This window comes from Rhinatrema bivittatum, chromosome 11 (assembly GCF_901001135.1).
Source record: "Rhinatrema bivittatum chromosome 11, aRhiBiv1.1, whole genome shotgun sequence".
Taxonomy (NCBI): Eukaryota; Metazoa; Chordata; class Amphibia; order Gymnophiona; family Rhinatrematidae; genus Rhinatrema; species Rhinatrema bivittatum.
Genome location: NC_042625.1, coordinates 100,277,910 through 100,386,581, shown reverse-complemented (window position 1 = coordinate 100,386,581; position 108,672 = coordinate 100,277,910). Strand labels below are relative to the sequence as shown.

The 108,672-nt window shown below is 48.2% G+C and overlaps 3 protein-coding genes and 1 long non-coding RNA gene across 7 annotated transcripts; 1 reads left to right on the top strand and 3 right to left on the bottom strand.

Moving 5' to 3' along the window:
- Positions 1 to 3,770: 3,770 nt before the first annotated feature.
- CCDC28B (coiled-coil domain containing 28B) lies at positions 3,771 to 16,302 on the bottom strand. The gene is made up of 5 exons (XM_029571198.1): positions 16,051 to 16,302; positions 15,317 to 15,483; positions 13,596 to 13,750; positions 7,495 to 7,517; positions 3,771 to 4,279 (listed from the first exon to the last, which is right to left on the bottom strand). The coding sequence occupies exons 1-5, from the start codon at positions 16,179 to 16,181 to the stop codon at positions 4,225 to 4,227; spliced, it is 531 nt and encodes a 176-aa protein (XP_029427058.1). The 5' UTR covers positions 16,182 to 16,302; the 3' UTR covers positions 3,771 to 4,224.
- On the top strand, positions 5,044 to 5,522 carry LOC115073056. Its single transcript, XR_003851927.1, has 3 exons — positions 5,044 to 5,076; positions 5,222 to 5,299; positions 5,489 to 5,522. It is a non-coding gene; the product is annotated as an uncharacterized LOC115073056 (long non-coding RNA).
- An 11,254-nt stretch (positions 16,303 to 27,556) lies between the features above and the next one.
- Positions 27,557 to 58,876, bottom strand: KPNA6 (karyopherin subunit alpha 6). 3 transcript variants are annotated; one of them, XM_029619349.1, is made up of 14 exons: positions 58,778 to 58,876; positions 56,288 to 56,445; positions 55,955 to 56,050; positions 55,777 to 55,873; positions 48,722 to 48,816; positions 48,399 to 48,530; positions 48,225 to 48,313; positions 47,738 to 47,837; positions 47,245 to 47,408; positions 30,772 to 30,850; positions 29,955 to 30,080; positions 29,741 to 29,868; positions 29,484 to 29,662; positions 27,557 to 28,848 (listed from the first exon to the last, which is right to left on the bottom strand). In XM_029619349.1, exons 1-14 carry the CDS (start codon positions 58,779 to 58,781, stop codon positions 28,661 to 28,663), a joined length of 1,635 nt encoding a protein of 544 aa, XP_029475209.1. In that variant the 5' UTR covers positions 58,782 to 58,876; the 3' UTR covers positions 27,557 to 28,660. The 3 variants fall into 3 exon arrangements, with proteins under 3 accessions (XP_029475209.1, XP_029475207.1, XP_029475208.1); XM_029619347.1 differs by lacking the exon at positions 58,778 to 58,876 and adding an exon at positions 58,242 to 58,735; XM_029619348.1 differs by lacking the exon at positions 58,778 to 58,876 and adding an exon at positions 58,242 to 58,728 and having other exon boundaries at positions 56,312 to 56,445.
- Positions 58,877 to 59,711: 835 nt separating this feature from the next.
- TMEM39B (transmembrane protein 39B) lies at positions 59,712 to 84,189 on the bottom strand. 2 transcript variants are annotated; one of them, XM_029571354.1, is made up of 9 exons: positions 84,062 to 84,189; positions 82,070 to 82,269; positions 64,916 to 65,135; positions 63,534 to 63,617; positions 63,228 to 63,382; positions 62,562 to 62,886; positions 61,788 to 61,975; positions 61,394 to 61,514; positions 59,712 to 60,054 (listed from the first exon to the last, which is right to left on the bottom strand). In XM_029571354.1, the coding sequence occupies exons 2-9, from the start codon at positions 82,195 to 82,197 to the stop codon at positions 59,830 to 59,832; spliced, it is 1,446 nt and encodes a 481-aa protein (XP_029427214.1). In that variant the 5' UTR covers positions 82,198 to 82,269; positions 84,062 to 84,189; the 3' UTR covers positions 59,712 to 59,829. The 2 variants fall into 2 exon arrangements, with proteins under 2 accessions (XP_029427214.1, XP_029427213.1); XM_029571353.1 differs by lacking the exon at positions 84,062 to 84,189 and adding an exon at positions 83,789 to 84,034.
- Between the last annotated feature and the right edge of the window lie 24,483 nt (positions 84,190 to 108,672).

Sequence of the window (108,672 nt, the reverse complement as noted above, 5' to 3'; positions counted from 1 at the left end):
TAAGAGGAAGTGAAAGGTGAAATTGTTCAGACACTGGGTTCCAACAAGAAAGCAATGCTGACTGAAGAGGTCTCATATGAGCAAAGGCCCACGGAACTAACTCCAAGGTAGAAGCCATCGAGCCGAGGACTTGCAAATAATCCCAGACCCTGGGAGGACACTTGCACAACAATGCTCAAACTTGTCCCTGTAGCTTGATGATTCGCTCCTCGGTCAGGAAAACTCTCCCCAGTCGCGTGTCGAACAGGGCCCCCAGGAACTCCAAGGACTGGGAGGGAACTAGGTGGCTCTTGTCTAGGTTGACCACCCAACCTAGCAACTGCAACAGATGAAGGACTCGGTGCAGCGCAGAGCGACAGAGAGACTCCGACTTCGCCCGAATCAGGCAATCGTCCAGGTATGGATGAACAAAGAATCCTTCCTTCCAGAGTTGTGCTGCCACCACAATCATTACCTTGGTAAAAGTCCTGGGTGCTGTGGCAAGTCCGAATGGCAGAACACAGAACTGGAATGGTCTCCCAGAACGGAAAACCTCAAGAACTTCTGATGGTTGGCTCGGATCCCGATGTGCAAATACGCTTCTGTCAGATCCAGTGACGCTAGGAACTCTCCCTTGTGCACCGAAGCCACGACTGTACTCAGGGTCTCTTCGTATGAGCATGGGGAGACTAGAAAGTGTTGTCAAAGGCGATGAGCAAAATCTAAAGCGTAACCGTGTCTTATCACATTTAGAACTCACTGGTCTGAAGTCAACTTGGTCCATTCCTCGTAGAACAGAGAGAGTCTGCCGCCTACAACCGGAACCGAGGAATGGACCAGCTTCGCTTCATTGCGAGGATTTATCTCCTCCTGCAGGTTGGGGGGTCCTGGTTCTACCAAAACAATGCCCCCAAAAGGACTGGGTCCAGGACTGCTGCCTGCCGGAACCTTGCCTAAACGAGGAGCCTGACGACCAGGGGAGTTTGAAACCTCCGATTTCCCCGGAAACAGATTTGAGGAGGAAAGGAACCCCTCGACTTGGGCCTATCCTCCGGCAGCCGAAGAACCTTGTTCTCCCCCAAGGATTAAATCATATCTTCTAAGTCCTTTCCGAACAAAAGCTTGCCTTTAAAAGGCAGTGAACCCACCTGAGCTTTGGAAGAGACATCCGCAGACCAGTTCAACCAGAGTAGCCTACGAGCCAAGACAGCTGAAACCATAGATCTAGCCGAGGTTCTCAGCAGATCATACAGGGCATCTACACTGTAAGCAACCACAGCCTTGAGCCGCCCTGCTTGAACAGCCTCTTCCTCCGAAAGAGATGTGCTCCCTTGCAATTGCTGCACCCAGCGCAGCCCAGCCCTCAAAAAGAAACTGCTGCACATAGCCGCACGCATGCCCAGTGCCAAAACCTCAAACATTTTCTTGAGCTGAACTTCTAGCTTACGATCCTGGAGATCTTTGAGGGCTGTCGCGCCTGTCACCAGGATGGTGGTCTTTTTAGTGACCGCTGACACCGCCGCATCCACTTTAGGAACCGGGAGGAGATCCAGAGCTTCCTCTGGCAAAGGGTACAGCTTGTCCATTGCCTGACTTTCAACCCCAAGTCAGGGGTGTCTCATTCCCGAAACAACAAGTCAGTGACTGAAAGATGAAAGGGAAAAGACGTGGTCAGACCATGAAGCCCCACCAGAACTGGATCAATGGTCCCCATCTGGGAATCCTCCTGAGGAGCGTCAATGCCCAGCTCCTCCAGAACCGCAGGAATAAGGGGGCCTAGCTCATCCTTCTGAAAGAGATGGACTATCTTGGGGTCATCCCCCTCAACTACATGGGACCCACGGTCAGAGCATGCTCCTGTTCGCCCTCCTGGTCTACCCCCTGCGGAGGCTTGGACCTCAGCTCCTGATCCTCTGGCTTAGAAGCCTCTGAGAAGGAATCTCCCACCTAGCGGGACGACACAGTCCGAAGGGGGCGCTTCACCCTTCATACTCCATCCCCCACTGGAGGTCTGGGTCTCTTAGGAGCTGGTGAACTGGTCAAATTTTGACCCAAAAAGGAGCTTCCTCCATGATGCTGTTTAGCTGCTTTTCTGGCCTTAAAGGCCTTATGTGGAAGCATAATGAAATCAGATGAGAAGAAGGAGGAGGCAGAGGCCCCCCCGGGCCTGCCCCCCCTTGGGGGCTGTCTGCTGCGGGGATAATGGAGGAGGAGAAATCCCCTCCCTTGCTTCGGCCCCCGCCACCACAATTCAACATGGCGTCCATTCCCGCAGAATGGAGCCGCGGCCGCCCTAGCTTCACAGACTCCTTGCGGGCCTTCAAAACGCCGCCCCTGCCCTCCTCCCCCCTGGGGAGGCAGGCCAAACAAAGACCTTCACGCAAGACCCGCGCATGTCCCCGTACGCACGACAGGCTGCCCCACGCGGCACTGCAGGAAACTCGGCGGAGACCGGCAACAACAAAAATATAAAGGGAGAGGCAGTGAGCCATGAAACACGTTGGGAAGAACGGAGAGTCTGGCACGAAACCAACTAACAAACCTTTTATTCTTTTTTTTGTATACAACCTGACCGGCAAGCCCCTACGGGTCCTGGTCCTCCTGGGGCAAGTGAGCTGGGCTCCCCGGTATCACCCCTAGCACTGTGCGCAGCTGACAATAGGGTCCTCAACTCGCAGCTCCAGTGGCCTCGGTCCCCTCAGGACCTGCCAACCCTCTGGGAGGCTGAAAGGATTCCTCACCTACTCTTACAACTTTTACCTTTTTTTTTTTTTTTGAAAGGGAAACGAAACCCTAATTACAAATTTAACCAATTTCCTTTTTTTTTTTTTTTTTAAAGTAACCACAGACTAGGATTTTGCACCTCCACCATCTGCTGGAGACAGGGAAATACTGATGGACTGTAGGTGGCACCTGAGGGTATGGGGCAGAGTCGGTCAAAACGTCTGACTCCATCTGCTGGAGAGGAGGCAAAACCCAGGAGTCTGGACTGATCTGGGTACGTACAGTGAACATTGATTGTTAGTTTATGTTGGACAATACATGTTCTAGTGCTCTTGGCTAGGGGGGAATTAAAGGGGCTTTGGAGTAGGGGGAGGGTCTGGGGGTTTGCTTTGACTTAATAGGCAAGATTGTTGATACAAGTTACATGTGCATGTGGTATGTAGCAGAGTGTAATATGTATCATGTGTCTTAAGCCTACGATGTACAATTTTGTGTTCTTTTGAATAAACAGATTTCAACTAAAATGATTATTTTGGACATTCAGTCCTCGTAGCCTATTTCCCATCAGACTCAGATATATCAGCCTCACATTGGGAACTGTGAGGGGAAGTATTTTTTGTGTATATTCCTTAATGCAAACTCTAATCTTGTATATTTTTATTGCTTATTCTCATACTTATAAGTAAAACTTCTATACTTATAAATAAGTGTGTTGTGTAATCTATGACAAAATAATCAACAATTTTCCTATCCACTCCATTGAAATACCCTCCCCGCCTGAGACCAGCCAGAGCTAAAGAGGCTAGGGCTGAATAGTCAGTTGAGGGGAGATATGATAAAGGTCTATAAAATCATGAAAGGACTTGAACAGGTTAATGTGAATCAGTTATTTACTCTTTCGTATAATACAAGAACTAGGGGCAATCATAAAATTCTTTTTCACTCAATGCAGTTACGCTCTGGATTTTGTTGCCAGAGGATGTGGTTAGTGCAGTTAGTGTTTAAAAAAGGTTTGGAGAAGAAGTCCATAAACTGCTATCAATCAACGGAGAATAGTCACTGCTTGTTGCCAGCATTAGAAACATGAGATCATTTTAATGTTTGGGTACTTGCCCAGGTACTTGTGGCCTGGATTGGCCACTCTTGGAAACAGGATGGACCCTTGGTCTGACCCAGTATGGCATATCTTATGGCCACCAAATACACAGGCCAACTTCTGTCTTGTGAAAGCTCCACTCTGCTCTACTGCTCAGAACTGAGCTCTGTCTTGACCTTTCTGAAACTGTTGGATTTGTCCTGGGCTGAAGGTGGTAGGTAGGTGCCTCTCACATCTTCACAGGGCAGGTCCCAGCTGGTTGGGTAATACCCCTCACCACTACAAAGTCCCTAAGAAGACATCTGAGCAGGAATTGTTCATTGAAGAATATGCCCATCTGGACTTGGTGCTTCATCTCTCACATTTCTATGGCAGGTGTAGTATGTAAGTAACCCCTTTTTGCTATCTCCCCTTGTGCTTTGACCTTATGCAGGGGCTGAATTCTGATGGTCTTGGTTCTCTGCTAAGTGCAGTTTTTGTCTGAATGACATGATAAGGAAAAGCAGAATCTGAGTTTTGAAATTGGAGTCTAAATTGTACAATAATTTGGAAGCACATGGTGGCACAATTCGGATCTGAAGAGGTGGGAGGCAATGTCAGAGGATAAGCTGGGATCTGAGGAGGGATGAGGTGATGTCACAGGATGAGGTGGGGGTCTGAGGAGGTGGGAGGTGATGTAGGGATGAGGTGAGATCTGAGGAGGTGGGAGGTGATGTCACAGGATGAGGTGGGATCTGAGGAGGTGGGAGGTGATGTAGTGAGGAGGTGGGATCTGAGGAGGTGGGAGGTGATGTCACAGGATGAGGTGGGGTCTGAGGAGGTGGGAGGTGATGTAGTGATGAGGTGGGATCTGAGGAGGTGGGAGGTGATGTCACAGGATGAGGTGGGGTCTGAGGAGGTGGGAGGAGATGTAGGGATGAGGTGGGATCTGAGGAGGTGGGAGGTGATGTAGGGATGAGGTGGGATCTGAGGAGGTGGGAGGTGATGTCACAGGATGAGGTGGGATCTGAGGAGGTGGGAGGTGATTTCACAGGATGAGGTGGGATCTGAGGAGGGATGAGGTGATGTCACAGGATGAGGTGGGATCTGAGGAGGTGGGAGGTGATGTAGGGATGAGGTGGGATCTGAGGAGGTGGGAGGTGATGTCACAGGATGAGGTGGGATCTGAGGAGGTGGGAGGTGATTTCACAGGATGAGGTGGGATCTGAGGAGGGATGAGGTGATGTCACAGGATGAGGTGGGGTCTGAGGAGGTGGGAGGTGATGTCACAGGATGAGGTGGGAGGTGATGTCACAGGATGAGGTGGGGTCTGAGGAGGTGGGAGGTGATGTCACAGGATGAGGTGGGGTCTGAGGAGGTGGGAGGTGATTTCACAGGATGAGGTGGGATCTGAGGAGGGATGAGGTGATGTCACAGGATGAGGTGGGATCTGAGGAGGTGGGAGGTGATGTAGGGATGAGGTGGGATCTGAGGAGGTGGGAGGTGATGTCACAGGATGAGGTGGGAGGTGATGTCACAGGATGAGGTGGGGTCTGAGGAGGTGGGAGTGATATCAGAGGATAAGCTGGGATCTGAGGAGGGATGAGGTGGGAGGTGATATCACAGGATGAGTTGGGGTCTGAGGAGGTGGGAGGTGATATCACAGGATGAGGTGGGGTCTGAGGAGGTGGGAGGTGATGTAGTGAGGAGGTGGGATCTGAGGAGGTGGGAGGTGATGTCACAGGATGAGGTGGGGTCTGAGGAGGTGGGAGGTGATGTAGTGATGAGGTGGGATCTGAGGAGGTGGGAGGTGATGTCACAGGATGAGGTGGGGTCTGAGGAGGTGGGAGGAGATGTAGGGATGAGGTGGGATCTGAGGAGGTGGGAGGGTGATGTAGGGATGAGGTGGGATCTGAGGAGGTGGGAGGTGATGTCACAGGATGAGGTGGGATCTGAGGAGGTGGGAGGTGATTTCACAGGATGAGGTGGGATCTGAGGAGGGATGAGGTGATGTCACAGGATGAGGTGGGATCTGAGGAGGTGGGAGGTGATGTAGGGATGAGGTGGGATCTGAGGAGGTGGGAGGTGATGTCACAGGATGAGGTGGGATCTGAGGAGGTGGGAGGTGATTTCACAGGATGAGGTGGGATCTGAGGAGGGATGAGGTGATGTCACAGGATGAGGTGGGGTCTGAGGAGGTGGGAGGTGATGTCACAGGATGAGGTGGGAGGTGATGTCACAGGATGAGGTGGGGTCTGAGGAGGTGGGAGGTGATGTCACAGGATGAGGTGGGGTCTGAGGAGGTGGGAGGTGATTTCACAGGATGAGGTGGGATCTGAGGAGGGATGAGGTGATGTCACAGGATGAGGTGGGATCTGAGGAGGTGGGAGGTGATGTAGGGATGAGGTGGGATCTGAGGAGGTGGGAGGTGATGTCACAGGATGAGGTGGGAGGTGATGTCACAGGATGAGGTGGGGTCTGAGGAGGTGGGAGTGATATCAGAGGATAAGCTGGGATCTGAGGAGGGATGAGGTGGGAGGTGATATCACAGGATGAGTTGGGGTCTGAGGAGGTGGGAGGTGATATCACAGGATGAGGTGGGGTCTGAGGAGGTGGGAGGTGATGTAGGGATGAGGTGGGGTCTGAGGAGGTGGGAGGTGATGTCACAGGATGAGGTGGGGTCTGAGGAGGTGGAGGTGATGTCAGAGGATAAGCTGGGATCTGAGGAGGGAGGAGGTGGGGGTCTGAGGAGGTGGGAGGTGATATCACAGGATGAGGTGGGGTCTGAAGAGGTGGGAGGTGATATCACAGGATGAGGTGGGGGTCTGAGGAGGTGGGAGGTGATGTCAGAGGATAAGCTGGGATCTGAGGAGGGATGAGGTGGGAGGTGATATCACAGGATGAGTTGGGGTCTGAGGAGGTGGGAGGTGATATCACAGGATGAGGTGGGGTCTGAGGAGGTGGGAGGTGATGTAGGGATGAGGTGGGGTCTGAGGAGGTGGGAGGTGATGTCACAGGATGAGGTGGGGTCTGAGGAGGTGGAGGTGATGTCAGAGGATAAGCTGGGATCTGAGGAGGGAGGAGGTGGGGGTCTGAGGAGGTGGGAGGTGATATCACAGGATGAGGTGGGGTCTGAAGAGGTGGGAGGTGATATCACAGGATGAGGTGGGGTCTGAGGAGGTGGGAGGTGATGTCAGAGGATAAGCTGGGATCTGAGGAGGGATGAGGTAGGAGGTGATGTCACAGGATGAGGTGGGAGGAGGTGGAAAGTGATATCACAGGATGAGGTGGGGTCTGAGGAGGTGGGAGGTGATGTCAGAGGATAAGCTGGGATCTGAGGAGGGATGAGGTGGGGGTCTGAGGAGGTGGGAGGTGATATCACAGGATGAGGTGGGGTCTGAAGAGGTGGGAGGTGATATCACAGGATGAGGTGGGGTCTGAGGAGGTGGGAGGTGATGTAGGGATGAGATGGAATCTGAGGAGGGAGGAGGTGGGGTCTGAGGAGCTGGGAGGTGATATCACAGGATGAGGTGGGGGTCTGAGGAGGTGGGAGGTGATGTCACAGGAAGAGGATGTGATGTCAGAGGATAAGCTGGGATCTGAGGAGGGAGGAGGTGGGATCTGATGTCAGAGGATGAGGATGAGGTGGGAGTAAGTAGTTCTTGTTTGGATCAGATGATCTCACCAATGAAATGTAAATATACACCAAAGGATACATTGAAGTACTTAGCTCTTCCAGCTGAAAAAAAAAAACCACAATCCAGAATCAGTTAAGGAAGTAATTAAGTGTCTATGAAATCCAAGATCAAGAAATGTGAACTGGCCAGACTCCCTTCTTCCATTTTATCACCCTTCCAAAGCAGAGAGCTCATTTACCTGCGAGATGAGATACCTGAAAGATTTGCACACTCCACACGCTGAGGAGCTCTGGATGTGTGCAGAGCCACTTCTTTCAGGCTGCAAAGGCTCAGCAAAGGAAAATTGGTTCTTACCAGACTCCTGGGTTTTGCCTCTCTTCCAGCAGATGGAGACAGAAATTTTCAGAACCATCGGCACATAAATTGGTGATCAGATCTGCAAACCAAGGCCGTTGCGGCCACTCTGGAGCTACCAAGATCACTCTTCCTGGCTGGACCTCTATCTTTCTGAGTAACCTGCCCACCAGAGGCCACAGCGGAAAGGTTCACTACTCAACCTAGGGATTGCAAACGGTGCATCACCATCTCCACCGCCTGACTGCATAGGTCCTGTGACTTTGCTCGAATCAGCCAATCGTCCAGGTACCAGGTGCACCAGAACTCTCTCTCTTCTGAGGGCCACCGCCACCACTACCATCACCTTGGTGAAAGTCCATGGAGCTGTCACTAAGCCGAACAAAGGGCACAAAATTGAAAATGCTCCCCCAGGATCATGAACCTGAGAAATCTTTGTTGCACCGGATCCTGATATGCAGGTAGGTCTCCGTCAGATCCAAGGTCGCCAGGAATTCCTGCCTGAACTGCTGCAGTGACGGACCGCAAAGTTCCATCGGAAAATGTGACACTTTGAGAGCCATGTTCACCTTTTTGAGATCCAGAATTGGATGAAAAGTGTCCTCCTTTTTGGGAACCACAAAATAGATGGAATAATGGCCCTTCCCTCATTCGTGTGGAGGGACAGGAACTATGGCCCTTACAGATGCAGACGCTCGAGAGTTTGTCGCACCAATTCCTTGCCTGCCGGGCCACAGGGGGACCGAAGAAAAAGACTTTTGAGCAAACTCTAAAGCGTAACATTTGCATTTCACTTCTAAAACCCACTGGTCTGACGTTATTTTGGCCAACTCCTCGTAAAAAATGCATGAGACACAAGAGTGGGCCAGCCTCGCTTCATTGGGAAGATTTGCTGTCGCTAGAACCCTGGCTGGAGAACTCCCTGCCTGCTTTACAGGCCTGTGACCTCCCTGAAGCCTGCCTCTGACCCGTAACCAGAGCTCTGCTCTGCCGAAAACGCTGAGACTCTCTTGACCCCTTGGGCTTATCTTCTGGCAATTTGTGAACTTTGTTTTCACCCAAGAGTTTTGTTATCTGCTCTAGATCCTCCCCGAAAAGGAACTTGCCCTTGAACGCGCCTTAGAGAAGACATTAGCCGACCAATTCCACAACCAGAGCTACGAATAAGGTCATAGAGGGCATCGGCGCCATAAGCAACCGTTGTCTTGAGATGCTCTGCGTGCTGAGCCTCAGAGGCTGCACGAAGCATAAAACTACTGCAGACATCGGCCCAGATGCCTAAAGCCGAGACCTCAAAAATCCTCGAGGTGCACTTCCAGCTTTTTGTTCTGCTCACCGCATCTCAGAAAGGATATAGCTGCACTGGAGAAGGTGCAGAGAAGGGCGACCAAAATGATAAAGGGGATGGAGCAGCTCCCCTATGAGGAAAGGCTAAAGAGGTTAGGGCTGTTCAGCTTGGAGAAGAGACGGCTGAGGGGGGATATGATAGAGGTCTTTAAGATCATGAGAGATCTAGAATGGGTAGATGTGAATCGGTTATTTACTCTTTCAGATTATAGAAAGACTAGGGGGCACTCCATGAAGTTAGCATGGGGCACATTTAAAACAAATCAAAGAAAGTTATTTTTCACTCAACGCATAGTAAAGCTCTAGAATTTATTGCCAGGGGATGTGGTTTCAGCAGTTAGTGTAACTGGGTTTAAAAAAGATTTGAATAAGTTCCTGGAGGTTAAATCCATAAACTGCTATTACGGTAATTAATAAGCAATAGTAGCTTGGGATCTATTCATTTAATGTTTGGGTACTTGCCAGGTTCTTGTGGCCTGGTTTGGCCACTGTTGGAAACAGGATGCTGGGCTTGATGGACTTTTGGTCTGACCCAGTATGGCAATTCTTATGTTCTTATGTTAAATTCTTGAGGGCCACAGCCCCGACCACGGGTATGGTCGTTTTCTTGGTAACTGCAGAGCTGGACGCATCCACCTTCGGCACCTGCAGAAGCTCCAGAGTTTCTTTAGACAAGGGGCACAGCTTGTCCATAGCCCAGCTCACCTTAAGGCCAGTCTCCGGAGTATCCCACTTCCTGACCATCAATTGCTGCAATGACTTGTGAAACTGGAAGGGCTTAATAAACATGTGGATAAAGACGGTAGATGTAGTGTATTTGGATTTTCAGAAGGCGTTTGACAAAGTCCCTCATGAGAGGCTTCTACGTAAACTAAAAAGTCATGGGAAAGGAGGCGATGTCCTTTCGTGGATTACAAACTGGTTAAAAGACAGGAAACAGAGAGTAGGATTAAATGGGCAATTTTCTCAGTGGAAGGGAGTGGACAGTGGTGCCTTAGGGATCTGTATTGGGACCCTTATTTTTCAATATATTTATAAATGATCTGGAAAGGAATACGACGAGTGAGGTTATCAAATTTGCGGATGATACAAAATTATTATGAATAGTTAAATCACAAGCAGATTGTGATACATTGCAGGAGGACCTTGTAAGACTTGAAGATTGGGCATCCAAATGGCAGATGAAATTTAATGTGAACAAGTGCAAGGTGTTGCATATAGGGAAAAATAACCCTTGCTGTAGTTACACGGTTAGGTTCCATATTAGGAGCTACCACCCAGGAAAGAGATCTAGGCATCATAGTGGATAATACATTGAAATCATCAGCTCAGTGTGCTGCAGCAGTCAAAAAAGCAAACAATGTTAGGAATTATTAGGAAGGGAATGGTTAATAGAACGGAAAATGTCATAATGCCTCTGTATCACTCCATGGTGAGACCGCACCTTGAATACTGTGTACAATTCTTGTCGCCGCATCTCAAAAAAGATATAGTTGCGATGGAGAAGGTACAGAGAAGGGCAACCAAAATGATAAAGGGGATGGAACAGATCCCCTATGAGGAGAGGCTGAAGAGGTTAGGGCTGTTCAGCTTGGAGAAGAGACGGCTGAGGGGGGATATGATAGAGGTGTTTAAGATCATGAGAGGTCTTGAATGAGTAGATGTGACTCGGTTATTTTCACTTTCGAATAATAGAAGGACTAGGGGGCATTCCATGAAGCTAGCAAGTAGCACATTTAAGACTAATCGGAGAAAATTCTTTTTCACTCAACGCACAAAGTTCTGGAATTTGTTGCCAGAGGATGTGGTTAGTGCAGTTAGTGTAGCTGGGTTCAAAAAAGGTTTGGATAACTTCTTGGAGGAGAAGTCCATTAATGGCTATTAATCAAGTTTAGTTAGGGAAAAGCCACTGCTATTAATTGCATCAGTAGCATGGGATCTTCTTAGTGTTTGGGTACTTGCCAGGTTCTTGTGGCCTGGTTTTGGCCTCTGTTGGAAACAGGATGCTGGGCTTGATGGACCCTTGGTCTGACCCAGCATGGCAATTTCTTATGTTCTTAAGTCTTAGCCAGACCCCGTAAGCCCACCATGACTGGGGGTCCACATCCTCATGGTCGGAGTCCTCTCAAGGTGCCAACTCCGTCAGGATAGCCGCAATCAGGGGACCTAACTCATCTCTCTGAAACAGCCAGAGTACCTTGGGATCATCCCCATCCACAGTAGGAACTTTTGCCACATCCTCAGATAGACCCTGCAGGCCACAATCTGGCTCCGCATCCAGGGTGACATCTCCCGGCGATCCATCCTCCGAGGACCCCTCCTCTGGAGCTCCCGACAGAGGCCATGGATCCTCCGAACTCTGGTGGCTGCTGAGGAGAGCTCAGCCGCCTTACGCTTGAGATGGTCACCCCACGGCCTGGCAGGCCAGAAAAGCTTTGTGCATTAAAAGCAAAAATTCTGGCAAAAAGGGGAAAGACAATCAGAATCCTCCCTGAAAGGATCTGAATCCTTCTCCAATTGCCCTCTGCGGGCTCTCCAGGTCTCCTCAGGGCTTAAAACAGGAGGAGAACCTGCCGGAGGGAGTACCCCTCCCTCTACTGCAGGCTGAGACTTTGCGGCCACAGTTTCCAAAATGGCCGCCAATCCCGTGCTCAGTGCGAACGGATTGTTGGACTCATCCCGCACTGCCTTTCAGCTCCCCAGACTGGCGTTGGAGTGATGAAACTGCCGCTGCCCAATCCGACATGCCTTCTCCAGCAGAGGCACACCGGGAGCAGCGAGAGTCCTGCAGTAACATAGTAATGACGGCAGAAAAAGACCAAAATGGTCCATCTAGTCTGCCCAGCAAGCTTCCCAAGGTAGTAACTGCCGCTCCGTGCAGGTGACCCCCATGTTTCTGTTAAGGGCAGTAACTGCCGCTCCGTGCAGGTTACCCCATGTTTCTGTTAAGGGCAGTAACTGCCGCTCCGTGCAGGTCACCCCCAAGTTTCTATTAAGGGTAGTAACTGCCGCTCCGTGCAGGTTACCCCCGTTTCTCTTAAGGGTAGTAACTGCCGCTCCATGCAGGTTACCCCCATGTTTCTGTTAAGGGCAGTAACTGCCGCTCCGTGCAGGTTACCCCCATGTTTCTGTTAAGGGTAGTGACTGCCGCTCCGTGCAGGTTACCCCCATGTTTCTGTTAAGGGCAGTAACTGCCGCTCCGTGCAGGTTACCCCCATGTTTCTGTTAAGGGCAGTAACTGCCGCTCCGTGCAGGTTACCCCCATGTTTCTGTTAAGGGCAGTGACTGCCGCTCCGTGCAGGTTACCCCCATGTTTCTGTTAAGGGCAGTGACTGCCGCTCCGTGCAGGTTACCCCCATGTTTCTCTTAGATTTAACTTTATTTATTCCCATCCTCTAGCCTTTTAGGGATCCACAGGACTCGCGGCCACACATGGAGCATCGGTGCTCCTTCGGCATGTTGGCTGTGCGTGAACCACGCGGAGGACAGCCGCACGGGGAAAGGAGAAAAAAGACCTCCGGGAGCCGCAAAGGAAAAAACAAATGGAGAAAATACCCCCGAGCTGCCTCCCTGCACCTCCGGCACCGGGGAAAAGGCCGTAGCAAGGCGAGGGCGAGCACTGTCCAAAACCTGAAAGGAAAACAAAAACCCTCTGTTTGATTTGTTTGAACAAACTTTACAATTACTAAGCACACAAATAGGAAAAAAAAAAAAAAAAAAAGACAGCCTTGGAAAGGTCTTTCTCCCCCCAAACTCCAGAAGGTGAAGGAATTGGAGCACCAGCTCTGGCATGGGAAACGGGAGCAGTCTTGGATCACCAAGGTCCTGCCAACCTCCTAGGAGGGAAATCCTTTCCTACGTCTTGTTTTGTTTGCTTTTGTTTTTTTAAGACATTCAGAACTGCAGGTTTTGCATCTCCTCCATCTGCTGGAGACAGAGAAATATTGAGGGGTTGCAGGTGCTATGTCTGGTTATGTGCCGGTGGTTCTGAAAATTTCTCTGTCTCCATCTGCTGGAAGGAAGGAAGGCAAAACCCAGGAGTCTGATCTGGGTACACCCAGGGAAAATCCCCTAAATCTGCTACTGTCACTCTGGCACTTCTGTCTCCATGTGTGTTTGCCATGTCAAAGTCGCACACTTCCAAGCCTTCATGCCTTATTACATTTTGTGCACAGAAGCCATGCCTGCCCTGCTGATTCTCAGTCCCCCTCCTCAGCAGCAGCTGAGCTCAGGGCTCTCAGAGATGACTAACAAAACTGACAGCTTCCTTTTCTTTCAATCTGCATTTTAGATGTCATCCCTATCCAAAAAGGCAGATCCAGTTTTCTCCAACTAATCTCTTTATTAAGAAGGTGTTTGGGAAAATGATCAGCCAGAAAACATGCCAGTGGCGATGGATTCTGGCAGCACCCACCAATCTCACAACTTCTCAGGTGGCCGTTTCCATTCTGCTGAGGGGCTCACAGCAGCTCACTCACATTGCTCAAGAGCTGCTCCAGGTTCCGGTCAGCCACGCTGATCTTCTGATCCTCACTCTGATCTTCCACACAGACATCAAGGCTAAAGTGTAAACGAGCCAGTTTCTCCTGCATCTCCCGCACATGCTCCAACTGCTCAAAGGAACACGCCTTCCCTATATGGGCAAGAAACAGCAACCAGTCACGAGAGAGACAAGCTTTCTCTATAAGGGACAAGAAAAGAGGATCAGTTTGCATGCTTTCTAGTTTATTTTTCTGCCCCGTGACACTTTCCCCCAAAGAGCTCATTTCCTGTGTGCTGGCCTGCTGGTGGTGTTTGACCTCTGCACTGTAGCTCTGGCAGAGGCTTTGGATGCCTTGACTGAAGGTGGCTTGATCAGCATACACATCCTAGCAGCCCTGAGTGCATGTGACACTGAAACACCCTGCAGTGCCATTGGCCAGAAAGCTGTTAATACTGTGCGCCCTGATTGGCCCTGTGGACAGAGAACTTGCCCTGAGAGTTCTGGAATTCTCCACTCTCGGCTGGGAGTGCAAAGGGGAACAGATCTCTGCACTGAGGCCCTGTTCAGCCTTTTCCTGAACTCCCCAGGCACCAACTAGGTAGTGAATAGTGTTCAATTAACTTTTGAGTTATAATCCCCGTTTTACCTGTTTGTTTGCAGTTTAAGTCTTTTATCCGTTCACTGATCCTCCTTTTTCTTAATAAACTTATTAGTTAGCTCTGCCTGTCTTGGACTGACTAATGATCCTGGTATTGTGTTTATTTGGTCTGTGGGTGTTACTTCTAGGACCTGTGTGACCCTTAGTTGCGAGGGGTCTCACTGTCTCTAGAAACCACCAGGGTTTGTGGGCAGAGAGCTTGCGCAGAGGCAGGTGGGAGGGTACCAGTTTAGAAGCATGTGAACAGGTGCAGGCCCCTCTGAGTGACAACAGGGGTATCCTGGGTGGGTGCTGGGGTGGTGCTGCAGGGTTACATGACGAGCAGTCACTAGAGAGGAACAAGCCTTCCCTGTGGCAATGAGATGGGTTACAAATCTACTGAGTTTCTTCTGTTTATTACAACAATCCATTTTTTAAGCTCCAAAAAATAAAGGTTAACAAAAATAAAAAACGTGAGACCATGTTTATTGGTTGCAAGGAAATTTGGTGAGAAGTAAAAGCTCCATTTCGTTGATTTCATAACCTTACAGCACGTCTCTCCTGCACGAGCAGAGCATGTGCTGAGGAAAAGAGCGCGCCCTCCTGCTCCTCCTTACATTCAGGGACCTTCCTGTTCACATTCCTCAGGGTTTATTACAAGAGCAAAACTGATAGTTACCAGGACGAGTCCGTTTTTCCACCAATGTCTCTTGCTCCTGTAATAAACATGAATTCCGAAGAGAAAAATAAAATAAAAACTGAAGACAAAGATCCTAAGGCTTTGATTTAAATCTTTTCCTGGGGGGGAAGTGGGGGCAGCAGTTTCTTTTTGCTGCTTGGACTGAGCTGAAGCTCAGCTGAAAGCAGGGATGGGGGATCAGACTCCATGGTCCTTCATTCTCAGCTACCCAGGGGGCTTTTCCTCCTCTTTTATATCTGACCACTGCCGGGCTAGGGCGCACGCACCAGGATGCCTTTGTGCACTCTTGTAACCATGGGCCACTGATCCAATTACAAGGTGGCACCTCACCGACTGTGGCCGAGTGCTATAAACCCTGCTAGCCATGCTGGCCCCCTACCAAAGGCCTGCAGCTTTCCTGAGTGGAAGTCACTGAGAAGATTCAGGAGGCCACTCTCCATGTCACACACATCAGACACATCGGTCAGGAAGGAGTGTTGCAGAGGAGTGGCTAAGGGCCCCACACTTCCAGCAGCGGGTGCTGTCTTCACTTTCTCCTTGTTCACTCTGTGGGGAAAAAAAGCACAAAACTGCCACTATCGTGAGGGATGGCCACTATATCATGAGGGACGCCACTATGATGAGGGACGCCACTATGATGAGGGACGCCACTATGATGAGGGACGCCACTATGATGAGGGACGGCCACTATGATGAGGGACGCCACTATGATGAGGGATGCCACTATCGTGAGGGATGGCCACTATCGTGAGGGATGGCCACTATCATGAGGGTCGAGGGACGCCACTATGGCGAGGGACGCCACTATGGTGAGGGACACCACTATCGTGAGGGACGAGGGACGCCACTATCGCGAGGGACGCCACTATCGTGAGGGACGCCACTATCGTGAGGGATGGCCACTATATCATGAGGGACGCCACTATCGTGAGGGATGGCCACTATCGTGAGGGACGCCACTATCGTGAGGGACGCCACTATCATGAGGGACGCCAGCCTCCCCACCCCCAGCTCTCTGCACAGGAGACCTCCCAGACGGTTCCTTTGCACCGGGGCGCCGGGAACCCGAGGATGTGGTGAAGGCTGCCGGCACAGCAGCTTCCTGGGCCTGACCTTCTGAACTTGGTCCTCTGCTTCGGGGACGGTGGATGGGCTAAGCCGAAGGTGGCGGTGGGCGCCGGGAGGGGCAGCTTGCGTGGGGCCAGGGACCCCCTGGGGCTTCTCCTCTTCCTCTTCTCCTCCATGGCCGGGCCCTGAAAGAAAGAAAGAAAGAAAGAAAGTCACGTTCACAGGGGGCGGCAGCCGCTATCGGTACCGTCACCCGGCTCCAGGAGACACCGCGGCCTTTCCGCTTCCGGCGGCAGCCGGGCCCGCCCCTTCCTCTCCTGCTACCGAAGATCCGCGCCGCCGGCCGCCTCCAGAAAGGGCGCCATTGATCGGGGCGCGCTACGAAGAGGCTCGCTTTAACCGGGGGGGGGGCGCCGCCGTTTCCGACCCCCTCCCCCCGCGATCCAGGACCCCCCGCACCCCCTCCCCCCGCGATCCAGGACCCCCCGCTGCACCCCCCCACGGCGATCCAGGAACTCCCCGCACCCCCTCCCCCGCGATCCCAGGACCCCCCGCTGCACCCCCCCACGGCGATCCAGGAACTCCCCGCACCCCCTCCCCCCGCGATCCAGGACCCCCCGCTGCACCCTCCCTCCGCGATCCAGGACCTCCCTCCGCGAGCCAGGAACTCCCCGCACCCCCCCCCCCCCGCGATCCAGGACCCCCCGCTGCCACCCCCTCCCCCCGCGACCAGGACCCCCCGCTGCACCCTCTCCCCCCCGCGATCCCAGGAACTCCCCGCACCACCCCTCCCCCCGCGATCCAGGACCCCCCGCTGCACCTCCCTCCGCGATCCAGGAACTCCCCGCACCCCCTCCCCCCGCGATCCAGGACCCCCCGCTGCACCCATCCCTCCGCGATCCAGGACCCTCCGCTGCACCCCTCCCCCGCGATCCAGGAAACTCCCGCACCCTCTCCCCCCGCGATCCAGGACCCCCCGCTGCACCCTCCCTCCGCGATCCAGGAACTCCCCGCACCCCCTCCCCCCGCGATCCAGGACCCCCCGCTGCACCCTCCCTCCGCGATCCAGGGCCCCCCGCTGCACCCCCTCCCCCCGCGATCCAGGACCCCCCGCTGCACCCTCCCCCGTTCAGCGATCCAGGACCCCCCGCTGCACCCCCCACGGCGATCCAGGGACCCCCCCAAGGGCGCTGCAGGTGGCACCTCTGGTGCTGCAGCGCTGTCAGTGAAACTCTGTCTCCATCCATAGGAGGCTGAACTGATCTGGGTCCATCCAGCGCCGGCTCTTTTACCCTCCTACCCTGAACAGAGGCCACAGCTGACGCACCCGTGCATTAGTGCTACCCCTGCTCTGAATCCCCTTCTACCTCTAGCGCTAAGGCGAGGGGGCTTATTTACAGTTGTTGTAATCCATTGGGGGGGGGGGGGGGGAAGCAGACTATGAAATGTTGAATAACAAAAGCTGGACTCACACGCCCTTGCTGCAGTGCCTGCAGGAGTCCTGCCTTGTAGCACACACTCAGCCAAACACCCAGCACCAGGCATTAGTCTGCTGCATATAAAATAATAAAGAGGCAGCAAGTAGTCATAAGAAGAAAGAGTAAAGTACTCAAAGATGCACATTACTTAAAATTAAAGGACCATATTTTAAAAGCATTGTTTATGCTTACCTTTTAATTGTGTTTTATATTTTATTACATTGTAAACCAATGATGATGTTTCCTACGGACTTTAGTATATAAAAGCAACTAATAAATAAATAAGAAGGGAGTAAAACCTCTAGCAAGAGCTTTGGGAGCTGAGAAATAACAGCAGCACTAAGACTAGCAACCTAAAGCATCCACTTAAGCCTGCAAGAGCAATTCTGCTGCTGCTCCTCACAACCTTAGGAGCCCTCTGCGGCCAGGGACATAGGGGCAGTAGCTGCATGGAATTTGAAGGGCTTGAAAAGCAGAATAGAAACATCCATAACACATCAACCACCCTCCTCTTAAAGCAACTTGGGGTAGATAGAGAGAGGTGGAGTTGTGTAAAACATCAGGGTTGCATTTCACTCTTATGCAGATGATTTGCCCTTACTGGGTTCAGTTCTTGATAGCTGGGAAAATAGTGTACAATGGAGAAATTACTGACCTGAGAATTTCATTTTGCTAGCGCGTAGACAGATAGGACTCAGGTGGAGTGGATTATGGTCCCCTGCCAGCAGATGGAGCAAGCAGACATCACAGTCTATATACTCCTGCAGTGACCCCAGTCTGCCAGTATTCTCTTCAAAAGCAACTGTGGCCAGACTAGCAATAAACATGATTAAAAACAGATAACCATACCTATACTCAACCAACCATAACACTGTCCTCAGGTAAGGTTCTAGGTAGCCGAAGCTAGGGCCTGGATGAAAAGTTACCAGTAAGCCTTGGCGACCCAGAGCCCCACAGGAGGATTGACACACTTAGCTTCCCGCCCTCGGCTGCTGCACAAGTCCATCTATCTACACTAAGGAAAACAAAATTATCAGGTAAGTAATTTCTCCATTTCCTAGCGTGTAGACAGAGGGACTCCACACCAGTGGGATGTTCCAAAGCTAGTCCCCAACAGCATAGGAGGCTGGCTGTGGTCCAGTCAACACCAAACATGCAAAGGCTGCATCTTCCCAGGCCTGCACATCAGATAATAAAACTTGGAAAAAGTGGGTAAGGACCACCGCGGCACAGCCGATATTGACGGGAGACAATCTAACCTCTACCCATGACACTGTCTGAGCCCAAACCTGCATAGGCAAGGGCTTTTCAGCATCCACAGATGTGGCCGTGACCACCTACTTAATCCGGTGAGCTAGTGTAGCTGCGAAGCTAGAGCACCTTTATTTCCACCATGGAGGCCAAACAGGCGATCCATCTTCCGAAAAGGCTAAGAAACCTCCAGGTACCACACCAGTCTCTTGCCATCCAAGGCACACAGCAGGTAATACTCCTCCACATCCCTGACAAGGAAATGGATCCATTCACATGAAATTCCTAGACCACGTTGGGCAAGAAGGATGAAACAGTGCGCAGGTGTAACAGCCCTGGAGTCATCCAAAGGAAAGACTCCCAACAAGAGCAGGCCTGCAGCTTGGAAATTTGACACGTAGAACATCGAAGAGAGTAGTCCTGGTGCCTCTATGTCAATAACCATACGGAAAGGCTACACAGCGGTCAGAATGCAGGGGCCCGCCCCAACTCCAGCCCCAAATTAAGACTCCACAAAGGAGCTCAAGGGAGGCCTAAGATACTTCACTCTCTTCAAAAAGCAGGCCACATCAGGATGAGACGATAAGGAACCACCATTCATCGGGCCTCTGAAACAGGCAAGAGCCACAGCCTGCACTTTCAAGGAATTAAGGGCCAATCCTTTATTCAACCCATCCTGCAAAAAATCCAGAATGAGAGGGATCTTAACAAGGAAGAACAGCACGCTCCTCCCACAAGGCCTTAACTACTCTCCAAACCCTCACATAGGCTAAGGAAGTGGAAAACATCCAAGCGCGGAGCAAGTGGAAATCACAGCAGAAGAATTCCCACGCTTTAATAGCCACTGCCATTAGCAATGGTTACATGGAATAGACTTAGTTTTTGGGTACTTGCCAGGTTCTTATGGCCTGGATTGGCCACTGTTGGAAACAGGATGCTGGGCTTGATGGACCCTTGGTCTGACCCAGTATGGCATTTTCTTATGTTCTTATGCCCTCTCAAGGGCCAAGCCTCAAGCCAGAACAGAGTGTGATCCTCATTAAGAACTGGACCCTGCTGTAACAGATCCTGGCGCAGCAGAAGCCAAAGAGGTGTCTCCACCAGGAGTCTTTGCAAATCTGCTTGCCACGGATGCCTGGGCCAATCCGGCACCAGCAGGAGTACTAGCCCTCTGTGGGCTTCGATTTTGCAAATCATCCTACCCAGCAATGGCCACAGAAAAAAAGGCATAAAGCCTGACCCGTACGAGAGCATCTCTGCCCAGGCACCACCGATCTTTCCTGAGACTGGCATTACGAGAAGTCGCCAGCAGGTCTAGGAAGAGAAGGCCCCAGCAATGATCCACACTCAGCTGAAACGCCTCGGCGTACAACACCCATTCTCCTGGGTCCAGGCTCTCTCTGCTGAGAAAGTCTGCTCTTATGTTGATTTTCCTGCAGTGAGAGGCCGAGATAACCTGTAGATGACCTTCTACCCATTGCATAAGTTGGTCTGTTTCCTGCAACACTTGGTGGAACTTGGCTTCTCCCTGGCAATTGATGTAGGCCATTGTTGCACTGTCCGACCTCACACGGACCACTTAATCCTGCATCCTGAGGCTGAACTGCAAGCATGACAACCAGACCGCCCAGGTTTCCAGGTGATTGATGTTCCAGCGGGACTCCTCGGCATTCCAATGCCCTTGGGCCATCAGCTGCTGACAGTGAGCTCCCTAACGCTGGAGACTCGCATCTTTTGTAAGTACCAACCAGGTCAGGGAGGACAAGGAAACTCTCTCAGATGAGCCTCCTGCAACAACCACTGGAGGCAAGAGCAGACTTTCATTGGCAAGTGGAGCCAAATCAAATAGTCCTGAGACTGCGGGTTCCAAACAGACAGTAGCAAGTGCTGAAGAGGACGCATATGTGCCCTCACCCACATCATCACTTCCAGGATTGCCACCAAACTGAGCACCTGTAGATAGGACCACACAGTCGGGTATATAATGTTCACCAACTGACGCACCTGAGACATCAATTTCTGAATTCAAACTTCTGGCAGGAAAACCTTGTCCTGTCCCATGTCAAATCAAAGCCCTAGATACTCAACCATCCCAACGACTGGGATGGCTGAAGACTGCTCTTGGCCAGGTTCACCACCCAACCAAGCTCCTGCAACAAGGAGATCACCTTGTATGTCACCAGGCGGCTCTCTTCCTGAGACTTGGCTCAAATCAGCCAGTCATCCAAGCATGGGTGCACCAAGATCCCTTCTCTTCTCAAGGCCGCAGCTACTACCACCATAAACTTGGAAAACATTCTGGGGGTGGTGGCTAGACTAAAGGGCTGCACCTGAAATTTATAATTGTGCCCCAACACCCCAAAATATAGAAAACAGTGTTCCAAACAGATGGGAATATGAAGGTAGGCCTCAGACAGATCCAGGGAGGTTAGAAATTCTGACTGCACTGCCATTATCAAAGAGAGTAAGGTTTCCACATGAAAACGAGTCACCTTCAAATGATGGTTGACCCTTTTGAGATCCACAATGGCATAAGAAAATGCCATACTGGGTCAGACCAAGGGTCCATCAAGCCCAGCATCCTGTTTCCAACAGTGGCCAATCCAGGAACCTCCTTCCTGGGCACAATACAATAAATGGACTATTACCCCATACTTTCTGGAGACGTGGGCACAGGAACCACAGCCTTCAGAGCCTTTGCAGCATAGATTCCACTGCCTGCTTCTTCTGCAGGGAGTGGCAAGGAGACATCATGAACACATCACAAGGAACACTAAAAAAAATTCCAGTGCATATCCTTCTTGTATCACCTCCAGGACCCACTGGTCCGATGTGATCTCGTCTCACCTCTGATAAGAGATAGTGGGATACCCCTCTCTTGTTTCCAAAGGTGTCTCAGCAAACCTTCATTGGGAAGGTCCACCACCCGAGCCCGCTCCTCTCTTGGGCTGGCTGGGATGAAAGGACAGAGACCTAGCGAAAGCCTGAGTCCTCTGAAAGGTCCTCTGTAGGGACAAAAATCACATGGAACCCCGGAGACGACTCCTCATGCAAAAGGGGCGCTGCAGCTGGTTCTTATCCTCCAGCAACCAAGGAAGCGGCGATTCGCCCCACTTACTGGCCAGTTTTTCCAACTCAGTCCCAAATCAGAGTGAGTCTTTAAAGGGCATCTTTGTAAGAGTAGCTTTGGAGGCTGCGGCAGCTGACCAATTTTGCAACCAGAGTTGAAGCCTGGCCAGTATCACTGAAGCCACGCCCCTGGCTGAGGTACACACCAAATCGCAGCCTGCATCTGCTGAAAAGGCAACAGGAGGCTCCATAACCGCTCTGGAATTCCATCCAGAATATTCAACCTCCTGAGAGAGAAGCAGACAAGATCTCGCCTCTAGGACGCAACAGGAGGCAATCTGTAAATTCATTGCCTCTGCCTCTCATGGACACACTTCAAGGCTGCTTCTCCCTCCATGGGGCTCATCATTAGCTTAGAGACAAGGGAAGATGCAAACACACTCACACAGACAGATCCAGGAAGTACAGGCCTTCCAATATCTGATCCCCTTTAAAATTTGCCTCTGGGGCATCCCATTCATGATCGATCAATTCCTGGATGGCATTCATCACCAGGGAAAAACGAGGCTTTATGTAAGGAAACCAAAATGGGATTCTTCTTCGGCTCTGACATAGCATCTGCACCAGGAACACCCAGCCCTTTCAAAGTCTGGGAAATTGGGGCCAGCAGTTCATCTCTGGTTTGATACGGTTTCAGGCCCGGAGATCTTCCAGGGAATCAGGATCTGCCTCATCATCAGTGCCATCTGGGTTCCTATTGGGAACGCCAGCAGGGAGCAGAGGTGAGCCCTGGCACTTAAGCATAGGACTTGGAAGAGTGAGGAGCCATGGGCTGAGGGTCCGACCGGACAGGAATGGGGGAAGCAGAGGACTATTCCTGAAGAAGAGGCTTGTAAGCCTTGAAAAAAATTCCCCCCCCAAAAAAGCAGCTGGGTCCAAGCCCAGAAGGAACTGGAGCTGGTCCCACAGAACTGCCCTCGCCTGTGGAGGAGCCGGTCAAGGGAGAACCAAGGTCTGGCGTCCCCCCAGTCAAGGACGTGACCAACCCTTCATCAGAATGGGAGGAGCCAGGCTTAGCAAAATCCGAGGAAGACAACGCTCCCTGAGCATCTGAGCAGCGCTGACACAGATTAGAAGCCAGGTCAGGCTGAGAGGCCCTAATATGACAGGCAACACAATAGGAAGAGGCTTAGGTTTCTTGCTTACAGGTGCCATTGTGGCAGTAAACAGGCGTCTGAATGGCTTGCGCACAAAAATTAAGCAGCGTAGAGGTAAGCACAGCAAGGCACACGCACAACTTGTGCGCCAAGCAGAGCAATTGAAACAGTGCAGAAGTTGTGCACACAAAAGGCGCATCCAAAACTGAGCACACAATGCGTGCGCAGAGCCGATGCACTGCCTAGTGATGGCCTGTAGAGGGCAGCAAAACACGCAAGGACTGCGCTAAAACGCTGCCTACCACTCAAAACCCCCACAAAATCCCCCCAATAGCAGGACTCGTACAATAGCCAATACATTGAAAGTCCTGCTATAATAATAAATAAGGGCTTATTTAAAGAGCGACCATCATAAAGTGCTTAAGGCTTTCCAAACCGGATCTGCCCGGTTTAGCACTGGACTTTGCAATCATCGGTCACTCTGTGCGTGTGGAGAATGCTGATAATAGCAGCTATTTATGCAAAAGCTTGTAGAAGGAGCTATCTCCACCGTATTGGCGAGCCTCTTGATTGGATCAGTGTCCTACATTGCAATGTTTCAGAGTCTTTCTAAATCTCCTTCATCAGGGAAAAGATTCACAGATGTGGACAAATATCATTTATCTGTGAAAAATAGACATTCATTGAAGTTGCCCTAACACACATTTTTGGGAAAACATTGACGCAAGGCACTTACATAGTCAGATCCTGCGTGTTGAGTGCTGTAAAGCAAATTTGTTCAGCGCTAAACAAAAACAAGTGAGAATCAATCTTATAAACTGAACCATGAGTCTGTGTTCAGGGTAGAGATAGCAAAACCTCTGTTTACTTGCGATGAACTTCGAGGTGCTGTGAGCTACCTGTCGCTTTAAGGTGCCGCAATACTGACAGGCAAACGCTTGGTTTGGACACCATTTTTAAAGGGAAAAAGTACTGCCAAAACCGGGATTGACAGCCAGAAATGACGTGAAATCTTGAAGTTAGATTAATGTGAACCATTTGAGTTTTTCATTTAATCCTTTGGGTTCTAAAGTTTGCAGACAGTAAATCCACTGGTTCTCTTTATAATTAAGTGTGCATAATCAATCTCCTCCACGCGGGTTGAACGGAACGTGTTCAAGAATCATCCATTTGAAGTCTTCAAAACGATGTCCTTTTGCAACGCAATGCTGTACTGTGGGAGCTTTAAGATCATTGTTATTAATGCGGCGCCTATGTTCAATGAGCCGGACCCGAATTTTACATTTCGTACGGCCCACGTAGATTTTTGGACATGGACACTGTAATGTGTAAACTACATAATCTGTGTCACAGTTAACATCACGTTTATTAAACATTTTGATGCCGCTACATGGATCATGGCATTGGGTACCTGTGTATGCTTGTGAACAAAAAACATTTCCCACATGTAGACTGGCCGAAGGTGGTGCTGGCAGGCAGTTCCGTCAATGCTGCTCTGACTACATGCTGTTTGATGTTGGTGCCTCTGGAGTAGGCAAACAAGGGGATCTTTAAATATTTGATAGGGGCTTAATACATGCCAACTATCTAAGATGACTTTTCTGATTCTTTGGGTTAAGACTGTGTTGAAGTACACAAATCAAATTAGTTTCTGAAGATTTGGTTTTGTATTGTAGTAGCTGTTTTCAATGCATGATTGATGGTGTGATCTGGATATCCTCTTTCTGAGAATCTTGTTTTCAAAAAAGATGTTTGATCAAAAAAATCTTTTTTGTCTGAACACAAATGACGAATTCGAAAAAAATGGCCAACTGCTAAACCCTCTTTGAACCGGCATGGGTGATGGCTTTCAAAACAAATTATTTGTTGTCTTTCTGTACAATGTAGTTTGTAGGCCTTTGTTGATCCTTGCTGATCAATATGTCCCGGTGTCTCAGGATGCACTTTTAGTCAGCCCAGACATGGATTCTCACTTGTTTTGGTTTAGCGCTGAACAAATTTGCTTTACAGCGCTCAACACGCAGGATCTGACCATGTAAGTGCCTTCCGTCAATGTTTTCCTAAAAATGTGTGTTAGGGCAACTCTAATGAATGTCTATTTTTCACAGATAAATGATATTTGTCCACATCTGCGAATCTTTTCCCTGAAGAAGGAGATTTAGAAAGACTCCGAAACATTGCAATGTAGGACACCGATTCATCAAGAGGCTCGCCAATACGGTGGAGATAGCTCGTTCTACAAGCATTTGCATAAATATCAGCATTCTCCACACGCACAGAGTGACCGATGATTGCAAAGTCCAGTGCTAAACCGGGCAGATCCGGTTTGGAAAGCCTTAAGCACTTTATGATGGTCGCTCTTTAAATAAGCCCTTATTTATTATTATAGCAGCCTACCACATGGCAAGCAAGCACAAACCCCAACTGCAGGGCCTAGTCTGCTCAACCCACCAGGTTGCCCAGTTCCCCAAGCCCAAAAGAAACGGGAACCAACGTCAGGATGGCATGCCGAGCATATAGACCGGAGAAGTCCTGAAACCCTTCTGTCTCTGTTTCAAAGGTAAAACTTCTCTCTTGTTTTTTTGTTAAACCTTACCTGAGCTCAGCACTTACCGGCTGAGTACAGAGATGGTCTCTGGCTGCGGGGGCATCGGGCACTGCTGCTCTCTGCCTCCTGCACCCGCTCCCTTTCAGCTGAACTAGCAGCCAAGGCCAAGCTGGGAAACCCAGCTACCGGACCAAGGCAGACCTCTGAGGGACCACAGAAATCGCCTCAGGAATTCTCAACTTGGTATCATTGCAGGAGAGCAGGGCTTTTCTTTATTCAATTTAAAATTCTCCTTCCAAAATCTGAAGCAATTCCCACAGGGAGATGCACGGGGAATTCTGTCAGGCTGGTGTCACTGCAGGGTTATATATACTGCGACGTCAGCTTGTTCCATCTCCATCTGCTGGCAGGGGAGCATAACCCACGGGTCCTGAGTCCAACCCTCCACACGCTAGGAAAATGGACAACTGCTGTGGTAAATGCATGTTTAAAAATGGTCTTTTGGACAATGTGAAACACACACAGAACTGGAGGATCAGAGACCGTTTCATTTCGACATGGAGTCACTGTGCATTCACAGCTATAATCTGTAGTCAGAAGAGGGTTTTTTCAGATTAAAGGAGTTAAATAAATTAAAACCTGTAGTTGATGCTGCTGATTTTAGGTCTGTGATGCAGGCATTTGTGCTGTCCTATTTAGGTTACTGTAATGCCCTCAATGTTGGGCTTCCTTAGTGTCAGCTGGGGGTTTACAGCCTTGAATGAATGCAGCTGCTCGGGCGATTCCTGGCTGCACCTATTTCACCCTTTTTCATGCTGCTACTTTGGTTACCGACTGAATCCCAGATCCTCTTTAAAATATTTACTTTGTATACAGTAACTGTCCTATCTGAAAACATTGGTGCAATTCCCGTCTGTGACTCGGCAGCTCCTAACCACTACGGGAAGGAAAGAGACGCGTCCCGTCTGTGACTCGGCAGCTCCTAACCACCACGGGAAGGAAAGAGACGCGTCCCGTCTGTGACTCGGCAGCTCCTAACCACCACGGGAAGAAAAGAGACGCGTCCCGTCTGTGACTCGGCAGCTCCTAACCACCACGGGAAGAAAAGAGACGCGTCCCGTCTGTGACTCGGCAGCTCCTAACCACCACGGGAAGAAAAGAGACGCGTCCCGTCTGTGACTCGGCAGCTCCTAACCACCACGGGAAGAAAAGAGACGCGTCCCGTCTGTGACTCGGCAGCTCCTAACCACTACGGGAAGAAAAGAGACGCGTCCCGTCTGTGAATCAGCAGCTCCTAACCACTACGGGAAGAAAAGAGACGCGTCCCGTCTGTGAATCAGCAGCTCCTAACCACTACGGGAAGAAAAGAGACGCGTCCCGTCTGTGACTCGGCAGCTCCTAACCACTACGGGAAGGAAAGAGACACGTCCCGTCTGTGAATCGGCAGCTCCTAACCACTACGGGAAGAAAAGAGACGCGTCCCGTCTGTGACTCGGCAGCTATTAACCACCACGGGAAGAAAAGAGACGTGTTTAAAAGTTGACAGCGCCCCCTATTCCTTTCGACTTGTGCAGATTCTGAATTATAAGAAGTTTAGAAAGTTTGAAAGCCTGTTTGTGAATGCTTTTAAATGATGTGCTAATTGTTTTATGTTTAATGATTATTGTTTTTTATTGCTGTAATCCACCTTGAACAATATTTTGGCAATGAAGACGGCATATATACATTTTTGTAAGTCAGTCAAGTATCTGCTCCTAGATTCAAATGCAATACAGCAAAATTCATGAGCCCAACTTCACTCTAGGAGCTGCCAATAACTCTTCATTAGCTTTGGACTTAGAAAAACTCAATATTTCTCTACCTACAGCAGCTGTTGCAAGCCACCTTAAGCCAACGCTCCCTCCAAAAGGAGACCCTTACTTCCCTCACCCTGGGAGAAGAGCAAAACTTTCCACTGAGGGCAGGCTGTGGAAAAGGCTTCCCTGAGAGAAAAAAGCAGCATGGAAGTGTGGAAAACAACAAGACAGTTCCATTCAAACTCATTTTGGTTTAATGCAAGTTATTTGCTCTTTAATCCAGCTGAGTAAATGCTAACAAAGTCCCTGTGGCCCAGTTAGACGGGCACCACCCCAGGACACTTTTCACAAACACTGGTAAATGGAGCTTCTCTTCCCCATCCATTTTCAGAGCCCAGGCCAGGCCCTGTGAGGATTTAGTGTTTGCTTTACTGCATGACCAATTTCTCCCCCAATCCAGGTCAAGGCGCTGTGTGCGGCTCCCGTTAGTCCCAGGTAAGTTCTCTGTAAGAGGATGCCTTTTCTCCTAATGCCAGAAGTGCATTTCAGTGCCGTAACAGCAAACCCTTGGCTATGCTCCCGAGGAGCTACTGTACAGGTCCCAGAACAGAAAAAGATACACAGCGCTCAGAATGGACAGAGGAGGAATCGATGATGTACGATGGCTGGATAAAGCCACTTCACAGAAAGCTAAACCTCCCCAGATGTGTACACATTCCTGAAGGGGAAACCAAGAAATGTCTGCTCAATGCAATTGAAGTAAACACCGCCAGGCTGTCAGCACCGAAAGCAGCTACAAAAGGTGAGCTATGTCTGAGTGACTGGCGCTCGGCTTCCTTCTTCACACAAAATCTCCCGCTCCGTGGGTGGTCAACGTACCATTAGCCCCAGAAAAACAGTTCCAAGAATGAGCCCTCAAAATCTCAGCCATGAAAGGGTGGCTTTGGGTTCAATTTCTTTAAAGTGTATTTGCTTTTAAATACTCGCAAACACCAGTTTTTCAACAAAAAGAAAAAAAAAGGAGCTGAACATTTCAGACTTGTGGGAGAAAAGCAAAGCTTGAACAGCGCTCCCCCGGCGCATCTCCAGCTTGCGACGTCTGATTCCGTTTTAGAGGATTCGGTGCAGCCGTCGGCCTTCTGAAAAGCAGAGGCGGGCTCAGGCAGCCTTTTCACACAAAACCCTGATTGAACAGGACGAAGGCTCAGGGTTCAGGAGAACAGCCAGCTTTGACTTACTATCAACATTTCACTCTACTTAGAGGCAATGCAAAACCTCAACAAAAGTGAGCCAGAGCGACTGCCAGGGTCCCAGCGCCCGTTGTGTCTGGAGGCAGAGAGTGAGATGCTGCGTGCACTAGAGCTGGAAGCCCTCCATGGGAGCCTCAGACTGCTGGAAGAGAAACTGCTGCTGGGATTCGTTCACGTGCGGGGCCAGCTGAGTCCCGTCCTCTTCCACGCCAAAGTAATGCTCGATCAAGTCAAAGGCCTTCTGGTAGATCTCCTGATTCTCATGGCTCTGCAGGAACTCGATTTTATCCAGACCTGTCGGAAGGGAATGGAAACATGTCAAACAAATTTTTAAAAAAGAGCCTTTTTGGGCACTTCTTGGAACGCGTCACAAATATTCTCTTCAGCAGTATCAGCACAAAATCCAGAAGGGGTACAATTCCCAGAGTCAATCCAATAGAAAGGACAAACTGCAAATAGAAGTAACATGCCAAGTGCCGCGCTTTAGATCCAAAGGCTATTCTGAGACTATTAGCGTGCAGTTGGAAGCATGTAATGGTAGGAAGCGTGTGCGGCAGAAGTATAGTGTGGAAGGGACGTGTATACAATCGTTAGGCTTGGGGGTAACCTACACGGACTGGCAGCTACTGCCATAAAAAGCTTGCTGGGCAGACTGGGTGGTCCATTTGTCCTTGCTCTATTTTTAGGTTGGACTGGGAACCTAAGTTGCCCAGGACTAACACTGGGGGCTTACCATGTCGTCCTCTTCTGTTGCAAGGGACAGGTTTGTCCCAAGAAATACACCACAATTTTCATGTATACAACAAAGTTTAAAGTCCCCTTTCCTCATCTACTACCAGGCAAATGATGCCAAGGAAGAATCAGTCCCATGGAGGAAGAAAAGGACTGTGGCTACCAGCATGGACCACTTCCTAGGCCTCTGTTCTTACCATAAGCCTCCTCAATTAGTGCACAGTATGGGTTGACACCAGCCCCAGTCTGCTTTGCCTCATGCTCCCCCAGCCGCAGAATATTCTCCAGCCCATTCAGGGCCACGTGAACAATCTTGGAGTCCATGACAGTCAGCAGGTCACACAGAGGCTTAATGCAGCCCAGGTTCACCAGGTACCTGTAAAGGAAGGACTCCAGTTAGTATTAAGCTGGGCTGCCGGCTGCCCATCACGCTAAGGCAGCCCAGACGTGGTACCTGATCTGCTCGGCGGTTCCTCCTGATGTGGCATTTGTAACAGCCCAAGCTGCTTCTTTCCTTGTGCGGAATTCTGCCTTCTGTAAAATCTCTATCAGTACCGGGAAAATGTTTGCATCTATGACCGCCTGAGGAAACAGGAGCACAGTTTTAGCAGGGCACGCGGGCAGGGTGCCCGTCCGTCTCCCTCGCTCCTCCCAGCCAGCAGGGGCACCTGTATCTGGGCGGTGTTTCCTGCCGTGATGTTGGAGATTGTCCAGCATGCTTCTTTCCGGATCGACTCCTTGGGAGTGCTCAATAAGTGCAGCAGGCAAGGAAGAGCAGAGCAATTCAGGATCACCTGAAAGAGAGAGAGGAGGAGCACAACTGAAGATTTGTTAATACTGGTTCTAGAGACTTTTTGAATGTTATTCTGCAAAAAGCCCAAAAGGTGTAACAAACAGATTATAAATAACTAGATTCAACGAAAGAGTAACCAAAATTAAATTAATAAGACGTATGCTCGAAGATTGTTCATTTATGTAAATCTTTCAGGCATACCAGGATTGAAAAAAATAAATCCCATAGCCAGGGTTTTTAATCATCAGCCCCCAAAAATGTTTTGGATGCTCAAGTGATGTCTTTAGTGCAATCGGTATTTAAAAAAACTCAAACATCTGTGCTTAGGCGCCTCGTTTGTGTTCCCCTGGTGCAGACTGTGCTGCTCTGCTGAAGACGAGGAGTTTCCTCCCAGACTCATCAGCGGCGCACGGGGAACTGCACTGCATCATAGGCTTTAGCACTGGGACGGGCGGACGTCAGCGCTTTAGCACACAAAGTGGACGATACAAATGACTTCTTTGGGACACATTACATCTGCTATCCAGGTGGTTTTAAGTGTTGCAATCCCTCCGTTTCTGTAAATCTTTTTGCAAGTGTCCTGTTTCCATAGGTAGGAAGAGCAGCCCTGCTGCATCACCTCACCCACATCTCAATGGCAGGACCGACTCCCCTCCCTCTTTACCCTGGCCAGATCCCCCCTATCTCTCTACCTGGGTTTGAACGTCATCCCCGGTCACAATGTTTCCGACAGCTCTCAGGGCCGGAGACGTCACCTTGTAATCCTTGTGCCTGGAAAGAGGATGCAGAGAAAGGTGAAAATCATATTTCTTTTCTTCTTTGTCCAGGCAGGTGGGTTATGCACTTACTCGCTGAGCTCACCCTCATTTAGTACTGCACCGACATCAGCCTGCCAGGAACAACTAATTCACATTTTAACCATAACTCCTCAGCCCCAGACCAACTCCTCAGTTTGTTTATTTTATTTTTCCTTCACTTCCAGGAGACCAGAGAGTACCAGGCTCAGTAAGGAAATGCAAGAACAGAAGAAAACGCTCACTTACCGGGATCCACCTTCAGCTGGTCCTATCTGAACAGTCTTCGGTTTTCACTTGTTGATAATGTCCCTGAAAACTGACCAAGCAATAGTGCAACACGGGCAGCCCGGGGCGGGAGCGTGCACTGGCCTGCCTGCCTGTCCTAGCCAGAAGGAATTTCACACCTTCCTCTTCATCCAGGCAGACCAGTCCAGTACCAAAGCTACTCCTTAGATGGGCGTTGCCATTCTACGAATCTCTGCAGGTAACGGCTGCCGATCCTCCCCAAACACCACCTGCGCTCTCGTAGAACGAGCAGAGGCTCTCCACTGCCACAGAAGCCACAGTCATGACTTTCTAACCGCTTCTCCTTCTCAACTCCCCCATGAAGGGCTATGAGAAGATCCGATTTCCGCAACCGTACGACGGGTCGGTCACCTAAAAAAACCACAACAGACGCCTCCTGACATCCAAGGGACGCAAGTCACAAAACGTTTGCTCATCACCCAGACCCGGTCAATGATTTAGAAAAATGGACTGAGATAATGTAAATGTCTTATTACCTTTCAAGGGGTGAGATTTGTGTTTATGAGACTTTTTAGTGATAAGACTGCTGATAGAAGGTTTAGGGTAAAATGAATATAGAATGCACTTTTGGATTTTTTTTTTTTTAATTTAAATTTTATTAGTCATCTCAGCAAAAAATAGAAAACAATAGGCTATGGATTATTATTCTTGCTTATTTATGTTTAAGTATTCCTTCCATTTAACATGGACTGATTTAGATGTATTACATATTGTTTGAAGAAAATTCTTTTCCTTTATCATCTAAATTGTTAAGTTCTTATTTTATTTATTTGTAATGAAATCTCTAATAAAATATGACTTATGAAAAAAGAGAAACATGGACTGGTTCAGTTGAATTTATAATACCTCTAGGTATCGCTCTATCCTAGTCAATCATCAAGAGCCTGCAACTATGAATTCTCCTTGCAGAACATATTGCTATCACAAACAGCAAACTAAATTGGACTCGCCCTCGTCCTCTAAAAACAATCCAAAGCGTATTGAAGATCAAGATTAATGGCACCGCCGCCCTGGAGGGGTGACCTATCCATTCCAAGCTAACAATAGAAAATTCTCATGATCAAAGTTCTCACCACTGCCAAGTCAAAAATGGGCTTCAGCAGACCAAACGGCAAGAGAAAACCATCCAGATTTGAGTAGGATCGGCCCCTAACGAGAAGATTCCTGAGCATAGACAATCGGATTGGCCTGCCTACCCTCAACCACTGAAGGTCCATATACCACTGTCTTCTTGGCCAGTCCGGGATCACTAGAAGAACTAAACCAGGATGCCACGCAATACTCTGCAGCAACCTGATCATTGGCCATGAGGAAACTCAAAGTAGCTTGTCCTGCAGCTACGTTAGACCTAGGACATCGAGTCCAATTGAGTGGGAATCCCTTTGTACCTCCTCGCTGCAGGGGTTCACCACCAGATCGAAGAACAGACTCCCAGAGAGACAATAAGTTGACAGGCCTCGTACACCAGTTCCCTCTCTGTTGGATCTAAGGTGTGACGGCGGAGATAATTGGCTCCTGTGATATGAGAAGCTAATAGTGTCTGCTGATGCTGTTTCACCCATGGCAGTAGCTCATCCACTTCCAGTGAAATGTATGGACTTCGTGTGCCTCCTTGATAATCGATATAGGCAACTGCTGTGGCGTTCACAACCTAACTGCACGAACCTCCAGGCAAATGATGGATCACCCCATCTTCTTGGCAGACCCGAAACCATAGTAACCACAAGCCATTCAGGCATCTCTAAATTTTCTCCCTTGAAGAGATGATCCCTCTGCATTCACTATAGCAACATCTGCTTCACCTCCTATGGAAGAGATAACCACACCATGTATTCTGGAAGCCACTGACTCCACCAAGGCGGCAACGTCCTCTGAAGTGAACACATACGCACCCTTGCCCATGAAACTACTTCCAAGAGCACCACCACAGATCCCAATGTGTGGTGACAATCCCATACTGTTTATGTATTAGTTTACTAGTTTAGTTTATTAAAATTTCTTGACTGCTTAATGCATATGCTCTAAGTGATTAACAAAAACAACATACGTGATAAATATGAAGCAAACACAAAATAAATGAACAATAAGACAGGAAAAGTCGTACCATCAACATAGTCCAGATATTAAAGGGGTAAAGTTAGCTGAACGCCTGCTTGATCAGAAAGGCTCCATAAGTCTTAGTGATACAGGAATGGAATTGCACAGGGTGGGAGCAGCAACTGAGAAGGCAAAGTCTCTGGCAGAAGATACCTCGAGGAGACCTCTCTCGTGTGATGTGAGAGTCCACATGGCTCATATTTGTCCCCAACACATCTGGTTACATTGCTCTGGAAGAAACACCTTGCCGTATTGAAGCAGGCTCCCAGATACTCCAGAGTTTGTGCTGGTTATAATTGCACTGAGGCCAGACTTACCAAACCTGGAACACCCTGTGGGAAACTATCTGGATTACCCCCGCTGACCAATCTTCCAGATATGGATGCCTGTTTTACGCAGGGCACCTACCACCACCACCACCATTACCTTGGATAATGTTCTGAGGCCACAGACAATCCGAACGGCAAGGCCTGAAACTGATAATGCCGACCTAGCACCACAAAATGCCACTTCCCCGATGAGGATATGCCGGTAGACTTCCTTTTCATCGAGGGACATGAGAAAATCCTCTTTATGAACTGCCAAATCCACTGACCAGCCTGGAGTGGGGCACACGTTAAAAACCCCAACCCCAAAACAGAAACACAGCACCACTCTCATCGAGTCCCCTTTGGTCTATGATTGGACACCAGGAATCCTCTGTTTTTATTTACTTTTTTTTTTTTTTGTAAAATTGTCGAGGGAACCAGAAAAGCATCCGTAGGTGATCTGAGAAACTCCAGGGCATAGCCTCTGCTCACTACATCCAGTGTCTATTGGGCAGAAGCGACAGGAGTCCGCCCACCTCTCGCACCAGAAGGCAAACCCCAAAGCTTCACAGCGAGAAACGGACTCTCCATTCTTACCAGCTCTTCTCTGGGACAAGAATTTTGAGTTCCCGAACTTCTAGACAGGTGAAATTGTCGAAAAGGGAGAGAATATGGAGTTCACCTCTTATGGTCTGGAAATCACAGAACCTTAGAGTCACGCAAGAGGGCGGCCTCGTCCTGCGCGTACCAGTCCTGAAGTGGCAGACAATCTTAATTCTGGCTCACAGTAGCAGCCGTCTGCCCGTTCAGCCCACCACACACACTACCAGCTCAGTGGAAACTCCGTTCGATGAGTCGCGCCGACGTCAGCGGCCCGGGAGGCTGCCTTTCTAAGCCCTAAACTCCCAAGTGAGCGGCCACTGATAAGCGCCGCTATCTTTTTTTTCCCTGCTTTTTGCCTTCCTCCTCGTCCAAAACTCAGCCACCCAACACTGCCTCAGACTCACGGGCCGATTCAGTATGGTGCACTCGGCCGAGCGCACCTTTAGCCCCGGTTTGGCCGTGCGTTTTCGACGTGCTATTTTTACCCTTTATACAGTAAGGGGTAATAGCGCGTCCAAAAAGCGCTGCCAACCCCCCCCGAAACTAATAGCGCCCGCAACATGCAAATGCATGTTAATTTAGGCCTATTAGTCATTCCCGCGCGATACAGAAAATAAAATGTGCAGCCAAGCCACACATTTTACTTTCAGAAATTAACTCCTGCCCAAATGCAGAACTTAATTTTGTCTGGCACAGGGAGGGTGTACAGAAAAGCAGAAAAAAAAACTGCTTTTCTGTACACCCTCCAACTTAATATCATAGCGATATTAAGTCGGAGGCCCCCTTCAGTAAAGTCAGCAAAATTAACCCAAGTGAGAGAAAGGGCTTTATCATTGGCTGGGCCCAATCTATGGAACACGATGCCCCCCGAACTCAGATTACAGAATAATCTCAAAACTTTTAAGAAAAATCTAAAAACATGGTCTTTAAAAAAGCCTTCACTAAAGAGTTGGAGGGTAGATAATGAAAGTACAGGGTAATGCAGATGAGAATGAATTTACTCAATCCTACATTTAAGAAGTAATATTTCAAAGCGATAGTAACTCAATAATATACCTGGACTTGACCAACATTACTCAAGTAATGATTTTATTTATGAAATTGTAACCAAACTTTATTGGCACCTGTTAGACTGTACGATATCCTACATTTACTTACCTTAGTCTATGTGCCTATTTGTAAACCGTTGCGATGGTATATAACTTAGCGACGGTATAGAAAAGTTTTTAAATAAATACATAAAGTAAAAAAAATTTTAAATCTGCCCGCGGGTTGGAAGACGGACACTCAATTTAGCCAGCATCCATTTTCTGAACCCATGGCTGTCAGCGGGTTCGAGAACAGATGCCAGTAAAATTGAGCGTCGGCTGTCAAACCCGCTGACAGCCATCGCTTCTGTGAAAAAGGAGGCGCTAGGGACGCACTAGTGTCCTTAGCGCCTCCTTTTACCGTGGGTCCTCATTTAAATACTCAATCGGAGAGTGGCCTGGGCGCGCATCGGGAGAGTGGGTGCTCGCCTCGGAGCGCCAGCTCTCCCGCGGTTTTTACTGTATTGGCCCATCGGTCAGGGAGAAAAAACACAGCTTGCAGGAAGGGAACCTATGCAAGACAGAGTAAGCAAACCTGAGCCCAAGGCTCTTACCTCAGCCGAAAGCAAGGTCAATGACTGCAGAGGGAGAAAGCTAACTGCCTTCACCACCAAGAGGTCCTAAAGTTTCAGAAGTACCACTAGAAGTGCCTTCTCGACTGAGGGAAGGAGCTAGTTAGTTAGCTATCAGCACAGGAGCCTGCTAGCCAACTTGTCCCATCTCCTGACAGGCCCAGGTCCACCATCTGCTGCAGACGGAGAATACTGGCGGGCTGATGTTGGTGCAATACTATATGAGGGCAATATCAGCGAGTCAGTTATCTCCATCTACTGGTAGGAGTCAATAATGCACCTGTGTGGACCAACCTGCCTGAAGGAAGAGGAACTGGAACGAAAAACTGTTATAGAACTGCCAATCCAGACTCTGTCCAGAATATCTGCCCTAATCCTGAGCTTATATACTGCATTCCTGCTCCATTGGAAGCATCATTCAGTGCACTTTATAGCAAATCCAAAAACAGAGTCAAAATACAGTCTTCTCTTATTTGGCAGCAACCTTCAGATACTTCAGTTTTGCATCTTTCTTGATCAGTCCAAAGTGCTGAGCTCTGCTCTAAGAAGGGCCTGGTCCTTGCCAGCGTCACCTAGACAGGATTATAGACAGTGCTGGGGAGGAGCTGACTGTCATGGTACATGTGGGCACCAACGACATAGGAAAATGTAGGAGGGAGGTTCTGGAAGCCAAATTTAGGCTCTTAGGTAGAAAGCTTAAATCCAGAACCTCCAGGGTAGCATTCTCTGAAATGCTCCCTGTTCCACGTGCAGGTCACCAGAGGCAGGCAGAGCTCCGGAGTCTCAATGCATGGATGAGCGATGGTGCAAGGAAGAGGGATTCGGTTTTGTTAGGAACTGGGGAACCTTTTGGGGAAGGGGGAGTCTCTTCCGAAGGGATGGGCTCCACCTTAACCAGGGTGGAACCAGACTGCTGGCGCTAACCTTTAAAAAGGAGATAGAGTAGCTTTTAAACTAGAACAAAGGGGAAAGCCGACAGTCGCTCAGCAGCGCATGGTTCGGAGAGAGGTATCTTTAAAGGATACTAATGATGCATTAGAATTAGGGCATCCCGACAGTGAGGTTCCAATAATTAGAAAAGTAGTCCAAGTGCCTGTAACTAAAAACTCATCTGAGCTAAAAAAATTCCAATTTATCCCTGTCAACTGAAAAGCAGGTTGTTAATACAAACAAAGACGCACTTTGAAATGTCTGTATGCCAATGCCAGAAGTCTAAGAAGTAAGATGGGAGAGTTAGAGTATATAGCAGCAAATGATGAGATTGACATAATTGGCATCACAGAGACTTGGTGGAAGGAGGATAACCAATGGGACAGTGCTATATCAGGGTACAAATTATATCGCAATGATAGGGAGGATCAACTTGGTGGGGGTGTGGCACTTTATGTCCGGGAGGGTATAGAGTCCAACAGGATAAAGATCATACAAGAGACTAAATGCTCAGTAGAATCTATATGGGTAGAAATCCCTTGTGTGTTGGGTAAGAGTATAGTGATAGGAGTATACTACCATCCACCTGGACAAAATGGTCAGACAGATGATGAAATGCTAAGAGAAATCAGGGAAGCAAACCAATTTGGCAGTGAAGTAACGATGGGAGATTTCAATTACCCCAATATTGACTGGGTAAATGTAAGAGCAAGTTTGCTTACCGTAAACAATGTTTTCCATAGATAGAAGATGAATTAGCCATGCTGTATGGGTACGTCCTCCGTGCCACTAGGTGGCGGAGCTCTCAAAGTCTAGTAAAATCTTTTAGCTAGGAGCTCCCTCCCTCCTGTATCCTGACAGGATTACCTCAGGCTCCTCAGTCAGTATCAAAGCAAGGTAAGCATGCTAGAACTGTCCGGGGAGGCAGGCGGGTCAGCATGGCTAATTCATCTGCTACCTACGAAAAACACCGTTTACGGTAAGCAAACTTGCTCTTTTCATGTAGATAAGCAGCTGAATTAGCTGTGCTGTTTGGGAGTCCCCAGCTGACATATTGAGCACTTTTTGTGTGTCATTTACAATTTTTTTTTTTTTTTTTTGCTCAATACGATAATAGTGGCGGACAGTTCCTATGAAGGCTGCATTTGTTTGGATCTGTGCACTTCTGTAGGATAGTCCGTCGCAAAAGGATCATCCAACGACTGTATAAACACTGGTGGGATATGAAAGTGTGTAGCAATAACTATGTCGCCGCTTCACAGATGTCCATAAGAGGCACTTGATGGAGAGAGAGGCAATAGAGGTCGCCGTTGTATGCACATGAGGCGTCCCTAGGGTCACAGATAGCGTGTGCAACTTACTATTATAGGTAAAAATGGATATAATTAGATATCCTTGTGAAGAAGGTGTTGAGGACTCTGGACGCCCATGGTCATCTGGATTGAGAAAAGAAAGAGCTGAGGGTCGACTGGGTGATAGAGTGCGCCCTTTGTAGTATGCCATCGTACATTTACAATCAAAAGGTATGTAACCTTTGTCTCAGTACCATGTGCAAGAAGTCTAGGGTGGAACGTGGACAACAGGACAGCCTGGTTAATGTAGAAAAACAGGACATTATCGTTAGTGGAAATCTCGGGCAAGTGCGGAAGATCATCTTGCCTAGGTGAAACGGAAGAGAAAGAGGATAGTGAAGCAATGTTTGCAACTCACTTGGTGGCCTTACAGAAGTCAAAGAGACTAGGAAAAAACACACCTTCCATGAGAGGTATCGAAGGTGACCCAGTGTCCAGAGGTGCAAAGGATGAAAGGCATTATCCGTTCAAGAATCATAAAAATGTTCCACGGTATTGGTGGTATTTTTTTTTTTTTTTTTTTTTAAAGAAACATGTAGGTGCAATATGCCCTACATGAATCTGGATACCAAGGAAATATGAAATAGGCTTTTCATCTAGAGGAAGATCGCTGTTATGGTGTTTACAGGATCTTGGGCGAGGAGTCGCAATGTCCCTACTGTAATGTTACATCCATTGATGCATATCCGGAACTGAAGCAGGATAACGGTCCTGGTACTTGAATGTGATGTATAGTTTCCCTGAGGATAGGAGAAAACGATAAGCTAGTCCATCAATCTCCATGCCCTAAGGTGTAGGGAGGAGAGGAGTATGCTCCCTTGCGTTAGGGAAGAAGCTGTGAGCTTGCGCCCAGGAGAACTGGATTGCGGATCGAAAGCCGCCGTAGATAACTGTACACCATGGATGGCGTGGCTATGCTGGGCGATGAGGAAAAGATCCTCTTGGTTCTTTTTCTCTTTTTGTTTTGCAGATCCGCGATTATGGCAGGTCCGTCTGGTCGTATATGCAGCTCTGGAATTTTCAAGAAACGATTGGTGATGTAGAGAACGCATAAATCTGCGTTATGACCAATCGAGGAGATAGGAGTCTGGAGTCTGAGTGAGATCAGAGAAATGAACAAAGGTTCCCCCTTCTTCTGTTGTACAGTGTTGCAAGAGATCCACTGCAGTGAGATTTCTCAGTGAGAACATTTCTGGAGTTACGTTTGTATTTAGTTCCCTCTTTATGGGAGTGAGAAATGATGAGTGTGTGCGCTTTGGAATCGTGAATTCCGGCAGATGAGATAATGGAAATGAGAAGGATACTCTGTGAGGGTGATGTAGTATACGAACTGTCTCTTTGCAGGGGTTCCATGAACCAGATTGTCTGTTTTGTTTAAAGAGAGCATTGAGTTGGATTCCGTAGGAATCAGGACTAATTCTTTGTATGGAATTTTGGAGGTTAGAAGGGGATGTCTAACCACTGTGAGTTCTTGAAGGTTTACGTGCAGTGTACATTCTAATGAAGTCCATAGAGCTTGTGTCTGTAAGTCTTTCAGACGCTATGGTATGATTGATAGCGCAGGGAACACCGGGGTGAGCCTGTCAATATGCAAACGGAGTAGCCACTAATTGTGGGTTCTCCCATCTTTAATTTCATTTCTTTTTTTTTTTTTGCTGGCCAAGTAATGTGAGTGGCCAAAGTATGGAGAAAAAAAAAGGAGTCCAGTGGTGTTTTTGAGGCCGCATTACAGTCGACACATATGTAGGCGCCTGCTTTATATGCCGCAGAAAAAGCCATGGCTTGGCGCACTGTCCTTGTAGTACTGTGAGCAGAGTTATAGACCATGTGAAGAGGGCTAATGCTCTCGGATAAGGTAGGAAAACCTGTCGTGAATTTTGCGACTGTAGGCTTCTATGAATTTCAGGTGGAATAGGTTCCAATGCTGAGTTTTGGTTTTTTTTGTAGTGGATTACGAGCCTTAGATTGTCTAGGCCAGAATCGGATGCCAAGATGGCTTCTTAGTAGCGTTAGATTGGAAGACATTGCCATGCTGGGTCAGACCAAGGGTCCATCAAGCCCAGCATCCTGTTTCCAACAGAGGCCAAACCAGGCCACAAGAACCCAGCAATCACCCAAACAATTAACAATACAGAAGGACTTCTCTCCAGTCCATTCCTCAATCCTTCATCCCGGGGATTGCACTGCCTTTGCAATAGGCATATGCTTGAACATCAAAGCACTCCAGTTCCTGGTGTCACCTATGTTTTTTTCCAGGCGATCAACCATTCCGCCCACCAAAACTCTTCCATTCGGCCTTCCTTCTTCCCCCATGGTTTCACCAAATACTAGGCAGTGGCACACCATTCGTCGTCAGAGAGATATATTTATTTGTTTGGGTAATTGCCAGGTTCTTGTGGCCTGGTTTGGCCTCTGTTGGAAACAGGATGCTGGGCTTGATGGACACTTGGTCTGACCCAGCATGGCAATTTCTTATTTTATATTTTATATATTTATTTATTTTTGTAGAAATATGGAGCTACTGTAGAATGTGATCATTATGAAATGTTAAGGGGATTATAGGAAACACCCATTGATCCAATATAATGTGATTGTTAGACTGGGAAATAAGTGGACAAACTTTATCCCATAGGTGATGATGGTAGCCTTACGATTTGTAAACCAGGACCGGGGTTTTGTAGGTTGAGGATCTGTAGGATGCCGCGGCTGGCAAGGCGTCCTAATTCGCCGATATGGTGCGTGTAGTTGATCAGCTCATTGTCTCAATGGTTGGTAAGATGGAGGCTTACAATAGGAATAAGGCTTGAAGGGCGATTTCCCCTTTTTTTTTTTTTTTAATGATACTCGGTAGAGGGCAAAGGCTGAATATAGACGTCGTGAGAGATGGACGTTGAGCAGATGTGAGGAAAAACTGAAAACGAACTGCCTTTTCCTGTTCTTCAAGCCTTGTGACTGCATCTTTGAAAAAAATCTCATAATAAAATGACTGGACAACATGACAAATATGCCCAGTTGTCGTGAAAAAGACATTTCATATGGCGCTAGTACGTAAGCCTTGAAGGCGTCTGGCTGCCAAGGTAACTGCTGAAGTCTTAAAGGAGACTTAAAAACCTTCGAAACAGAGTTCAGGAAGTGCCTCCACCTTTTCTCGAGGTTAAGGTATTGAGGCAAAGTTTTTTGGAATGTGGTTTCTAGAGTCTGTAGATTATCAAAGAGATGGGCGATACAAGTTGGTGGTTTGAGCCATTAATATGAAATGGTCCCTTTTTTTTTTTTTTTAAGTCCTTCAAGGACTTATGGTTTTAATGAGGTGGTAAGTTGGAATGAATTCTGGACTTACCAGACGTTTGCATTGCCGACTGAACTACCACAGAGAGATGTGTAACGTGAACGGTAGTATAGAAAGACAAATCTTTCATTTATACATTCAGTCGATGTGACAATGTTGGGAACCAAGAAGGGAGTTTCCCAGGAATTCTCCAGCAAAGCTGTTAACTGGAAGCTGTGGTAGGACCATTGGTTCAGAAGGAACCGGAAAACAAAAACTCCAGCTTGTTCCTCAGCCCCCCACGGAGAAGTAGAATCCTACTGGTGGTCATGATAAACCTTGCCCGACCGTTGCGGACTGCGCAGGTGGTAGAACACGCTGAAAAACGAACTCGGCTCTAGTATGCCGGTTTCCGTTGGTGTTTTGTTTTTCCTTTTATTTTGTGTTTTTGCACTGGTTAGAGGGGCTGATTCTGTAGCAGTGATGGATTTCTATGATGCAATGTTGTCAGGCGCCTGGCGGGCACAACAGTGCCTGTGCGCTTGTCACCGGTGCCAATGGTCTGGCATACCTGCTGCCTGCGCCAATGACCCGGCGTTCTTGGTGCACTTTGCTTACACCGAGGTCCCGGCGTGCCGACATCCTGCCCTGAGCAGCACCACTTTAAATTGGTTGCGAATGGGCTGGTGTGCCCAAGCTGATGGCGAGACCATGGGTCATCGGTATTGATGTCCCGGCTGAAACATATGCTGGGTGTGCTGGCACTCACCTTGATGCGGTGGCTCACCGGTGGCTGCTTCAGTGCGTCTGCGTGCAGCGGCCGCATCAATGAGTCGGCACTTGCGTAGACGCCTCGGCGTTCGCGTCAATGCCTTGGCGCCCACATCGACGCTCCAGCGCCCGTATCAACATCTCGGCTCTCCGGCGCTCACGCTTCAGCTGCGGCGCTTGCATCGACGTGGCAGCCACTGTATTCAGTCAGTATAACTACCGCTGTGGCATCGGCATCAGTAGTTTGGCGCGTTGGGTTTGGCGCCATTAATTCAGTAGGGCCACCTTGTAGTGAGATCAGGCCGCCGCTACTCAGCCCACAAGTACAATCGCTCCCCTCCCCCAGTCTCCACTCTGTATCAGCTCGGATATACCGGGGGGGGGGGTCCGAGGAGATCAGTTGAGGTAAGAAGTTCTGGGAGGGGGAGGGGTGCCCCAAGATGTTAAGGAAGATCTCATAAGGGCAGGCTGCTGAAGAAAACGAAATTTCTTTTAATTCAGATGAATTTAATTCAGAGTAGTTAAATCACAAGCGGATTGTAATACATTGCAGGAAGACCTTGCGATACTGGAAGATTGGGCATCCAAATGGCAGATGAAATTTAATGTGGACGAGTGCAAGGTGTTGCATATAGGGAAAAATAATCCATTCTGTAGTTACATGTTAGCTTCCATATAGGAAATTGGTTCTTGCCTGCTAATTTTCATTCCTGTAGTACCACACATCAGTTCAGACTCCTGGGTTTTGCCCCCCCTTCCAGCAGATGAAGACAAAGAAGGTTTGCAGTCACCATCTCTTAACCAGTGTGCCACCTGCATCTCCTCAGTATTAATCAGTACCCAAGCATAAAACACTAACCAAACGTTCAACCAATGAACTCTATCTCCCAGAATGAGCAGAGGACAAGGAAATCGCCCTAGTCTTTAGGCAACTGATGGACCAGGTCGCTTCCTCCGCCAACAACTGGCCCTGCACGGACTGGGACGGACACACTACCATTCATTGAGGCATCTTGAGGTCTACCCTGTGGCACAAGTTGTCTCAGCCAAGCCACCACGAAAGACTGGACCTGGCGTATTCTGTAAGCGGTAGCAGAAGGTGAAGCTGCTCTGAAATCGGATCCCATCAGGACAGCAACGCTTTCTGTAGTGGTCTCATATGAGTAAATGCCCAGGGGATCAGCTCCAAAGTCGAGGCCAAGCACCTGCAAGTAATCCCAGACCCTGGGCACCGGGGTCTCCAACAGGTTCCGAACTTGCATTGGTAGCTTGAGAATATGCTCCTCCGTGAGGAAGACCTTGCTCACACGGGTACTGAAATGCACACCCAAGAATTCCAGAACCCGTGAAGGCGAAAGGCAGCCAACCCAAGGATCTCAAGAGGTGCAAGACCACTTCCACCGCCTGTCTGCAAAGGTCCTCCGAATTCCCTCGAAGGAGCCAATCGTCCAGATATGGATGAACCAGCACCCCCTCCTTTCTGCGGGCTGCTGCCACCACCACCACCACCACCATTACCTTGATGAAAGTCCTCGGAGCAGTGGCTAGACTGAACGGGAGAGCACAAAACTGAAAATGCTTCCCGAGGATCATGAACCTGAGGTAACTCTGATGATCCCGGTGAATCCCAGTGTGCAAATACACTTCAGTGAGATCCAGGGAAGCCAAAAACTCCCTGCTTCGCACCGCCGCAATGACAACCTAAGAGTCCTCCATCCTGAAATGGGGACCTTAGAGCCACATTCAACTTCTTCAGGTCTAGGACTGAACAAAATATCCCTTCCTTCTTTGGCACCACAAATAAATGGAACACCTTCCCATCCCCTTCTCCGGGGGAACGGCAACCATGGCCCTCAGCATTCTTAGCCTTTGGATGGGCTGTTGAATAAGAATTTTCTTTGCTGGAGAGGTACAGGGGGATACCAGGAATAGGCTTCTTAGTGACTGAGCAAATTCTAGAGCACAGCCTTGTTCTATCACGCTTAGAACCCACTGGTCCAACGTGATCTTGACCCACTCCTCATAAAAAAAGAGAGTCAACCGACCTCCGATGGCTGGGACTGAGGAGTGGGTCAGCCTTGCTTTATTGTGAGGATTTGGCCCTGCTAGGCCCTTGGTTGGAGCCTTCTTGGGTCACTCTGCATCCTCAAAAGGACTGGGACCACGACTGAAACCTCTCCGAGGTCTGCCTCTGGCTTACGCCTGGAGCCCTACGCTGACGAAAACATCTTTGGCCTTGAAAGCGAACCAGCATAAAACTTTTTTGCTCTTTAGGTTTGTCTTCTCGTAGCTTGTACATCTTATTATCTCCAAGCTGCTTTATCAACTCCAAATCCTCTCCAAAAAGGAGCTTGCCCTTAAAAGGGAGCGCTCCAAGCTGAGCCATTGATAAAATGTCCACCGACCAGTTCTGTAAGCACAAGAATCTTCTAGCTGATACTGCAGAGACCATGGTCCTAGAAAAGCATCAGCTCCATAGGCTACCACTGCTTCTAAAGCCTTCCACCTGTTCGGATTCCTGGGGCATGAAATCCCTGGAATTCGGTAACTGCTGCACACATCTCAGGCTTGCTGAAGCATAAAACTGCTGCACGGATGCCCAGAGCAGAGGCTTCAAAATTGTTTTTGAGGTGCACCTCGAGCTGCCTGTCCTGCAGAACCTTCAGAGCTGCCACCCCAGCTCCTGGAATGGTGGTTCTCTTGGTGACCGCCGACACCGAAGCATCCACCTTCGGTACCCTCAATAGCTCCAGTATCTTCTCAGGCAAGGGATAAAGCTTATCCATGGCTCTACCCATCTTAAGACCAATCTCCGGAGTGTCCCACTCCCTGGTCATCAACTGCTTCACCATCTTATGGAAAGGAAAAGTCCTGGCCGGGCCCCTCAAACCATCCATGACTGGAACCACTGTGTCCTGGTCTGGGTCCTCTTGCGGAACTACTATTCCCAACTCCGTCAGGACATGCGGAATCATAGGACCCAGCTCTTCCCTCTGAAACAGTCGAACGACCTCAGGATCGACCCCTTCCATGGCCAGAATCTTTCCAGACTCTCCCTCCTGATTCTGACCACTGTTGGGAAGAGACACCGAGAGGACCATCCTTAGAGGGCAACCCCTGGTCGGACTCCTCCGAGGAAAATTAGTCTACAGTCCCCTGCATCGCTGGACCTCTAACCTTACGGATTTGTGTGGCTCCCAGCATCTCCGACAACCTGGGCACCTTTTTGGGCGGATCCTCTGGGGCCCTGTGTCTGGAGGAGCAGCTCTGCTTGGCCTGACTGGCCAGATATGCTTTGTGCAATAAAAGAATAAAATCTGGAAAAGATTTAGAGGGACCACACAAATCCCCCTCCAGGGGATCGAGATCCCCTCCTAGGGCCTCCTCTGGGCTTGAATTGGCTGGCGACAACGCTGGCAGGAGATCCCCCTCCCCCTGCGAACGTTTTCAAGATGGACGCTGTTCCTGTGCTTATCAGGATCGGGTTGGCCGCTTCTTCCACAGCAGCCGGCGACCTGCCAGGGCTGTGCTGCTTAGATGATGCCGCTACAGATCCCTCCCCACCGGAGAGGCAGCGGGAGCATTGGCCGCCCGTGGACAGCCACGAGCAGTGGCTCGCACGTGGCATGGCCCAATGTGCCTAACCATGAGGCAGACACCGAAGTCAGCGAACGGGATTGGAAGCTGCAGACAGACTCAGCCTAAGGGCCCTGCCTTCACCTGCCCCCGGCAACGGGGCAAACGCTGGGAAAACAACAAGTACGGCTTTCCTTTTTTTTTTGGAACCTTTACTAACAAGAAAGTGGCAGAGGTTTCCCACAATCCTCGCTGAGGGGGAGGGAGCCGGACCACTGTCACCCCTAGCGTATCCAAAAGGGCAAATTTGAGGTCCCCCAACCCCTGCTTGTCCTTTCCCTACGACCAGGAGGGGTGGTCCCACCAGGACCTGCCAACCTCCTGCGAGGAAAGTCTGAACAAAGTCCAGGAATTACCCAAGTCCCTAGTACTTTTTTACTTTCTTTTCTTCTTTTTTAAACTCTGGTACAGGACTGCAGGTTTTGCACCTCCTCCATCTGCTGAGCCAGAGAAATACTGAGGAGCTGCAGGTGACACCGGGTTAAGAGGCGGTGCCTGTGAAACTCTCTGTCTCCATCTGCTGGAAGGAAGGCAAACCCCAGGAGTCTGGACTGATCTGGGTACATACAGGGAATAGGAGCTACCACCCAGGAAAGAGATCGAGGCATCATAGTGGATAACACATTGAAATCGTCGGCTCAGTGTGCTGCGGCAGTCAGAAAAGCAAACAAATGTTAGGAATTATTAGGAAGGGAATGGTTAATAAAACGGAAAATGTCATAATGCCTCTGTATCGCTCCATGGTGAGACTGCACCTTGAATACTGTGTACAATTCTGGTCGCCGCATCTCAAAAAAGATATAATTGTGATGGAGAAGGTACAGAGAAGGGCAACCAAAATGATAAGGGGAATGGAACAGCTCCCCTATGAGGAAAGGCTGAAGAGGTTAGGGCTGTTCAGCTTGGAGAAGAGATGGCTGAGGGGGGATATGATAGAGGTCTTTAAGATCATGAGAGGTCTTGAACGAGTAGATGTGACTCGGTTATTTACACTTTCGGATAATAGAAGGACTAGGGGGCACTCCATGAAGTTAGCAAGTAGCACATTTAAGATTAATTAGAGAAAATTCTTTCACTCAATGCACAATAAAGCTCTGGAATTTGTTGCCAGAGGATGTGGTTAGTGCAGTTAGTGTAGCTGTGTTTTAAAAAAGGTTTGGATAAGTTTTTGGAGGAGAAGTCCATTACCTGCTATTAATTAAGATGACTTAGGGAATGGTCTTTGCTATTACTGGCATCAGTAGCATGGGATATACTTAGTGTTTGGGTACTTGCCAGGTTCTTATGGCCTGGATTGGCCACTGTTGGAAACAGGATGCTGGGCTGCATGGACCCTTGGTCTGACCCGGTATGGCATGTTCTTGAGTTCTTATACCCTTCAGCTCTGTCCAGGCACCAAAATGCGATTACAAACGAAGTCCTGCAGTTTGCACTTACATTAATAACTCCACCAGTCTCCGGCACACTCCTGAGTCAATGACTGCCTGGATTTTCTCATTAGGGCCATCAGACAGATAGGAGATGGCCCAGCATGCATCTGCCAGTAGGTCAGAATCACTGCTAAACAGCAACCGAGAAAGCACAGGCAAGCAAGGAGACACCTGCAGGGAGAATCAGGAAGACACTTAACACTGCTCTGCAACAAGCCAACTCTCTCCACCACCCACTTGGGGGCTCTAGTTCTACTCCCAATCTATTTCCCTTCCTCATATATTAAACCAGCAAGAACATGTTGGTAGGAGAACGTCACAACTCTCCCTTCAAAGTTGCAAGAGTCTGGAAACTGAGCTGCAGACCTAGAAACAAGACAGCTTGGTGCATCCAAGGAATGCAGTTCTGGGTCTGAAACAGGCAAAGTGCCTGCTGAGGGTGCTTACAGACAGCTAGAAAGGGAGACATCAGCAATCTCACATGGCAAAGCATTCGTTACCTTCTCAAAGTCTGGCGGAGGGTTCTTCCCTCTGCAGAGGTTGGATAAGGCCCAAACAGCATTTCTGGTCATAGTCAGCCTGTTGGATTTAGTGAGGAGTCTGCAAGAGATGTCAGTACACCTGTATTACCAGAGTCATTCAATTATTCCCTTACATTTCTACTTACCTAATTACAAATGCACTTTAGTCAAGTTAATACAATCACCACTTATCAAATGACACATTTAGAAGATACTACTACTACTTACAAGCTATAATGCTTCTACCCACCACGCCCAACCACACACAAATGCACATCACACGCCAACAAACTTCAAAGCAGAGTATTCACCACATCCTCCCATCCTCTGACCATCTGCTTCCAGTACTCACCATGCACCCTAATACTCCTGTTACTCGCCAGCTTTGGTGGGTTAACACTGCTTATCCATCCATCACATGATCACTCCTGCCCACCCTGCCAAAAAACCCCCACGAGCTACGCACATTAACAAGGGCGAGAGGATTTCACAGGTCAGCACGTAGTCTCTGCACACAGAGCTATCACCAGCGATGTTTCCCAGAGCCCAGACTGCCTGTAAACACACGAGCATGTCAGACATTTCCTTAATCCTCAAGCACCGTTCCAGCAAACAGACAAGCAGGTAACAAGAGCCCTACCTGCTCCTGGACATCCTCAAAGTCAGAGTTTAAGAGCTGGATAAAGATGGGAACTGCTCCCGCTTCGATGATAACTTTAGTCTGTTGAGAGGTTCCTGAGGCAATGTTAGTCAGGGCCCAGGCAGCTTCAAACTGCAAGGAAAGAATACAAAGCCAGGCTAAGGAGGATGCGTTCGGACAAGCCGGCCTGCTCTGTTCTAGATCCCGGGGGTCTAGGGGAGCCGATGCCTCATTCATCAGCACAAGCAGAGGGCAAATGCCATGGGAACGAAGGGGTTCACGGAGCAGCAGGGCAGAATATGGCTGCATTGCCTCATTCTCACCTGTAGTGTATAGTTCTCACTCTTTTTAAGGAACTCCACAAACGTATCCACCACTCCAGGCGTGTTTATTACTTCATCAATGGGAGGATTGGGCTCTGCAGGAAGAGTTACGAAAGGGGTTTTACTAACAGCCCAAGAGAATTTGTTTTTTAAATGACAACCCAAGTGTTTTACTGATGCGACTGTCAGTAAGAATGTTTCCTGGATTTGTATAAGGACAGAGCCCATGCGCAGGGTGGGACAGATCAGAGGAATGGTAGAGAAGCAGCAGTGAAACCGTCTGTGGTGCAGATCACGCAGGCCCATCTGCCTCAGGGACAGGATATCAAGCCAAACATGCCAGAAGGAGCTAAAGACATGCATTAGAGGTTGAGAAAGGAAAACTGCTTCTTACCTGCCAATATTTGTTCCCGTAGTACCACAGATCAGTCCAGACTCCTGGGTTTTGCCTCCCTGCCAGCAGATGGAGACAGAGAAAGTTTTACTGACACTGTACATAACCCAAGGTGCCACCTGCAGTCCCTCGGTATCAACCTTTATCCAAGCCAAGATGTAAAACCTATGGAATTTAACAGCCCACCCCCCCTCCACAACAAACAGGAGGATGGTGACGCTATTACCTACTAGAAAACCTGTCCCACAATATAAGCAGAACGAGAACAGCATAGAGAACAACTCTGCAGTACAGACAGCCCACTCTCCCTCCCTTCCCATGGCCGGGTCGCTGGTTTGATTTGTGGTACTACAGGAACAAAAATTAGCAGCTAAGAATCAATTTTCCTGTCCAGTACATACCCAGATCAGTCCAGACTCCTGGGATGTACCCAAGCCCACTAAACTGGGTGGGACCTGGAGAGTCCCGCTCGCAGAGCGTGTTCACCAAAGCACATGGAAGCTGGAGCCCTGACATCCAAGCGATAGCGCCTGCCGAAAGTGTACAGCAGCTTCCAAGTCACTGCCCTGCAAATCCCCTGCAGCGCCTCAGCCCAAGAGGCTGCATGCAAACGTGTCGAACGAGCCCTCAAAACCGTCCGGCACCAACCGAACCGATCGCCTGTTTCGGCCAACGTGCAGTCGTAGCTTTGGAAGCCTAACGCACTCTCTTTGGCCCATTCCAGAGAATGAAGAGGGGATCTGACAAGCGAAAATAATTTGTGACCCTCAAGTATTGTAGCAATGTCTGCCGAACATCCAAGAGCCTCAGGTCTCTTGCATGAGGAGTGGAGGAATCCAAGTCCGCAAAGGCCGCAAATTCCACAGTTTGATTAACATGAAACCCTGATACAACCTTTGAAAGAAAAGAGGGCACCGTGCGAAGAGACACCCCCAATCTCTGAAATCTGCAAAAAAGGATCCCAGCATGACAAAGCCTGGAATTCCGAAGTTCTCCTCATCGAGCAAATGGCCACCAGAACAACCACCTTAAGAGTCAAACCCTTCTTCAAAAGGTTCGGAGCCTCACACAACGCTGTACGCACCAGATTAAGACTCCACGACAGATAAGCCTTACTTACCAGCGGATGCAAGTTCTTCGCTCCCCAAAGTGAACATCTGGATGTGCAGACAGGGTATAATCCTGCACCTTACCATAGAGACAGCCCAGCATCACTACCTGGAACCTCAGAGTAAAAGGCCAGAACCTTACCAAGCCCTCCTGAGGGAAGGTCCAAACATATGACACTGCAGCCTGCAACGCATGCACATCCCTTGCCATACCCCAAGACTTGAAGACCTTCCACACTCGCACATAAGATAAAGACATGGAAGTCCACCGAGCCTGCAACAAGGTGCTGATAACCATTTTGGGATAACCCTTGTGCCTTTGTGTAAACCGTTGTGACTGTATCCACCTTAACGACGGTATAGAAAAAGATTTAAATAAAATAAATAAATAAATAACCCCTCCACCTTAGACACTTTGTCTCAAGAGCTAGGCCATGAGACAAAAGTGAGCCGCATGTTCGGAAAATATGGGGCCCTGGTGGAGAAGATCATCTAGATGACTGAATCTCAGGGGTCAGTCTATGGCCCTGTTGACGAGATCCGTGAATCAAGGGTGGCATGGCCACTCCGAAGCCACCAGAACTATGGCCCCCAATGTTTTTCTATGCACTATAATCAACTTGTCCACCAGAAGCCACAGAGGAAAGATGAACAGCAGCACATTGAGACCATGGCAGCACCAGGGTGTAGACACCCTGTCCCATGCTCTCTTCTTCTGCTGAAGAACAGAGGGGCCTTTGTGGTCACCATCAGGCCCATATGAGATAATTCCCACCTCCTGTGAATGAGACTCACCATCACTTCTGAGAGATCCCACTCTCCGGGATCCAACATCCTCTGACTCAGGAGGTCCGCCCGCACATTGTGTATCCCAGCTATGTGGACGCTGCTATTCTCTCCAAGTGCTGCTCTGCCCAGAGGACCAACTCCTGTGCCTCCTGGTCCCACCCTGCTATTGATATAAGCCACTGCTGTCACATTCTCCAACAGAATCCTCACTAGGCAACTGCGCAACTATGGCAGAAAAGCAAGTAAAGCGAATTGCACAGCTTGTCTTTAAATCGATTGATGGACCAAGAAGTCTCTTTCCTCAGCCATTGGCCCTGCACTGCTTGATCCCGACACAGTGATCCCCAGCCCGAAAGACTGACATTGGTAGTGACCACCATCTAATCTGGAACTTCCACTTCTACCCCATGCTCCAGATTGGTCCGAAGCAGCCACCAGGAAAGACTGTCCCTGCTTCCCTCTCGAGCAGCAGAGGAAGCTGAAACTCCCCCAACGGGTTTCAACGTGAGACGAGACCCCCTCGGCATGAATGCCCAAAGGACTAACTCCAGGGACGCCGCCATGGAACCCAAGACTTGCAAACAGTCCCAGACCCTGGGCACCGAAAGCTCCAACAGGTGATGAACCTGACCCTGAAGCTTCAGAATTCCCCCTCCTGTGTGTCGAACCATGCCCCCAGAGACTCCAGGGACTGAGGGGACTTGGTGAAATTCACCACCCAGCCTAAAGACTGCAGGCATTGCAGCAGCTTCTCCACCAACTGCCAACAAAGTTCCTCCAAGTTTGTTTGTTTGAGCCAATCGTCCACGTACGGATGCACCAGCACTGCTTTCCTTCTCAGAGTCGCCACCACCACCATCACGGTGAACGTGCCCGACGCTGTCACCAGACCGAAGGGAAGAGTTGGAAACCGCAGATGTCTCCCAAGAACCGAACACCGCAGAACCTTCTGGTACTCCTGCCTGATGGCCTCTGTCAAATCTAGAGACGCCAAATATTCTGCCTTGCGCACCACCGCGATGAGCAACCTTAGGTTTTTCCATGCAAAACCATGGAACTCTGAGGGCCGCATTCACAGTCTTTAAATCTAGAATGGGTCGAAACGAGCCCTCTTTCTTTGGCACCATGAAATAGATGGAGGATCTCCCTGATGGCAGCTCCTCTGCTGGCACCAGCACTATGGCACCCAGTTGCTTCAAGCGCTCCACTGTCTCTCGAATCGCTACCTGCTTTGTGAGAGGAACACAAGGGGACACAACAAAAGCATCTCTGCTGGGACATGCAAAATCTAACACGTAGCTGTTTCTTACCATCCTGGCCCACTCCTCGAAAAAAAGAGTGATAAACACCCTCCGACAGCCAGAACCGAAAAGCGGACCAGCCCTGCTTCATTGCAAGGGCTTAGCACCCCCTGAACCAATACTACAGATGTCCTGGGAGGGTTTTCTGCCCCCCCCCGAAAGGACTGACCCCCAGGAAGAAGCCCTGGTCAGGGGTTGCCTCTGTGGACCACTGGAACTCTTGGACTGACAAAACCTCCAATTGTCCCGAAACCTCGCCAACGCCGGCACACTTTGTGCACCTTGCACTCCTCTAGACGTTTCATTATCTGCTCCAAGTCTTCTCTAAACAAAAGCTTCCCATTAAAAGGGAGAGTCCCAAGCTGTGACTTGGACCACACATCTGTCAGCCAATTCCAAAGCCACAGCAAACGTCTGGCTGATACTGCCAACATCATAATAAGGGAAGAGGTCCTACAAAGTCATTGAAGTTAGCAGCTCCATAAGCCACCGCCTACCTCTATATGGTCAGCCTGCAGCGTTACAGCTCCCCCTTAAGCTTGCAAATCTTGCTACTGCTGGACCCAGCAAACACATGCCCTCTGCACACCGCAGCCCTGATGGCCAGAGCCAAAATCTCAAAGATCCTTTTGAGGTGAAGCTCCAGCTTCCGATCCTGCACATCCCTTAACGCGGCCAAGCCTGCCACCAGAATAGTTTTCTTCATGACCTGCCAACACCAAAAGCATCCATCTTGAGAAGAGCTAACAACTCCAAGGTCTCCTCTGGCAAAGGGCAGAGTTAGCCATAGCGCTGCCCACTCCCGCATAACCAGCTTCTTCACTGCCTTGTGAAAAAGGAAACGCCCTCGCCGGAACCAACAGGCCATCCAGCACAGGATCAGCACCCTCCAAGTCAGATTCCTCCTGCATCACAGATTCCCAGCTCCTGAAGAACCTGCGGAATCAAGGGCCAGAGCCGGAGCACTTTGGGGTCATCCTCTTCAGCCATGGGAACTTCCTCCAGCCTGTAGAGGAAGCCTTCCCTGGGGATTCCTGCAAATCCTCTGAATCATCCGTATCCCACTGCAGGTCACTGGCCGAAGCTAGGCCCAACACACTCCGAACCCTGTCGGACCGCTTATACTTATCAGGCTTAGCTCCCCCCCCGTGGATCAAGGCTGTGACTTGCTGTGCCTCCCTGAAGCCTTCTTAGCCAAGAAGGCCCGGTGCATCAACAGAACAACTCCGATGAAAAAACCTGGGAATCTTCAGAGTCCTGGTCCTGTGGAGAATCCACAACTGTGGGGCCAACATCAAAAGGGAAATCCCCCTCGAGCCATCCCGGTGCTGCCCCAGCTGGGGATGGCTGCAGTGGAAAATATCAGGCTCCCCCAAGGCCACTGTATGGCCGAATCCAACATGGCCACTGCTGCCGCATTGCAAGGGGGAGCCCCGGAGAAGTCCTGGTCTGGCGCACAGATGCCATCCTAACACGAGGGGATAAACCCTACCGATGTGCCCTTCCCACCAGAAGCACAGCCAGAGCATAAATGCTGGTGATTTACGTGTGAACGTGACCCCCAGCAGGTCCTGCAAACTGTACCGCGTGGCACGGTTCCGACCGCGGGTCTGGCACCACGAGCCTCACTGTGAGGAGCCGCGGGCCTCAAGAGCGCAGCCTGCTAGGGCAGCGACTTGGACCTGAACACCCGGCAAACCACTCAGGCACCCCAAGTACTCCAGCTGAAAAGAATAGACAGCCTCTTCCTTTTTTTTTTTTTTTTTTGCAATAAAGTTGTTTTAAAAAATAAAATTAAAAAACCTCACAGAACTGCCAGAAGGTCATCAGGCTACCTCGTGCCGGCTGAGGGATCCGGACCCCCAGATGTTTGCCCCACGGAATCCCAGACAGAGCTAAGGGTCACCAACCTCCTGCTCGCCCACCTCAACCAGGGAGAAGAGCCCCACCAGGACCTCAATTCCCCAGGAGGAAATCCTCCTCCTGTTTTCTCTCCCCCCTGACCCCCAGACTGCAGGTTTTGCACCCTCTACACCTACTGGAGACGGAGAAATACAGAGGGACTGCAGGTGGCACCTCGGGTAATATAGCAGTGTCTGTGAGACTCTCTCTGTCTCCATCTGCTGGAGACAGAGAAGTACTGAGGGGCTGCAGGTGGCACCTCGGGTAATATAGCAGTGTCTGTGAGACTCTCTCTGTCTCCATCTGCTGGAGACAGAGAAATACTGAGGGACTGCAGGTGGCACCTCGGGTAATATAGCAGTGTCTGTGAGACTCTCTCTGTCTCCATCTGCTGGAGACAGAGAAATACAGAGGGACTGCAGGTGGCACCTCGGGTAATATAGCAGTGTCTGTGAGACTCTCTCTGTCTCCATCTGCTGGAGACAGAGAAATACTGAGGGGCTGCAGGTGGCACCTCGGGTAACATAGCAGTGTCTGTGAGACTCTCTCTGTCTCCATCTGCTGGCAGGGAGGCAAAACCCAGGGGTCTGGACTGGTCTGGGTAGGTACTGGAACTGCCTGTTTACTTACGGGTGACAAATACTTTTTGCCAAACTTTACAGGCAAACCTATGCAGTCTGAAAGGCACTGCCAGCTGGGCTTGGCATAAATTACAAAAATCTCTTGACATTCAGTTTTTCTACCCCATGTCATCATCCTGGTCTGCAATATTTCAGTTTGCTTGGTAGCAATTAAAACTTTGGCTACATCATAAATGCTCTCTGAACATCGATGAAACGGAGGTAATTATATTAAGTTCTATTCCATCTCATGATATCACGTCTTTGCATTTGAAGGGCAATCTTTACATCGCAAAGAAAGTTCAAAATTTAGGGATAGTTCTGCATTCTGTACTGTCAATAAGTCCTGATACAAAATCAGTCATGCAAACAACATTCGACAAACTGCGTCTTTCGTGTCATCTTAAGCCTTTATTAGATGCCAATGACTTCCGGACATTAGCACTCTCACGACTGGACTACTGAAGTTTATATTCTGGCCTTCCTACCAACTCACTGAGATCACTTTAAGTTGTGCAGAATGCAGCTGCCCGAGTCTTGACGGGAGATTATGCTTGTGCTCCATTCCTTCTGCTGGCTCCCGGTACGGCAGCCAGCTCAGTATAAAATAGCAGGGCAAGTCCGGTTCCACAATTCTTTTAGATGATCCCTACTTGCGGGATGCCTATCTATTTTTAACCCCATCCTCTGGAACTTCTTGCCCATTTGTGTAATAAATAAATAATAATAAAAAAAACTTGTATACAAAGGCCTTTGACCCATCAGATTTCAGGGATAAGTTCCCTCCTGAAATATGAAGTTAGCTCTGTTGAGCTCTCGGCAGTCACACTGATGCTTTGGTTTGACGGCTGTATTTTACATTATATATTTTGTGTGCAAGCTTTGTACTCCAGCCCAAAGTTTGCAGGGTGCGAGTTGTCGATGGCACATCTGCACTTACCTTTGGATAGCAGTTTCCGGAACTTCTGAGTAGTAGCGAGCTGCAGATCCGGGTCTTCTGAGAACAGCATGTCCACCATCTCCCTAGTGATTATACCCTGAGAAAAAAGGAATACAGACTAAACACTGTATACAAGCAGGTCACCCCCAACCCTCCCACCCCCGGCAGCCAGCATTACCCCAGCGGAGGAGGTGCTGAGGTAGGAGTCCATGAGGGGAATGTCTAGAAATGCTGAATCATCCGTTATCAGTTCCACGTTTCTTCGTTTGAAAAGCTGGAGAATGTCAGGGAATACAAGGCACGTATTCAGCTTTGCATTAAAGATATGATTTATTGCACACACACACACACACACACGTCAGTTATGAAAAGCATCAGTGTTTTAGCCGCCACATCTCTGAATACTCTTATTGCAGGCTCTAGGAGATGCGCAGAGAGCCCCATGCAGACTGTGTGGCACCCTCATCCCTCCCAGCCTACTCTGTCTCCATAGGAGTAAATGATGACATACCCCAGCACAGGGAAAGAGCGCTACCTGCTGTTCTCGCTTCTGCTTGCGGAGCTGAATCCCCTCCTCTTCCCGCCTCCTGCGCATTTCCTCAGGATTCAGTGCCTTGTTTTTGTAACTTTTCATTCGATAATTGTCTTTCCCAGGACTCGCCATGGTTTCTGCAGCAGTGCAAAACAGCCAAGATGAACGTTCAGGTCTGAATGTGAATGCACCTCTGCTCTTCCCCACGCTTCCAACTAAACCCTCCCCAGCCTGCCTTTTCCACACTCCATCACCACCCATATTCAGAGCTCTCCCCTGTGGTCAGTCCTCATATCAAAGGTTAAACTCCAAGACAGTCTGCAATGTCACAGTCAGAGCTTTATCAGCTGCTGTCACTAAGCAGAAACACTAGGAATGAGGATTTTAGCTACGGTAATGCAGAACGTGGAGCAGGAAATTCGGATCACACATGCACAATCCAGGGGTCTAACATTTTATACAGGCTTCACTTCTTTCCTGTGGACATGGTGACGGAGAGGACAATGCCAGTAATCATTAAGTAGCATCCGTGTAGAAAGTGGATGGGATTAGGAGTCCTCCGCAGAAAAGTTCGTAGCCTGGGGGTTCTGTTAGCCAAGCGTCAATCCCAGGTGCCTCACATCTACTTGGTGGTTTGGCATTGTTTTTAACTAAAGGCAAATTTGTCATCCATACTTTCTGCTGTGTCAAGCTGATTTAATCAAGGTAGTTCAAGCAATTATCAGTAGGCTGAAGCACAGAATCATTTTCAGATCTAAAAACCCTATTCAGAGCCTACAACTGGTATAAAATGGGGCTACTTCACAGAATCGGCAGCTGAGTGACAAGAGAGCAAATGGCACTTATTCTAGAGCATCTTCCCAGGCTGCATTGTAAGTTTTCTGTGCAGCATTTAAAGCACAGAGTGGAAGGTATGTGAACTGGCATTGCTTTCGGCGGACTCCCTCCACAGACTGCCACTTGGCTCACCTGCAAAGCTCTGTACATTAGAGGCTGCATTATTCAGGAAAAGTTACTTAGCGACATCTTCAGTACAGACAAAAGATACTTAAAAACAGAGGGATTTGCAGATTTATAAATGATGCAATTTTATTTTGGGCTGATTTGATAAATGGGCAGGGTCAGGAGAGAGCAAAAGGCCTAAACTGAAAAACTGAATCCTCATTAGGCCTGCAGAAGTGCATTATTTCTTATGAAATTTTTGAACATTAATTTACATATGAAACTCAAAGTATAAATTTACAAGCAAGAAAAATTTTAATAGATAAAAGATTTCATCCAATAATATTCAATACAGAAAGAAAGGCCTGCAGTATGGATCATCTATGCCTGGCCCAGATTTGCTTGGCTTCTAATACTGTTTTTGCCTTTATTCTCCTCATTTCTGTAAAATGATCATCAGATATTACATATTCCAAATCCCATTATACCCCCTGAGTATGAAGGTAACCTCAATGCTATTTCAGAACACAAGGGATTCCCTTCCAGTACAAAGCAATGGCATTGCCTGGCAGCTCGGACACACGGATGGACAAGATCAGCTCTCTCTCTGGTCCCCTCAAACTTCCAGCAGACAGGTGTTTGACCATCTCTACTCATGGAGTGGAGGAGCAGCCAGGGTTCAATCCATGTGACCTTGGGCAAGTCACTTCACCTCCATTGCCTCAAATACAAAGACTGAGCTCTCTGGGGACAGGGAAATACCTGCTGTATCTGAACATAAGCAGCTCTGAAAGGTCTCAAATGAAGAATATAAATCAAATAAATATCCTCATGACTGGAGTCTATGTACTATATTTATGCACCTCCACCTGTGCCCTTTACCAAACCCAGTAACTCCCATCTCATGCCCTCCTTGCAGATCCCAGTGCCCTCACCCATTCCCACTAGGACCATTGAATGATCTCACCACCCCCATGTCTCTCGCACACACCTTGGTGTTGCCTTTCCAAGTTTAGCCCAGGGCAGGTAGAGGTCCCTGTCAGAAAGAGCAAGGAATGAGAAGCAGGCTTGCTTCCAACTAAAAGAAGGACAACCTTTAACTCTTTTATGTCCATTCCCCTTTCATCGCAGCAGGCGCACGTTAAACAAATTAACACAAGAAAAGAAGTCCGGGTCGACAATGTTAGAAGAAGTTTCGTGGTGGGCAGGGAAGCGCAGCAGCAGAAGGTCCAAGATGTACAGAGTCCCGAGAAGGGGAATGGACCGGCCCAAGGAGGCTGAGGTCGCAGTGCAAGCCCCACTCCCCCCGAGCACCGCAGCCAGGGCTTGCACGCAGAGGAGCGGCCCTCGGTGACCCAGGCTCCAGGCAGCCGGTAAGCAGCAAGGGCCTGGCCGGTGCGCGCCCGACATGAATGACCCCTGACCCAGGCCGAAGAGCAGCAAACGTGCGGGAGCACGCGCCGAGGATGCAAGCTCTCCGGGGCAGGGGGAGGGCGGCAAGCGGACCCCCGAGCACCCTCCCCTTACCCATCTCGGCGGCGCCGCCTTCCTCCTGGGCCTGCTGCGGACAATATGTCGGCGGGAGACGGCGGCCGGGAGGGACAAAAGCCTGCGAGCGCGCAGCTCCCCGGCCCTTAAAGGCGCAGCAGACAGGGAAGGGGGAGGCGGGCCAGCTCCACCCCGCCCCCGCCCCCGCCCTCCTAATCCTAACCAATCCCTCCAGCGTTATAAAAGGCAGCAGAGGGTAAAGCCCCTCTCATGCATCGAGCATGGTCGTCTCGCTTTCATCCCAGCCCAGCGAGAAAGGAAGATGCACGATCTACTTCAGCCATGACCTGTACACAACGTCCGAAAGAAGGAGCGGGTGGGCTAGGGGTGGGGTTGGGTTTGGGAGTCTGGCCATGTTTCCACTGCCACTAGTTTTTCTTTCAACAATGCATATCACCTACGTTTGTGTCCCGATCAGGAAGAAGCCCTTTGCCTCATGCACGCACCCAAACCACAATGACCATTGTGCCATTCTGCGTCGCCTCAAGGATGGCAAGAGGTGGCAGCAGCAGCAGCAGCAGCACTACCCCCTTCACAGCAAAGGGCTTCTTCATCCACCACTGCACAACACACACCAAGGCAGGAAGGCATTTTGGGACCTGGAACCTTTTTCAACTTGTGGAGCTAGGGTGGCAGGTGGAGGTCACTGCTAGCTCTCACCCATCATTTTGATTGATTTATTTATTTTCAGAGAATTACCACTGCTACAGGCGTGGAGCCCCCACACGCTTTCAGTGGGGGGTTTAGACCACCCACTCTGAATATACACCTCCAGTGGGGCCTGGGGTGCCCGTTCTAGAGCCTGTTCTGTGTCTTTGAGAGAATCATGCATTGGGGTTAATAAGATCACAGTCCCCTGCCATCAGAAATCCCTCTCCAAAGCCCCATATACAATAATCACAGAGACAGCAGCTCAGAGTACAAAAATAAGTCTTTTCTGTTTAATTACATCACGTTTGGGGGAAAAAAAAAAAAAAAGCACCTGTAGCAAAACTAGCAAGCACTGTGTGCCTGCAGCAGGGCCCAGCTGCCTAGCTGAGCTTCAGATGGGTCGGGGCACTGTACGCTTTCCCCAGCACAAGACGGTCACGCAGCAGTTTGAAGAAGGCATAGTAATTGCTGAAAAGGATCAGAGCCAGTGAAATGGTGCGGTGCCACCTCTCCGAACTGATGAGCGAGTACAGCTGATACAGGATAAGAGCTCCTTCCAACAGGATGAGAATATTCAGTATCCGTAACGGTTTGCTGAAAAAAAACTGACAGCAAGAAAGGCAGAATGAGGCAAGAAAGAACTGCTCCTCTATCTTGTTAGGTGGAGTTCGGGAAGGCAAGCCTTCCCGAACTCCACCTAACAAGATCCATCAATGACTCCTATGCTAAGTAGCTGTATATAATGGACTCCATATTTATTTTGTTCTCTTGTATTTATAGAGAACTCCTTATTTACATTGTACACTTGTATATAATTATCCTCCTCTATCTCTTTTATTTCTTATAATCCCAGTTCATGATCCCTTGTTAATTGTAACTGCTTCTCTTCTCCACGTTTAGTTATGTTTTTGGTTATATTTCTGCACCCCTGTTTTCTGTAAACCGACATGATGAGAACGAGTTCTTGAATGCCGGTATAAAAAAACCTTAAATAAATAAATAAATAAATAAAAATCTTTCCCAATTTACATTTCTGTCTGAGCTGCGCAATTTTACTTTGTTGGGTGGGTTATTCCTGTATTTACATTTTGTCAAGATTTCCCTACAGACTACCTCCATTTTGCCATGAGAACATAAATTGCCATGCTGGGTCAGACCAAGGGTCCATCAAGCCCAGCATCCTGTTTCCAACAGAGGCCAAACCAGGCCACAAGAACCTGGCAATTACCCAAACACTAAGAAGATCCCATGCTACTGATGCAATTAATAGCAGTGGCTATTCCCTAAGTAAACTTGATTAATAGCAGTTAATGGACTTCTCCTCCAAGAACTTATCCAAACCTTTTTTAAACCCAGCTATACTAACTGCACTAACCACATCCTCTGGCAACAAATTCCAGAGCTTAATTGGGTGTTGAATGAAAAAGAATTTTCTCCGATTAGTCTTAAATGTGCTACTTGCTAACTTCATGGAGTGCCCCCTAGTCCTTTTATTATCCACAGGATAGGTTGAGGAACGTCCATTTCTCTCAGCAATAAGTAGAGATAAGCAGCTTGGTAGATTCAGATAACTGGACTGGCATGACAATTCCATCTTTAGTAAACAGCACTGCATACGGGGCTACCTTGTATTCCGCTCCATACGCTTTCTAATAATGGCCCAGTAGCAGCTTCACAGCACACAATCAGCGATCCCCTCACCCAGTGGACTTTTAAAGAGCTTCAAGCCTATTCCTCTCTTGTTGGATTTTTAATCGGATTTATTGTCTCTTACAGCGCCTTTCATTTGATGCCAAATATTGATATTTCTGACTACTGTTATAAGAACGTGGAGCAGTCTTCCCTCCCATTTCAATCTCTTGTCCCTAGCCTGCATGTCCCACAGAGCTGGAAGTTCCTATAATGAGAAACCTTTACTTGCAGGGAACGCCAGGCTCAACTTACGTGAAAACGGAAGTGAGACACATCGGAAGGCACTGCCACGTTGTAATGACCCACGGCTTTGTATACATGCTTATTGTGCTTTACTAGTACGCCCTGCGGCCACATGCATTCCTCTGTCCACCTGAGGGAGGGAGAGAAAGAAAGAGATGCTCTGTCAGCACACCTGCCCACTGCTGCTCTGCAAGCCACACACACGACTGACAGGAAGGGGAGGAAAGTGCTTCTGTATTTTCCCATGTACGTATAGCAGTGCTCTCCTTATGCCATGCTACGACACAAAGGACAGTCACTTTTCCCACATGCCCAATACTGTATGTGGATGCTGTCCCACAAATAGTGCAGCACAGTTCCTGTCTGTGCAAGAAAAGCAAGATAGGAAGAGCTGGCTTCTTACGAGTGCTGCAGCATATTGGAACAGAGTGCTGGATCCACCTTCTGCCAGCAGCCCAGGTGAGCTGCAGCTTTGTGCAGGAGGTCACAGTAGCGAGCAGGGAGGAGGTGCTGCGTTAGTATCACCGAGGTGCTTATGGACACCAGCAGGAAGAGCTCACAGGACCACCGCTTATCATAATACTGCGTGTTCTACAAGAGAAAGTCACAGAGAGTACAGGCAATTGGTTGAGTTACCCCCTGTTTTTCTCACACAGCGCCTCATCCTAGAACAAGTACAGCCCAGACAGCAGCAATGCAAGCTAAACACACACACACACAAGACGGTACAGCACAGTCACTGACAATGCAATGACCTGCTAGGGCAGTGGTTACGTAAGGGGGAAAACCTGGTGTTATACTTGATGCAGAAACCAATGGCCATGCCCCAGGAGAAATGAAAAGGAAATCCCTGGAAATATTTCCTTCTTTCCAACACCTTGACAGGTGCTGAGCCCTACAGATCCTATCCCCCATGCAACAGGACCTGAAGAGCTGCCTAGATTACTGCTCTGCTAACTGATCTGTCTGGAAGGGACTTCTGAAATGCTGTGCTTTGCTATTACCAGACCTGCACGAAGACTGACTCTGAACTAAAGACACAGAGTATCCTGACTTTGTTCTAAGGGAGCAAAGAAACCCTTATGCTCAGGGCTTTGAGATAAATTGTGCTTTGAACCCCAAAGAAACAGTGAAGTAAAATAAATCAGTTTGGAAGCTGACGTGCCAGCTCACGTACCTTCAGAAACCAAACTGGCACAAAGGCCACATAGTAGGCACTGAGGATGGAGCTGAGCAGGGCTTCCTTCACGCGCCAGTTGAAGTCCATCTTGAGATGCTGCACCTCGCTGCGGATAAGGTCAGGGGAGAGGCAGCAGGCGTGGGTGGGCATGCTCGCCACACTGTACATCTGCCTGCTGTGCTGCTTCCATGTCTCCTGCACAAACGTTAAATAGTCTTTGCCACGGCCACTGTCCCACGGGCTGAGACTGGAGACCTGGGACAGGAAACCAGGCCTGCCGAAGTCACATCGCAGCTGCAAGAAGGGAACATACATGCCAAACCTGCAGAGAGAAGGTGCAGAAGTGTTACCCGTGACTCTCTGCTCCCTCCACCCTGCACCTCATCTCCTTACCATCTACCCCACACCTGCCTTCTCCTAATCCCCAGGCAGCACTGCTGCTTACCTCACTCCTCTGTGTGCCGCCACCATACAAGATCTAGTCCCAGAGAAATCTCAAGGCTGAATCTAGGGCTGGCCTCAGTCTGCAGTCATTGCTCCAAATACCACCAGGGACACTTTGTCCACCCACAGAAGTCAAAGGCAAGGTATTAGGAAAGGCTGGGGCGGAGAAAAGGGCTGAATTGTGCATTATAACCCCGGAGAAAGAACTGCTGTACTTACGGATAGCAAAGGAACAAGAGATTGAGGAGAGAGTATGTTCTGAAGAGGTGAATAAGTGAGCGGCACAAACTCCAGCCTGCCCCAGTCAGCACAGCAAACCGGGTAACCACAAGCAAAACCGAGTGTGGGGCTGACAGCTTCCCACTCTGAGAGGCCTGGGAGAGAGGGAACAATGGATTAGGCACAGGAATTAAACTGAAGGGAGCACAGGCGTCTATAATGCACACAGAAAAGCCCAAAAGTGGTTTAAAGGAGAAGTCACAAGGGGCTGTGCCCAGGGCACAGAGCCTGCCAGGCCTGCCTTACCTCTCTGACTATGGCCCCAATCAGCCTGCGAGTCAAGATAATCGCGGTCAGCACCAGGACATTAAAATCAATCAGATGGAAATTCTGCAATGCAAAAGGGAGCAGTTAGAGGTGGAGGGCTGGACATGTGGACAATCATGCTTTCAACTGGGGCCCAAGATTCATCTTCTCCAGAAACAAACTTGCTCTTGCACCCTCCTCCTTGTCTCTAATTATATTTCCTGCTTTGCTTCTCTCGCTTTTTTTTCATCCTTTTTCCTGGTCTCTCTCGGGTATCTCTGTTCTCCTTCCTTTTTATTTTTTATTTTAGTTTTGTTCTCTCTGTCTCTTTCTTCCAGGGTATGAATCAATGTTATTCATTTTCTTTACTTAAAATGTGTAAACTATTTTAGGTTAAGCATACAAACCAAAAATAACCATCTTATTGCCAAAGTACAAAAATACGTCACATCCAAAGAGCTGTAAGACAGCAACATAATACACACAGGGCCTGTCCGAGTAGAAAGCCAGGAGCGGGCCTGCTGCACTTCCAGAAAGGCCCTCTTCCAAAAGGAGTTTACTGGGACACCCCCCCCCCCCCTCGTTTATTCTCTCTCTCCTTCTTTCTCCTCTCGCCTCTCCTCCCTTTGGGTCCAATGTACTTAACCTGTGAGATTTTTCAAAGGGGGTCATGGTCTGTTTTAGTAAATATTTTGGGTAAACTCTTGCCTTGCAGCAGCTCATTAATTCTGAAGTTAAACCTTTACATTTAGCAAACTACGCACAAAACTTTACAGCTTGCGATCATGTTTTGCAAACAGAGGTTAGCACAAAAAAAACATACAAAACTCTGAAATGTTAGTGCACTGGGAATTTTCCACATCTTTTCATGCAAATCCCAGTTTGCAGCTTAGCACTCTTTGACCTTTCCCCCTCCAGCAGCCTGGACCTCCAAAAACAGGTCAGGTTCTGAAAGCCAGATAATACAGGAAGCCAGCACAGCGACAGCAGGTAAATGCCAACGCTGGCCATCCACTTTGGGTAGATGGAGGGATGGGGAGTGGGGAGAGGAATTCTGCTGCAGTCACGTGCATGATAGGGTGGGGAGGGGGCGGTTACACACCAGTGACGTACATGAAGTGTTCATGCAATGTGTGTGATGGAAGGGCATGGGGGCTTCATTTATGTACCAGAAACATACATGATAGAGTGAAAGCAATTTATGTAACCTGCAATGTTAGCCACTTATAGGTTTGCCTGGAAAGGGGGGTGGTTTACATAACTAGTGAAGTGTGTGATGAAGGAGGGGGTTTACGTTCTAGCAGTGTACATGGGGGGTGGGGGAGGGGTTGTGTACCATGAACATGCACGATGTGGTGGTGGTGGTGGTGGGGTTTACGTACCAGTGCCGTACGTGACGGGGGGTGCGACGGAGGAAACCACCACACTGTTTTGTAGATGTTGATATAATGGACAAAGAGAGCAATGAGATGACAGAAGAGGAGCTGCAGTTCAAAGAGGAGACTGCTCTGGATGGGCAGCTCGGGGATCTTCGAATGCCGCAGAGGAAGCAGCGTCTGTGCAGCTAAGGGAGGGCTGGAGAGGCCTGTGCCTGATCCACTCCTGCAAAAGACAAAAAGCACATTCAGCTACCATCATTTGCCTGCCCTGCAGTTCTCACGTCCCCTGCAGGGGTTACACTCTCTCTCTCTCTCTCGGGTTCTAGGTGCGCATGGCTCACCGTGCATGGTCTGCGTCTCTAGCACACAAGAAGAACTTCCAACAAACATTTATTTCATAATACAGAGTACAAGAACACAAGAACTGCCAAACTGGCTCAGACCAAAAGGTCCATCAAGCCCAGTATCCTGTTTTCAACAGTGGCCAATCCCGGTCACAAGTACCTGGCAGGATCCCAAAGGGTAAATAGATTCCATGCTGCATATTTCTTCAAAGAGAGGGTGGTGGATGCCTGGAATGCCCTTCTGGAAGGATCGTTTGCTCTTTTTCTGCCATCGTTACTATGTTATGTATCCCAGGGATAAGCAATGGTTTTCCCCCAAGTCCATCTTAATAATGGTTTATGGTCTTTTCTTCCAGGAACTTGTTCAAGTCTTTTTTAAACTCAGCTGCACTAAAGGAAAATTGGTTCTTACCTGCTAATTTTCATTCCAGATTTCTGGGTTTTGCCTCCCTGCCAGCAGATGGAGACAGAGAAAGTTTTACTGACACTGCCACATAACCCAGTGTGCCACCTGCAGTCCCTCAGTATTGACCTCTTATCAAGCCAAGATGACAAGAACAACCATAAATTTCTAAGCAAACTCCCTCCCCGCCAACGAGCCAGAAGAAGGTGAAGTTGCCCAAAAAGACGATGGAAAGCTCATTTCCCAAATTTAACATAAGTGATCCACACTGAAAACCTCTAACTACTCCGCACTATACACAAAGCAACAGTATGAGTGGCAGACTCTCCTCCCCCCCAGTAATTGGGTGGGTGTCTAGACTGATCTGTAGCACTACAGGAACGAAAATTAGCAGAACCAAATTTCTTTTCCCTGTACGTACCCAGATCAGTCCAGACTCCTGGGAGGTACCTAAGCTGCCCTTAACTCGGGTGGGACCTGGCGAGATCGGCTCGTAGAAGGCTCTCACCAAAGCGCATGGAAACTAAAGCCCCGACATCCAAGCGATAGTACCTAGCAAAAGTGTGCAACGACTTCCCAGCAAATTTCATGCTGAGACACCTGCTGTGACTCAGCCCAAGAAGTCGCCTGAGAATGCATCGAGTGCGCCCCTAAATCCCCCGGCAGCGGGCGCCCTTTAAAAATGTAAGTTGACTTGATCGCTTCCTTCAGCCACAGCACAATTGTAGCCTTATCCGCCTTACTTCTCTTCTTTGGACCACTCCACAGTACAAAGAGGTGATCTGAACTACGGAAATCATAAGTGACCTTTAGATACCTCAATAATGCATGCTTCCAATCTAAGAGCCTAAGCTCCCCCTGCGTGAGGCGCAGAGGAATCCAAATCCAAAAAAGCTGGAAGCTTCACTGTCTAAGATGAAACACCAAGACTACCTCAGGCAGAAAAGGCACCATGCATAAAGATACCCCCGAATCAGACATCTGTAGGAAGGGATCTTGACACGACAATGCCTGGAGCTCCGAAGTTCTCCTGGCTGAACAAACAGCCATCAAGAAAATCACTTTAAGAGTCTAGTCCTTAACCGTAGCTCTCTTTAGTGGTTCAAACTGAGCCGCATACAATCCTCTAAGGACTAGATTCAGATTCCAAGATGGACAAATGTTCCGCACCTGAGGATGCAAATTCTTAGCTTCGTGAAGGAACCATATAACATCCAGATGTGCGAATAGAGGATACCCTTGCGCCTTACCCTGAAGACAACCCAATGTCACTAACTAGACTCTCAGAGAGTTAAAGGCCAGTCCCTTGACCAGAACCTTTAGGTAGAAAAGCCAAAATATGTGACACCATAGCCTGAACAGGCTGAGGCTGTACTCCAACAGCAGTCCAGGACTCAATCCTCCAAATTCGCACATACGTCAAGGATGTAGAAGGTGGAAATAACCGCTTTGGAAAGTCCCCTCAGTCTCAGTTGTCTCCTCTCAGAAGCGAAGCCGCAAGACAGAAATGAGCCACCTGACCCAAAAATATTGGGCCTTGATGGAAAAGAGTCAAACAATGTCCGAACCTCAGGGGCTCATGTTGTTCAGATCTAGGAAGCATGGTCGATGTTTAAACTCTGGAGCTACCAGGATTATGTTGCCTGGATGTTTCTCGATCTATCATAATCCCTTGTCCACCAGAAGCCACGGAGAAAAGACAAAGAAGAATTCCTCGAGTCCTCAGCAGCACCAGAGCTCCGAATCCTTCCATACTGTGTTCTGTTCAGCGGCTGTAAAACCATGATGCCTTATTCTCTTTGGTCGGGATAACCCCATCTTCTGTGAATGAGACACATCGCTGCCTCTGACAACACCCTTTCCCCGGGGTCTAACTTTCTCTGACTGATAAAATCCGCCTGAATGTTGTTCACTCTGGCAATGTGAGACACTGCCAACTGCTCCAAGTGCTGCTTTGCCCAGAACTCCCGGGTCTCTCGCATTGTCTGATAAGAGCCATACTGGATAGCACACAGGCAAGCAATGTGAAATGCACTACTCTAGTCTCTAACTGATTGATAGACCATGAGGCCTCCTGTTTCGACCACTGGCCCTGCCACGCCGCCCTCCATCTGGGAGAGGCTTGCATCAGTGGTAACTATTACCCAATTCGGAATCTCCAATTCCACACCACACTCGAGATTGGTGCAAGTAAGCCATCACGAAAGACTGTCCCTGGCTCCCCCCCCCTCCCCCAACAGAAGAGGAAGATGAAACTCTTCCAACAACAGATTCCAGCAGGAGAGAAGAGCTCCCCCAGAGGCCCCATATGTGCAAACGCCCAATGCATTATTCCAATGTCGATGTCATAGAACCCAGGGCCTGAAAATAGTCCCAGAGCTTGGGATCTGAAAGCTTTAGCAGAAACTTAATCTGACTCTGCAATTTCAGTAATCTCTCTCCATGAGAAACACTCTCTGGCAGTGTGTTGAACTGAGCTCCCAGAAATTCCAGAGTTTGAAAGAGGACTAAATGGCTTGTTGCTAGGTTCACCATCCATCCTAGAGACTTCAAGTGCATCAGTAGCTTCTGATTTCAGATGAATGAGCCAGTCATCCAGACATGATGCACTCACACACCCTTCGTTTGCAGTGTGGCTGCCTCTATCACCATCACCTTGGTGAAGGTACATGGAGCAGTTGCCAGCTGAAGGGAAGGCTCGAAACCGAAAATGTTCCCTTAGCACCATGAAGCTCAGGAATCTCTGGTGCTCCGGCCTGATGGCTATGTGCAGATATGTCTCTGACAAGGCAAGAGACGCCAAGAAGTCTCCTTTGCGTACCGCCACCATGAGGGTCCTCAGAGTTTCCATGCGGAAACGGGAACCTTGAGAGCCGCATTTACCTTCTTTAAATCCAATATCTCTTGAATTGGATACAGGGGGGGAAAAGAAACAGGATGCTTAACTTAAAACTGACCTCCAGCCACACTAAGTGTGTTCGAGGTCTGAGCCAACAAACTCAGCAAGACTTCTCTGAAAAAAGAAAAAAATCTGAGCAAAGTTCAAAGCGGCTCTCAATCATATGCAATTTCTTCCTCTTCTAGAGGTAAGAGCCAGTTCCCCATCAGAATCCTCCAATGTCTCATGATCCATATCCCCCTTGAACAGCCTCCCTGTGGCATTTGCCTGCCATGACTGACAAATAGGAGGCCCGAGCATGCGAGCCCAACATAGTAGGTTGCTTTGCATTCACTGGGCATCCCTGCAGAAAGGTCTGTGGGCCCTGGAAACATTTCACCCAGGAGGAGGATGGAGCTATATCATAGTCCATAGGCCCAACCTCTCTCTCTCGGAAGCTTCTACCTTCGGAACAAGAGAGGACAAGAACTGTCCGTTGCCTCGCCTCTCACTCCACTCCCCCTCAGAGACACCATAGGCCGAGGGATGTCCCAACATGGGCAAAAGCTGTAGTAGTCAAAACACTTTGAGCATCTAAATGGCGCTGACACAAATGGAGACAGCAGACCTCACAAGACAGCAAAGCGCTTGGACCTGTTCATCCCCTGTACCTAGCGCTCTTGAATTTCGGCTCTAGGTGGTCTCCTGCATACTTACCAATGCCACCAGGGTGTACATTCACACCTCTTAAAGACACGCAAAAATATGCATTCAAGTACCTGCACAAATGTGCGCTCCAGTCTAGGTCGCGACCTTACGTGCACCAGTACCTATGCAAATACGTGCTCATCTCCAAGTCACAGATGTATGTGCACAGACCACCACGGGGCGAGAATGCATGCACACGGGAAAAGAAGCGCTACCACATGCCTAAGCAAAGCCTGCCTGAATCTTCAGTACATTTAGGCCTGGATCTGTTCAACATCAGACATCGAAAATCATGGAAGGCCTGAAGAGCTTCTCAACAGCTCAGGTTTCGTGACCAGCTGAGAATCCATGGAGACTGGGGCTGAGTGCCAGCATCTCCTACTGCTTGTTCCGCTACACAAGCTTTAAAACCAGCAGAAGAGCTCTCTCAGAACCAGAGGCTCCTCCTCGGTGCCAGTGCCACGGGACAGGGAACTGCCAGCAGTAGTTGGAGAGGATTCCCCTGCCTCTCCTGCTGACTGAAAATGGCCGTTTCCTTCTGATGGCGAAAGCCTCAGTGCTAGACTCAGTCACTCGTGAGGCTCGTTCTAGCAGTGCGGTCATGCTCGACACAGACCCCCAAACGCCATGTCGCTTTTTCTGCACGTGCACGCTGTTCCTCCCCATACCCACAGCACCTCAGCGGTAAGCAGGGGACCAGTCACCATGGAGCCAACACCTGGTCTCCTCTGTAGGCAGAGAAACTGCTGAAAAACCCCATCGCTGAGCTCCCCGAGCTGCTAAGGTAGCTCCCCCACTGGAACCCCAATGCTGCACAAATTCCTCTAACTAGTTCTTGTTCTCTTTTTCTTTTTTAATTTGTTTTTTACTCTCTGAGAACATAGAAAGACACATAGAAGCCAATACTTTCCTTTGGTGCAGACGTTCAGGTTCCAGGAGTGCAGGCCGCATGGCAGATCAGAAAAGAGCCAGACCACTGGCTATATCCATCTCCTTTCACCAAACTTTAGTGACCCAGCCCAGGACAAGCCATATAAAAGGGTCACCCCTGCTCCACTGGGCTTACAGAGCAGAACTGCCAGCAGGATCCATCACTGTCTCGTGAGGGATGAGGGATCTGGACCACCAGATGTCCACCCCACAGATCTCCGGACCGAGCTAACAGAAGGGTCACCAACTCCCTGCTCGTCCGCCTCAAACCAGGGGGGATGTCCCCACCAGGACCTCACAACCCCATGAGAGGATCCAGAAATTGTGTCTTTTAATCTTTTTTCTCTCTCACCAGACTGCAGTTTTAAACCATCTACCATCTGCTGGAGACAGAGAAATACTGAGGGACTGCAGGTGGCTCACTGGGTAATGTACAGTGTCAGTGAGACTCTCTCTGTCTCCATCTGCTGGCAGGGAGGCAAAACCCAGGAGTCTGCACTGATCTGGGTACGTACACGGAACGGCCTTTACCACATCCTCCAGCATTGAATTCCAGAGCTTAATTATGCGCAGAGTAAAAAAATTATTTGCTCTTATTAGTTTTAAATGTATTACATAATAACTTCATTGTGTGTCCCTTGATCTTTGTACTTTTTGAAAGAGTAAAGAACTAATTAACGTTTACTCGTTCCATTTCATTCACTATTTTATAGACCTCTTTCATATCTCCTCTCAGCCATCTCTTCTCCAAGCTGAAGAGTCCTAACCTCTTTAGACTTTCTTCATGGGGGAATTATTCCATCTCCTTTATCATCTTGTTTGCCCTTCTCTGTACCTTTTCTAATTCTGCTTTATCTTTTTTGAGATGCGGTGACCAGAAATGCACACAATACTCAAGATGAGGTCACACCATAGAGCAATTTTCTAGCTATAATTTGGGTTACTTTTCCCTAAGTGCATCTCTTTGCACTTGTCCACATTAAATTTAATTTGTCATTTGCATGCCCAGTCTCCCAGTTTTACAATGTCCTCTTGCAATTTTCTCACAATCCTCTTGTGACTTAACTTTGAATAATTTTGTCATCAGCAAATTTGATCACCTCACTCACTGTTCCCATTTCCAGGTCATTTATAAATATATTAAAAAGCATTGGTCCCAGAACAGATCCTTGGGGCGCTCCACTATTCACCTTTTTCCACTGGGAAAATTAGCATTTAGCCCTACTCTCTGTTTCCTGTCTTTTAACCAGTTTGTAATCCACGAAAGGACATCGCCCCCCTATCCCATGACTTTCTAACTTCCTAAAAGTCTCTTATGAGGGACTATGTCAAATGCTTTCTGGAAATCCAGATACACTGGTGGATATTTACACGTTTATTTATGCCCTCAAAAAAAGTAGCAAATTTGTGAGGCAAGACTTCCCTTGGCTAAATCCATGCTGGCTTTGTCCCATTAAACTATGCTTATCTATATGTTCAGCAGTTTTATTCTTTATGATAGTTTCTACCATTTTGCCTGGCACAGATGTCAGATCCACTGGTCTGTAGTTTCCTGGATCATCCCTGGATCACTTTTTAAAAATTGGCATTACGTTGGCAACCTTCCAGTCTTCAGGTACCATAGGTGATGCTATTGATAGTTAAATTTCCAATAGCAGGTCTGCAATTTCATTTTTTCAGTTCTTTCAGCACAGTGGGATGTATACCATCTGGTCCAGGTGATGTGCTCCTCTTTAATTTGTCAATTTACCCTAGTACATCTTCCAGGTTCACGGAGATTTGTTTCAGTTCCTCTGAATCACCACATTTGTTTATAATTTTTGGCATGGGTATCTTACATATCTACCTCAGTGAAGACTGAAGCAAAGAATTTGTTTAGTCTTTCTGCTACGGCCTTGTTATCCCTAAGTGCCCCTTTTATCTTTTCATCATCTAATGGTCCAACTGACTCCCTCGTAGGCTCTCTTCTTCAAATGTATCTGAAAAAGTTTTTTTACTATGAGTTTTTGCTTCCACTGCAAAAATTTTTTCAAATTCTCTTTGCCTTCCTTATCAATGATTTGCATTTAACTTATGCCATTTCCTGTTTTCGTCATTCGGCTCCCTTTTCCAGTTTTAGAAAGTTGTTCTCTTAGTTTTTATAGCCTCTCTCCTCACCTTTTAAACCATGGCAGCAGTCATTTAGCCTTCTTTCCACCTTTTCTAATGTTTGGAATACATCTGGTCTGGGCTTCCAAGATGATATTTTTAAACAACGTCCATGCCTGATTTAAACTCTTAACCTCGGCAGCTGCTTCTTTCAGTTTTTTTCCCAACCATTTTCTTCATTTTATCAGTCACCCTTTTGAAAATTAAATGTTGCAGTAGTAATCTTTAGTGACCTCCCTCCATTTACTAAGTCGAATCTGATCATGTTGTGATCACTATTACCAAGTGATTCTAATACCTTTACCTCTCGCATCAAATCCTGGGTCTAAATCAGTTTCCCCTCTTGTTGGTTCTGGTACCGGCTGCTCCATGAAGCAGTCATTTATTTCATCCAGGAACTTCACTTCTCTAGCATGTCTTGATGTGACATTCACCCAATCAATACTGGAGTAATTGAAATCTCCCATTATTAAGTCAAATAAATAAATAAGTAAATTACTGTGCTGCTGATTTTGTTAGCTTCCCTAATTTATTAGCATTTCATTGTCTCTGTCTGTTCATTGCTATTTTATCCCCTTGTCACCTGCAATTTCTATCCATAAATATTCAACATTGCATTCAGTTTCCTGCAGAACTTTTATCATGTTTGACTCAATGCTCTCTCTAACATATAGGGCCACCCCTCCAAATTAGATCCATCCTATCACTGATATAATTTGTTCCCTGGTATCAGTGTCCCACTGGTTATCCTCCTTCCATCAGGTCGCTGATGCCAGTTATATCTACCTCTTCATCCAGTGCTATAGACTGACTCTCCCATCTTATTTTCTCGACTTCTAGCGTTTGTATAGATATTTCAAAATGTTTTTTGTGTTAATCTGCTAATCAGTTGACAGGGGTAATTTGGAATCTTTCTGCTCTATCTGCTCTTTATTTAAATGCGCCCATTTAGTATTTATTGCAATCTCTCTACCTGGATGCCCTATTTTCTATGTATCCTTCCGAACCATGCACTTCTGAGTGACCGTCTGCTTTCCCCCATCACAGAGTTTAAAAGCTGCACTATTTCCTTTTTAATGATTAGTGCCAGCAGCCTGGTTCCACTCTGGTTAAAATGGAGCCCATCCTTTCGGAAAAGGCCCCCTTTTCCCAAAAATGAGGCCAAGGCTCCTAGCAAACCTAAAATCCTCTTCCCTGCACCATAGTCTCATCCATACATTGAGACTCTGGAGCCCTGCATGTGGCATGGGGAGCATTTCTGAGAATGCTACCCTGGAGGTTCTGGATTTCAAATTTCTACCTAATATCTTAAATTTAACTTCCAGAACCTCCCTCCTGTACTTTCCTATGTCTATGGTACCCTCATGTACCAAGACAGCTGGTTCCTCCCCAGCACCATCTAAAGTCTTATCTATGTGATGTCTGAGGTCCTCCATCTTCACACCAGGCACGCAAGTTACCAAACGCTCCTTGTGTCCACCAGCCACCCAGCTATCTACCTTCCTAATAATCAAATCACCAACTACAATGGCTGTCCTAACACTTCTCTCCTGGATGCATCCTCTGTGCGAGCGGATACTGCATCACTTTGAGGGCAGGTCAAAGCTACAGGATTGCTTCCTGCCTCACCAAGGGGATGCTCTTCTTTCAGGTGACCTTTCTCCTCCAAGAAAACATAGGGTTTGCCAGATTGTAGATAGAACTGCTCTATGTCCCTGAAGGTCTCCTCTATATACCTCTCCATCTCCCTTAGCTACTCCCGGTCTTCCACTCTAGCTTCCAGATCAGATTTGTTTTCCAACGCCTAGGAGCTCTTTGCACTTAGTGCACACATACAAGCTCTCACCAACTGGGAGATAATCACACATGTGGCACTCAGTGCAAAAGTCTGGAAAGCCAGACTACAATCTGCAGCTTAATTGTGTTGCTTTGTTATCAAGTAGGGTTATAAAGCTAATCTAAAATACTTTTAACCTATTGATTTATTTTATATTTGATTGTCAATGACCAGCAAAACGCTACAGTTAACCAACTTATTATAGAAACATAGAAATGACGGCAGAAGACGACCAAATGGCCCATCCAGTCTGCCCAGCAAGTTTCGCACTTTTTTTTTTCTCATACTTATCTGTTACTCTTGGCTCTTAGTAACCTTTTGGTTCTATTTCCCTTCCACCCCCGCCATTAATGTAGAGAGCAGTGTTGGAGCTGCATCTAAGTGAAATATCTAGCTTAATTAGTTAGAGGTAGTAACCGCCGCAATGAGCAAGCTACACCCATGCTTATTTATTTACCCAGACTATGTAATTCAGTCCTTGTTGGCTGTTGTCTGTATATAGATCCACTTTTCTTCATCCCACCCCTGCCATTGAAGCAGAGAGTTATGCTGGATAGGCTTTGAAAGTGAATTACTACCTAATTACCCATCTTATGGCTCGTTTTGAGTGAAATTCCTTCTGTATTAAATCTGTAGTAAATTTATAGTAAAGTGTTTTAGGGTGCACACATGTTCAGGTCCTCGCCGCTGGAAGCTGAGGCTGTGGAGTTTGAAGCCTGGGTAGCTCGCAGTGATCTCTGGCGTTCTTTCCCAGGGGCTGCTGGGTAAATTATGCAGATGAGCCTTCTGCTGCCAAGCTTCATTTCACAGTGTGGTATACAGCAATGCTTCAGATAACTTCGGAGCACTGCCCTCTCAATTAACTTGTACGATCTTAAATCAGGGTGTTCTTGGTGAAGGTTAATCATAGCTATATGTCATCCATGGAGAGCCCATGAAAAAGCAAGTTTGCTTACCGTAAACAGTGTTCTCCATAGATAGCAGGATAAATTAGCCATGCTCTCTGGGACGTCCTTCCAGTGGCCCGAGGTGGGAAACTTCTCCCCACTTATACGGAGTTTTGCTCTGCGCGACCGCCTCCAGTGTCCTCAGTAATTAAGAAAGAATGGACAAGCAGCAAACAGAAAAAATGAGTAAGAGCAGATATAAAGGATGAAAGATAGGACACATGGCTAACTCATCCTGCTATCTAGGGAAAACAAACTTGCTTTTGTCCCCACTGATAAGCAGGATGAATTAGTCTTGCTGTTTGGGAGTCCCCAGCTAAGGGTAGGTTAAGCACACGGTTGCCAACGTCTCTCTTATTGTCGTACTGCAGATGCTGATTGGTGGACAGTGCTGTCCTGTAATACTGCCTGCTCCACAGCTTCATCTGATCTTGCTCGTTGTTGGAGGCAGTGATGAGATGTGAAGTAATGCAGAGAGCACCAAGTCGCTGCTGTACATATGTCCTGAAGTGGCACATTGCAAAGGTGGACTATAGACGTTGCTGTGGCTCGGAGCGGATGCGCTTTTACTTTTGATTCGAGGCGTTTTGGATGAGACAAGTAGCAGAAACGAATGCACTGGGTTAGCCAGTTCACTAATGCTCTTTTGGCTACGGGCAACCCCAGAGCATTAGGGTAAAAGGAGAGAAAGAGCTGGGAATGGCGGTTAGGCGAATGAGTCTTCTAGTTGTAGAATGCCAGGGCTCTCTTGCAATCCAGAGTATGAAGAATTCTTTCCTTATCAGATGCTTGTGGTTTTGGAAAGAAGGTCAATAAAGTTATTGTCTGATTCAGATGAAAAGATGAGACCATCTTTGGAAGGATGGATCCACAAGGTGACCTTGTCATGGTAGAAATGCAAATAAGGTGGATAGTGAACTAGCGTTTGAAGTTCATTAACTCGCCTCGCTGAAGTACCACCATCCACATCAAGAATTTCATGGAAGCCTTTTGCATCGGTTCAAAGGGCAGAAGCATAAGTGTTTCCGATATTAGATTGCTATCCCAAGGAACTGCCGGCCTTGATACCTGAGGACAGAGTTTTAGAGTGCCCCTCCTGAAACGAGATACCAAGGGATGTGTGGATTCTGAATTCCCCTGAATGGAAGGACGATATGCTGCTATGGCGCTAAGTTGTACTCTGATGGATGATACTGCCAGACCAGAAGAATTCAGCAAATGCAGATATTGTAGTAATTGCTCCAGTGAACCAGTACAGGTAACTGTGCCATTTGCCAGCGTAATTTTTCCTTGTGGATGGCATCCTGGAGGATATTAGTTGGGAGAAGGAGGTGACAACACTTCCCAACCTCCGAGCCATCAGGTGCAGAGAGTCCTGCATTGGATGAAGAAGTGTGCCTTCTTCCTGAGTCAGTAACTGTTCTGTTTGCCAGAGGGATTAGGAACATGCCATAATGGGTCAGACCAAGGGTCCATCAAGCCCAACATCCTGTTTCCAACAGTGGCCAATCCAGGCCATAAGAACCTGGCAATTACCCAAAAACTAAGTCTATTCCATGTTACCGTTGCTAGTAATAGCAGTGGCTATTTTCTAAGTCAACTTAATTAATAGCAGGTAATGGACTTCTCCTCCAAGAACTTATCCAATCCTTTTTTAAACACAGCTATACTAACTGCACTAGCCACATCCTCTGGCAACAAATTCCAGAGTTCAATTGTGCGTTGAGTGAAAAAGAACTTTCTCGGATTAGTTTTAAATGTGCCACATGCTAACTTCATGGAATGCCCCCTAGTCTTTCTATTATCTGAAAGACTAAATAACCGATTCACATCTACCCGTTCTAGACCTCTCATGATCTTAAAGAACTCTATCATATCCCCCCTCAGCCGTCTCTTCTCCAAGCTGAACAGCCCTAACCTCTTTAGTCTTTCCTGATAGGGGAGCTGTTCCATCCCCTTTATCATTTTGGTAGCCCTTCTCTGTACCTTCTCCATCGCAACTATATCTTTTTTGAGATGCGGTGACCAGAATTGTACACAGTATTCAAGGTGCGGTCTCACCATGGAGCGATACAGAGGCATTATGACATTTTCAGTTTTATTAACCATTCCCTTCCTAATAATTCCTAACATTCTGTTTGCTTTTTTGACTGCGGCAGCACACTGAGCCGACGATTTCAATGTGTTATCCACTATGACGCCTAGATCTCTTTCTTGGGTTGTAGCACCTAATATGGAACCTAACATTGTGTAACTACAGCGAGGGTTATTTTTCCCTATATGCAACACCTTGCACTTGTCCACATTAAATTTCATCTGCCATTTCGATGCCCAATTTTCCACCCTCACAAGGTCTTCCTGCAATTTATCACAATCTGCTTGTGATTTAACTACTCTGAACAATTTTGTATCATCTGCAAATTTGATTACCTCACTCGTCATATTTCTTTCCAGATCATTTATAAATATATTGAAAAGTCGGGTCCCAATACAGATCCCTGAGGCACTCCACTGCCCACTCCCTTCCACTGAGAAAATTGTCCATTTAATCCTACTCTCTGTTTCCTGTCTTTTAGCCAGTTTGCAATCCACAAAAGGACATCGCTTCCTATCCCATGACTTTTTACTTATCCTAGAAGCCTCTCATGAGGAACTTTTTCAAACGCCCTCTGAAAATCCAAGTACACTACACCGGTGTTCAACCTTATCCACATGTTTATTAACCCCTTCAAAAAAGTGAAGCAGATTTGTGAGGTAGGACTTGCCTTGGGTAAAGCCATGCTGACTTTGTTCCATTAAACCATGTCTTTCTATATGTTCTGTGATTTTGATGTTTAGAATAGTTTCCACTATTTTTCTTGGCAATGAAGTCAGGCTAACTGGTCTGTAGTTTCCTGGATCGCCCCTGGAGCCTTTTAAATATTGGGGGTTACATTAGCCACCCTCCAGTCTTCAGGTAGAATGGATGATTTTAATGATAGGTTACAAATTTTTACTAATAGGTCTGAAATTTCATTTTTTAGGTCCTTTAGAACCCTGGGGTGTATACCATCCGGTCCAGGTGATTTACTACTCTTCAGTTTGTCAATCAGGCCTAACACATCTTCTACGTTCACCATGATTTGGTTCAGTCCATCTGAATCATTACCCATGAAAACCTTCTCCGGTATGGGTATCTCCCCAACAGCCTCTTCAGTAAACACAGAAGCAAAGAAATCATTTAATCTTTCCGCGATGGCCTTATCTTCTCTAAGTGCCCCTTTAACCCTGCGATCATCTAACGGTCCAACTGACTCCCTCACAGACTTTCTGCTTCGGATATATTTTTAAAAGTTTTTACTATGAGTTTTTGCCTCTACGGCCATCTTCTTTTCAAATTCTCTCTTAGCCTTGGCAGCTGAATGGAGAGGTGAACAAGATAGGCATACCACAGCTGCCTGGGCCATGCTGGTGCAATGAGGATGAGATCTGCTCCTTCAGTGATGCATTTTTTAATTACCCAACCTATTAGAGGTATTGGAGGGTATGCATATAACAGGTTTCGCTCCCACGGAATCAGGAATGAGCGACTCTTCTCCCGCTTGGGTAGAGAGAACAAATCTTCAGTAGTTTTACATTGGACTCCATTGCAAAAAGGTCCATGCAGGGTATCCCCCACCTCATGAACAGAGAGTCTGTTATGTCCTGACGCAGTGCCCACTCATGTGGGTGAAACATTCTATAGGCTTCTGTGTTCTGTAGGTTGTCTGCAACTGGAGTGAGCCAGTGCCCACTCCAGGATTAGCACTGATTCCCTGCAAAGCGTCTTGGAACTGGACCTGCCTTCCTTGTTTAAGTAAAACATGGCTACTTGATTGCCTGTATAAACAAACAATCACTCTTTTCCCCATGAGTAGATGGGAGAAGGTATAGATGGCCTTTCTTACAGCTCTCAACTCAAGCAGCTTGATGTTGAGAGTCCTTTCCCTTTAAGTGTAGTACGTGCGTACCCAAACCCTTTGTGTATTGCTCTGTTGTCATGACTATCCGATACGCTGGGTTTCAGAACTGAGCCCTTGACTCGAGGACCATGGACAATAACCACCAATTCAAGTCCGAGATCAATGACTGAGTCATGACCACTTGTAATGACATCAGGTAGTCGTGCTGAAACCATTAAGTCTTGAGACCCCATTGTAGTCTACACATGTGAAGGTGGATATGGGGAACCACATAAAATGCTGCTGCCATATGTCCCAAGATATTGAGTATTTGACGAGATGTGGGATGTGAATGGCTCCACAACTCATAGGCTAGTTCGCGAAAGGTTCAAACTCTGTCGGCGGGAAGAAAGGCGCTGCAAATTTTGGTATTTATGACTGCCCCTATGAATTGATGGATTTGAGTGGGGTTGACACTCGACGATTCATAGTTGATGAATCCCAGATTCTCTAGGCAGGTTGTAGTCTGCATTTCTTGTTTTCCCTTTCCTTCCTACTGCCTCTCTGTTCTACCCTCGCCCAGTTACATTCTCCTTGTTGAAATGTATTTTCCAATCTTTCAGTTATTATGTGAACCGGTATGATGTCCCCACTAATACCGGTATATAAAAGTTTCTAAATAAATAAATAATAAATAAAAAATTTGATGGGAGTGGAGCATTTTGGAATTTGAGGCCACCAACAGCCAATTGTCCAGATAGGGAAAAACCTTTATCCCCTGAGTAGGTGGGCCACAACTATGACTAGACATTTTGTGAGCACTCTGGAGGCAGACAACAGGCCAGACAGAAGAACCTTGAACTGGTAGCATCAAGCATTCACTTGAAAACAAAGGTAACGCCAGAAGGAAGGGTGCATCTGGATGTGGGAATACACATGCTTGAGATCCAAGGAGTACATCCAGTCATTGGATTGCAGAAAAGGCAGAAATGGCTGCTCTGGCGGGTCTGATGGTATTCCAATGGACGATCCCGATGAAGGTGGAGAGGAGTATACAGGTTCTCGCCCAGGTTTCGAGGCTGCAGGTTTTAGATCACCACTGACATCTTCCTTTGCTTCAAATTCCCGTGGGGGGAGAAGAGAGGACTGGGTGTGACAAGGCCTCCTCCGAAGGGCTAGAAGGTGGCACAGGGTGTTGACTAGCTGGAAGAGCCATAAAGAGGGAGTGAAGGATACTGGTTATTCGAGACATGGCCTGAGAGGCTGCGCCTTCTATCTGAGGGCGGGAAGGAGAATATTTCCTTTTTCACAGATGGCAGAGATGCATCCCCTTCTTTTCCTGAGCAAACAAACCTCTTACGTTTGGAGGAAGGTATTGCTGCGTCTGGGCCCCTACCCTGCTGAGATTGGCTGTGGTCTTCATAGTGAGCCGTCTGTCTTTTTACCGACGGTTCAAGGAGCTGAGGTAGCCGCCATTTGCATTCAGAGACTTAAGAAAGCCCTGTTGTGGACACTACCCCTAGCAAAGGAGGAAGAGAAGCCTTCTGAGACATACACATGGAGGATGTCTACATCCGAAGTGTCAAAATCCTTGACCTCGCTTGGGGTGAAAACTATCTGAGGGTCCAGACGCCACTGTGATTGAGAACTTCTACTCTGGTGCGTGCTCGGCAGACACCTGATTTTTTCCGCGTTGAGTGCATGGACTTGGGGTGGTGTGATTTGTCCTTCACCTCGAAGGTGACTTTCCCTTCGACGCATGCCTGGTGCAGCCTGCATCGATGTTGTGGCCTAGCGTGTTCATTTGCGTCGTGCGACTCTCCACATCATGCGCCGATCTGCATCATGCTCAGACTTCAACACGGCCTGTGTTGACGGGCACAGTTCTGCGCGGCCCTTCACTGCTTTAGGCGCCAGTTTGATCGACGCATCTGGGCTTTTAGTGGGTTTATCACCCACACCCTTACCTCCCGGCTCTCTGGGGGGCTTCCCCACCTGGCCCTGCTTCTTCTAGGTCTACTCCAGTGACTATGCTTGCTTCGGAGCTGCTGGTTTCCTGTGTTCCTGTTCCAGTGAGGATCGAGTGGTGCGATGTGTTGGGGCATATGCACCCGAAGAGGCCCCTTCAAGCTCCCGGAGCCTGGCGATTTTCACGGCCTGTTGTCTCTGGGCCCTTGGCGACATCCTGCCACAGTCGGGGCAGGATGTTCGGTCATGGTCCGGTCCTAGGCACAAGTAGCTGTAGTTATGCCCGGTGAAGGACATAACCTTGCCACATTGGCAATAGTTGAAGCCTGGGGTCTTCGGAGCCATGGTAGCACTGAAAAGTGCTTTTTGGGGGTTCACCGAAATGAGGAGGAAATAAAAGAAAAAGAATAAAAGCACGAGGAAAGGAGATCCACGTCTGGTAGCTGCGCAGGAAAAAACAGAACTGAGGACACTGGGGGAAGTCATGCGGGAACCGCTGCGCAGGCGCGCAAAGCTCTGTATATCTGGAGAGAAGTTTCCTGCCTCTGGCCACTGGGAGGACATCCCCAGACAGCATGGCTAATTCACCCTGTTTATCAATGGGAAAATATTTCTTCCTAGAAAAGTGAGGCTAACCACTATGAATTTACTGCACAGCAATACCCTGAGAAGAATCCCAAGGTGGTTATTCAATCTGTTGTCATATGCTGCAGACACTGTCACTTAGAAACTGTGGTAGGGGCAGATGGGGCCATTGCCAGTCATTACAATCTGAGTGTTGTTCATAACTTAGAAAGGAGCACAAGAGGATGGAAAGCAGAAAAGAAAGCAATAGTTTTTTTTCCTGTTCCTTCCAGGCAGCAGCATTGAGCTACTGGAGTTTCCCCATTCCTGGGGATAGCCTGGGCTGGGAGCCCTTGTGAGAATAGCACTGAGCTGCTGGAGTTTCACCTGTTCCTGTGGGCAGACTGGACTGAGAGCATTGTTGGGGTGGCACTGAGCTTCAGGACAGTCTCCTATTTCTTGAAGCAGCCTGGACAAAAAGCACGATGGGGGTAGCACTGCTGAGTTTACCTGGTGCGGGAGCGCCCTCCAGTGACAGAGGAGCTGCTGGAATGTCCAGGGCCCCCTGTGGCCCCAGTTTCACAGAGAGGGTTCCGACAGTAGGATGTCCTGTTGGGTCCCCTTCTTCCCCCTGCCATGACAACTTAAGGTAGAGTCACAGGACTGAGATGATCCTCTCACACTATCACACCTCTCCTGTAACTGTAATACTGCAAGGAAAGATACAAGACATAATATAAATCATACCAAATGTATACTATGTATGTATATATGCAAGTGTCTGTGTAACCCGTACATACAAAGTACAACCCACACTGGGCTGCCCTCTGCTTTTACTGTTCTTTATGGATAGCTCTTACAATTTAAATCAGTCTCTTGGGACATGGCACTTGGAGACCACAACTAAGGCAATCAACTGACACTGCAAGTCTGTTGGGTGTCAGGATATCCACAATTAAAATGCATGAGATGTAATCCACATTGAAGTACCATGAAAAGCAGAATATAAATAAAAATTACATCTTGTGCATATTCAGTGTGGATATATTGAAAATCTGAGTTGCTTGCAGCACTCAAAGATGACAGTTGCCTACCCTTGAGCTACAGAATCAGCATTTAAACATTGACAAAGGTGAACCTGAGGAGGTCTCCGAGTGAGATTGGAAGATATGTTTTAGACAGTGCTGTGATTTACATAATCTGTTGGGCTCTTGATTAGTTGCAATTATATTTTGCACTTTTAGGCAAAGCGGGCCAGGACATTATCCTATTACTGTCTACAGAAATTATAGTTTTGGCACTTGGACAAACCCTACTCCTGATTTCTTACAAACTGCAGCAATTTAGAAATCTCTTATGGAGATTTATTTGGTACCCTCTCTGCTCTCCCATGTAGACAGGAGATCATCACATATCCCCAAACTTTAAGTGCTAGAACCCACATAGAATTTTAAATTAATCTTTATTAAAGAAAATTTACAACAAAACATGTCTGTATTAATCATCATCCAACAGCACAACGCATTGGTACATAAAGTACCACATTTACAACGTCCACTGAAGAGAGCCAAACAAATCTCCTGAACAGTGTTTTAAACCCTGCCCCCCCCCCCCTCCAGTTTCTATCCCCTTTTCAAACGTCCACCAGGTTTTCCTAAATGCAGCCAGCCTGACATAACGAAGGTGTTCCATCATATATGTTCCCCAGAATCTTTTATATAACTCCAGCACATTAGCAGCATTCATTTTTTCCTAGGGAGCTGCTACCTCACATCTCGCTATCAAAATCTGTTTAATGAGTTTATTAACAGGTACTGATGCCCCTAGTAGAAAAATTCCAGGATGCCAATCCATCTGTATTTGTACAATGACACAAAAGGTCTTTGAATTTGTTCTCATAAAATAACTATCTCAGGACAACAGCAGCTGTGCACCATCGCCAGCACTGATCCAATACAGAATGTATGCAATCTCTGGGGTGAGGGACACCAATGGCAATAAGTTTTATACGAGTTGTTCCATTGAGCCCAAACTGACACGTTAGCTGTTCTCGAGCGAATTTCCCCCCACTCCTCTAACCCCAGAGCAGAATTCACATCCTGATCCCATGCCATTCCAGTCTGGTTGGGCAAGCAATATTTTATATACATGAGAAATGCACCCTTCGTCATGGCAACTTGCTGCAAAATGTTTTAAAAGGGAAGCTACATTCCCGTAATTCAGATTTACCTGATGACCCCAGAACACACTTATATGCACAGAGCCCCAAGGGAGCAACACGGCATCCCGCAGCGGACGCCTCGGAAAGCCGCTCGGTCTATTTCATGACCGGAGGAGCACCTCGCAGCCCTAGGCCACGCCACCCCTTTTCACTCCTCCCCCTAGCCCAGCTCCCTCCTTCCCCTGCCGCATGCCGCCTGTCTTCCTCGGCCGCCGCTCTGTGCGCAGTCACGCGGCCCCGACTCGCTACCCTGGCGGCTACGGTCCTGCCTGGGCGCTCACCCCGTGGAGCGCACGAACCCTGGAACCAGCCGGAGCGCTTCCGGGTCTTTGAGCGCCAGCGCGCAGGCGCGCAGCTGACGTACTGAGGCGGCGGGGGAAGCCGTTCCGGTTCCTGTTAAAGGGGTAGCGTCCTCCTGGAGCCCCGCCACGTGTCTGGACAGGGCAAGGAGAGAATAATACCGACGCCCTCCTTAAACAGCAAGAGGTAGTCGAGCAGAGCAGCCAGGGGCATTAACAGGCTTACGTTGGCCCCTTACTGTTTAGTTAGATTTGTTAACCATCTTCGCATACTGCAGTAAGTAGTTGCTAAAGAACACGCAAGGCTGCTAAGAAAAACGGTTGAAGTTATTTTGAAGAATAAAATTACCCGCCTAATAGTGCAGAGCCAACATCGATTAGTAAAGGGAAAGTCTTGCCTTGCAAATCTGTTAAATATTTTTGAAAGAGTTAATAAACAGGCACACAAGGGTGACTTGGTTTGATATGATGGATCTGGAGTGTTAGAAGGCATTTAACAAAGTCCCTCATGAGACTCCACAGGAAATATCTCATAGAAACATAGAAATGACGGCAGAAGAAGACCAAACGGCCCATCCAGTCTGCCCAGCAAGCTTTCACACTTTTTTTTCTCTCACATACAGGTCGATACAGTAAAGTGTGCTCCATCGGAGCGCATTGTCAGCCTGCTCTGGACGCGTGTTTTCCCTTACCCCTTATTCAGTAAGGGGAGGAAACCACGCGGCCCACCCGCGGCACCTAATAGCGCCCTCAACATGCAAATGCATGTTGATGGCCCTATTAGGTATGCGCGCGGGATCCAGTAAGTAAAATGTGCAGCCAAGCCGCACATTTTACTCTAAGAAATTAGCGCCGACCCAAAGGTTGGCGCTAATTTCTTCCGGCGCCAGGGTGCTTTTCTGTGCACCCTCCGACTTAATATCATAGCGATATTAAGTCGGAGGTCCCCAAAAGTAAAAAAAAGTTAAAAAATAAAAAATTTGAATTCGGCCCGCGGCTGTCGGGCCGAAAACCGGACGCTCAATTTTGCCGGCGTCCGGTTTCTGAGCCCGTGGCTGTCAGCGGGCTCGAGAACCGACGCCGGCAAAATTGAGCGTCGGCTGTCAAACCCGCCGACAGCCGCCGCTCCAGGCCAAAAGGAGGCGCTAGGGACGCGCTAGTGTCCCTAGCGCCTCCTTTCCCTCGTTTGCACCGCGTCGCCTAATTTGCATGCTGGAGCATACTGGATAGCTCGCACCGGCGAAGGGCCGGTGCGTGCGCCTGGAGAGCGGGCGTTCGTCCGCTCTCCCGCGGTTTTACAGTATCGGGCTGATAGTTGTCTGTTTCTCTTGGCTCTTAGTAACCTTTTTTTTATTCTATTTCCCTTCCACCCCCACCATTAATGGTGGGGGTGGAAGGGAAATTTAACCGTTTTTAATGTAAAGTTTTCTCAGTTGTTTTCTTACTGTTTTATGTAAAACGCAATTGCAGATTTTGTTCTATGTACACCAACGTGATATCTCTGATGAGCGGCGGTATATAAAAACCAATAAATAATAAAATAAATAATAATAATAAATTAATATTGAGAGCAGTGTTGGAACTGCATCTAAGTGAAATAGCTTAATTTAGTTAGGGGTATTAACCACCGCAATAAGCAAGCTACACCCATGCTTATCTGTTTATTCAGACTGTGTAATTCAGTCCTTGTTGTTGCCTGAATATAGATCAACCTTTCTTCATTTTCCCCTGTGGTTGAAGCAGAGAGCCATGCTGGCTATGTATTGAAAGTGAAGTATCAGTCTTGGGCCCCTGCTGTTGAAGCAGAGGACTATGCTGGATATGGTGACGTGTCAAACTTCCTCCCCTGTTGAAGCAAAGAGCTATGCTGGATATGTGTGAAGTGTTAAACTTCCTCCCCTGCCGTTGAAGCAGAGAGTTATACTGGATTTGCATTGAAAGTGAAGTATCAGGTATTTTTTGGTTTGGGGTAGTAACCGCCATAACAAGCCAGCTACTCCCCTGCTTTTATGTGGTTGCAAATTCTTTTTTCCACATTTCCTCTTGCCGTTGAAACATAGATCAATGTTGGAGTCGCATTATTGAATAAGGATATTCATCTCCGGGTAGTAGCCATCATTCCCTCAAGCCACCCCCATGCCTCTTCTCTTCATTCACATCCTCTAGACTTTATGGATCCATAGTATTTATCCCACGCCCCTTTGAAATCCTTCACAGTTTTGGTCTTCACCACTTCCTCCGGAAGGGCGTTCCAGGCATCCTCCAACCCTCTCCATGAAGAAATACTTCCTGACATTGGTTCTGAGTCTTCCTCCCTGGAGTTTTAAATCGTGACCCCTGGTTCTTCTGATTTTTTTGCAATAGAAAAGGTTTGACGCTGTCTTTGGATCATTAAAACCTTTCAAGTATCTGAAAGTCTGTGGACTGTTAACTGACTAAAGGATAGAAAACAGAAAGTAGGATTTAATAGGCATGTTTCAAAAGAAAATGATGGCATACCCGAGGGAGCTGTACTGGATTGGTGATTTTTCATTATATCTGGAAAAGGGGGTATTGAGCAAGGTGATCATATTCCCAGAAGACACAAAATTATTCAAGATTTTTAGATCATGAGCTGATTGTGAGGAATTGTAAGATGAGACTAAAGAATTGGGCATCAACATTGACAAATGAAATTTAATGTAGATAAATGTAAAGGGGTGCATAGAAGGAATAATAATCCCAACTATAGATTCATGATACTGGCCACAGTTCAGGAAAAGGAGTCATTATGAACAGTACTTTGAAATTCACAGGCCAGGGCATAGGAGTAGTCTAAAATGCAAATAGAATGTGGATCCCTAAAAGGCTAGAGGATGGGAATAAATAAAAAAAAGCTTAACCGGCACGGAGCGGCAGTTACTACCCTTAACAGAAACATGGGGGTAACTTGCATGGAGCGGCAGTTACTACCCTTAACAGAAACATGGGGGTGACCTGCACGGAGCTGCAGTTACTGCCCTTAACAGAAACATGGGGGTGACCTGCACAAAGCGGCAGTTACTACCCTTAACAGAAACATGGGGGTAACCTGCACGAAGCGGCAGTTACTGCCCTTAACAGAAACATGGGGGTGACCTGCACGGAGCTGCAGTTACTGCCCTTAACAGAAACATGGGGGTGACCTGCACAGAGCGGCAGTTACTACCCTTAACAGGAACATGGGGGTAACCTGCACGGAGCGGCAGTTACTATCCTTAACAGAAACATGGGGTAACCTGCACAGGCGGCAGTTACTGCCCTTAACAGAAACATGGGGGTAACCTGCACGGAGCGGCAGTTACTGCCCTTAACAGAAACATGGGGTAACCTGCACGGAGCGGCAGTTACTACCCTTAAGAGAAACATGGGGGTAACATAGAAACATAGAAATGACGGCAGAAGAAAACCAAACAGCCCATCCAGTCTGCCCATCAAGCTTCACACATTTTTTCTCATACTTATCTGTTTCTCTTAGCTCTTTGGTTCTATTTCCCTTCCACCCCCACCATTAATGTAGAGAGCAGTGATGGAGCTGCATCCAAGTGAAATATCTAGCTTGATTAGTTAGGGGTAGTAGGGGTAGTAATCGCCGCAATAAGCAAGCTACACCCATGCTTATTTGTTTTACCCAGAATATGTTATTCAGCCCTTATTGGTTGTTCTTCTTCTCCCCTGCCGTTGAAGCAGAGAGCTATGCTGGATATGCGTGAAGTATCAGTTTTTCTTCTCCCCTGCCGTTGAAGCAGAGAGCTATGCTGGATATGCGTGAAGTATCAGTTTTTCTTCTCCTCTGCCGTTAAAGCAGAGAGCTATGCTGGAAATGCATTGAAAGTGAAGTATCAGGCTTATTTGGTAATATCCGGCAGTTACTACCCTTAAGAGAAACATGGGGGTAACCTGCTTGGAGCGGCAGTTACTACCCTTAAGAGAAACATGGGGGTAACCTGCGTGGAGCGGCAGTTACTACCCTTAAGAGAAACATGAGGGTAACCTGCATGGAGTGGCAGTTACTACCCTTAAGAGAAACATGAGGGTAACCTGCGTGGAGCGGCAGTTACTACCCTTAAGAGAAACATGGGGGTATCCTGCATGGAGTGGCAGTTACTACCCTTAAGAGAAACATGAGGGTAACCTGCACGGAGCGGCAGTTACTACCCTTAACAGAAACATGGGGGTAACCTGCACGGAGCGGCAGTTACTGCCCTTAACAGAAACATGGGGGTAACCTGCACGGAGCGGCAGTTACTGCCCTTAACAGAAACATGGGGGTGACCTGCATGGAGCGGCAGTTACTACCCTTAACAGAAACATGGGGGTAACCTGCACGGAGCAGCAGTTACTGCCCTTAACAGAAACATGGGGGTAACCTGCACGGAGCGGCAGTTACTGCCCTTAACAGAAACATGGGGGTAACCTGCACGGAGCAGCAGTTACTGCCCTTAACAGAAACATGGGGGTAACCTGCACGGAGCGGCAGTTACTGCCCTTAACAGAAACATGGGGGTGACCTGTATGGAGCGGCAGTTACTACCCTTAACAGAAACATGGGGGTAACCTGCACGGAGCAGCAGTTACTGCCCTTAACAGAAACATGGGGGTAACCTGCACGGAGCGGCAGTTACTACCCTTAACAGAAACATGGGGGTAACCTGCACGGAGCGGCAGTTACTGCCCTTAACAGAAACATGGGGGTGACCTGTATGGAGCGGCAGTTACTACCCTTAACAGAAACATGGGGGTAACCTGCTCCGAGCGGCAGTTACTACCCTTAACAGAAACATGGGGGTGACCTGCACAGAGCGGCAGTTACTACCCTTAATAGAAACTTGGGGGTGACCTGCACGGAGCGGCAGTTACTGCCCTTAACAGAAACATGGGGGTAATCTGCACGGAGCAGCAGTTACTACCTTGGGAAGCTTGCTGGGCAGAGTAGATGGATCAGTAGTGGCTCCATTGGGAAAGATGGTGAAGTTGAAGGCAAACAGTGCAGTCCAAGTGCTACGGGGTTACATGGAAAGAAGGCCTGGCCTGGTCTGACAAGGGCTCGTAAGCAGACTGGGCCCTTGTTGCAGGAGCAGCCATCTACGCCATACCAAATCGGCGCTAGCCTTCACTGTTTTATATAAATGTCATCGGCACCATTCTTTGGTGCCTTATCAGGCTTGCACGCCCTGGCCTCAGCACCATACTTCAGCATCTTCTCACGCTTCCATGCCTTGGAAGTAGCACCATCCATCAGCGCCTTCTCAGGATTTCGCACCTTGACATTGGTGTCTTCCGCACCTATTCAGGCTTATGTGCTGTGGTGTCCTTCGGCGCCTTGACATGCTTGCATGCCGTGGGATTGGCATCATGCTGCAGAGCCTTCTCAGACTTGTGCGCCCAGGTATCTGCCATACTGCGCCACAGCCTCATATTTATCTGGTGAAGGCAGAATACGAGCAGCATGAGACGTGGAAAGTTGGTCAGGTGAATGGGTTGGAGTGGAAGTCTTTGCCGAGGAAACGGCACTGTGGGATGGTGTCAATATGGTTTGCAGAGATTTGCTGTGGTAAGGAGATCCATCAGCATGTTTGGAAGTTGAAGACCACGAAGCCAAACGCGGGATCTCTCAGCCACACTGGCAGACGAAGGCACTCAACTCTGTGGAGGGCTTCTTTTGAGGTCTACCACTGGGGAGAAATTCAGGGGACGACGGGAGGAAGTACTGTCCAGGTTGGTAAAGTGTTGAGACTTGTAATGACAAGGAGAAGTTGGGGAATCAGAGGGTCTGCGCTTGGATCAGGTTGACTTCAGGGTCTTGTACTTTAGCTTCAAGTCCCAGTAACAGCGAGCCCTGAGGAACATGCATCCCATGCCCAGCAAGAAAGAGTCATAGTCTGGTGTCAAACACAGGAAGGAGAGCGCATGTTCATTCCAGTTAACCATCTTCTTTCAGAAACGAGCTTGAAAGGGCAAATACCCTTTTTGGAGTGACCTTTATCAGACGTGGCAGTGGCAATACAGAGAGAACTCAACCATTCATAAAGGTGGATGAAAATAGAATGAGGGAAAACGGATGAGGCAGTGAAGTGGATACGAGCGAATGCCCGATGTATTAATTCCAATGTCGAAGCCATAGAACCCAGAACCTGTAAATAGTCCCAGACCCTGGGTAGAGGCTTGCATCGGTAGGGACTATTACCCAGTTTGGAACCTCCAATTCCACACCATGAAAGACTGTCCCTGGCTTCCCCCTCTAATTGACGAGGAAGATGAAACTCTTCGAATAACGGAATCCAACGGGAGAGAAGAGCTCCCTGCAGGGGCCACATCTGTGCGAACGCCCAATGCATTAATTCCAATGTTGATGCCATAGATCTCTGGACTGTAAATAGTCCCAGACCCTGGGCACCGAAAGCTCTAGCAGAAGCCTAATCTGACTTTGCAATTTTAGCAATCTCTTTCTGTGAGAAACACTCTCCGACAGCGTGTTTAACTGAGCTAGCAGATACTCCAGAGTTTGAAACAGGACTAAATGGCTCATTGCTAAGTTCACCACCCATCCTAGAGATTTAAAGTGCATCAGTAGCTTTTGTACTGATTGTCAACAGAGGTCTTCTGATTTTGGATGAGTGAGCCAGTCATCCAGACATGATGCACCCACACACCCTACTTTTGCAGTGTGGTTGCCCCCACATCATCACCTTGGTGAAGGTAAGTGGAGCTGGCGCCAGCCGAAAGGAAAGGCTCGAAACTGAAAATATTCCCTTAGGACCATGAACCTCATACACAAATACGCCTCTGTCCAGGTGAGAGATGCCAAGAACACTCCCTTGCGTACCATTGCTATGACAGATCTCAGTTTCCATGTGGAAATTGGGAACCTTGAGAGCCGCATTTATCTTCTTTAAATCCAATTTCCTGTACATACTCAGATCATTCCAGACCAGTGGGTTTTGCATCCCTACCGGCAGATGGAGTTAGAGAACAAAACTTTGGACACTGCTACATAAGAGAGAGTGCCACCTGCAGTCCCTCAGAATCTGACTCTAGCAGATGGTAGAAATGCAAACCTGCAGTCTAGGACTTAGTTTAAAAAAAACAAACCAACAAAAAAAACATAATTAGAAAAATAGGAAGAGTAGTTAGGCCTTATCTTGTAGTGACCCTTTCCTGTGAATTTACAGTGACAGGGTGTCTTTGAAAACAGTGCCATCCTTTGTGCCCAATGTAGTGTCTTCTTTTCATGTCATTTCCGGAATGGTCATGAGATTCTCCCCAGGAGAGGGAGCTGCCTTTATTGGATGTGCGGTGTGTCCTTTTACGCTATTTGGAAGTTTCCAATGACTTCCGGCGGTCAGACCACCTCTTTGTCTTATTTTCCAGGGCCAAGAAGGGAGACAAAAGCTTCGAAAGCAACCATTTCTGGATGGATTAAAGAAGCCGTATGTTTCCAAAGGAAGGCAGATTCCTGTGGGGTTAAGGGCTCACTCCACAAGGGCGCAGGCAGCCTCCTGGGCCGAGTGTCAACTTCTCTCTCCTCAGATTTGTAGAGCAGCTGTCTGGTCTTCCATTCACACTTACATCAGATTTTATCGTTTGGATGTCAGGGTGCAGGATGTGGCTGCATGCAGGGTCTTTCAGAGGCCCGCCCAGTGTAGGGTGGCTTGGATACATCCTACTTGTCTGGAATGATCTGAGTATATACGGGAAAGGAAAATGGTTTCTTACCTGCTAATTTTCGTTCCTGTAATACAGCAGATCATGCCAGAGGCTCACCCCGTTCGGACTCCGAAAGCCATTCTGTTGAGCTTTAATAGTCTGAAGAGATAATTGGTTTTGTATAATTATATAAAGCAGGGCCGGTGGGTTTCACAGGTTCCAGGCAACCTAGATTTCGGCTTAGTTGGGAAGGGTTGGAGCTTGGGTACAGGCAGGTACTGAGGGACTGCAGGTGGCACTGTCTCTTATGTAGCAGTGTCCAAAGTTGTGTTCTCTGTCTCCATCTGCTGGTGGGAGTGCACAACCCACTGGTCTGGAATGATCTGCTGTATTACAGGAACAAAAATGAGCAGGTAAGACCCAATTTTTCTATCTTTTGAATTGGATATGGGGGGATAGAAACAGGATATTGAACTTAAAATTGACCTCCAACCAACTAAACAAATTCAGGGTCTGAGCCAACAGATTCAGCAAGACATCTCTGTGAAAAAAGAAAAAATCTGAGCAGAGATCGTATGCAGTTTCTTCCTCTTCTAGAAGTAAGAGCCAGTTTCCCATCAGAATCCTCCGATGGCTCATGATCCACACCCCCTTGAACATTACCAGGGACAGCCTCCTTGGGGCATTTGCCCACCGCGACTGACAAATGGGAGACCCGAGAACACGATCCCTACAGAGTAGGTTGCTTTGCCTTTGCTGGGTGCCCCTGCAGAAGGGTCTGCAGGCCCTGGAAACATTTCACACAGGAGGAGAATGGCTCTAACAGAAGCCCATAGTCCCAATCGTCCTCTCTCCAACCTCGTTGAGGAAGCTTCTGCCCTCAGGAACAAGGGAGGAGGAGACTTGACTGTTGCCTCCCCTCCCACTTTACTGTCCTCCAGAGACATCATAGGCCAAGGGGATGTCCCAACATGGGCAAAAGCTGTAGTAGTCAAATCACTTTGAGCATCTAAATAGCATTGACACAAATGGAGAGAGAGTGAGGACTACATTGCTGTCAGATAGCAAGACACTTGGACTTATTCATCCCCGGCGCCTAGCTCTCCTGAATCTCAGCTCTAAGAGGCCTCCTGTGCACACACCAATGCCACTCTGGTGTACACGCACACTCCTCCAGGACACACGAAATCCACGTTAAGACTACGTTGCAGCCATATACGCACAAGTACATGCACAAATAATACTCGTATAGGCTGTGGTCATATGTGCATCAGTACCTAAGCAAATATATGGTCAAGTTTAGATTGCAGTCTTATGCGCACAAATACCCATGCAAATACGAGCACCAGTCTAGGTTGCGGCTTTACGCTCACAAGTACCTACGCAAATACGCGCTCAAGTCTATGTCACAGACTTACACGGTCAAATCTAGACTGCGGCCTTACTTGCACATGTTCTCGTGGCGGATTAGCGCACACACCTACACATTCGGAAAAAAACCCGCTGCCATGGCTTGCTACATGATTAAGCACTGCCTGCCTGTACTCTCTGAGAACATACGGGCCGATACAGTAAATACATTTATTTAAATTAGGCCCGGCGGTAAAGAGGCGCTAGGGACACTAGCGCGTCCCTAGCGCCTCTTTTCGGACAGGAGCAGCGGCTGTCAGCGGGTTTGACAGCAGACGCTCAATTTTGCCGGCGTCGGTTCTCGCGCCTGCTGACAGCTATGGGTTTGGAAACCGGACGCCGGCAAAATTGAGCGTTCGGTTTTCAACCCGCACACCTATTTCAAATTTTTTTTTTTCTTTTTTAAACTTTCGGGACCTCCAACTTAATATTGCCATGATATTAAGTCGGAGGGTGCACAGAAAAGCAGTTTTTACTGCTTTTCTGTGCACTTTCCCGGTGCCCGGAGAAATTAGCACCGACCTTTGGGTAGTCGGAGCACTCTGTACTGTATCGGCCTGATAGAAACCAATACTGTCCTTTGGTGCAGAGGTTCAGGTTCCAGGAGCACAGGCCACATGGCAGCTCAGAAAAGAGTATTCTCAGTCTCCAGGAGAAGTTGGACATGCATCTCCCCACGGGAGATTGCTTCATTTTACAGAAAAGGAGATTTAAGGAAATTTGCCCCACGCTCCAGCAGCGATACCAAATGGTCCCTCCCCCAGTGGAGAATTCCTGAGGTGGTTTCCATGGTCCCTCAGATGAGGGCCTTGGTCAGTTAGCTGCTTGAGCAGCTAAAAAGCAGTGGGTGCAGGAAGCAGAGTGCGGCGGTGATGTCACATGCCCTCTCCCCCCACAGCTGGAGACAGTCTCCGTACACAGCCAAGTAAGGCTGAACTCCAATAAGTTTAAAAAATAATAATTATACAGAGACTTAGGAGGGTTTTTTGTTGTACTGGGTTTCCTCTTCCTTCTCTGTGCTTGGTGCATGAGTCCGATGTTTGTCCCGCTCTGTGGGAGGTCGAGGGGATGTGGGCAGCCTCCTTAGGCTAGGCCCCACGCAGAGGCTTTTTGCTGCGCACAGGCCACACCATTTCGCATGCTAAGGCCGCCCTCTACAGGACTGATAGTCTGGCACGTGCATCCAGGTTGTGCACCCAGTTTTTGGACGCACAGGCTGGCCTTGTAGTCTGTTCGTCCATATTAAGTGACATTGTAGTGGTTGCACGCTTACATCTGCGCTCAAGTCGTACTGTTCGCTTAAGTTTTTTTGTGCGCTTATTTTTTGGCCATCTCGGTGTTTGTGCCCAAGTGCTGGACACCTAGATTGAGAGAAGTAAAACAGCCTGACGCACGCCTCCAGTCACTGCTCAGCACACTGTCGGCCATACAGTACCTCTACCTAAGAAGCCTAAGCGTCTGTTTGTACTGTCTGGCAGATTTGGGCATCTTAACCAGGAGTGCCTGCTAATTTGTGCCAGCGCTGTTTGGAGGCTCAGGGAGAATTGTCTTCCTCTGATTCTACTAAGCCTGGTTCTTCCCAGCTGGATATGGGTCTGGGTAAAGACAACTCCAATGGGGCACCTGATTTTGGAACTCCCCATATTGATTAAGAACATAAGAAATTGCCATACTGGGTCAGACCAAGGGTCCATCAAGACCAGCATCCTGTCTCCAACAGTGGCCAATCCAGGCTCCAAGTACCTGACAAGTACCCAACAACTAAGTATAGCCCACACTACTGATGCTAGTAAGAACAGTGGCTATTTTGTAAGTCAACTTGATTAATAGCAGGTAATGGACTTCTCCTCCAAGAACTTATCCAATCCTTTTTTTGAACCCAGCTACACTAACCACACCCTCTGTCAACAAATTCCAGTTTGTGTGTTGAGTGAAAAAGAATTTTCTCCGATTAGTTTTAAATGTGCTACATGCTAACTTCATGGTGTGTCCTATTATCCAGAAGTAAACAGAGTCAAATTTACCCGTTCTAGACCTCTATCATATCCCCCTTCAGCCGTCTCTTCTCCAAGCTGAACAGGCCTAACCTCTTTAGTCTTTCCTCATAGGGATGCAGTTCCATCACATGCAGGAGTGGAGGAGTAAGCTAGTGGATAGAGCAGTGGGCTTAGGAACCAGGAGACCAGGGTTCAAGTCCTGCTGTCACTCCCTATGACCTTGGGCACGTCCCTTTACCCTCCATTGCCTCCCGTACAAACTTACGGGCCAGTACAGTAAAAAGAGTGGGTGAGCACCTGCTCTCCTGTGCACACGATACAGTAAGTTAATTTATTTAAATTAGGCCTGGTGGTAAAAAGAGGAACTAGGGACACTAGCGCGTCCCTAGCACCTCTTTTTGGACAGGAGCAGCGGCTGTCAGCAGGTTTGACAGCAGACACTCAATTTTTCCAGCAGTTCTCAAGCCCGCTGACAGCCATGGGCTCGGAAACCAGATGCCGGCAAAATTGAGTGTCCGGTTTCCGGCCTGACAGCTGCCGGCCGAATTCAAATTTTTTTTTTTTTTTTTTTTAACTTTTTTCACTCTTCAGGACCTCCGACTTAATATCATAGCGATGCCGAAAGAAATTAGCGCCGACCTTTGGGTAGGCGCTAATTTCTGAAAGTAAAATGTGCAGCTTGGCTGCACATTTTTCTTTCTGAATCGCGCACGCATACGTAATAGGGCCATCAACATGCATTTGTATGGTGAGAGCGCTATTAGGTGCCACGGGTTGGATGCACGTTTTCCTCCCCTTACTGAATAAGGGGTTAGGGAAACCGCACGTCCAAGAGCAGGCTAACAGTGCACTCCGTCAGAGCACACTATACTGTATCGGCCTGTTAGATTGTAAGCCCGCTGGGGATAGGGAAATACCTACAGTATCTGAATATAATGCACTTTGAAGTGCTGCAAAAAGTGGAATCTAAATCCCCTTTATCATTTTGGTTGCCCTTCTCTGTACCTTCTCCATCACAACTATATCTTTCTTGAGATGTACACAGTATTCAAGGTGCAGTCTCACAATGGAATGACACAGAGGCATTTGCGATCCTGTTTTATTTACCATTGCCTTCCTAATAATTCCTAATATTGTTTGCTTTTTGTAACTGCCACAGCACACTGAGCAGATGATTTCAATGTGTTATCCACTATAATGCCTAGATCTCTTTCCTGGGTGGTAGTTTCTAATATGGAACCTAACATTGTGTAATTATAGCATGGGTTATTTTTCCCTATATGCATCACCTTGCACTTATCCATATTAAATTTCATCTGCCATTTTAATGCCCAGTCTCACAAAGTCCTCCTACAACTTATCACAATTCGCTTGTGAATTAACTACTCTGAATAATTGTGGATCTGCAAATTTGATTATCTCACTTGATATATTCCTTTTCAGATCATAAGTATGTTGAAAAGTACAGGTCCTAGTACAGATCCTTGAGGCACACCACTGTATAGCTTTTTCCCCACTGAGAAAGGAGGAGCAGGAGTGATATGATTCAGACCTTCAGATACTTGAAAAACTTTAACGATCCAAAGACAACAACAAACCTTTTCCGTCAGAAAAAAATCAGCAGAACCAGAGGTCACGAGCTGAGGCTCCAGGGAGGAAGACTAAGAACCAAGGTCAGGAAGTATTTCTTCACGGAGAGCATGGTGGATGCCTGGAACGCCCTTCCAGAGGAAGTGGTGAAGTCCAAAACTGTGAAGGACTTCAAAGGGGCGTGGGATAAACACTGTGGATCCATCAGGTCTAGAGGACGTGTATAAAGAGGAGGCAGCAAAACACTGCACGGAGCAGCAGTAGCCACAGAGGCATTCACGGAGCGGGATGCCAGTGGCTGGTGTTCCACCTTCACGGAGCAGAAGGATGGAGGGCTGCCATCTCCAAATTAAAAAAAAAAATCAAACAAACAAAAAAAAACCTGGGGTAGGTTAGAGTATGTAAAATTAACAGAGAGTTCATAGGCTATAGGTATTACCAATTATTAGGCTTATTCAATATTTGTTGATAGTTAAAGGAAAATTGGTTCTTACCTGCTAATTTTCGTTCCTGTAGTACCATGGATCAGTCCAGACCCTGGGTTATGTCACCAATCCAGCAGAGGGAGGCAGAGAAAACATTCTAATGACACTGACGTATACCCTGGAGCACCACCTGCAGTCAATCAGTATTGACCAGTATCAAAGCAGAAATTTAACTACTAACATATTAACTATCTAAACAGGAAAACAAATTTCCAACCCACAAATCCTAAATGGAAGCAGAATCCCCCCCCCCAAAAAAATCTTGGGAATAAACAAGAAAATATTAAGAAAAACAGACCACAGGAAAAGGCTGTTTAATCACCCAAACAGTGAACGAGCGGACTCTCCAAAAAGAAATATAGTACACAGACATAAAGGGTGGGTGTCTGGACTGATCCATGGTACTACAGGAACAAAAATTAGCAGGTAAGAACCAATTTTCCTTTCCCTGTACGTACCTGGATCAGTCCAGACCCTGGGATGTACCAGAGCTGATACAATTAGAGTGGGACCCAGAGAGTCCTGCTCAGAGAACACTCTCTCCGAAGGCTGCCGAACTTGGAGCGTGAATATCCAAGCGGTAATGACGAGCAAAAGTATGCAACGACTTCCAAGTTGCTGCTTTACAAATCTCCTGAGGAGAAACTGACATCCTGCTCAAGAGGTAGCCTGTGACCTAGTAGTAGAATGAGCTCTCAACCCTTCAGGAAGGTCACGACGAGCTAGAAGATAAGCTGAATGAATTGTCTCTTTTAACCAACGAGCAATCGTAGCCTTCGAAACCTTATGATCTTTGCGAGGGCCACTCCACAAAACAAACAAATGATCAGACAAATCGCAAATTGTTTGTAACTTCAAGATAATGCAACCGAGCTCGTCGTACATCCAATATTTTAAGATCCCTAGAGGAAGGATCCAAACGATCTAAACACGGAAAAGCCGGAAGCTCTATGGACTGATTTAAATGGAAAGAAGATACTACCTTAGGTAAAAAAGATGGTACAGTCCGTAATGAAATTCCTGTATCAGAAATTCTAAGAAAAGGCTCTCTACAAGACAAGGCCTGCAACTCTTAAATTCTACGAGCTGCAGAAATGGCCACAAGAAACACCACCTTCAAAGTCGCATGATTAAGGGGTTCAAAGGGAGCCGAACACAGAGCCCTAAGAACCAAATTCAAACTCCAAGCAGGACAAGGATTCTGAAATGGAGGACGTAGAATTTGTGCACCTTTGAGAAAACGTGCTACATCCGGATGCGCAGCCAAGGATAATCCCCGAACCTTACCACGAAAACATCCAAGTGCTGCCACTTGCACCCGCAAGGAACTACAGGACAAACCCTTGGCTAATCCATCTTGTAAAAAAGAAAATATTGGATACAGAAGAGTGAACTGGATCTACTTGAAGCTCATTACACCAAGATTCAAAAACCTTCCACACCCTTGCATAAGCCAAAGATGTAGAAGGTTTTCTAGAACGCAATAAAGTAGTCACTACAGCATCTGAATAACCTTTATTCTTTAACCGACGCCTCTCAAAAGCCATGCCGCTAGAGAGAAGCGTGCGACCTCTTCCAAACAAACCGGACCCTGAGACAGAAGGCACGGAAGATCTCGAAATCGAAGGGGACCGTCTAGTGCTAGTCTGACCAAGTCCGCGAACCATGGACAGCGTGGCCACTCCGGAGCCACTAAGACAATGTCGACTTGTTGAACTTCTATCTGACGCAGAACCTTGCCGATCAGAGGCCAGGGAGGGAACACGTACAGAAGAACATCCCTTGGCCAAGGAAGAACCAGAGCATCTACTCCTTCCGCTCCTCTTTCCCTCCTGCGGCTGAAGAACCGAGGGGCTTTGGCATTCTGAAATGTGGCCATGAGATCCATTGCCAGAGTGGACCATCTGTTGCATATCATTTGATAGGTTTCCTCGCACAGTTCCCACTTGTCTGGGTCGAGATGATGCAGACTGAGAAAGTCGGATTGAATGTTGTCCACCCCGGCAATGTGTGAGGCTGCGATGCTGAGCAGATGTTGCTCCGCCCAGGCGATCAGCTGTTGTGCTTCCTGAGCTACCAGGAAGCTTCGGGTTCCTCCCCGACGGTTGATGTACGCTACTGTGGTCGCATTGTCGGAAAGAACCCGTACAGACTTCCCGCAAAGGAGAGGTTGAAGAGCGATTAAGGCTAAACGAACCGTTCTGGTCTCTAAAAGATTGATAGACCACTGCGCTTCCTCTTCGGACCACTGACCCTAAACGGATGTATTCTGACATACCGCTCCCCAGCCTGAAAGACTGGCATCGGTAGTGGCCACAGCCCATTCCAGAATCTCTCGCGGCACATGTCATTGCAGATTCGCTGTCTGTAACCATCAATCTAGGCTGGAACGAGCCGTCTCTGTAAGAGGAAGGGGAAGATGGTATAGTTCCGAAACCGGATTCCAGCGTGAAAGCAATGCAGACTGAAGTGGTCTCATGTGCGCAAAGGCCCAGGGAACCAACTCCAGAGTAGAGGTCATTGAACCTAAAACTATCAAGTAATCCCGCACACAAGGAATAGGAATAGACTAAGTCTCGAATTTGTGATTGAAGCTTGAGAAGGCGATGCTCCGGAAGGAACACTATCCCTTGAAGAGTGTCGAACTGTGCACCCAAAAACTCCAGAGATTGGGAAGGTAATAGGTGACTCTTGTCTTCGTTGATCAGCCAGCCTAGAGACTGCAAAAGGCTGATTACCCTGTTGATTGTATAATAACAAAGAGATTCCGACTTCGCTCGAATCAACCAGTCATCCAGGTACGGATGTACCAACAGGCCCTCCTTCCTGAGTTGAGCGGCCACCACAACCATTATCTTGGTAAATGTTCTGGGAGCTGTGGCTAATCTGAACGGGAGAGCCCTGAATTGATAATGTTGCCCTAGAATGCAAAACCTGAGAAACTTCTGATGATCGGATCGAATGCTGATATGAAGATAAGCTTCGATGAGGTCGAGAGCTGCCAGAAATTCTCCTCTGTGAACCGAAGCTATGACAGACTGAAGAGTCTCCATCCGGAACTATGGAATCCTTAGACAACGGTTGACCCTTTTGAGATCGAGAATGGGATGAAAGGTTCCTTCCTTTTTGGGAAGGACGAAGAAAATTGAACGACGACCTTTCCGATGTTGGAACTGGAACTATAGCTCCTAGGTCGCTTAAAATGCTGTAGCGAGTCTTGGATAGAACCCATTGATCCGACGTACATCTGGCCCATTCTCTGTAAAACAGAGACAGCCTGCCCCCTATGACGGGAACCGGAGAAAGGACCGGCCTTATCTCATTGGACAGACTTTGTGCCTCCTGAGACTTGGGAAGTTCCAGGTCTACCAAAGCGGCGGCCACAAAAGGACTGAGACCAATTCTGTTGTCTACCTGAAGACTGTTTAGCTGGAGAAGCCGATGGACGAGAACGAAATCTTCTGTTAGACTGAAAACGAGAGCGAGATGAAAAAGAGCTTCTAGGTCTAGGATGGTCCTCTGGCAATTTGTGAATCTTATTTTCCCCTAGGCACAAAATTAAATCTTCCAATTCCTTACCAAATAATAATTTTCCCTTAAAGGGTAAAGCCCCTAATTGAGCTTTGGAGGATGCGTCTGCGGACCAATTCCTCAACCAGAGAAGTCTGCGAGCCGATACAGAAGCAACAATAGAGCGAGCCGAGGTCCTAATGAGATCATATAAAGCATCTGCACTATAAGCAATTGTAGCTTCCAATCTACCAGCCTGAGCAACTTCCTCTTCAGTTACAGAGCGCACAGGACCTCTGCCCCCAGAGGCACAGCAGGTGGAGAGATTGGAGGCAGCCGTGGCTTATGGTACAGACGGCCCTGAATGACCTTCACACTTCCTCCAGGACTATGGCCTCAGCGGTGTCGGCGCGGAGGCTTTTGTGACTCTGTAACTGGGTGGCTGACATGTAAGAAATTTCATAAGAGACATAAGAGTCTCATTTGAACAGAGGTTAAAGCCACGTTCCACGGATTTGGGAGAGGGGTCGGCTCCAAAGCGTCCCCTTCGTCCGGGTCAGACAATTTTTTCTTCATCAGATGATTCTGAGCATGGCTCTTTACCTATCCCGGACAAGTCCTTGCTGGAGGGGGATTTAAATGAAGACCCTGCTTTGAGTATTAGTTCAGACCCTCATGTTGCGGGTGGGGATGACACCAAAGTAGTCCGCCTGTTTAGAAGAGAGGAACTTAGTCCCTTAATTCCAGCAATTTTACTGGAATTGGGTCTTGAGGCTTTAGTGAAGGATTCTAGGATGGGTGGCGTTGACCCAATGTTGCTTGGCCTTAAAGGTCCCACGACATTTCCTTTTTATCTTTCTCTCACTGACCTTATATACCGGGAGTGGGATACTCCTGTGTTTGGGGCTTAAGGTAGCGCGAGCCATGGAAAAATTGTATCCATTACCTGAGGAAGCTTTGGAAATTTGAAAATTTCCTAAGGTGGATGCTGCTGTTTCCTCCAGAGAAAAGGCAGGGAGCTCCACTGACTGATTGACATGAAAGGAGGAGACTACCTTTGGCAGGAAAGAGGGAGCCATCTTTAAAGAGACCCCCTGACTCCTAGAACCTCAAGAAGGGTTCTCTACAGGATAAAGCTTGCAGTTCAGATACCCTCCGGGCCAAACAAATAGCCACCAGGAACACTGTCTTAAGCGTGAGGTCTTTGAGCGTGGACAGACGTAGAGGTTCAAAAGGCGCCTCGCAGAGAACCCGAAGGACCAGGTTAAGACTCCAAGAGGGCATGTATGCCGGACGGCCAGATTCAAATGTTTAGCGCCCTTAAGAAAAACGAACCACATCCGGATGGGCTGCCACTGCGTAACAATCTAATTTCCCCAAAAGAGAGCCAAGAGCTGAGACTTGAAAACGCAAGGAGTTGAAAGACAAGCCCCTTGGAGAAACCATTCTGGAGAAAGGAGAGAACTAGAGAGACAGAGGCCCTGCGCATCGAAACCCCCAAGTTCTGCACACGTTATCAAACACTCTCCAAACCTGAACATACGCCAGCGACGTAGAGGTTTTACGAGCCCGCAACAGTGTGGAGATGACTTCCTCCTTATAGCCTCTCTTTCTTAGATGCCTCCGTTCAAAAGCCAGGCCGCTAGACAAAAGTGATCTGCCTGCTCGAAAAATATGGGACCTTGTCTGAGGAGATTGTGGAGGTGACAGAGTCGAAAGGGGCCGTCTGACGCGAGAGTCACGAGGTCCGCGAACCACAGTCTGCGGGGCCACTCTGGCACAATGAGAATTACCGGCCCATTGTGAACCTCTATCCTTCGGAGTACCTTTCCCATTAGAGGCCATGGGGGAAATACATAGAGGACATTGCTAGGCCAGGGCAGGACCAGAGCATCCACGCACTCCGAGCTGTGTTCCCTTCTGCGACTGAAGAACCTGGGAGCTTTTGCGTTTCTCAAGGTGGCCATCAAGTCCAGGTGGGGAACCCCCTACTTGTGTAGGGCTAGGTCCATCGCCTCTGACAATTCCCACTCTCCGGGGTCGAGATACTGACTGAGGAAGTCTGCCTGAACATTCTCCTTTCTCTCAATGTGTGAGGCCGCCAGGCATTCCAAGTGATGCTCTGTCCAATCGAACAGCTTGCTGGCCTCCAGGGCCACCAGGTGACTCCTGGTGCCCCCCTGGCGATTGATATAAGCCACAGTCGTTGCATTGTTTGAGAGGACTCTCACCGCCTTGTGGTGAAGCAAGGGAAGGAAGAACATGAGAGCCAGACGGACCGCCCGGGCCTCCAGACGGTTGATGTGCCAACTGGACTGGACTGTGGACCACCAGCTCTGAGTCAATAGAGACACACATTGCCCCCCAGCCAGAGGCTGGCATCTGTTGTCACAATCTTCCACTTGGGAGACTCCAAGGGCATTCCCTTCGAGAGGTGGTTGAGAGAGAGCCACCAACATATGCTGACGACAGTAGATTTGCCCGAAAATCCTATGAAACCGGCTTCAAATGGGCAAGCAAAGCTTTCTGCAAGGGTCGCATATACGCAAACGCCCAGGGAACCAAATCTATGGTGGAGGCCATGGAGCCCAGTACTTAAAGGTAATCCCAGGCCGTGGGCTGCGAGAGAGATATGAGAAGCTGTACCTGATTCATGAGCTTGAGCGCCCTGGCTTTGGGTAGGGAGACCTTGGATTCATGGGTGTCAAAGTGAGCTCCCAGAAATTCCAAAACTTGAGAGGGTTTGAAGTTGCTCTTGGAGTAGTTGACTATCCATCCGAGGGAGGTAAGCAGTGATATGACACGGCTCACTGCCATCACACAGAGCTCCATAGACTTCACCCAGATAAGCCAGTCATCCAGGTAGGGTTGGACTAGGACTTCTCCTTGCCGAAGAAAAGCCGCTACTACCCACCATCACCTTGGTGAACGTGCGAGAAGCGGTGGCCAATCCGAATGGGAGAGCCTGAAACTGCAGGTGCAGGCCCAGAATTTCTAAGCAAAGGAAACTTTGGTGCTCCTTGCGAATAGGGATGTGCAGGTAAGCCTCCGTGAGGTTGAGAGAAGCCAGAAACTCGCTGGAGCCAACCGCCACTATGACTGCCCGCAGGGTTTCCATTTGAAAATGGGGAACCTTGACAGCCTGACTGATCCACTTGAGGTCTAGGATCGGTCGGAAAGAGCCGTCCTTTTTGGGCACTACAAAGTAAATGGAATACTGGCCGGATCCTTGTTCATTTGGAGGAACAGGAACTATGGCCCCTAGCTCCAGGAGTCTGTCGAGGATTCGACACACTGCAGGCCTTTTCAGAGTGCCGCAAGGAGATATCAGGTGGCGGTCTGGAAGGTCTAGAGCAAATTCTAAAGTGTAACCGTTTCCAATCACATCCAGGACCCATTGATCCGTAGTAATTTTGGCCTATTCCCCAAGAAAAAGGGACAGACGTCCACTTAAGACAGGAACATGGGCCTTCCGCATCTTTGTGAGGACTTGGTGCCGGATCCTTGGGGGTTTCCAGCTCGGTACGGCCGATGTCCCCGAAAGGAATGAGACCATGCCTGAGATCTGGAGGGGGTATTCCGCTGAAAAGACCCAGGCAGCTTGTTGTACCTGCGCTGACCTCTGAAACGAGATCGTGAAGGAAAAAAGGATTTGGACTGTTTAGGGCGGTCCTCAGGCAGCTTATGGAACCTTGGTTTATTAAATCCCAAGGATTTAATAAATCCCAAGGATTTAATAAGCTGTTCCAGGTCCTCCCAAAAAGCAACTTACCCTTAAAGGGAAGAGAGCCCACCTGCGACTTAGAAGAGGAATCCGCTACCCAGTTACGTAGCCAGAGGAGTCGCCTAGCGGAGACCATGGCTCTTGCCTGCACCCGGAGATCATAAAGGGCATCAGTGCCATACGCAATCACTCCTTCAAGCCGCTCTGCTTGTTCGGCCTCTGCAGCCGGGAGATTCTGGGTGCTCAGTAATTGTTGAACCCACCTAAGGCTCGCCCGCTGCATGAGACTGCTAAACACAGTCACGCAGACCCCTAAGGACAGCACCTCGAAGCTTTGCTTGAGGTATAGCTCCAACTTGCAGTCTTGAAGATCTTTTAAAGCCATCTACCCCACCACTGGGATGGTAGTGCGTTTAGTGACCGCGGACATCGAAGCATGAACCTTGGGGACTTTAAGCATGTCGAGGGCCGGATCTGGCAGGGGATACAGCTTATCCATCGCCCTGCCCACCTGGAGGTCAGAATCAGGGGATTCCCATTCCCGGAGAAGGAGCTGTATAAGCATAGGATGAAATGGGAAGGTACGACATGGAGCCCATAAGCCAGCTAGGACTGGATCCACGGTGTGGGAAGTGGATGCACTGGCAGAAGTGGAGGCACTGGTGGTACTTCTGATGGGACTTCAATCCCTAGTTCATCCAGAACAAAGGTAATAAGCAGATCCAGCTCCTTGCGTTTAAATAACCGCAGGACCCGTGGGTCATCTACTTCTATGGGTGGATTCACAAGCAGTAGATCCGGATCTGAATCAGAATCTGGCAAAGGAGCACTGCGGAGGGTGAAGAGTATCTGAGCCCCCAGGTACAGTGCGGACCCTAGTAGCCCCCTGCAGGTCCAGTGGGCCAGAGCCCTGGCCACCGACCAAATGAGGAATCTTAGCCGGGGGAGGGCCTGGAACGGGATCCCCCTGTGCCTCCAAGCTGGCCAAAAAAGACCTGTGTAGAAGCACGAACTCTGTGGAAAAAACACGGTAAGGCTTGTCAGGTACCTGTGGGGGAGGGGCCCCTTGAAAGTTTGTAACGGGGGCCCATGGGGCTTAAGTCAGGCGGAGAGTGTAATAAATCCGGCTCCCCCCCCCCCCCGAGGCTCTGAAACTGCTTCGAGGTCTGGGCACAAAATGGCCGCCATTCCCACGATTTTCTGAGGGAGGGCTGGCCCGGACGCACGCTTAGCAACCTGACCTCGGGTCGTCGACTTAGCAGTCCCGGAGGGTCCTTCCTCTCCGGGTAAGCAGACCGAGCAGAGCCCCTCACGGGAGAGCTGCAAAGGAGGCTCCCCGCATGCGAGGCGGAGAGGTGGCATCCAGAGGCAAGAAATCAGCTGAGCTAAAAAAAACAAAACACCAAATAAAACAGTGAAGCGCAGGAGCCGGCAAAACAGCCGTGAGGTGCTTAAATCTCTGCCAGTCGGCGTAACAGCTGCATAAAGACTTTTTTCCCTCTGCTTCAGATTAAAACAAGCAGAAATAATGTCTCCTTTAATCCCACCCCCCCCCTTTTTTTTTTATACTTTGTTGAACTTTCACCACAGAGGAATGGCAACGTCTCTGCAAGAGGACCTGAGGTAAGAACATCTCAGGGGAGATCAAAACAGTAAGGGGGAGTGACTGGACCACCAGAATCATCCCTATGCAGAGAAATTGTTATGGCTACCGGGAATTGGAGTCCTAGGCTGAATAATCAAGGGGAAATCCCCCCTAGGACTCTTTAAGAGCTAGGAGACAGAACTGTCTCCTGTAAATTTAAACACACTATTCCAACCTTTTTTTTTTTTTTTAAATATTTTAATACTTGCTTAAACCAATGTAGAAGAAAACACTGAAATATCTCTGAGGAGAAGAACCGCAGGTTCGTCTTACTGCATCTGCTGGAACCAGAGAAATAGTGAGGAGCACAGGGTGAGCTATGCCCATATATGGTATGCCGTTATTTTTTTCTCTGGTTCCACCTGCTGGACAGGGGACACAACCCACTGTCTGGACTGATCAGAGTACGTACAGGGAAAGGTGATGGAAAAAGAAAAAAAAAAAAAGGTCTCCTGCAGGCTGGCTGCGCTCCTTAGCAGGGATAATGAGGTCATCTGCTCCTTATTTGCCATCATCTATGCTGCCACAGTTAAACTTCTCTTCCTCTATATTGGAGAGTATTGCTGCCTCATTACATCTGCAAAGCCTTCTGCATCCTGAGCAACTGAAAGACTACCGTAATGTCTTTGCTAGCAGGAGGGCCCTTGGCTCCAGGGACAGGCCAGGGTATGCTTCAAAGCATGAAGAGAGCAGTGCACACACAGGTCTTCCAGCATGTACACAAGAGCAGTAAGACATGACAACAAGGGGAGAGTTCAGATCATTTATTCACACCAAATGTTAGACATGGTGAAAAAGTGTATGCAGCATCCTTTACTGGACAACCCAATCCACACATGGAGGTCAGACTGCCTGCTACAGCTGTACCTTAACACACTAGAATTATGTGCCATCTGTCCGGGGTTTCAGACTGTCTTCTGTCCAGAACAAGCTCAAAGTCCCACATGGCTGCAGTGGCAGCAGAGTGCACTCTGCACCAAGACTGAACTTCTATGTCAAACCGGACAAGGTCACAGCACTTGAATAGCAGTGTGATTTCTCCTTACAACCAGAAGGCTCTCCACTTCCTGTAAGGAAAAACATCATGTAAGAAAAAAGTGTTCATTTCATGCTCCCTCATTTTCACAGACAATTCATTTTGCTCCTCTCAGCAGTGCTGAGAAGCAAACCCAGCTTCCAAACAGGAGAATCCTGTTAGGGTTTTGGCTTAGTCTTGTCATGTGCACAGCATAGTGAACCACGCTGTAAAAATCCTATTGTTTCTGCACACACCATTAGGGATGTATGGTTTAGGCTGCCCACACAGACTGGAGATATTCTGAGAGCACTCCAGGCTTTGGTTAGCGTTTCCTAATGAGTTCTGTTGAAAGCAGTCAGAGGAATAAACCTCACATGAAGCAGAAGCCCAACACTTCACTGAAATGCCTTAACAAAAAAAACAAACCCCAAAGTAGAGCGCTCTGCACAGATCCTAGCACTCAAATCCACTTCTGGCAGAATTGGAATGCTCTCTGTTTAAATTTATTAATCTCTTAATTGCCTTTATTACAAGAAACTCAAAGTGATAAAACAAGTAAAAATATAAAATACAACAAAATTATATAACATACAAAAAACCCACCAAAACCAGAATAAATAAATTCTGTATACAAAGAAAATTTAAAAACTAAATTAGAAAAGCAAACTAATAAAACAGGAGATATGGGAAGAAAGCCACATTTTTGGATATTTCCTAAATTTAATAGTCCTCCAAGCACAGAGAAGGAATTAAAAATGAAAAAACTAGAGTTCAGCATCTCACATAATCCAGCTGTGCAGGATACCAACTCACACAAACAGCAGGGCTGTTCCTTTTGTACATACTCCATGTGCAGATGATGCAAAGAGGAGAAAGGCCTAAGTCATCAGAAAGCTACAGGATGGTAGGAAAAGCCAATATCAGTATGCAGGCATAAAAAGAGTAAAACCCCTTCCCAAATCTTGACATTGCTGACACCATCCTTCTATCTCCTGATCATGCCTGCAGAAGGGGGCATCTTAATTTACAACATAGGAAAAATTAGTTCTTACCTGCTAATTTTCATTCCTGTAGTACCACGGATCAGTCCAGACTATGGGGTTTTGCCTCCCTTCCAGCAGATGGAGACAGAAAAACTTCGAGTGCGCCCTCTCATAACCTGGTGAGCCACCTGCTGCTCCTCAGTATTTACTCATACCCAAGCAGAACAATGCTATTCAAATAACCATGTAACAATTATCCTCCCCTCTACCCCTTGAATGAGCAGAGGACGAAGAACCAAACTTCAAAATGTGAACCTTTTGGAAACAATATAATAGAACATGCCATTCTTCAGAAAAAAGGGCCAGAAAGAATAGAATAGTTAGAGTGGGCTCTCCACACACCCCACCCCTAAACCCTTCATTGGGTAGGCGGCTGGTCTGATTCGTGGTACTACAGGAACAAAATTTAGCAGGTAAGAACCAATTCTCTTTTCCCTGTACGTACCCAGATCAGTCAAGACAGCAGGGATGTACCAAAGCTTTCCTAAGTAGGGCGGGACTGCGAG

Bases quoted from the DNA above. Each gene is read 5' to 3' on its own strand.
- CCDC28B (XM_029571198.1), bottom strand. From the start codon at position 16,181: ATGGAGGAGAAGAGGAAGAGGAGAAGCCCCAGGGGGTCCCTGGCCCCA. The intron at 15,484-16,050 runs GTCAGGCCCAGG...TTTTCCCCACAG, and splicing joins CAGAGGACCAAGTTCAGAAG to AGTGAACAAGGAGAAAGTGA. The intron at 4,280-7,494 runs GTATCCTTTGGT...CATGTCATTCAG, and splicing joins GAAGAGCTAAGTACTTCAAT to ACAAAAACTGCACTTAGCAG.
- KPNA6 (XM_029619347.1), bottom strand. From the start codon at position 58,365: ATGGACATAAAAGAGTTAAAGGTTGTCCTTCTTTTAGTTGGAAGCAAG. The intron at 48,817-55,776 runs GTAAGTGCAGAT...CTCTTCCTGCAG, and splicing joins CCGGAAACTGCTATCCAAAG to AGCCCAATCCTCCCATTGAT. The intron at 47,838-48,224 runs GTGCGTAGCTCG...CATCTCTTGCAG, and splicing joins ATCCTCTCGCCCTTGTTAAT to ACTCCTCACTAAATCCAACA.
- TMEM39B (XM_029571354.1), bottom strand. From the start codon at position 82,197: ATGGCAGGGGGAAGAAGGGGACCCAACAGGACATCCTACTGTCGGAAC. The intron at 63,383-63,533 runs GTAAGGCAGGCC...CCTCTCTCCCAG, and splicing joins TTGGGGCCATAGTCAGAGAG to GCCTCTCAGAGTGGGAAGCT. The intron at 61,515-61,787 runs GTAAGAAGCCAG...TCCCTCCCTCAG, and splicing joins TCCAATATGCTGCAGCACTC to GTGGACAGAGGAATGCATGT.